The 144,179-nt window shown below is 37.8% G+C and overlaps 2 protein-coding genes, 1 non-coding gene and 1 pseudogene across 3 annotated transcripts; 2 read left to right on the top strand and 2 right to left on the bottom strand.

Annotated features, from left to right (window-relative positions):
- Positions 1-73,962: 73,962 nt before the first annotated feature.
- LOC137731864 (U-box domain-containing protein 26-like) lies at positions 73,963-75,462 on the top strand. The gene has a single exon (XM_068471110.2). It carries the CDS (start codon positions 74,053-74,055, stop codon positions 75,304-75,306), a length of 1,254 nt encoding a protein of 417 aa, XP_068327211.2. The 5' UTR covers positions 73,963-74,052; the 3' UTR covers positions 75,307-75,462.
- A 16,943-nt stretch (positions 75,463-92,405) lies between these two features.
- On the bottom strand, positions 92,406-98,291 carry LOC137740924 (ras-related protein RABC1). Its single transcript, XM_068480733.2, has 6 exons — positions 98,005-98,291; positions 97,847-97,915; positions 96,748-96,813; positions 93,886-94,007; positions 93,048-93,176; positions 92,406-92,736 (listed from the first exon to the last, which is right to left on the bottom strand). The coding sequence occupies exons 1-6, from the start codon at positions 98,147-98,149 to the stop codon at positions 92,626-92,628; spliced, it is 642 nt and encodes a 213-aa protein (XP_068336834.1). The 5' UTR covers positions 98,150-98,291; the 3' UTR covers positions 92,406-92,625.
- Positions 98,292-99,289: 998 nt separating this feature from the next.
- On the bottom strand, positions 99,290-126,511 carry LOC148690550 (uncharacterized; annotated as a pseudogene).
- Positions 123,429-123,539, top strand: LOC148690551 (small nucleolar RNA R71). Its single transcript, XR_015957399.1, has one exon. It is a non-coding gene; the product is annotated as a small nucleolar RNA R71 (small nucleolar RNA).
- Positions 126,512-144,179: the final 17,668 nt, after the last annotated feature.

The raw sequence follows: 144,179 nt of genomic DNA, 5'->3' as shown, positions 1-144,179 counted from the left end.
GACTTTTAGAGAATGTTTTGAGTTGTTGTATGCGCATTCCCATCCAATTCAATAACTTAAGGAAAACTTGAAAGTTAGAAAAGTGTTGTTCACGGCTAACTTGGGGTATTGAGTTTCATGATTTATTGAAAGAATCAATTGGAAATCAATTTGAATGCAAGTGTGTCATGTGTGGAGAAGAACCCTCTAGTTAGCCCATCATTCATCAATTCACCTAATTTAGTCTAAAGAATATGTTTTCTTTGTCCTTGTCTTAATTTACTTAATTTTCGTCAAAACCAATTCCCCCATTAATTTAAAGTGTTAGATAAGTTAGAAATCAATTTAGTTGATGTTTTTAAGTGTTTTGAGTCAAGTGATAACTTAATTTCGTCCAGATTTGAGTATAGTGTTCAAAACTGCCCAGAAAGTGTTTTTAAGGCAGTTTTGAGTGTTTGTTTGCTGTTTTGAGTCTTTTGGTTTGTTTTGGTGTTTTATAGTTTAGTTTTGCATTCTTTGAGTCTAGTTTAGTATTTAAACTTTGTTTTTACGATTTTGAGTCAGTTTAGAGTGTTTAGCAATCCCTCCTAATCCCCGGTTTAAGAACGATCCCTACTTACATATCTACTACAATTGTCAACAAGAGGGTTTAATTTGTGTGTTAAGTAATTTTCGCATCAATATTGATCATAAGGAATTCATTCTAAGTCATGCTTCACTATCCTATAAGAACAAGGGTATGGAAAGTCCTAATCTAGGCTAGGTAAGGATAATGTGGTTAACAAAGAAAATAGGCTTGAAAAGGCTCAAAAGGGGTAATCCTACAATACATATGCAAAAGGGTTAGGCTTTTTGGCTTTGGCTTAACTAAACAACTTCATCTTATTGTATGTTATGCAATCAATATCATGCTTTGAATGAAATGGGCATGAGTTCTAGTATTTGGAACTATAATGATGAAATGCATTCTAAGTAGCAACCAAGCAAAGAATCATGAGATCATGCAACGACTTTAGAAAACAAGAAATTACAGATTTATAACTCTCCAAAGAACGCTTTAGGCTTAAGTCTCTCAGGGATGTAGCTTTAGTTTGAGTTCCTTCCTTCAAGCATGTTACAAAAACTGATTTTCTCTTTGTGATTACATGTGAATTCGTAAACTATAACCATAACCAAGCATAAACCAAAGCGTAATTCAAACTTCCATCCATGTTTACAACATTCTTTAATAGTCATGCAATTAAAACTCAAATCCTCACCATTGTGTTGGAAGGTACCCTAAGACACAAACAAACACACAAAAACAACTTTAAAACAACTCTTTTTGGGTTTTTCAAAACTATTTTGCAATTTTTTTGTAAATTTTCGTATTTTCTGATCCAAACACATGAAAACACTTCAAGACACACTAAAAACACTTAAAAACAGTGAGAAACAACATTAGAAGTGATAGGTGATAAAATCCCACGAAAATCATGCAAAAACCCCACACTTAAATCAAACATTGTCCTCAATGTTTGAAACAAAGATTCACATTAAAACAAACAACATAAACTAACTAACATGACGAAATAAAAACAATAAAGAGAGAGAGAGTTAGTGATAGGAGCATTTTTATGCGACTTAATTGGCTTGTTCTCATGCATTTATGTTGTTTTTCCTTAGTTAGTTTAAGTGTTTAAAGTCATTTTCGTGCAATTTCAGGTTTTAGTGTCAAAGTATGCAAAAAGAAGCAATTTGGAGCATTCTAGAGCATTTTTGGGCCAAGATTGGATAGTGCAAGCATGGAGGCATGAGGATGGACGAATTTGAAGGCTTGAATTCAGTTAGGGAGCTGCAAGGGGGCCTAAAAAAAAACCTTATTTCTAGAAGGCTTTATCTATTCACACATGGTGCCTAATTTATAGCTTGTCTCCTAGCCGTCCTAGCTTGTCTCCTAGCCGTCCTAGCTTGTCACTAGCCGTCCTACCTTGTCTCCTAGCCGTCCTAGCTTGTCACTAGCCGTCCTAGCTTGTCACTAGCCGTCCTACCTTGTCTCCTAGCCGTCCTAGCTTGTCACTAGCCGTCCTACCTTGTCTCCTAGCCGTCCTAGCTTGTCACTAGCCGTCCTAGCTTGTCTCCTAGCCGTCCTACCTTGTCTCCTAGCCGTCCTATCTTGTCTCCTACCTTGTCCAAGCTACACACATATATCCTTTAAGTGTTTCATGTATAGAATTTCTGGTACAAAAAACCTTTTGGTTTTCAACTAAGTTCAAAAACCTTTCCTAGCCCTATAAATAAGGCTTTGCAGCAAGGCACTTGGGGGGATCACTCATTCACCCAATTTTCGTCCATTCATCTAGCCACACCACTCTACACATCCTAAAATCCTAAAAGCACAATTCCAGCCAAACACTACACCTTGCCGTGCCTATCCTCCATCCAATTCCATAATCCCTGATCCTAAAACACATCCCAACCATCCCATCCACCTTTGTGCCGTAGCAAGGAGAAAGAAGGAAAGACTCTTGGATGCTCAAGCTTCGTCGTTGGTGCATTCTAGGTGTAATTCGTTTTATGATTTCAATGTTTAATTTATTTTCCTTTCATTTTGCTATGAACATTAGTGGCTAAACCCCTATTGGTTAGGGGTGATTTCGAAGCCATAACTATGTGTGCAAGTTGATTTGATAAATTCCAGTTATGAGTTCTTGAATCGTGAATGCAATTGGCTTAACTGTGCGAGTAATAACCTATTTGTGTTTGTTAATTAGGGGTCGACACTTAATTGGCTTGCATGAATATGATGCTAGAATATAAGTTTGTTTCACATAATTGTCACACACTTATATTCACAAGTAGTGAAGGTTGCTAGTCACAATCGCGTTAAGTTCAATTCCTAGCATAAGTGTCATGATGTCATAGTCACAAGTGCTTTGTCAATGCTTATAGTTTTCATTGAACGTAATGATCTTTGATTGTATCTTTATTATGATGTCATGTAAGGAACTTTTGAAGAATACTTTGGGTTGTTGTATGATGTCATCCAATTCAATAACACAAGGAAAACTTGAGAATTAACTAGTGATGTCACGGTTAATTTGGGGCATTGTCATTCATAATTCTATGAAGGAATAACTGGAAATTGAGTCATTTGCATACTTGTCATGTGTGGAGAAAGAACCCCTAACTAGTCCATCATCCATTAAAAACCCCAAAAACGTTTCAAAATCAGTTTTACTTTGCAATCTGTTTTCTCAACTTTAATTTCGTCCAAATCAAATCCCCCTTTACTTTGAAGTCTCAATTTAGTTAGAAATTGTTTTGGTTCATGTTTTTAAGTGTTTTGAGTCAAGTTTTCAACCAATTTCGTCCAAATTAGTGTAGGTGCTCAAAACTGCCCAGAAAGTGGTTTTTAGGCAGTTTTGAGTCTTCTAGTTGCTGTTTTGAGTTTTTGTTTTGTTTTAGTGTTTTAACTTTGGTTTTTCATTCTTTGAGTCCAAATTAGTGTTTTTAACTTTGTTTTGGAGTTCTTAGGTCAGTTTTCAAGAGTTTAGCAATCCCTCCTAATCCCCGGTTTTGAACGATCCCTACTTACATACTTTGCTACAATTGTCAGAAGAGGGTTTAATTTGTGTGCTTAATATATTTCGCATCAAATTTTTGGCGCCGTTGCCGGGGATTAGCAACTTTGCTAAATCCCTTGGATTGTTTTTGTTTCATTTATTTCACTTTGTTTTTGATTTTGTTGTAGTTTCTGACCTATTTTTGTTTCTTGTTTTTTTTAGGTACTAGTGCATGACGCGGAGTTCTCAAACTGTGCATGCACATATCTTAGACTTTAACGACGATTTTGAACGTCATTTGAGAAGAAAGAGGAGGCATCCCGAACGTAGTGAACCTACTTCAAGTTCAGAGGCCGAATCTGAGTTTGAAGAAGTGGAAGAAGAAGTTATGGCAGCGGACAATCGGACCATTAAAGAGCTTTCGGCCTCAGGGTTGGCCAATGCCGCACCATTATGCATTCAATACCCCGCGGCTGCCCAAGGCAAAACCGATGAATTCGAGTTGAAGTCAAGCTTGTTGCACCACATTCCTAAATACCATGGGCTTTCCATGGAAGATCCAAACAAGCATCTTAAAGAGTTTGAAGTAGTTTGTTCAAGCATGACTCCCGTCAATGTTGACGGAAGTATTTTGAAGATGAAAGCTTTTCCGTTCTCTTTAATGGATAAAGCTAAGGATTGGTTATACGAGTTGGCTCCTGGCACGGTCACTTCATGGGAGAGTATGAAAAGAGCGTTTTTGGAGAAGTTTTTCCCAACTTTTCGCATCATTCTTTTTCGTAAAAAAATAAGTGGAATTCAACAAGATGAAGGTGAGTCTTTTCCTGCATACTATGAATGTTTTAAATCACTTGTTGCTTCTTGTCCACAGCATCAGATGAAGGAGGAGCTACTTTTGCAATACTTCTACGAGGGCCTCCTACCATTAGAACGTCAAATGCTCGATGCCTCGGCAGGTGGAGCATTAGTGGACAAAACACCTATGGCTGCCAAGACCTTGATTTCTAATCGAGCGTTGAACGATCAACAATACGAAGGAGTAGGCCAAAGAGGACCCCCACGGCAACATATTCATGAGGTAAGTTCTACTTCCGACATTAATTCACAATTGGCTAATCTTAATTCTATTGTGTCTCAGTTGGCCGAGGGCATGAAGATGCAAGGACCAATTGTATGTGGCGTATGTTCTATGCATGGACATGCCTCTGAAAAATGTCCCCAGTTGATTGAAAATGGTGGATGGGAAAGCGCCAATGCAATTGGGTTTCAAGGCCAAAACCAACCAAGGAACGATCCTTATTCCAACACATATAATCCCGGTTGGAGAGACCACCCAAATTTCAAATGGAGGGAGCCCCAACAATCTCAAAACCAAGGAGGCTTTAGGCAACAACCCCCTGGGTTCTTTCCCAAAACCTACGGCCCACCCCAAAATCAAGCCCAATCCGGCCCAAGTGCCTCAGGTACGTCTCTTGACAATGATGCACTTCTTAAGATACTAACTAAGTTGTCTAATGGGCAGGACGATCAAGCTAAGGCTATGCAAAACCAAGACAAAAGGGTGGATCAATTGGAGAAACAAATGGGGCAAATTGCCGAGTTTATGGGGCAGTTTCGTGAACAAGGAAAGCTCCCTAGTTCCACCGTTCCAAATCCAAAGGGAAGCTTCGAAAGTGCAAAGGCCATAACCTTGAGAAGTGGAAAAGAGATTGGGGCAGATCCTACACCATCACAATCAGGTCCCAAAGGTGATGAAAACTTGCAAATTGAAGAGGAAGAATCAAGCAAACCCACGGCAAAGGTGGGAGAGTCTTTGCCGCAAGTTCCTAGTGCCCCAAAACTGTCTAATTCGGCCAAAAAGGGTAAGAATGTGTCAATTTCGGTTTCTACTAATGCTTTTCCTTCGAATGCTCCTTTTCCTAGTAGGTTTATGCAAACAAGGAAGGAAGAAGTTGAAAAGGACATCCTTGAGACATTTAGGAAAGTTCAAGTGAACATACCCTTGTTGGATGCAATCAAGCAAGTCCCTAGATACGCCAAGTTTTTGAAGGAGTTGTGCACCACTAGGAAGAGGATGTCGACCAAGGAAGTGGTAAAAGTAGGAGAGAATGTGTCCGCCATCTTGCAACGCAAACTACCTCCCAAATGCAAAGATCCGGGTAGTTTCACCATTCCTTGTGTCATAGGTAACACTAGATTTGAATCTGCCATGCTTGACTTAGGTGCTTCTATAAATGTTATGCCATATTCCATATATGCATCTATGAACCTAGGAGCATTGAAAAAGGATGGTGTTATCATACAATTGGCCGATAGATCTAATGCCTATCCAAAGGGAGTTTTGGAAGATGTTTTGGTGCAGGTTAATCATTTGATCTTTCCGGCGGATTTCTATGTCCTTGAGATGGATGAATCGGATCATGCACCCTCGCTGCCCATTCTATTTGGAAGGCCATTCATGAAAATGGCCCGGACTAAGATTGATGTGTTTAATGGAACTTTGTCCATGGAATTTGATGGGGAAGTTGTTAATTTCAATCTTTCCGATTCTATTAAGTATCCTAGTGAAGATCATTCATGTTTCTCTATTGATACTGTTGACTCTTTGGCGCAGGGATACCTTGAAGATTTGAATGATGATATGCTTGAAAAAGTCATTACAAGTGGTGTAGAAGTCAAAACCAAGGGAGCAACATCCATGCAACCCCACGGCACAAATACACTATCCTATGCCGTGCCTCCTAGTGAGGATTTTCTTGAAGTAGTTGCTGCCCTTGAGTCATCACCAATACATGATGGTAAGTTTCCTAACAAAGAGTCCATTCCCATTTCGACTAACAAGTTGCTTCCATCCATAATTCAGGCACCTATCCTTGAACTCAAACCTTTGCCAAGCCATTTGAAGTACATTTTCTTGGGAAAAAATGAGACACTGCCTGCCATCATATCATCATCCCTCACGGCACAAGAAGAGGAAAAACTCATGCATGTGTTGAAGGAGTACAAATCTGCCCTAGGATGGACATTGGCCGATATCAAAGGTATAAGCCCCACAACTTGTATGCATCACATATTTCTTGAGGAGGGGACCAAACCAACTAGAGAGGCTCAACGCCGTCTTAACCCTCCAATGATGGAAGTTGTGAAAAAGGAGATAATCAAACTTCTTGATTGTGGAGTCATTTATCCTATCTCCGATAGTCGTTGGGTTTCACCTATCCAATGTGTGCCTAAGAAATCCGGAGTGACGGTTGTGGAGAATGCCGAGAATGAGCTTGTACCCATGAGAATCCAAACCGGTTGGCGTGTATGCATCGATTATAGGAAGATAAATGCCACCACAAGGAAGGACCACTTCCCATTGCCGTTCCTAGATCAAATGTTGGAAAGGTTAGCGGGTCATTCTTTTTATTGCTTTCTTGATGGATATTCAGGTTATAATCAAATTGTCATTGCCCCGGATGATCAAGAAAAGACCACTTTTACTTGTCCCTTTGGAACATTTGCATATCGACGCATGCCATTTGGTTTGTGCAATGCCCCTGCCACATTTCAAAGGTGTATGGTAAGCATATTTTCTGATTATGTTGAAAGGATTATTGAGATATTCATGGATGACTTTAGTGTTTTTGGTGATTCTTTTGATAAATGCTTGGATAATCTCACTTTAATCTTGAAACGTTGTGTTGAAACAAACCTTGTTTTAAATTGGGAAAAATGCCATTTTATGGTTAAACAAGGTATTGTTTTGGGTCATATAATCTCTGAAAAAGGAATTGAAGTTGATAAGTCTAAAGTAGATCTTGTACGCTACTTACCCTCTCCTACTTCGGTTAGAGAGGTTCGTTCTTTTCTTGGTCATGCAGGATTCTATAGACGATTTATCAAGGACTTTTCCAAGATTGCACAACCCCTATGCCGCCTCCTCCAAAAAGATGTGTCTTTTGAGTTCAATGAGGCATGCGAGAAGTCATTCAAGCATCTCAAAGAGCTCCTAACCACGGCACCCATCATAACTCCCCCGGATTGGTCCATTCCATTTGAATTGATGTGTGATGCCTCGGATTATGCACTTGGGGCTGTTTTGGGTCAAAGGAAAAATAAACAGTCACATGTTATTTATTATGCTTCCCGCACTTTAAATGATGCTCAATTGAATTATTCTACAATCGAAAAAGAACTCTTGGCGGTTGTATTTGCTTTAGATAAGTTTAGATCATATCTTATTGGCACTAAAGTAATTGTTTTCACTGACCATGCAGCCTTGAAGTATCTTTTCACCAAAAAGGAGGCCAAACCAAGGCTCATTCGTTGGATGCTCCTACTTCAAGAGTTCGATATTGAAATTAGGGACAAGAAAGGTTGTGAAAACGTGGTGGCTGACCACTTGAGTAGATTGGTGCGTGAAGAAGAATCCCTCCCCATTTCTGAGACGTTTCCGGATGAACAACTTCTGTCCATTGAGGTAAGTACCCCTTGGTATGCCGATTTGGTCAATTTCTTGGTGACTAAGCAAGTTCCTAATACCCTAAGCAAGGTCCAACGTGATAAATTGATACATGATGCAAGATTTTATGTGTGGGATGATCCATATCTATGGAAATATTGCCCAGATCAGATTATTAGAAGATGTGTGCCAACTTCTGATTTTAACTCAATTCTAGCATTTTGTCATTCTTATGCATGTGGAGGCCATTTTGGTACCCAAAGGACAGCTCGTAAAGTGTTAGAATCTGGTTTTTATTGGCCTACATTGTTCAAAGATGCTAGAATGTTTTGCTTAACATGTGATAGATGTCAAAGAACAGGTTCTATTGGTGCAAAAGACCAAATGCCGCAAACACCCATCTTCAATGTTGAAATCTTTGATGTTTGGGGTATTGATTTCATGGGTCCTTTTCCTTCTTCATTTGGTTTCACTTATATTTTGCTTGCGGTTGATTATGTTTCTAAATGGGTAGAAGCAAAAGCTACCTGTACTAACGATTCTAGAGTGGTTTCAGATTTCATCAAGACTAACATTTTCTCTAGATTTGGGATGCCGCGGGTATTTATAAGTGATGGAGGTTCACATTTCTGCAATAGGACCATTGAGGCACTCTTCAAGAAGTACAATGTCAAGCATAAGGTTTCAACACCTTATCACCCACAAACAAGTGGCCAAGCCGAAGTATCAAATAGAGAGGTCAAGCAAATCTTGGAGAAGACCGTGGGGCCTAACCGGAAGGATTGGAGCATGCGTTTAGATGATGCACTATGGGCATATCGCACTGCCTACAAAACACCCCTAGGGATGTCTCCATTTCGGCTAGTTTATGGAAAACCTTGTCACTTACCCGTGGAGCTAGAGCATAAGGCACATTGGGCCATCAAAACGTTCAATTTGGACTTAGATGCTGCTGGAATACATCGGAAGCTCCAATTGAATGAGCTTGAGGAACTAAGGAATGAAGCCTACGAGAATGCCCGCATTTACAAGGAAAAGACGAAGGCGTTTCATGACAAGATGATTAGGGGCAAAACCTTCACAATTGGGCAGAAAGTTTTACTTTTTAATTCTCGTCTACGTTTATTTCCCGGAAAGTTACGTTCTAAATGGATTGGACCTTTTGTTGTTACTAATGTTTTTCCACATGGTGCAGTTCAAGTCCAAAGCTTAAGGAATGGGGTGGAATTCAAGGTCAACGGACATAGATTGAAGCCATACTATGAGAATGCCGTGGGGCAGGTTGTGGAGGAGATCTCACTCCATGCCGTGGGCACCAATGGTGCCTGAACGTGTTCTTCGTCCGGCTGCAAGACGTTAAAGAAAGCGCTACTTGGGAGGCAACCCATGCCATTCAACAAAGGAAGACCTAGAAAGCACTCCAATTCCAGTTAGGAACGCAAATCTGATTTTGTTGAATGAATTGGTGGATTGCCTAAGTCCTCTCTAGGTGAATGCATGGGTTGCCTCCCAAGAAGCGCTTACTTTAACGTCTTGCAGCCGGACAAACTCTCTTCTTAGGCTCAATTGGAACCCATGGCATGGAGGGTGACATCCTCCACAATCTGCCCTTCAACACTTGCATAATATGGCTTCAAACGATGCCCATTCACCTTGAATTCTTGGCCATTCCTCAAGCTTTGGATTTGAATACGAATCATCTTATCGTGGAAAGCCTTGGTCTTTTCCTTGTATATGCAAGCATTCTCATATGCTTCAAGCCGAATCTCTTCAAGTTCATTCAATTGAAGCTTTCTACGAATTCCAACCGCATCTATATCCATATTGAATGTCTTGATCGCCCAATGTGCCTTGTGTTCTAACTCCACGGGGAGATGGCATGGTTTGCCATAGACTAGCCGAAATGGTGACATCCCTATGGGTGTTTTGTAGGCCGTTCGATAGGCCCACAATGCATCCTCCAAACGCAAGCTCTAATCTTTTCTTGTTAGCCCAACAGTCTTCTCCAAGATTTGCTTGATTTCTCTATTAGACACCTCGGCTTGGCCATTGGTTTGAGGATGATAAGGTGTTGAAACCTTATGTGTGACTTGATATTTCTTGAGCAATGCCTCGATGGTACGATTGCAAAAATGAGACCCTCCATCACTAATAAGCACTCTTGGCATCCCAAAACTAGCAAAGATGTTAGTTTTGATAAAATCTGCAACCACTCTAGAATCATTAGTATGGGTGGCCTTTGCTTCCACCCATTTTGAGACATAATCAACCGCAAGCAAAATATAAGTGAAACCATATGAAGGAGGAAACGGACCCATGAAATCAATGCCCTAAACATGATGTGAAAATTAACTTAACACACAAATTAACCCTCTTTTGACAATTGTAGCATATAAATAAGTAGGGATCGTTCTTACACCGGGGATTAGGAGGGATTGCTAAACACTTTAAACTGACTCAAATAAATAAAACTAACCTTTAAAACCCTTGACTCAACTTAAAAAGACTCAAAACAAGTTCACAAGACTCAAAATAAGCTAAAAACACTCAAAACTGCCTAAAAACACAAACTGGGCAGTTTTGAGCCTAAACACAAACTTGGACGAAAATTGGTTCTAACTTGATTCAAAACTCTTAAAAACACAATCTAAAACATATTTGAACCAATTAGACACTCTAAGATAATTGGGGATTTGGTTTTGGACGAAAATCAAACAAACAAAACAATAATGTAAACTAGGCAGATTTGGACGAATTTGATGGAATTAAGTGGATGGTGAGATGGCTAGGAGGTTTTTCTCCACACATGGCATACTTGCACACAACACAATCTCCAGTTGCTGATGCGTTACGAATGTGACACACAAATTAAACCCTATTGTGACAATTGTAGTAATGATGTAAGTAGGGATCGTTCTAACCGGGGATTAACTAGGGGTGCTAATCTAATATAAATTGACTTAAAAACACAAAAACTAAACTTAAAGACTCTAACTAGACTACTATGACTCAAAACAGATTTGAAACACTCAAAACTGCCTAAAACAATCAAGATGACTCAAACAGAAACTAAAACTTGATTTGGACGAATTTGAAAGCGCTTGTGACTCAAAATACTTAAAAACACAAAATAAGACAGATTATAATGACTAAGACTTAACAAAATATAGGGGGATTGTGTTTGAGCGAAATTAAATTTAATGGACAGATTGTAAAGAAAAACAGATTGTAAGACAATTTGTGATGGACCAATGGATGATGGAATAGCTAAGGGGTTCTTCTCCACACATGATATATATGCAACGTAAATCAATTTCCAGTTATCAATTCAATAAGTTATGAACCTCGACACTCCAAGTTAATTAGGTCCGCTTAAATTAACCTTCAGATTTCCCTAGAATCATTGAATTGGATGAATATGCATCGCAACCAAATTATTCCTAACAAGTTCTCTATATGAACAGCATGATAAAGACACAAGTTAGAATCATTGCGTTCTTTGGAAATCATAAGCATCGACAAGGCATTTGTAACTATGAAAAGCATGATACTCCTGCCAGGAATCCACTTAACACGATCGTGACTAGCGACCTTCACTACTTGCGAATATAAATTCATAACGATTAGGTGAAACAAACTTATACCCTAGCACCAGATTCAAGCATGCAAATTAAGCGTGCACTCTCAATCAACATACAAGAATAAGTTCTAAATCAAACGGTTAAGCAAATTGTATTCATGACTTATGCAACGACAACTGGAAGTAATCAACTTATTTCACATATATAATCATGGTTTCGAATACACCCTTAGCTAAAACAAATTTAGCCAATCATACTCAAAGCAAAACAAAGATTACATGAATTAGACATTGAAATATAAGATAGAATACACCTAAAATTGTTCAACAACTAAGAATGAAGAGCCAAACAATTGAGTGAATTTATCTCCTTTCCCTTGCTTGCGGCAGATTGGGTGATGATGGTTTCTGGGTTGTTTTGATGATGTAGAATGGATTTGGGATGTTTAAAGGAACGGCATGGGATGTAGGTTGCGTGTGGATGAGTGCTTGATTGTTGGAAGGTGGTGCAGGACTCGGCAATGATGGTGGAAGAAGGTGGAATGGCTGGTTGTGTTTCTGGGTTGCAGAATGATGTTTTGGGATGGACGGATGTGTGTGGGAGTGAATGGACGAGTTTTGGTGGTCAATCCCCCTCTAGGGTTTGGCCAAGGGCTGATTATAAGTGTTTTGGGAAGTTAATAACATACCTAATTGAGTTATGATTCAGATTTCCTAGTCTAAATAAAAAAGGTAAGTGAATAAAGTCCAAATAAGGTCAGAAAAGGGGAATGCACGAATTTAAAACAAGTAAGGAATGTCCTTGCCTTGCAAGGAGTCAGAAATTAAACCTCTTGCACAGCAAGGAAAGGGAATTTAAGATAAGGTACGAAATTGGTGCAAAAGAAGGAAGGAAAAGTCCATTCCTTGCAAGAAACCAGAAACTACGACTTTAGGGAAAGTTTTAGAACTAGGAAAGTGAATTAAACTAGGAAATAGGAAATTGAAATCAGGAAACACAAGGGAAGGGTGCGGCACATAGTTTAGGGAAAGGTAAGACACGAAGCAAGAGGTATTAGAATAAGGGAAAGGTCCTAACACAGATGGAAAATAGGGAAGTTTACACAAAGAAAGGGAAACAACCTTCCTTGCACGGCAAGGAAGGGAAAGTTGCAAAGAACCTTTGTTTGTTGTCCAAGGGTGCTCGGGAGCCATCTTAGTTGCTAAAACTTAGAGCGTTCTTGATTTAGGAAAGGTTAACCAAAATAGGAAACTTTGGCTTAACTTTCCTACTTCAAGTAGGAATCCTTGTGTGATTAGGAATCCTCGTCCAACTAGGAATCCTCATGTGAGTGGGAAACCTCCTTCAATTTGGAAACCTTCTCGTAATTGGAATCCTCGTCGTAGTAGGAATCCTTGTCGTAGTAGGAATCCTTGTGACATCAACTGTTCAACTTCGTCCATTCCTTTTGCTCCAAGCATAAGTTATCCAATTTGTGCCCAAAAGTGCTCCAAAAGGCTCCAAAATGCATCTTTTCGCCAAATACGTCTTATGAACCTGAAAACACACAAAAGAAGCTTAAAGAACTAAAATAACTAAGAACTAATAACATAAATGCACGAAAACAAGCAAACTAAGTCGCATAAATATGCTCCTATCAGTTGCTCATTCAATGAATTATGAACCTCGACACCCCAAGTTAATTAGGTACGCTTAAATTAACTCTCAGATTCCCCTTAAGTCATTGAATTGAATGGAATTAGCGCATTGCAATCAAATTATTCCTTAAAAGTTCTCTATATGAAGGCGCATAATAGAAAAAACAATCAAAGATCATTAGGTTCTATGGAAATCATAGGTGTTGACGAGGCATTCGTAACTATGAAAGCGCATGATACTTATGCCAAGAATTTACTTAACATAATTGTGACCAACAATCTTAACTACTCATGAATATAAGTTCCCAACGATTAGGTGAAGTTTCCTTATACCCTAGTATCAGATTTATGCATGCAAATCAAATGTGCACTCTCAATTCATATACATAAACAAGTTTTAATTAAAACAGATAAGTAAATTGAATTCACCATTCATGAAATCACAACTGAAAGTAATCAAATCATCATGCAAATATAGCCATGGTTTCGAAATTCCCCCTAGCCAAAAGGGGATTAGTTCCTCATACTCGCAAAGCAAAGATTCTTGAAATTAAACATTGAAAACACAAGAAAGATTACACCTAAACATTTCAGCAGTTCCAGGATGAATTTGATGCACGGCTAGGCTTCCTTTCCTCTTCCTTGCTACGACACAAGTTGTGGGTGGTGATTTTGGGGGTTATGAACGATGTATTCTTGGTTAGGAGGATGAATGATGGCTGATTATGGTGGTAGGGTGCGGCAGGTTGTGTATGGAGGTGTATGGAGTGGACGAAGGATGAAGAATAGAGGCTAGGGTGTTGCGGCACAAGTTTATGAATAACATAAGGGGGTGATATGAAATTTTGGCTGATTTTATGTTTATATAGTCCTAGGGTTAAGTAGATTAGGGTTACACTTAACAGATTTAGTGGACTAGGGCCCTAGGGTTCGACTATGGGTGATCAAATCCACCTAGGAGGGGGTTTGGCCCACTTAGTTTCCTATAAGGCTTGTGTAACCCAAATCCAAAAAGAATTAGGCCCTAGAAATCAGAATCCAAAAGGAATTAGGCCTAGGAAGGTGCGGCACAAGTGAGGGAAAGGGTGCAATGGCTTGCAAGGCAAGGCAAGGCCTTCTAGAAGGGTTTGATGCGCCACCTTTGTAAGGTTTCTAGAAAGAATAAGTTTTGTGGCTGATTTAGGCCTTCTAGAAAAGGATGCTTCTAGAAATGGGTTCTAGAATTATCTATTTAGGTCCCCTTGCAACTAGGATTAAGACATGATAAGGTTTGGATAGGATAAGATGAGATAAGGTTTGGATAATGTTTTGGATAATGTTGGATAAGGTTTTGGATAGGGTTTCCTCTTTTGAGCTACTTCTTTATCCACTTTGTCTTTAGCTTAGCTCCTTCCTCTTCTTATCACATTTCTAGCCTCTTAAAGTCCAAATTCGTCCATCCATGTTGGCCCATATGCAAGCTATCCACATAGTGTCCAAAATTGCTCCAAAATGCACTTTCTTGGTACTTTACCCCATAGGACCTACACACACACGAAATTGAGTTGTAATACGACATTAACTAGGAAATAATAGCACAAATGCACAAGAATAAGCTAGCTAAGTCGCCTAAATATGCTCTTATCAAAACATCAAAAATTTCGACATTAAAGATGGGTGTTTGCGGCATTTGGTCCCTTGAACCTATATTTCCCATGCGTTGACAATGATCACAAGTTAAACAAAAAGTTCTAGCATCTTAAAGATTGTAGGCCAATAAAAACCACATTCTAACACCTTAAGGGCAGTGCATTGTGTGCCAAAGTGTCATCCACATGCATAAGTATGACAAAAGGTTAGAATTGAATTAAATTCACAATCATGCACACAACGTCAAAGAATCTGATCATGCACACAACTGACTCAAAAATACAAAAATATGCTTAAAAACACTTAAACAAACTCAAAGACTCTTAACTAAACTTATATGACTCAAAACAAACTTAGAAGACTCAAAACAACACAAAACAATAAAAAAGACTTAATTTAGACTCCAGGACTTAATTTGGACGAAAATATAATTTGTTTTGACTCAAAAGACTCAAAAACACACTTTAGGACAGATTTGAAACAAGCAAGTCAAGGGGAGTGGGTTTTGGACAAATTTAAGACAAAAATAAGTAACTAAAAGACTTAAATGCAATTTGGACGAATTTGAGAAAAGCAATGGATGATTCGATAGCTAGAGGATACTTTTCCACACATGATACATTCAAACACAAATTGATTTCCGGTTGCTTTTTCGATAAACCATGAACCTCAACACCCCAGATTAACCATGACATCACTAATTAACCCTCAGATTTTCCTTAAGTTATTGGATTGGATGACATCATACTACAACCCAAAGCATTCTTCAAATGTTCCCTACATGACATCATAATGCAGATACAATCAAAGATCATTACATTCAATGAAAATCGTAAGTATTGACAAAGCACTTGTAACTATGACATCGTGATACTCATGCTAGGAATTTACTTAACATGATTGTGAAAACAACCTTGACTACTTGTGAATATAAATTTGTGACAATTATGTGAAACTCCCTTATATTCTAGCACCAAATTCAAGCATGCAAACTAAGTAGACTTCCCTAATCAACATACAAGAATAAGTTATCCATCAAATGGTTAAGTAAATTGCGTTCACAATTTATGAAACCACAACTGGACTTAATCAATTCATATCATAAATATAATCATGGTTTCAAAGCCTCCCCTAGCTAAAACGAGTTTAGCCTCTCATGTTCACAACAAAAGAAAGGAAAATTGAATTAAACATTGAAAACAAAAGATAGATTACACCTAAAAACGTTCCAACACTCCAACTTGAATGCACAAACGTCCAAAGCTTCTTCTTCCTTGCAAAGCTACGGCACAAGAGTCTAGGGGTGATTTTGAATGGATTTATGGGTTGTGAATTGATTTAGGTTGGTAGGGTGGTGCGGCAAAGGTTGGGAATGGTGTATGGGTGTTTGGGTGAAGGTATGAAAGTGTATGAATGGTGGAAGAAAAGTTGAAAGCTGCGGCAAAGGTTGGGAGAAAGGATGAAGGATGGTAGATTGTGTGGGTGAATGATTAGGGTAGAATAAAGGTGCGGCTTTGGTATTTATTTGAGAGAAAGAATCCTAAGGTTTATTACATAGTTTAAGAAAGGATTGGGCCCCCAAATCCATAAGGAAAAGGACATATAAAATCAGAAAATCGAAGGGAAAGGGGAAGGAAACTTGCGGCATAAATTGTATGAAAGGGGAATGTAATTTAATGCAGAATTTAGGCAAGGATTTGGGATAGAAAAGGTATGTAAGGTGTGGCTGAGAATGGGGTGAAAAGGAATGTGATTTAATGACATAGAATAGGAAATAAGGACTTCCCTTGCACGGCAAGGAAGGGAAACTTTATGGAATGCACGGCAAGGGTAATTAGGTTGCAAGGAAGGCTTGGTTTGTGTCCTAAAATGCATAGGAGTCTTCAATGTTGCTAAAACATAAGGTCTTTTAGGATTAGGAAAGGTTAAACCAAAATAAGAAACCTTGGCTTAACTTTCCTACTTCAAATAGGAAACCTTCTTTGACTAGGATTCCTTTTTTGATTAGGAATCCTTCTTTGATTAGGAATCCTTCTTTGATTAGGAATCCTAACAAATTTCGTCCATTGCTTTTGCTCCAAACATATGTTATCCATTCCAAGTCCAATTTTGCTCCAAAATGCTCCAAAATGCACTTTTTTGCTTCCTTAGCCATATGAACCTAAAGACACATGAAAATAGCTTAAACTACTAAAATAACTATGAACTAACAACATAAATGTACGAAAACAAGCCAATTAAGTCGCCTAAATATGCTCCTATCAGAGTAGTTTAATTAGGCATCATTCAAGGTCCGGGATGCATAATAGATGACATGTGGTTGCTTGTTCTTCCTTTGGCCCAAAACAGCCCCTATTGCATAATCGGATGCATCACACATTAGCTTAAAAGGCAAGCTCCAATCTGGTGGGATGACGATTGGTGCCGTGGTAAGAATCTCCTTGAGGTGCTTGAATGCCTTCTCACATTCCTCGTTGAACTCAAAAGCAACTTCTTTTTGTAAGAGACGACATAAGGGTTGTGCAATCTTGGAAAAATCCTTGATAAATCGCCTATAGAATCCTGCATGGCGAAGAAAAGAACGAACTTCTCTCACCGAAGTAGGAGAGGGTAAGTAACTTACAAGATCTATTTTAGACTTATCAACTTCAATTCCTTTTTCAGAGATGATATGACCCAAAACTATGCCTTGTTTTACCATAAAATGACACTTTTCCCAATTTAAAACAAGGTTAGTTTCCATGCATCTTTTCAAGATTAAAGTGAGATTATGCAAACAATCATCAAATGAGTCCCTAAACACACTAAAATTGTCCATAAACACCATAATAATTTTCTCAACATAATCCAAAAATATACTTACCATGCATCTTTGGAAAGTGGCTGGTGCATTGCATAAACCAAATGGCATACAACGATAAGCAAAAGTACCAAATGGACAAGTAAAAGTGGTCTTTTCTTGATTATCCGGAGCTATGACAATTTGATTATAACCCGAATAACCATCAAGAAAACAATAAAAAGAATGACCGGCTAACCTTTCAAGCATTTGATCAATGAATGGCAAAGGAAAGTGATCATTCCTTGTGGCGGCATTTAGCTTTCTATAGTCAATGCAAACTCTCCAACCAGTTTGGATGCGTGCGGGCACAAGTTCATTCTCTTCATTTTTCACCACCGTGACTCCGGACTTCTTTGGAACTACTTGGACCGGTGAAACCCAACAACTATCCGAGATAGGATAGATGACGCCACAATCAACTAGTTTGATGATTTCATTCTTCACGACTTCCATCATTGGAGTGTTGAGTCGGTGTTGTGCTTCCCATGATGGTTTAGCTCCCTCTTCCATGAGTATTCGGTGCATGCATGTGGAAGGGCTTATGCCCTTGATATCGGCCAAAGTCCTCCCAATGGCCGCTTTGTGCTCTCTGAGAACCCTCACCAAGTTCTCCTCTTCTTGTGCCGTGAGTAAGGAGGCCACTATACGGGCAACGTCTCTTGTTCGCCCAAGAAAACATACTTCAAGTGGTTTGGTAACGGTTTAAGCTCAAGGGTAGGTAGTTGTTCTATAGAAGGACGCAACTTGTTAATTGAAATTGGAATTGACATTGAACTTGAAAACTTACCATGGAGCCGTGGCAATAACTCTAAGGTAGCCATCACCTCAATCACTTCATCATCAAAGGGCACGGCATGGTAATGCAGATTGGTGCCGTGAGGTGCCGTGGGGTGCCATGGGTTTTGCCATGCGATTTGTCAATTCTATGCCACTTGTAAGGACCGTTTCAAGTGCATCCTCATGCAATTGATCAAGATGTGCCTGCGCCAATGAATCAAAGATATCAATAGAGAAACATGAATGGTCATCATTAGGAAATCTCATGCTTTCAGAAATATTAAAATCAATCACTTCCCCATCAAATTCCATTGTTAAAATTCCTTAAAACACATCAATCTTAGTTCGGGCCGTCTTCATGAATGGCCTCCCAAGAAGGAGCGGCAAGGAATTGTAAAGCTACCTGCACTAAAACATCTTCCAAGACTCCATTTGGATAGGCATTAGATCTATCAGCCAATTGAATAATCATACCATCATTTTTCAATTCACCAAGGTTCATGGATGCATAAATAGAGTATGGCATGACGTTAATTGAAGCTCCTAAGTCTAACATAACATGTTCAAACTTAGTTTGGCCAATAATGCAAGGAATTGTAAAGCTACCTGGATCTTTGCACTTTGGTGGTAACTTTCTTTGTAAAACAGCTGAAATGTTTTCACTTTCCCTAACCACCTCTTTATTCGAAGCCCTCTTCCTTGTGGTGTAAAGTTCCTTCAAGAATTTGGCATATTTGGGCACTTGCTTGATGGCATCTAGGAGCAGGATATTGACTTGTACTTTTGATGTGATAAATAATAGCACTCAAATTAAACCCTTTTTTTGACAATTGTAGTATAGATATAAGTAGGGATCGTTCTAGGCCGGGGATTAGGAGGGATTGCTAATCTAATGAAAATTGACTCAAAGATGTAAAAATATGCTTCAAAACACTTAAACAAACTCAAAAGACTCTTAACTAAACTTGTATGACTCAAAACAAACTTAAAAGATTCAAAACAACTCAAAACAATCCAAAAGACTCAATTTAGACTCTAGGACTTAACTTGGACGAAAATACAATTGGTTTTGACTCAAAAGACTCAAAAACACACTTTTGGACAGATTTGAAACAAGTAAATAAAGGGGATTTGGTTTTGGACGAATTTAAGAGAAAAACAAGTAATCAAAAGACTTAAAAGAGATTTGGACGAATTTGGAAAAACCAATGGATGATTAGATAGCCAAGGGATGCTTCTCCACACATGATACATTCAAACATAAATTGATTTCTAGTTGCTTTTCCGATAAACCATGAACCTCAACACCCCAGATTAACCGTGACATCACTAATTAACCCTCAGATTTTCCTTAAGTTATTGGATTGGATGACATCATACGACAACCCAAAGCATTCTTCAAAAGTTCCCTACATGACATCATAATAGAGATACAATCAAAGATCATTACGTTCAATGAAAATCATAAGTATTGGCAAAGCACTTGTAACTATGACATCATGATACTCATGCTAGGAATTTACTTAAAATGATTGTGAAAACAACCTTAACTACTTGTGAATATAAGTTTGTGACGATTATGTGAAACTCCCTTATATTTTAGCACCAAATTCAAGCATGCAAATTAAGTAGGCCTCCCTAATCAACATACAAGAATAAGTTATCCATCAAACGGTTAAGTAAATTGCATTCACAATTTATGAAATCACAACTGGAATTAATCAACTCATATTATAAACGTAATCATGGTTTCAAAGCATCCTCTAGCTAAAACGAGTTTAGCCTCTCAGGTTCACAACAAAACAAAGGAAAATAGAATTAAACATTGAAAACAAAAGATAGATTACACCTAAAAACGTTCCAACACTCCAACTTGAATGCACAAACGTCCAAGGCTTCTTCTTTCTTCTTTTCTTCCTTGCAAAGTCACGGCACAAGAGTCTAGGGTGATTTGTGGATGATTTTCTGGGTTGTGAATGGATTTAGGATGGTAGGGTGGTGCGGCAAAGGTTGGGGATGGTGTGTGGATGGTTGAATGAAGGTATGTAATTGTATGAATGGTGGAAGAATGGTTGGAAGGCTGCGGCAAAGGAGGTTTGATTCTGTGAATGAAGGTAGGTTGTGTATGAGAGTGATTAGGGTTGAATGAAAGGTGCGGCCTTGGTATTTATTTGGGAGCAAGAATCCCTAGAGTTTATTACATAGTTTAGGAAAGGATTTAGATTCCAAATCCATCAAGAAAAGGAGTCATAAAGTCATAAATTAAAAGGGAAAATGAAAGGTAGTTGCGGCATTCAATTGTGAGAAGGGGAATGTGGTTTAATTCTGAAATTAAGCAAGGATTTTGGGATAGAAAAGGTATGTGAGATGTGGCTGAGATTGTGGTGAAAAGGGAATGCGTTTTAATGACTTAGAATAGGAAATAAGGACCTCCCTTGCACGGCAAGGAAATGAACCACCAATGGGATGCACGGCAAGGCACTTAGGTTGCAAGGAAGTTTGGTTTATGTCCTAGAACGTATAGAAGTCTTCAATGATGCTGAAACAAGGAGTCTTTAAGGATTAGGAAAGGTGAAACCAAAATAGGAAACCTTGGCTTAACTTTCCTACTTCAAGTAGGAAACCTTCTTTGACTAGGATTCCTCTTTTGATTAGGAATCCAATTTTGATTATGAACCCTCTTGTGATTAGGAATCCTCTTATGATTAGGAATCCTAACACCTTTAGGTCTTCAATTTTGTCCATTCCTTTTGCTCAAACATATGCTATCCATTCCAAGTCCAATTTTGCTCCACAATGCTCCAAAATGCACCTTTTTGCTTCCTTAGCCATGTAAACCTAAAAACCCACAAAAATAGCTTAAACTATTAAAATAACTATGGACTAACAACGTAAATGCATGAAAACAAGCTAACTAAGTCGCCTAAATATGCTCCTATCAACTTTCCTAAACGTCTCAAGAATGTCTTTCTCATGCTCCTCCTTCTTTGCTTGCAAAAATCTGTGAGGAAAAGGAACATTGGGTGGAATGGGGTTAGAATTAATCGAATTTGAACCCAACTTACCTATAGTGGCCGAATTGGATGAAGTGGATGCATTGGGGTCCTTAAGTGGTTGTGGCAAGGGTGTTTCTACCCTTGCCATGGCTCTGCTTGACTCCTGCTCTTCCAATTGCAGCTTCTCGTCTTGATTTGGACTTGTTTTGGATGGTTTTGGATTAATGCCAACTTCTTTTCCACTTCTCAAGGTGATTGCTTTGGCAAATTCGAACCCTCCCTTTGGATTGACAATGTTTGAGCTAGGGAGCTTGCCTTGGTCTCAAAATTGCCCTACAAACTCCGCAATCTGCCTTATTTACTTCTCCAAGTGGTCCACCCTTTTGTCTTGGTTTTGCATCGCTTTGTTTTGATTCTCTTGCCCCTGAGACAAATTGGTTAGTAACTTAATAAGTGTGTCATTGTCCAAAGATATACCTTGATTGTTTTGGGCAAGTTGGGATTGGTTTGGATTGGAGTCGTATGGCTTGGTGTAGAACCCCGGGGGTTGTTGCCTGAAGCCTCCTTGTTGTTGAGGTTGTTGAGGCTCCCTCCACTTGAAGTTTGGATGGTCTCTCCAACCCGAATTGTATGTGTTGGAATATGGATCATTCCTTGGCTGATTTTGTCTTGGAAATCCAATGGCATTTGCACTCTCCCATCCCCTATTCTCAATCAATTAAGGGCACTTTTTCGAAGGGTGTCCTTGGATAGAACATATGCCACATACAATTGGTCCTTGTATCTTCATTCCTTCGGCCATCTGAGACACAATAGAAGTAAGATTAGCTAATTGAGTTTGCATGTCGGATTGAGAACTTACCTCATGCACTTGTTGCCGCGGGGGGTCCCTTTGCCCAATTCCTTCGTATTGTTGTGCATTGAGAGCCCGGTTCGCAATTAGGTTCTTGGCTGCCATGGGAGTTTTGTCCACCAACGCACCTCCCGCCGAGGCATCGAGCATTTGCCTTTCAATGGGAAGAAGACCTTCATAGAAGTATTGAAATAAAAGCTCCTCCTTCATTTGATGTTGAGGACATGATGCAACAAGGGCTTTAAAACGCTCATAGTACGTTGGAAAAGACTCCCCTTGACTTTGTTGGATTCCGCTAATCTTCTTTCTCAAGAGAATGACTCTTGAAGTAGGGAAGAACTTCTCAAGAAACGCCTCTTCATGCTCTTCCAAGAAGTGACCGTTCCGGGTGCTAGTTTGTATAACCAATCTTTGGCCTTCTCCAATAGTGAGAATGGAAAGGCCTTCATCTTTAAGATATGTGGCAGATTTTGGAAGAAAATGGGTAAGGAGGGTGCGGCATAGACTAGGAGAAAAGGGACCTTTGGTTTGTGTCCTAAAATGCATAAGAAACCTTCAATGTTGCTGGAATTTAGGGACATTTTAGGGTTAGGAAAGGTTAAACCAAAATAGGAAACCTTGGCTTAACTTTCCTACTTTAAGTAGGAAACCTTCTTTGATTAGGATTCCTCTTTTGATTAGGAATCCTTCTTTGATTATGAATCCTTCTTTGATTAGGAATCCTAACATCTTTAGGTCTTCAATTTCGTCCATTCCTTTTGCTCCAAGCATATGCTATCCATTCCAAGTCCAATTTTGCTCCAAAATGCACCTTCTTGCTTCCTTTGCCATATGAACCTAAAAACACAAGAAAATAGCTTAAACTACTAAAATGACTATAAATTAACAACATAAATGTACGAAAACAAGTTAACTAAGTCGCCTAAATATGCTCCTATCAATGCACGCTCATTAGATCATATAAATACTGAAAATAGTCCAAATACACTTGATATAATAAAATTGTGCACTTTTGACAACCAATAAGTTTTTGATTTTGGAGTACCACACATTCTTATGGTCCTAGTTGTGTGTTATACATATTTATTTGCTTAAGTTCCAAAGGGTGTCAAACGACCCTCGTTTTTTCCCATGAATGCCGAAAACATTCCAAGTACAACTTGTTTGGAAAAACTGTGTACTTTTGATACCCAATAAGCTTTTGATCTTTTAAGTAGACATTCTTATGGTCCTAATAGTGTGTTATATGTATTTATTTGCTTAAGTTCCAAAGGGTGTCAAATGCACACTCGATTTGTCCCATGAGTGCCGAAAACAGTCCAAATACACTTTATAAAGAAAAACTATGTACTTTTGACACCCAATAAGCTTTTGATCTTTTAAGTACACACTATTATTGTTTTGGTAGTGTATTATATGTTTTAATTTTTTTAAGTTCCAAATAGTGTTAAAACTATATGTTTTTATTTTCTTAAGTTCCAAATGGTGTCAAATGCACGCTCATTTTTTCCCATGAATACCAAAAACAGTCTAAATACACTTTATTAGGAAAAACAATATACTTTTGACACCCAACAGGCTTTTGATGGTCCTAGTAGTGTGTTATACATATTTATTTGCTTAAGTTCCAAAGGGTGTCAAACGCACGGTCTTCTTTTTTCATGAATGCCGAAAACAGTTAAAATACAATTTTTAAGGAAAAACTGTGTACTTTTGACACCCAATAAGCTTTTGAAAATTTGAGTCCACTTTCTTATGATCCTAGTAGTGTTTTTTGTATTTATTTTTTTAACTTCCCAAGGGTGTCAAACGCACACTCATTTGATCATATAAATGCTGAAAATAGTGCAAATACACTTCATATGATAAAATTGTGCACTTTTGACAACCAATAAGCTTCTGATTTTTGGAGTACACATTATTATGGTCCTGATAACTCATACATTTGATACATTTATACCATCCATTCCTAGTCCCTTTGTGATATTTTTGAGTTAAACTAGTTGCATTTTACCCTCTTTTGTGTTAGTGTGCAGCTAATCGTATTTTTGAGCTTAGTTGAGGACAAATAAGTTAAAATGGTGCTAAAAGTGGAGAATTGAATAAGGATGCTAATGTAGACAAAGAATTAAAATTGAAAACTGAATATGGTGACGAATATGGCTCTTTATAATACCAATAACAGCAAAAAAACGTAGAAATTAAATGCCCAATTATTGGGATGTATTGGCAATCTGTAACACCCTCTTTAACCTTATAAAACTGAGAGCTTCAGCCACTTTTACATAAGCTTCCCCTTGGGGTTGCCCAGAGCTATCTCTTTCTTCTCTTTCTTTGGCTTTCTTCCAAAAACAAAACCCTATTTCCATTCACCATCCGCAACCACCAAAGAAACCACGCAGCCACTCTGTTCTTGGAGAAGTTCAACATCAGAATTGCTTCAAGGGGGTTTCCTCTCTATTTGATTTATTTTTACTCATGTTGTGTATTTCCAATTTCATCTCTGTGAACATGATGTGTAACTAAATTCATAGCTAGGGATTTCGATGTAGTTGATCCATGTTTTTATGTTAAAGTATTCAATTCATCAATTTGTCTCTTGTTTAATTCACTGAATCGTTTGTTAAATTTGTTTGTTAATTTTAATGATTGATGATAGGAGCATATTTATGCGACTTAGTTAGCTTGTTTTCTTGCATTTACATAGTTAGTTTCTATTTATTATAGTGATTTAAGCTATTTTCGTGTGTTTGTAGGTTTAAATGGCAAAAGAGGCAAGAAAGTGCATTTTGGTGCATTTTGGAGCAGTTTTGGGCTTGGAATGGATAGCATATGTATGGAGTAAGGTGGATGGACGAATTTGAAGTTCAAGAAGGGCTAGGAATGTGCTTAACATCTGGAAGAATTAAATCAAAGACTTGGAAGATAAGGAATCGGCTAAGAAGAAGGAAACCTTATCCAAATAACCTTATCTTATCCAAACCTTATCCAACCTTATCCAACCTTATCTTATCTTATCATAATCCTATCTTACCTTATCTCCAGCTGCAAAGGGGATTCCTTATCACATTAAACCATTTCCCATCTGATTTAAGGAGTCCTAAAATCATGCAAACAAGTAACCCTTTCCCCCTAGGAATCCAAAACAACCTTGCCGTGCCCCCCTAGCCCTATAAATACCCACATTAGCCACACCATTTACAAAACACACAAGAGCCTAAATTCAGAAAAATACATAGTGTGCTGCAACTTTGTAAGCAAGGAAGGAGAAAGAGAAGCTTTGGAGCCGTACCTGCCATCCAAGGCTATTGGAGTGCTGAAGCATTTCTAGGTGTATTCTATCCTTAGTTTTAGTCCAATGTTTATTTTAATTTGGTTTTCAGTTATGATGAACATGAAGAATTAATTTTGTTTTAGCTAGAGATGAATTCAAAGCCATGAACATATATGTGATATGAATTGATTTCCTCCAGTTATTCATAACTTATTCTTGTGTGTTGATTAAGGATGCATACTTAGTTTGCATGCATGAATTTGATGCCAAAATATAAGGGAATTTCACCTAATCGTTATGAACTTATATTTATAAGTAGTGGAGGTTGCTAGTCACAATCATGTTAAGTAAATTCATGGCAAGAATATCATGCAGTTCATAGTTACGAATGCCTTGTCAATGCTTATGATTTTCACAAAGCTTAATGATCTTTGATTGTAACTCTATTATGCTGTTCATGTAGGGTACTATTAAAGAATAATTTGGTTGCTGATGCGTTATCCATCCAATTCAATGAATTTAGGAAAATCTGAAAGTTAATTTGTGCTTCTCATGATTAATTTGGGGCATTGTTGTGACATCCCACATCGCCCAGGGGAGTGATCCTTAAATGTATATTCCCATCCCTACCTAGCACGAGGCCTTTTAGGAGCTCACTCACTTCGAGTTCCGTAGGAACTTCGAAGTTAAGCGAGAAGGGGGCTAGAGCAATCCCATGATGGGTGACCCACTGGGAAGTTGCTTGTGATTTCCCAAAAACAAAACCATGAGGGAATGGTAAGCCCAAAGTGGACAATATCATGCTACGGTGGTGGAGCGGGCCCGGGAAGTGATCCGCCCCGGGCCAGGATGTGATAATTGGTATCAGAGCCTAACCCTGGCCGCGTGTGTGCCGACGAGGACGTCGGGCCCCTAGGGGGTGGATTGTGACATCCCACATCGCCCAGGGGAGTGATCCTTAAATGTATATTCCCATCCCTACCTAGCACGAGGCCTTTTGGGAGCTTACTGGCTTCGAGTTCCGTAGGAACTCCGAAGTTAAGCGAGAAGGGGGCTAGAGCAATCCCATGATGGGTGACCTACTAGGAAGTTGCTCGTGACTTCCCAAAAACAAAACTGTGAGGGAATGGTAAGCCCAAAACGGACAATATCGTGCTACGGTGGTGGAGCGTGAAGGATTATTTTGTAAGATGACATGTTCATTTAAGCAACATCATTAGCATGCAATTAACAAATTAAAGGTGGAATCATGCTAGCATGCACTTAAAAACAAAACATTACCCATGAATGTTCAAAGCCTAGTAAAATGGTGAACCAATAATCAACTGAAAACAAAGTGAGTTGAAATATATATACCTTTGTAGATTCCTCTTTGTATTTAAACAAAGGCTAATCACCCAAAGAGAGGGCCTTCATTCCTTGCATCTTAGATCTATGGATTTGGATGGATGAAAAAGGTTTCTCCAAAGTTTCCAAAATTGAGAACCTCTAATGATTCATCACCAAGGCATAATGAAGAAGAAATGAGTGACCTTGGAGGAGTTTGATTGCTAGATGATCCCTCCAAGGTGGCCGAAATTTTAGAGAGAAAGGAGAGCTTGTGTTCTCATCCTTTCCCCAAAAACAACCCTTTATGAATTTTAGGCTATAAAGTCCTTTATATAGTCCCTTCAAATAAGTGACCTAATGGACCAAAAGCCCTATTCTTCTAACATGGCCGGCCTATAGGGTTTATTGGGCTTTCAAGCCCTTTGTTTATTCAAGTTGTCATACAACTTGAGTTAATGGGCTTGACATTCAAATCCCATTGGGCCTTGCGGCCCAAAACTAACCCGAGGTCTTTAACGAACTTATTCATTTGATTAATTAATCCTAGCCTTAGATAAATAATTAAACCATTTAATTATTCTTACTCATCTCCGTTGTTTCTTCAAACTCTACCTTACTCGGTGAACGATCCATTAGGTTCCTTTTAGCGAGGCAGTGGGCGATTAAAACTCTTTCTAATCGATTGTGAATTGAAACTTACTTTCAATTCTCTCGTTAGTGATAATACACTTTTAGGGCTTCCACAAACCATGGTTGACGCCTAGCAGCATGTCATGGTTACCCAAGCTAATCAGAAGAGGTGGAGAACCTATTCAGTTTTAGGATTACAAATGCAATACGGTCTTTCTCTAATACAATACTCTTGACCACATTGTTTGGTTTGATAGTTTATTCATGTCTACTATCCAATGTGAGTCTTGTGCTTATATGATTACCTTGAATGTGATTTGGAACACATTCCTAAATCTCATTCATACTTTGGCCAAAGATTCTTAATCTTATCATAGAGTATTCTCCCTCAAACAGTTTGAAGGTTAGAGATCCCTTGTTGCGCATTCACTTGCCTCCATGGCTAAGTGGCTTAACCCCAACGATGTCGTGGACACCCTCCTGATGGAGTGACTTTGACATAATCAAAGATTAAGGACCTAACCACAAGACAACTGTGATGCCTCAGGTCAAAAGACTAATTTGCATTATCCCAACCATGAGTTCTCATGTGACATGAATATGAGAACTCTTCGTTGATCGTGTTCAGTGAACTCATTCTCTATTGAGCACCTACGTACTTGTCTTGATGTCACACACACCAATGACTCGAGACTAGTCACTCTCCCTGAGAGAAGACATAGCACGTACTGATCTTACCGGACTGTCAATGCCCAATTGACAATCCTATGATCAGGAACGTTTAGGATGTGTCAACGAAAGAATGGTCTCATGAATCTAACTTCTTTAGATCGCATTCTTCCAATCACATATTCCTTGGACTTATCGTTTAAGCATATAACATTTATATAAGACGGCTCAAACAATAATCTTTGCCCTTTACATTTAAACTACATTAGTTTAACTTTGTGAAATATCCGTAAAGTATCATCATATGATTGGTTTTAGGCCACATTTCCAACAGAGCGGGCCCGGGAAGTGATCCACCCCGGGCCGGGATGTGACAATTGTCGTTCATGGTTTAAAGGAATAATAATTGAAAATTGATTTGTATGCATATGTGTCATGTGTGGAGGTGAACCCTCTAGCTAGTCTTTCACCCATTCATTCACCCAAAATTCGTACCCTTTTACTTTGTTTTTGCAAGTTTGTTTTAAGTTTAAAATTCGTCCAAATACCACCTTAGTTCTTATTTGTGTTAGTTTAGTTTAAATTCGTCAGAATCTGTTCCCATTTAGTATTTTGAGTCTTTTTAGTTTAATTTTCGTCCAAATCACTTTCTAGTACCTGTTTTGAGTCAATTGAACTTAGTTTGTGTGTTTTGAGTCAGTTTAGCTTATCTTGAGTTGTTAGAGTCTAGTTTTCTGTTTTTGAGTCTAGTTTAGTGTTTTAGAGTTTAAATTGTGTAGATTAACATCCCTTCTAATCCTCGGCCTAGAACAATCCCTACTTACACATACTACAATTATAGGGTTTAATTTGTGTGTTAGTTTCTACCACATCAATTGATCACCATTAGGATTTCTTACAGATCATTTGATTCAGATTATAGTAAACATCATGCTTAATCATGGTAGACATGTGAATGAATGAAGAGAGTGCTATGCAAACATCCTGGCATGTATTTTCTTTGGTTCTTTAACATTTTCTTGCATGCTAAAGACTCTTAATTTGGAATCAAAGTTGAACATCCCAATTAGGTTGTAGATTAGGAGAATTTTATCGAAATCACACATCATATGGTTGATCATATATATGTAAAACGAACTTTGGAAACAAGTTGGTAATTGGATACAATTTAACTTTATAAACATGGATTTGGTTTTATAATGGTGAACTCGAAATCCCTAGACCCATTCTCATCATTTCTCAATCAACTTATCGTTCGTTGTTACATTTTTATTTATTCTCATTAATAGCACACAACCTACATTTAATTTGTTATTTTCATTGTTTAGTTAAGGTTCTTTCAAGATGAGTAATTTATAGAGGTCTAATAAGTCCCTATGGTTCGACACCCTTACTTGTGCCATTATACTAACCATATATTGCACTCGGAAGGAACACAACAAAATTTTGGCGCCGTTGCCGGGGACTGATTTCGGTCCCCTATAATTGCTTGCTTTATAAATGCTATCTGTTTTTCTTTTCTTAGTTTAGATTTTTAATTTACATTTTAGGTTGTTTGATTTCAGGTATAGAGAGATGTACGATGAATGTCCATTATGTGCTAAAACTAGCCATCCTCTTCAATTCTGCCCAAGGAGAGATAAGTTTCCTACGATTGTCTGACAGCACTCACACCGCATATGTTTCTCTAACCAATGGGCATTGCAACCATGGTCAAATACATACAGCCTCGCTTGGAGAAACTCTCATCATGACTCTTAGAACAAAATACAAGCTCCAAATCAAGCATTTGCATCTCTACCACAACATTGGAGGACACTTTGAAACTACTCACTCAAAACAATTTGCAATTTCAACAGTCAACGAGTAGCATTATTCAAAACCACTCTTTAGCACTAACTAAGCTGGAAATTCAGGTGGGTTAGATTGTACAAGCATTAAATGAACATCAATCTAGTGGTGATGAAGATGAAGAGCCTTAAAGAAAGCTTGTTGTGCATATTTCCATGAGGTTCTCTAGTGGTGATGAAGATGAAGAGCCTTAAAGAAAGCTTGTTGTGCATATTTCCATGAGGTTTCTGAGCTTTACGAATATGAAGAGCCTTACACTCCTCCCAAACCATATGTTCCACCAATTCCTTTTCCAGGGAGATTTGTCAAACAAAAGCATGATGAGCCACCCATAGATGTGTTTGAAGAAATTATGCCAAACATAGTGTTTGAAGCTCTTCCTCTATCTTTTAATTCAATTGATTGTTTTTCAAAATCTGTGTCAGATTCTTCATGTTGTTTTACATCTTTACAGGTGCCATCTTTGGAGTCTTTTGGAGATGATTTGCTGCCTTATCAAGAGAAAAACAAATTGAAGTTGGATGACGAATCATTACTGCCCATTCACCATAGGAAAGAAGATTCGGAGCTAGATGGTGTGATTGCTGCCTTGAACGAATTTCATTCATCCATTGAAATCATTACTCCTGCCACATCTTCAACAATTTTCGAGGATATGCTTCTTCGCAAGGAGAGACGAAAACACCATCATAATCAAGTCCTTGTGGAAATTCAACACACTATATTCAAAATCCCTCAAAAGAAACCACTTCTTCTGACCAAGGTTCGGAGATACCTTGACTTCCTGCCACCCTAGGCATTCATCTATCATGGTACCATGTATCGCCTAGACATTGAATAAAGCGCTTGCTAGGAGGCAACCTAGTTGGGTTTGTGTTCTTTCCTTTTATTTTGGGTCTTTTAGTTTTTGTTTTATTTCATTCCATGCTTACTCTGCCTTCCTGCATTGCTGCATTTCATTCATTTTTTTTTACACATCAAGGACAATGCTTAGTTTAGGTTTGGGGGTGTTGGATTGAAATTTTCTATTTGCTTTTAGTTTTGGCTAAAGTTTGCTTTTGCTTACTAATGTGAATGTATATGATGGCTGGTATACAATCTGGCTATGGTGCTGTCATGAAAAGTTCCATATCATAATTTTTGTAGTTCACAAAGTTATTACTCTTGAATTATGGTGATTAAAGTATCATGCTCAAATTATTGAAGAAGAATAGTGGAGACTACCCTAGTGAGTTATTTTGAGCCTATTTGCTTCTTTGAGAGGGTTTAAAGTGTTTCTACTCCTATCTGTTTCTTTCAATTTCATTTTAAATGATCTCATTATTTCTCTTCGATTGAATGATAAGACTAATCCTATGTTGTAGATACCATGTGCTTGTTATCACTTATGAATGAACTCATTGAGATGATGTTAGGCTATGCATGTTTTAACAACTAAAATGCCTAATTCTTATCCCTTGGTGTGCTCCATTCACCCTTGTGGCAACCAAACACTTTTAGCCTAGTTCATTCATCACCTACACCAAACTCTACCCATCTTAGCCCATTACAGCCATACCTTATAGTTTGGGGAATACCAAAGTGATGAAGACAAAGATAGTTTGAGCTCTAGACCAAGAATGTGGTGTGTATCGAGGTAACATGTGCCGGAATTGCAAAGCAAGAAGAAAAAACAATTTTTTAAAAAAAAGAAAAGAAAAGAAAAAAAATGAATAAAGAAGATGTAATTTCCAAATCCTTCACTATCACACGTGTGTCCTGGACGCCAAGAACAAACAACGAAGATACAAGAGGAGAGAGATTGCTAGTTTCACAACAAAGACAATTTAGTATGTCCCAAGCTCTAGTATTTCCTGTCCATTCTTTCGTAGCCCCTAGCCTAAGCCTTACATTACAACCTTGTGAAAGACCAAGCTGATCTTTAGGGATATATTCATAGGTGCTGGTAAGTATGCGTGATGTCCATATTCTTAGTATTTGATTCCTTTCATGAGATTTGTTCAGAAAATTGTGCTGTTATTTCATATTTCATATGTGAGAATTTTGATTCCCTTTACGTAACTTTACTCACATATGTTTGATGAGAGACTAAACCTTAGGATCTAAGTGAAAATTTGAGTGACAATCTGTGAGAATTAGAGTTGATGCGAATTCTAGCTTCCATCTTTGAGTATGGTGCTTTTGAAGTCATGAGTCATGGAGCAATACTTTTACACTACATACATGATATGATTCTTTGAAGTGGCAGTGTTTTGTTTGATGATATGACTAAGCATTCATTGGTTCTTATTACTTTGTTTCAAGTGAGTTTTAACCAATTTATTTGTCGACTCTGTAGATGTTTGTGGGCGTCATTGCAGTAAACCTTCAGGAGACACAATTCTTCCAACTAGGGACACCTAGAGGTTTAAAGGCTTGTTGCACATGCTCAGTGCAATCATTTTGCCAACAAAAGTGGTCTCGTTAGATTTTTCTTTGTTTTGTTTGTTTTCATTTTTAGTTTTGCTCAAAGGCCAGGAAAAACCAGGTTTGGGGGTATTTGATAGATTTATACCATTCATTCCTAGTTCCTTTGTGATATTTTTGAGTTAAACTAGTTGCATTTTACCCTCTTTTGTGTTAGTGTGTAGCTAATCATATTTTGGAGCTCAGTTGAGGACAAATAAGGCAAAATGGTGCTAAAAGTGGAGAATTGAATAAGGATGCTGATGTAGACAAAGAATTAAAAATGGAAATTGAATATGGTGATGAATATGGCTCTTTATAAGACCAATAACAGCAAAAAAAAGTGGAAATTAAATGCCCAATTACTAGGATGTATTGGCAATCTGTAACAGCTTCTTTAACCTTATAAAACTGAGAGTTTCAGCCACTTTTACATAAGCTTCCCCTTGGGGTCGCCCAGAGCTCTCTCTCTTCTCTTTCTTTGACTTTTCTTCCAGAAACAAAGGCCTATGTCCATTCACCATCCGCAACCACCAAAGAAACCACGCAGCCGCGCTGTTTTTGGACAAGTTCAACATCAGAATTGCTTCAAGGGGGTTTCTTCTCCATTTGATTTATTTTCACTCATGTTGTGTATTTCCAATTTCATCTTTGTGAACATGATGCGTAACTAAACTCATAACTAGGGATTTCGATGTAGCTTTGCACAATTGACCCATGCTTTTATGTTAAAGTATTCAATTCATCAATTTGTCTCTTGTTTCATTCACTGAATCGTTTGTTAAATTTGTTTGTTAATATTAATGATTGATCACCATTAAGATTTCTTACATATCATTTGATCAGATTATGGTAAACATCATGCTTAATCTTGGTAGACATGTGAATGAATGAAGAGAATGCTATGCAAACATCCTGCCATGTATTTTCTTTGGTTCTGTAACGTTTTCTTGCATGCTAAAGACTCTTAAATTGGAACCAAAGTTGAACATCTCAATGAGGTTGTAGAATAGGAGAATTTGATCAAAACCACACATCATATGGCTGATCATATATATGTAAAACGAACTCTGGAAATAGTTGGTAATTGGATACAGTTTAATTTTATAAACATGGAATTACTTTTATAATAGTGAACTCGAAATCCCTGGACCCATCCTCATCGTTTCTCAATCAACTTATCATTCATTGTTACATTTTTCTTGCATTTTTAGTTATTCTCATTAACTGCACACAACCTACATTTATAGAGGTCTAATCAGTCTCTATGGTTCCACACCCTTACTTGTGCTATTATACTAACCATATATTGCACTCGGAAGGAACACAACAGGTCCTAGTAGTGTGTTATATGTATTTAGTTTCCTTAAGTTCCAAAGGTTATCAAATGCACACTCATTTTTTCCCTTGAATGCCGAAAACAGTCCAAGTACAATTTATAAGAAAAAATTGTGTACTTTTTCAATCACATATTCTTATGGACCTAGTACAGTGTTATATGTATTTATTTGCTTAATTTCCAATGGATGTCAAACACACGCTCATTTTTCCAACGAATGGCTAAAACAATCCAAATACACTTTTAAGGAAAATTGTGTAGTTTTGACACCCAATAAGCTTTTGATCTTTGGAGTACACATTCGTACGGTCTTAGTAGTGTGTTATACATATTTATTTGCTTAAGTTCCAAAGGGTGTCAAACGCACACTCGTTTTTCTCATGAATGCTGAAAACAGTCCAAATACACTTTCTTAGGAAAAACTGCGTACTTTTTGACACCCAACAAGCTTTTAATGTTGTGAGTGCACATTATTAAGGTCCTATTAGTGTGTTATATGTATTAATTTGCTTGAGTTCCAAATGGTGTCAAAGACATGCTAAATTTTTCCTCGAATGTTGAAAATCGTCCATATACACTTGATAAGGAAAAACCGTGAACATTTGACACCCAATAAGCTTTTGATCTTTTGAGTACAAATTCTTTTGGTCCCAACAGTGTGTTATATGTACTTATTTGCTTAAGTCTCAAGGGGTGTCAAATGCACGCTCGTTTTTTTGCCATGAATGCCAAAAACATTCCAAATACAATTTATTAGGAAAAACTGTGTACTTTTGACACCCAATAACCTTTTGATGTTGTGAGTACACATTCCTATGGGCTTAGTTGTGTGTTATACATTTTTATTTGCTTAAGTTCCAAACCGTGTCAAACGCATGCTCGTTTTTTCCCATGTATGCTAAAAACAGTCCAAATATACTTTATTAGGAAAAATTGTGTACTTTTGATACCAAACAAGCATTTGATCTTTCGAGTATACATTCTTATGGTCTTACTTGTGTGTTTTATGTATTTATTTACTTAAGTTCCAAAGGGTGTTCAACGCATGCTCTTTTTTCCCATTAATGCTGAAAACTGTCCAAATACACTTTGTAAGGAAAAACTGTGTACTTTTGAGACCAAATAAGCATTTGATATTTTGAGTACACATTATTATAGTCCTAGATGTGTGTTATATGCATTTATTTGCTTAAGTTCCAAAGGGTGTCGACACACATTCTCGTTTTTTTCCCAAGAATGCCTAAGACAATCCAAATACACTTTATAAGGAAAAAACTGTGTAGTTTTGGCACCGAATAAGTTTTTGATATTTTGAGTACACATTCTTATGGTCCTAAAGGTGTGTTATATGCATTTATTTTCTTAAGTTCCATGGGATGTCAACACGCACGAGCATTTTTTCCCAACAATGCCTATAACAAACAATGTGACATCCCACATCGCCCAGGGGAGTGATCCTTATATATATATTCCCATCTCTACATAGCACGAGGCCTTTTGGGAACTCATTGGCTTCGGATTCCATCGGAACTCCCAAGTTAAGCGAGTAGCGCGCAAGAGCATTCCCAAGATGGGTGACCTACTAGGAAGTTCTCATGTGAGTTCCCAGAAACAAAACCGTAAGGGTGTGGTGGGGGCCCAAAGCGGACAATATTGTGCTACGGTGAAGTTGAGCCCAGGATGTGGTGGGGGCTTGGGTCGGGATGTGACAATTTTGTATCAGAGCATAAGTTAGGCAGTATTATGTTCATCACACGCGTGATGTGAGCATTCTTGGTTTTGTGTCTAATGTTCAAATCTTGCCACCTCATCGAATACGGAAAAATATTTTAACTTTTCTTCAGTTTTGGGTAGTTTTGTGGTCTTGACGACATTTTAGAAAATCATTTTGGTGTTTGTCATTAGAATTAAAATGAAGTTATTCCATGTGGAAGAAATGTGTAGATTTGAGGCAAGATGATGGCCTAAGTTAATGTATTGATAACCGTGTATCATCGGAGATTTTACCAACCAACTCCATCATCATTATTCCGTTGTTAGAATTGATCCTTTTGAGATTGGGAAATTACTTTTGGTCCCTAGTAGTTTAATATTTTGTGATGTTACATTTCGATCATCAAGAAATCTTATTGGATTATTCTTAAATTTTACCTCTCTATTTTTGGCTTGGGACAACGTTAAAATTGTTTAGTTTTTATTTTTTTATTTTTATTTTTATCATAATTCATCACTTTTGAAATTGTTCGACTTTTTGATATTAGTCTGCATCAGCTATGTTCGTACCCTCAACTTCACCTCCTGGTATTAAAGGTAATTGGGTTGATTTAGAGTCACCAGTCTGTTTCCCATATCATTTCCGACAGGGACAAACTGTCCAGGAGGACCACTTAGACATTGAAATTGTACATTTGGTCCAAATATCTTGTACTCTAGATTTCATGAACTTGTTTTGACCCTCAAATTCTTGAGTGTTCTTTTAACCTTCTCGACATAGTTTCTCGCTCGTTTAGTGAGGAATTCATGATAGATTGACTTGGCGGGTGCTTGAGCCACTTTCATATCGATGCTAGCAGGAACCATTGAAATATAATCTTATTGCGAGTTTACCAAACTTATAAAAAAGTATTCTAAACAACTTTGAGTTGTGGAAACGTGAACGCCGAAACACTTTTAGCAGCTGAATTGGTGCACCTTGGGATAGTATGGTATCGTGATCGATTTATGAGTTAGACAAGACATATCCCAGCCCAATCCCCCACCACATCTAGGGCTCAACTCCACCGTAGCACGATATTGTCCGCTTTTGGCCCCTATCACACCCTCACGGTTTTGTTTCTGGGAACTCACATGAGAACTTCCCAATAGGTCACCCATCTTGGGAATGCTCTCACGTACTACTCGCTTAACTTCAGAGTTCCGGTGGAATCCGAAGCCAGTGAGTTCATAAAAGGCCTCGTGCTAGGTAGAGATAGGAATATACATATAAGGATCACTCCCCTTGGCGTTGTGGGTGATAGGAGCATATTTAGGCGACTTAGTTAGCTTGTTTTCATACATTTATGTTGTTAGTTCATAGTTGTTTTAGTATTTTAAGCTATTTGCGTATGGTTGTAGGTCCAAATGGTTAAAGTGGCAAGAAAGTGTATTTTGGTGCACTTTGGAGCAGTTTTGGGCATTAAATGGATTAGACATGCTTTGAGCAATGTGGATGGACGAAATTGAAGTCCAAAGGAGTCTAGGAATCTGCTAAGGAGATGGAAGAAATTAATTCAAGACTTGGAAGAAAAGGAATCAACTACAAAGAAGGAAACATGAGTCAAACTTCCTTATTTTGACTTAACTTTCCTAATCTTTTCCTACCTAAGTTTCAGTTGCCAAAAAGGGTTCCTAATTAATTTAGGACACTTAAATATATGTCTAGAAGACTTAGTCCTACTTCCTAATCCATGCCGCACATATCCTTTCTAGATTTCCCTTTTTATTGCAGCAAATCACTTTCCCATTCTATAAAACATCATTGCCGTAGCTTTCCCTTTTCCCAATTCCTTGCTGCATATTTTGCTTCCCTTTTCCCTCTTAGACTTTGAATTTAATTACCCTTTTCTTGGAGGATTTGAGTCTTAAAACCTTCCTAAATTAATTACTAATGCCTTAACTTTTCTCCCTCTGTATATAAACAAATCTGCCGCACAAAATAAGGTCTCTCTCATTCTCTCCATTCATTCAGCCATCATCCACCCTCTACCACCATCCAACCTATCCATCCATCACCATAATTCATACCCAAACACCCTTGTGCCGCAACAAAGAAGGAGAAAGAAGAGAGGAGAAGCCTTAGACGTTTTGGCCATTCAAACTTGGATTGTTGGAGCGTTTCTAGGTGTATTCAATCTTTGTTTTCAATGTTTAATCTATATTCTCTTTGTTTTGTTGTAAACATGAGGAACTAATTTTGTTTTGGCTAAAGGAGACTTTGAAACCATGATTATATTTGCAATATGAATTGATTAATTTTAGTTGTGATTTCATAAATTGTGAATGCAATTTACTTAACCGTTTGATGGATAACTTATTCTTGTTTGTTGATTAAGGGTGCACACTTAATTTGCATGCTTGAATTTGGTGCTAGAATATAAGGGAGTTTCACATAATCGTTACAAACTTATATTCCCAAGTAGTTAAGGTTGTTTTCACAATCATGTTAAGTAAATTCCTAGCATGAGTATCATGATGTCATAGTTACAAGTGCTTTGTCAATGCTTATGATTTTCATAGAACCTAATGATCTTTGATTGTATCTCTATTATGATGTCATGTAGGGAACTTTTGAAAAATGCTTTGGGTTGTCGTATGATGTCATCCAATCCAATAACTAAAGGAAAATCTGAGGGTTAATTAGTGATGTCACGGTTAATCTAGGGTGTTGAGGTTCATGGTTTATCGAAAAAGCAACTGGAAATCAATTTGTGTTCGAATGTATCATGTGTGGAAAAGTATCCTCTAGCTATCTAATCATCCATTGTTTTTCTCAAATTCGTCCAAATTGCATTTAAGTCTTTTAGTTACTTATTTTTGTCCTAAATTCATCCAAAACCCAATCCCCTTTACTTACTTGTTTCAAATCTGTCCTAAAGTGTGTTTTTGAGTATTTTGAGTATTTTGAGTCAAAACCAATTCTATTTTTGTCCAAATTGAGTCCTAGAGTCTAGTTTGAGTCTATTTGGTTGTTTTGTGTTGTTTTGAGTCTTTTAAGTTTGTTTTGAGTCATATAAGTTTAGTTAAGAGTCTTTGAGTTTGTTTAAGTGTTTTGAAGCATATTTTTGTATCTTTGAGTTAGTTTTCATTAGATTAGCAATCCCTCCTAATCCCCGGCCTAGAACAATCCCTACTTATATCTATACTACAATTGTCAAAAAGAGGGTTTAATTTGTGTGCTATTATATATCACATCAGTGGGATGTCACAATCCACCCTCCTTAGGGGCCTGACGTCCTCGTCGGCACAAACGTGGCCAGGGTTAGGCTCTGATACCAAATTGTCACATCTCGGCCTAAGCCCCCATCAAATCCCGGGCTCGACTCCATCGTAGCACGATATTGTTCGCTTTGGGCCCCTACCACACCCTCACGGTTTTGTTTCTGGGAACTCACCTGAGAACTTCCCAGTGGATCACCCATCCTGAGAATGCTCTCGTGCGCTACTCGCTTAACTTCAGAGTTCTGATGGAATCTGAAGCCAGTGAGTTCCCAAAAGGCCTCGTGCTAGGTAGAGATGGGAATATACATATAAGGATCACTCCCCTGGGCGATGTGGGATGTCACAATCCACCCCCTTAGGGGCCCGACATCCTCGTCGGCACACACGTGGCCAGGGTTAGGCTCTGATACCAAATTGACACATCCCGGCCCAAGCCCCCACCACATCCCGGGCTTGACTCCTGATGTGATAAAAGATAGCACTCAAATTAAACCCTCTTTTTGACAATTGTAGTATAGATATAAGTAGGGGTCGTTCTAGGCCGGGGATTAGGAGGGATTGCTAATCTAATGAAAATTGACTCAAAGACGTAAAAATATGCTTCAAAACACTTAAACAAACTCAAAAGACTCTTAACTAAACTTGTATGACTCAAAACAAACTTCAAAGACTCAAAACAACTAAAAACAATAAAAAAGACTCAATTTAGACTCTAGGACTCAATTTGGACGAAAATACAATTGGTTTTGACTCAAAAGACTCAAAAACACACTTTTGGACAGATTTGAAACAAGTAAGAAAAAGGGATTTGGTTTTGGACAAATTTAAAAGAAAAACAAGTAAATTAAAGACTTAAAACAGATTTTGACGAATTTGGGAAAAACCAATGGATGATTAAATAGCCAAGGGATACTTCTCCATACATGATACATTCAAACATAAATTGATTTCCAGTTGCTTTTCCGATAAACCATGAACCTCAACACCCCAGATTAACCGTGACATCACTAATTAACTCTCAGATTTCCCTTAAGTTATTGGATTGGATGACATCATACGACAACCCAAAGCATTCTTCAAAAGTCCCCTACATGACATCATAATAGAGATACAATCAAAGATCATTACGTTCAATGGAAATCATAAGTATTGACAAAGCACTTGTAACTATGACATCATGATACTCATGCTAGGAATTTACTTAACATGATTGTGAAAACAACCTTAACTACTTGTGAATATAAGTTTGTGATGATTATGTGAAACTCTTTTATATTCTAGCACCAAATTCAAGCATGCAAATTAAGTAGGCCTCCCTAATCAACATACAAGAATAAGTTATCCATCAAACGGTTAAGTAAATTGCATTCACAATTTATGAAATCACAACTGGAATTAATCAACTCATATTATAAACGTAATCATGGTTTCAAAGCATCCCCTAGGTAAAACGAGTTTAGCCTCTCATGTTCATAACAAAACAAATGAAAATAGAATTAAACATTGAAAACAAAAGATAGATTACACCTAAAAACGTTCCAACACTCCAACTTGAATGCACAAACGTCCAAGGCTTCGTCTTTCTTCTCTTCTTGCTTGCTAAGTCACGGCACAAGAGTCTAGGGTGATTTTGTGGATGATTTTCTGGGTTGTGAATGGATTTAGGAGGGTAGGATGGTGCGGCAAGGGTTAAGGATGGTGTATGAAGGCTTGGGTGAAGGTATGGAAGTACGAGAATGGTGGAAGGTTAGATGGAAGGTTGCGGCAAGGCTGTGTTTCTGTGTGAATGAGGGCAGATTGTATGGAAGGGTGATTAGGGTGAATGAAAGGTGCGGCTTGGGTATTTATTTGGGAGCAAGAATCCCTAGAGTTTATTACATAGTTTAGGAAAGGATTTAACCCCAAATCCCTAAGGAAAAGGAAACACAAAGTCAGAAATCAAAGGGAAAGGGAATGTTACTTGCGGCATTGGATTGCAAGAAAGGGAATATGCTTTATTTCTGAAATTAGGCAAAGATTTTGGAATATAATAGGTATGTGAGATGTGGCTGAGTTTGAGGTGAGAAAGGAATGTGTTTTAGTGACTTAAATTAGGAAATAAGGACCTTCCTTGCACGGCAAAGAAGGGAGACACTAAAGGGATGCACAGCAAGGAACTTAGGTTGCAAGGGAAGCTTTATTTGTGTCCTAAAATACATAAGGTGCCTTCAAACTTGCTGGAATTTAAGGACATTTAGGATTAGGAAAGGTTAAACCAAAATAGGAAACCATAGCTTAACTTTCCTTCTTCAAGTAGGAAACCTTCTTTGACTAGGATTCCTCATTTGATTAGGAATCCTCTTGTGATTAGGAATCATCTTGTGATTAGAAATCCTCTTGTGATTAGGAATCCTAACTCCTTTAGGTCTTCAATTTTGTCCATTCCTTTTGCTCCAAACATAAGTTATCCATTCCAAGTCCAATTTTGCTCCAAAATGCTCCAGAATGCACCTATTTGCTTGCTTAGCCATGTGAACCTAAAAACACACGAAAATAGCTTAAAGTACTAAAATAACTATGAATTAACAACATAAATGCACGAAAACAAACTAACTAAGTCGCCTAAATATGCTCCTATCAACTCCACCGTAGCACAATATTGTCCGCTTTGGGCCCCTACCACATCCTCACGATTTTGTTTCTGGGAACTCACATGAGAACTTCCCAATGTGTCACCCATCCTGGGATATATACATATAAGGATTACTCCCCTGGGCAATGTGGGATGTCACAAACAAAATACACTTTATAAGGAAAAATTGTGTACTTTTGACACCAAATAAGCTCTTGATCTTTTGAGTACACATTCTTGTGGTCCTAGTAGTGTGTTATATGTATTTACTTGCTTAAGTTCCAAAGGGTGTCAACACGCACGCTCGTTTTTTCGCAAGAATTCCTAGAAAAAACCAAATACACTTTATAAGGAAAAATTGTGCACTTTTGACACCATAAAAGCTTTTGATCTTTTCTAGTAAACATTCTTATGGTCCTAGTAGTGTCTTATATGTATTTATTTTCTTGAGTTCCAAAAGTTGTAAAACGCACACTCGTTTTTTTCCCAAGAATGCTGAAAATAGTGCAAATACACTTTATTTTGCACTTTTGTTAGCTTTTGAACTTTTGAGTACACATCCTTATGGTCCTAGTAGAGTGTTACATGTATTTAGTTACTTATGTTCCAAATGGTGTAAAACGCACGCTCATTTAATCACATGAATGCTGAAAACAGTCCAAATACACTATATAAGGAAATACAATGTACTTTTGACCCCAAATAAGCTTTTGATCTTTTAAGTCTTCATATGGATCTAGCATTGTGTTGTATACATTTATTTTCTTAAGTTCCAAAGGGTGTCGAACGCGTGCTCGTTTTTTTTCCAAAGAATGCTGAAAACAATCCAAATACACTTTATAAAGAAAAACTAGGTACCTTTGACATCAAATAAGCTTTTGATCATTTGAATACACAATCTTATGGTCCTAATAGTGTGTTATATGTATTTATTTATTTACTTTCCAAAGGTTATCAAATGCACGCTCATTTTTTCCCAGGGATGCCAAAAACAGTCTAAATACACTTTATGAGGAAAAGCTGTGCACTTTTGACACCTAATAAGGTATTGATAATTTGGGAACACATTCTTATGGTCCTAGTAGTGTGCAATATGTTTTTAATTGCTTAAGTTCTAAATGCTGTTGAACGCACGTTCGTTTTTTTCCCGTGAATGGCGATGACGGTCCAAGTGCATTGCAGGAAGAAAAACTTTATACTTTTGCCACCAAATAAGCTTTCGATATTTTGAATACATATTCTTATGGTCCTAGTAAAGTGTTTTATGTATTTATTTGTTTAATTTTCAAAGGGTGTCAAACGCACGCTCGTTTCTTCCCAAGAATGCCGTAAACATTCCAAATACACTTTATAAGGAAAAACTGTGTACTCTTGACACCATATAAGTTTTTTATCTTTTGAGTACACATTCTTATGGTCCTAGTAGTGTGTTATATGTTTTTATTTGCTTAAATTCCAATGGGTGTGAAACGCGCACTCGTTTTTTTCCCAAGAATGCCGAAAACAATCCAAATACACTTTATAAGGAAAAAAATGTGTACTTTTGACCCCTAATAAGCTTTTGATCTTTTTAGTACACATTCTTATGGTCCTGGTATTGTTTTATATATTTATTTTCTTAAGTTAGAAAGGGTGTCAAACGAACGCTTATTTTTTCCCAAGAATGCCGAAGACATTCCAAATACACTTTATAAAGGAAAAACTGTGTACTTTTGACACCAAAAAAGCTTTTGGTCTTTTCAATACACATTCTTATGGTCCTTGTACTGTGTTATATGTATTTATTTGCTTAAGTTCCATAAGGTGTCAAACGCAGGCTTGTTTTTTTCTCAAAAATGCCGAAAGCAGTCCAAATACACTTTATAAGGAAACAAAACTGTGTACTTTTGACAACAAATAAGTTTTTGATCTTTTGAGTACACATTCCTATGGTCCTACTTGTCTGTTATATGTATTTATTTGCTTAATTTCCAAAGGGTGTCAAATGCACGCTCCTGTTTTCCCAAGAAAGCTGAAAATATCCCAACTACACTTTGTAAGGAAAAATATGTGTACTATCTACGCCAAATAAGCCTTTGAACTTTTGAGTACACATTCACGTGGTCCCACTAGTGTGTTATATGTATTTTTTTATTTAAGTTCCAAAGGATGTCAAACATATGCTTGTTTTTTCCCAAGATTGCTGAAAACAGTCTAAATACAATTTATAAGGAAAAAACGTGTACTATTGACACCAAATAAACTTTTGATCTTTTGAGTACACATTCTTATGGTCCTAGTAGTGTGTTATATGCAGCTATTTTCTTAAATTCCAAAAGCTGTCAAACGCACGGTCATTTTTTTCCAAGAATGCCAAAATAGTCCAAATACACTTTATACGGAAAAAATTGTGTACTTTTTACATCAAATAAGCTTTTGATATTTTGAATGCACATTATTCTGGTCCTAGTAGTGTGTTATTGGTCTTTATTTGCTAATAAGGTTTTGATATTTTGTGTACACATTCTTATGGTCCTAGTAGTGTGCTATATGTTTTTATTTGCTTAAGTTCCAAATGGTGTCGCACGCATGCTTGTTTTTTTCCCATGAATGGTGAAGACAGTCTAAATACATTTTATGAAGAAAAACTGTGTACTTTTGACACCAAATAAGCTTTTGATCTTTTGAATACACAGTTTTATAGTGCTAGTAGTGTTTTATATGTATTTATTTGATTATGTTCCATAGGGTGTCAAACGCACAACTATTTGATCACATGAATGCCGAAAATAGTCCAATTACACTAAGAAAAAATTGTGTACTTTTGACACCAAATAAGCTTTTGATTTTTTTAGTACACATTCTTATGGCCTTAGTAGTGTGTTATATGTATTTATTTGCTTAAGTTCCAAAGGGTATCAACACACGCTCATTTGTTTCCCATGATGTTCCAAAAGAAATTCCCAAATGTTTTGCGTTCGTCAATCTCCATCTTGAAAGAAAATGAATCCTTTTTCTTGATAGGAGCATATTTATGCGCCTTTGTTATTTTATTTCTTTGCATTTACTTAGTTAATTTTCATTTATTATCGTAATTTGAGTTATTTTCGTATTATTGTAGGTCCAATTGGTAAAGATGACAATAAATGGCAAAAATGAGCAATTTGGAGCAGTTTTGGACTTGGATTGGATAGCATGCGTGGAGTGCATATGGGCTGGACGTTTTTGGTGTTTAAATGGTGCTAGACATGTGCTAAAATCTGGAGAAATTAAAGTTGAGGCTTAGAAGACAAGGAATTACACAAGAAAAAGGAATCCTAGTTGGAGAGGAACATTATCTTATCCAACCTTATCCAAACTTATCTCATCTTATCCAATCTTATCTTATCTTATATAACCTTATCCAACATTATCCCATTTTATCCAACATTATCTCATCTTATTTCCAGCTACAAAAAGAGTCCTTATCCTATTCTAAATACTTCCCATCTGATTCTAGGAGTCATAATCCATTCAAACACCCTAATCATTTTTCTCCTTGGATTCAGCCGTGCCCTTTGCCCTATATAAACAAGTTGTGTAGCAAATAACAAAGGGGGAGAGTGTGCCGCAACCTGCCATTCAACCATTGGAGTTTTCAGAGTTTTTTCTATCCTTATTTTATTTTCAATGTTTATTTTAGATTGTTTTTCAGTTATGTTGAACATGCGTAATTAAATTTCTTTTTAGCTGGAGGTGAATTCGAAGCCATGATCATATGTTTTATATAAATTGATTACATCCAGTTATTGTTTCATAAAACATGAATGCGATTTACGTATCTATTTTATAGAAAACTTATTCTTGTATGTTTATTAAGGATGCATACTTAGTTTGCATGCAAGGATTTGATGCTAGAATATAAGGGAATTTCACCTAATCGTTGTGAACTTATATTTGCAAGTAGTAAAAGTCACTAGTCATGATTAAGTTAAGTAAATTCTTGGCAGGAGTATCATGCTTTTCATAGTTATGAATGTTTTGTCAATGCTTATGATTTTCACAGAACTTAATGATCTTTGATATGTATCTCTACCATGTTGTTCATATAGGGAACTTGATAAGAATAATTTGATTGCGTCGCTGAGTCCAATTGAATGAAATTAGGAAAATCTGAGAGTTAATTAGTGTTGTTCACGATTAATTTGGGGCATTATCATTCATGGTTTATAGGAATAATAACTGGAAATCGATTTTATGCATCTGTTTCATGTGTGGAGAACAATCCTGTAGCTAGCCTTTCACCTATGTCTCGTACAAGACCCAATTTTTGTCCAAATTCACTTTGTTTCTGCAATTTACTTGTTTCAATGCAAAATTTGTCCAAAAACTCCCTTAGTTCTTATTTGTGTTAGTTTCGCCTAGTTTACAGTTTTTAAGTCCAGTTTGTGTTGATTAGCGTCCTTTTTAATCCCAGGTTTAGAACGATCCCTACGTACTCGTACTACAATTGTCTAAAAAGGGTTTAATTTGTGTGTTAGTATAGTTTCTACCACATCATTTCTCTTTCTCATCCTCCAAATGGTCTTTCAACATTTCTGCAGCCGATTAGATGAGCTCAATTATTGTGCAAAAGGATACATATCCTTGGGATGCAACCAATATTTCCAATTCCTCCACTTTGTACCCCCAATATAGCCACTTGTTATAAATATTGGTCTGCATGCCTTGTTCAATTATCGTCTTCTTTGCCTCTGAAACTCGACGGTGTGATCTAAATCAGTGTGATGCACTTGACATAAGGTGGTTGTGTGCTTCATTGAAATATGTTACAACAAACTTTTCACAACCACTGCCCTTATTCAGTGCAAGTTTCACCTTGCACTCAGTTCTAGCATCTCCCCCTTTTTCATTTCTTATTAGGTTTGGGATTACCATCCTCCTTCTTCTTCCCTTGTTTGCAATAAACAAATTATTTCCTTAACCAACATTTACTGTCGATGGACTTTCTACTACTGTGCTCCTAAATCCCTAACACCGTTGCAAGTGCGATTGTTCTAAAAGGTATTTACCCTTCATATAACGAATTAAACTCCATTCTCAATTTGGGTTTCAACTTTTCGTCTACTCTTAGTACCACAATTCAACTCTCTCTACACCTAATTCATTCATGCATATAGTCCTCTTTCTCAACAACAATTTCTTCTACTTCTAACTCATCCTGCATTGAATTATACTTCAATGCCTACTTGTAACAAAGTTACACAAGTACAACACAACTTATCACAACCCATCACAACTTTTACACATATATATCTAAAATCCAATTTCACGATTTCAACCAAATTCACTGGTAACCACCCACCATTATGGATTCAAATCCCGAATTTTAAAAAAGCCACACTAGAATGGAAATGGATTATAACATAGGTTCTACATTTATTCAAAGATACACCTTTACGATCTGGGTTTCTGTTGACCCTAAAAATTACAAAACCTAAGTGGCGCGCAGGCCGAGTAACTAATAAGCTAACTACGTCCTTCGGTTGAATGCGGGGCGTGCCAACTCGTCGGCCGAGCTCGGCCGAGGAGTAAAATTTGTTGATGTTGCGTTGAGCGCGTCGGTGACTTCTCTATCTTGCGACTACGGCCGAGGAAGGAACAAATCTCGGCCTTTGGATTCTCGAGCCTGAAGACAAGGCTGCTAGTTCTACGAAGTTCAATATCAAATTCGGCTCTCAAGGTGCCGAATGTAGTAACCTGGTAACACCTCACTTCGCCGAGAAGGCTAATGAGATGACCTCTGCCAATAAGGATTTGAAAATCCTTCTCGACCGAGACTTGGATAGATAACCAGTCGGCCTCGACGCAGTGCTGTTTATCCAAACTGAAGGTGCTTCGGGGATGGCTAATTCTACGGCAACAGTGCTGTTTATCCAAACTGAAGATGTTCGCCGGTTGCCTTCACAGTGCTGTTTATCCAAACTGAAGATGTGTCGGCGGAAAAAAGAAAATAAAAAATCTCAAGATGTTTTGAGAGGTTTTGCGCAGGGCAGTTGTGTGTTCAATTGGCCGTCCTCAAACTGAAGGTGCAGCTTTGTATTTATAGTGGTTATAAACCCATTGGATGATGGCTTTCCAAAACTCCGTCTCCCATGCAATTTCGTAAAGAATTGCAATTTAATCACACTTCTTCTCCGTCTCCCGAGTTGTATGCGTAAACGCATCCATGCAATTCCGTAAAGAATTGCAATTTAATCACAATTCTTCCCATAACCAATCATCTGGTCGCTTATCTCCTTCAACGCATGCATAATATTCCATGATGAGTCCACGTGCTTGCTTGATGAGATATATTCTATCTCAAATGGAACTCTAGATTGATAAAAATGAGCCATGTGGATGCGGCTCTGTAATGTTGCATGCATGCTTATCTCCATGCAATCTTCATTAATTCAAATAGAAAGTCACAAACCAACTCCATTTGATTGTGAATCAATCCAATCATCACATGCTGCATGCTTCTCAAATCAGATATGATTAATTCAATCCCTTATCCAAGCAAAAAGGCATGACTTTGTAGACTTTCACAACTCCCGCACCATGTTAAACCCATTTAATCCATCCCAATCTCCTTAAACGCAAAAGATCTCTCTCAAGATAATTACCATGATTAAAATCAATAATAATATCAAGAAAAATCTGATTAGTTTTGGAGTCATCTAATGGTCTTAATGCAATGGGCCGATAGTGTAAAATTGGATCCAAACAGTTTCTTCAAAGGTTGTGAATGAACTAACCGTGTCAACTACAATCCAAGCACAGCTTCAATCCGCAATTAATTGAGCGCTCACAGACACCCTTCATCACCTCCATCTATGTGCCTCTCTTCCTCGCCCACCCCCCCTAAATACAACCTTCTATCTTCGACAAAAAAACACCCACTGAACAAAAAAAAAATATTTACAGGTATGGGATTTATCGTCTCCCAATCAATCCACACTGCCCTCTTCACCACCTCTGTCTCTCTACCTTTCTTTTCCTATGGAGACAACCCTAATCACCCTCTCCCTCGCCGTAAAACACACCCACTGAACAAAACCAAAAAATTAAAGTTATAGGATTACTAGATCGTAGCTGCATTCCAGTTTCAATCCACCTCAAATCTGTTCCAAACTCCAACTCCTTTCTTTCCTTCTTCAACGCAATCAACAACCATTTTCCTTCTTGCTCCCTATTTCCCTCCCTCAGACAAAAGATACCAACTCAATAAAAAACATTTAAAAGTTTTTAATTGCATTGGGTCACAACAACCTGGTTCTACTCGTGAGCTCGTTCCTTCTCAGCAGTTACATCGTTGCCCCACGTTTCGTCCGCACCTTAGAATCTCCCAAACCATAATTGCAAACGGCAAGGCAATACGACAAAAAAAGGAAGAAAGATAGAAACGACAAGACTAACAAACCAAAAGGACACAAGGCAACAAACCAGCAAGAATAATATATCTATATAAGAGCAATGGTTAATATTCTAACCAAACTAAAAAAGATAAAGTTGAAGCTCATTGTAGCTTAATATTCTAACCAAAATAAAAAAAAAAGATAAAGTTGAAGCTCATCTTAATAACCAATTAATGGTTAATATATATAGTTAGTTCCATAGATTACGTTTGCCCTTCGGCTATTATAGATGCTAATTTAATCTTATTAATTTTGACGTTTGGGATTGTTTGTTATTATATTTATTTATGTAAACATGATCAAGGACGTCTAGTCTACTGTTAGTGGAATTTGAATGAACTGTCCTAAATTCTAATGGCAGACAAGATAATGTTCAAAACCCAACATTTTCTTTTAATTTGAATTGTGTCTTTGTTTCTTGGCTCTCTCCCCCTCTCTCAACAACTTTTTCCCCAACATTTACCTACTGTAGTCTCTAGTGTTGGGGGACTCTTATCTATACACCCACATTGTCTATATAATGTTAGTTAATTACCCTTATGTTAGGTGTACTAGCTGATAATCCACCAGCATTGCAAAGCCTAAGAACTTCGTAGTCAAATAACTTATCCTTGATTGGTGCGGACATTGACAAAGAAAATTTTGTTATAGTAGTGTGCTCTCTTTTTACACCCAATTTTAAATCTCTTCTTTCATCATACTGGTTTGGATTGATTAATTAATTAAAATAATTTAGGATATTGCATTCCAGATTGTGAGGTTTATCAAGTCTACACCAAGTCAATGCTTGTTTTTCCCCATCAAATAATGAGTTAACTTTGAAAGCTTTTTGTGATTCTGATTGGACCGGATCGCTAATGACCCGTCGTTCTACAACCAGGAATTGTATATTTTTGGGAAATTCATTGATTTCATGGAGAACTAATAGGCAGAAGCCAGTCTCTCCATCTAGCGCCGAACCCAAGTATTGAGCAATGAAGGGCACGTTTTGTGAACTCACTTTGTTGCGGTTTCCATTAACATATTTGGATATAGCTATTTCAGGACCTACTATTATGTATTGTGATAATCAAGCAGCAATACACATTGCATCCAATCTAGTTTTTCATGATAGAACATATCACATGGAGATGAATTATCATTTGTTCGAGATAAACTTTTGGATGGTTCCGTTACAACTCAGCATATTGGCACTTCTCAGCAATTGACGGACATGTTTACAAAGGCGTTGAGAAATAAAAATTCTAACATTCACTCTCCAACTTAAGAGGAAGTATTAAAAAGAGGGCGTGTTGGGGTTCGAGCAAATCATATTTTAAGGGTTAATAAATCTAATTCGACTTCCATTTATGTGTTGTAGTTCCCATACTCCGTGACCCGACAATCATGAAACGGGGGAAGGGGGAAGGCCTACCTGCTGAAAGAATTTGACTAATTAGAATTAGAACAAGAGCAATGTTTGCTAGAAAGTTTGGCTAGTCAAGAGTCAAAGCATAGAGCCACTAAATGGATTCATTATACAGGAGTAAAATTCTCCCTCCTCACACTTTTTGTTTACCTTTCTTTTTTTTATTTAAAAAGTTAATATAAGATGTTGACGTAATTTAATCGTAAACATTTAAATAGAATGAGACTTAAAAAAAACAAAAAAAAATACGAGAGGATAGAATCCAGATCCTTCTCCATTTCACGTTTAAGGAATCCAGTACTAACTAATAAGAATGATTATAAATTATGAATGCATGCCCATGTAGGCATTCAAAATTAAGTGATATTCTACGACCCTGCGAGTGGGAAATTAATTAGCTTTCACTGCCACGTATATTAGAGAGCTTTCATACAATTTCTTGATAACATGACAGTTTAAACAGTCGTTATAGCACTTAGTATTATGGTCTAATGGTATTCTTCTTCATTTGTAAGTGAGAGGTCTTAAGTTCGATTATCGCCAAAGGCAAAATTGAACCGCATTATTATGGCAAGCCCATTTTAAGACTTAAACCACTCTCCCACCCCTGTTGTGTTCCTTCCTAGTGCAAAAATATGGTTAGTATAATGGCACAAGTAAGGGTGTCGAACCACAGGATCTGATTGCACCTCTATAAATTACTAACTTTGAAAGAACCTTAACTAAAGAATGAAAGTAACCAATTGAGAATAGTTTTTGTGCTGTAAGCTTAATTAAATTAAAATGCAAGAATGTAGCAGCAAATAATATATTGATGTAGAAGCAATGAAGACGAGGTCAAAGATTCAAATTCACAATTACAAAACCAATTCCATGTTTATAAAGTTATGCCGTATTCAACTACCAACCTGTTTCCTGAGTTCGTTTTACATATATATGATCAGCCATATGATGTGTGGTTTTGATCAAATTCTCCTAATCTGCAACCTAATTGGGATTTTCAACTTCAGTTCCTAATTAAAAGTCTTTAGCATGCAAGAAAACGTTAAAGAACCAAAGAAAATTCATGGAAGGATGTTTGCATAGCATTCTCTTCGTTCATTCACATGTCTACCAAGATTAAGCATGATGTTTACTCTAATCTTGATTCAATGATCTGTAGTTAACCCTAATGGTGATCAAACATTAAAATCAACAAACAAATTTAACAATCGATTCAATGAATGAAACAGGAAGCAGATTGATAAACTGAATACTTAACTTAAAAGCATGGATCAATTTTGCAAGGCTACATTGAAATCCCTAGCTATGAACTTAGTTACACATCATGTTCACAAAAATTAAAACGAAAATGCAGAACATGAGTGAAAATAAATTCAGGAGAGGAAACCCCTGAAGCAATTCTGATGTAGAACTTATCCAAGAACAACCTTTTGTGATGAGTATTCAATAGTGGTGGAACTATATGGAACGGCTAGGGTTTTTTCTTAAAAGTGAATGAAAAGTGAGGAAAAATAGGTCATCAAAATTGTGTAATTCGCCTAGACTAAAAGGGCTTGTAAAAGTGGCTAGAAGGCAAGCTTTTATGGGGTACAAAAGGCTGGAAGATATTCCAATGATCCTAACAACTTGATAGGAGCATATTAATGCGACTTTGTTAGCTTGTTTCTTTGCATTTAGTAAGTTAGTTTCTATTTATTAGAGTGTTTTAAGCCATTTTCGTGTGTTTGTAGGTCCAAATGGAAAAAGTGGCAAGAAAAGGCAATTTGGAGCATTTTAGAGCAGTTTTGGGCTTGGAATGGATAGCACATGCATGGAGAGAGGTGGATGGACGGTTTTTAAGATCAAAAGAAGATAAGGAATCAGCTAAAGAGAAGGAACATTATTCAAAACCTTATTCAATCCTATTTTATCTCAACCTTACCCAATCTTATCTTATCTAACATTATCCAAATAATCTTATCCTATCCTAATCCTATCCTACCTTATTTCCAACTGCATGGGGGAATTATTTTCACATTAGAACACCTAATATCAGAATTCTAGAAGCCTAAAAAGGTGCCGCACCACCCTCTCCTTATTCTCCCTGGTTTCTGCCATGTAATTAGCCTTTTCCTTGTGGGATTGGAGTGTGTAATCCATCTCTAACACAACCTTGCCGCATAATTACCCACATCTGCCACATAATTGAGAGGGGGCATGAGAGAGAAATTCAGAGAAATTAAACACTTTGTGCTTGGAATCGTGCCTGCCATCCAAAGCCTTTGGGATTGCTGAAGCGTTTCTAGGTGTATTCTATCCTTAGTTTTAGTCCAATGTTTGTTTTAATTTGGTTTTCAGTTATGATGAACATGAGGAACTAATTTCGTTTACTAATTTCGTTTTAGCTAGAGGTGAATACATATATGTGATATGAAGTAATTACATCCAGTTATTGTTTCATAAATCGTGAATGCAATTTTGATAGGAGCATATTTAGGTGACTTAGTTAGCTTGTTTTCGTGCATTTATGTTGTTAGTTCATAGTTATTTTAGTAGTTTAAGCTATTTTCGTGTGTTTTTAGGTTCACATGGCTAAGGAAGCAAAAAGGTGCATTTTGGAGCAAAATTGGACTTGGAATGGATATCATATGCTTGGAGCAAAAGGAATGGACGAAATTGAAGACCTAAAGGTGTTAGGATTCCGAATCATAAGAGGATTCCTAATCAAAAGAGGAATCCTAGTCAAAGAAGGTTTCCTACTTGAAGTAGGAAAGTTAAGCCAAGGTTTCCTATTTTGGTTTAACCTTTCCTAATCCTTAAGGACTCCATGTTTCAGCAACATTAAAGACTTCTATACATTCTAGGACATAAACCAAACTCTCCTTGCAACATAACAAGCCTTGCCGTGCAAAGGAGGTCCTTGTTTCCTACTCTAAGTCATTAAAACATATTCCCTATTCACCTCAATCTCAGCCACACCTCACATACCTTTTCTATTCCAAAATCCTTGCCTAAATTAAGAATTAAAATCACATTCCCTTTTTCCTATCCTTGGCCGTGATAGGAGCATATTTATGCGACTTAAATGGCTTGTTCTCGTACATTTACGTTATGTTTCTTTAGTTATTTTAGTACTTTAAGCTATTTTCGTGTGTTTGTAGGTCCAAAGGGCTAAAGGAGCAAAAAGATGCATTTTGGAGACTTTTGGAGCACTTTTGGGCTAAGGACGGATAGCTTATGCTTGAAGCCAAAGTGTTGGACGAAATTGAAGACCTAATTGGAGCCAAAGTGTTGGAACCTTGTTCTCTTTAGTTTTAGGACATTTAAACCTTTCCTAATCCCAATCATGCCATGCATAACACACATCCATTCTAACACATTGTCATTGCACATGCATTTCCTTCATTAGTTAACCCACATGCACTTATCACTTATCATCACCACATATCATATCACTTAATCACTTATCACTTATCATCACCACTTAACCACTTATCATATCATAACCACATATCATATCACTTATCACTTATCACTTAACATATCATCCACCTACTTCACCTACAACATCCACCTACTTCACCTACAACATCCACCTACTTCACCTACAAATGACATAGCCATATGTTCCCTCCACTACTCCTATAAATACCCTTGCATTCATTCATTCATGGACATCTCATTTCATACACAACACACCACAAACACTTCCATTCCTTCTCTTTGCCGTGAGTTCCCTTGTAATCCAAACACCATTTTTCCATTTCCCTATTAATCCAAACACCACTCCCCAAACCATTCACACCATCAAACTATCCTTAGACCTTGTGCTACAAAAACGAGGAAGAGAAGAGTGCCTAAACGTTCATACAATTCAAGTTTGAGTTGTTGGAATGTTTAGGTATTTCTTTGATTTCAAAGTTATAATAAACTAAAGCCCCTTTAGCTAGGGGGTGATTCGAAATATATGTTTATGCTTGCATTTTGATTTGATTAATTCTAATTGCGTTTCATAAGTTGTGGTTCAATTTGTTTAACCGTTTGATTGATAACTTATTTATGAATGTTTATTAAGAATGCGCGCTTAATTTTCATGCATCAATATGACGCTAGAATATAAGTGAGTTTCACCTAATAGTTACGAACTTATATTCACAAGTAGTGGAGGTTGCTTATAAACAATCGCGTTAAATAAATTCTTGGCATAAGTTTCATGCGTAGTCCATAGTAACGAATGCCTCGTCAACACTTAAAGTTTTCATGATGCTTAATGATCTTTGATTGTATCTTTATTGTGCTTTTCACGTAAAGGACTTTTGGAGAATGTTGTGAATTGCGTTGCGCTAACCCATCCAATTCATTAACTTAAGGAAAACTTGACGGTTAATTTAAGCGGACCTAATTGACCCGGGGCGTTGAGAATTAATGATTTGTTGAAATGCAATTGGAAATCGTTTTATTATGCAAGTATAACATATGTGGAGATGAACCCCGTAGCTAACTTTCCATCCATTTGTTCTTTCTTTTCTTGTTTCTGTTTTCATGTTTAATTTAACTTGTTATTCAATTATGTTAAACATGTGAAACTAATTTCTTTTTAGTTAGAGGCGAATTTGAAGCCATGGACATATGTTGGTTATGATTTGATTTACTCCAGTTATGAATTCATGAACTTTAGATGTGGGTTACTTTTCTGTTTTGATTAAGAACTTGTTTATGTATGTGGGTTGAGGGTCGACACTTAATTTGCATGCCTAAGACTTGATGCTAGGATATAAGGGAATTTCACCTAATCGTTATGAACTTATATTCATGAGTAGTAAAAATCGCTAGTCACGATTGTGTTTAGTAAACCCTAGGCTGGATTAACATGCGTATTCCATAGTTATGAATGCCTAGTCAATGTTTATGATTTCCGTTGAACTTAATGATCTTTGTTGAATGTCTCTATCATGCGTATTCCATGTGAGAGACTTTGATTAGGAATAATTTGGTTGTAATGCGTATCCCATTCAATCCAATGAATCTAGGGAAATCTGAAGGTTAATTTAAGCGGACCTAATTAACTTGGAGCATTGTCATTCATCGTTTGTTGAAGTCATAACTGGGAGTCAAATTATATGCTTATGTTCATGTGTGGATAAGGAACCCTCTAACTAGTTTTTCTTCATTCTATTCCATCAATTTCGTTTGTACAATCTGTTTTGTTTCCAAGTTTCTATTTTAGTTTAATTTCGTCCAAAACCAATCCCCCATTTATTTTAAAGTGTTAGATTAGTTAGAAATACATTTATTTTGTGTTTTTACGTTTTTTGAGTCAAATCCAAGTGATTAACAATCCCTCCTAATCCCCGGTCCAGAACGATCCCTACTTATACATATACTACTATTTGACGAAAAGAGGGTTTAATTTGTGTGCGTATAAATCACGCATCAGGCCGCAAGTTCCATCCCTTTCCCTTTTAATTTCTGACTTTATGACTCCTTTTCCTAATGGATTTGGGGTCTAAATCCTTTCCTAAACTATGTAATAAACTCTAGGGATTCTTGCTCCCAAATAAATACCAAGGCCGCACCTTTCATTCAACCCTAATCACTCTCACACACAATCTGCCATCATTCACAGAAACCAACCTTTGTCGCAGCCTTCTAACCATTCTTCCACCATTCATACACATTCATACCTTCATCCAAGCATCCATACACCATCCCCAACCTTGGCCGCACAACCCTACCATCCTAAATCCATTCACAACCCAGAAAATCATCCACAAATCACCCTAGACTCTTGTGCCGTGACTTTGCAAGGAAGAAGAGAAGAAAGAAGAAGCGTTGGACGTTTGTGCATTCAAGTTGGAGTGTTGGAACGTTTTTAGGTGTAATCGATCTTTTGTTTTCAATGTTTAATTCTATTTTCCTTTGTTTTGTTGTGAACATGAGAGGCTAAACTCGTTTTAGCTAGGGGATGCTTTGAAACCATGATTATATTTATGATATGAATTGATTAAGTCCAGTTGTGATTTCATAAATTGTGAATGCAATTTACTTAACCGTTTGATGGATAACTTATTCTTGTATGTTGATTAGGGAGGCCTACTTAATTTGCATGCTTGAATTTGGTGCTAGAATATAAGGGAGTTTCACATAATCGTCACGAACTTATAGTCACAAGTAGTTAAGGTTGTTTTCAGTATCATGATGTCATAGTTACAAGTGCTCTGTCAATACTTATGATTTTCATTGAACGTAATGATCTTTGATTGTATCTCTATTATGATGTCATGTAGGGAACTTTTGAAGAATGCTTTGGGTTGTCGTATGATGTCATCCAATCCAATAACTTAAGGAAAATCTGAGGGTTAATTAGTGATGTCACGGTTAATCTGGGGTGTTGAGGTTCATGGTTTATCGGAAAAGCAACTGGAAATCAATTTATGTTTGAATGTATCATGTGTGGAGAAGTATCCCTTAGCTATCTAATCATCCATAGTTTTTCTCAAATTCGTCTAAATCTCTTTTAAGTCTTTTAATTACTTGTTTTTCTCTTAAATTCGTCCAAAACGATATCCCCTTTATTTACTTGTTTCAAATCTATCCAAAAGTGTGCTTTTGAGTCTTTTGAGTCAAAACCAATCGTATTTTTGTCCAAGTTAAGTCCTAGAGTCTAAATAGAGTCTTTTTGATTGTTTTGAGTTGTTTTGAGTCCTTTAAGTTTGTTTTGAGTCATACAAGTTTAGTTAAGAGTCTTTTGAGTTTGTTTAAGTGTTTTGAAGCATATTTTTACATCTTTGAGTCAATTTTCATTCGATTAGGAATCCCTCCTAATCCCCGGCCTAGAACGATCCCTACTTATATATATACTACAATTGTCAAAAATAGGGTTTAATTTGAGTGCTATTATTTATCACATTATGTAGTCAGAAAATCTGTGTGAAAATAGAGAGTATATCCAGTGAGGAATTGAGGGAATTCTCTATGGCATGTTACTACATTCAAAATCATGTTTTAATTGATTAAATGGGAGCGAGTGAGTGGTGACTATGATTAAGTATATGCTCGAGGGTAAGGATAGCTAAAATCTTTGGGAGTTTGACGACGATTTTGAACGAACTTTGAGAAGGAAGAGGAAGCAACCAAAACCCAATCCATCTAGTTCTAGCTCGGAATCCGAGTTTGAAGAAGAAGAGGAAGAGATACAAGACATGGTTGTGCACAATCGAACATTCAAGGAACTTTCAGCCTCAGGATTGGACAATGCCGTCCCTCTTTGCATTTAATACCTTAGAGCAGCTCAAGGCAAGACCGATGAGTTTGAATTGAAGTCTAGTTTGCTGCATCACATTCCCAAATACCATGGGTTGTCCATGGAAGATCCAAACAAGCATCTTAAGGAATTTGAAGTGGTGTGCTCGAGCATGACACCAATCAACGTGGATGGGAATATTTTGAAGATGAAAGCCTTTCCATTCTCTCTTATGGACAAGGCTAAAGATTGGCTCTTTGAATTGGCACTTGGAACCGTCACTTTTTTGGGAAAGCACGAAGAGAGCATTTTTAGAGAAATTCTTCCCAACTTCGAGAGTCATTCTTTTAAGGAAGAGGATTAGCGGAATTCAACAAAGCCAAGGAGAATTCTTTCCAGCATATTATGAGCGTTTCAAGACTCTAGTTGCATCATGCCCTCAACATCAAATGAAGGAAGAACTTTTAATTCAATATTTCTACAAAAGAGTTATTCCAATTGAGAGACAAATGTTAGATGCCTCGGCAAGAGGTGCCTTGGTTGATAAAACACCAGTTAATGCAAAGATCTTAATTGCAAATCAAGGCTAGAATGCACAACAATACGAAGGAGTTGGACAGAGAGACCCCCCACGACAACACCAAGTTAATGAGGTAAGTTCAATGGCCGAAATTTAATCTCAATTGGCAAATCTCACTGTTCTTGTGTCACAGGTTGTTGAAGGATCCAAAATGCAAGGAACAAGTACTTGTGGTGTGTGCTCTATGCAAGGACACCCTTCTGATCAATGCCCTCAATTGATAGAGAGTGGGGGATGAGAAAGTGCCAATGCCATTGGTTATCAAGGCCAAAATCAGCCAAAATATGATCCATACTCCAATAATTATAATCCAGGCTGGAGAAATCACCCAAACATGAAATGGAGGGAGCCTCAACAACCTCAACAACAAGGCGGATTTAGATAGCCACCCCCCCCCCCCCGGTGATATTTCAAAGGCCATTCGCACCAACACAACCTCAACCACAATCTGCCCAACCAAATTCAGGTTCGTCAATGGATAACGATACAATTCTTCAAATACTAACTTCGTTGATGTAGGGATTACAAAATCTAGCCAAAGAGAGGGGTGAGGTGAAGAAGCAAATTGGGTAGATGGCGGAATTCATGGGACAGTTTAGAGAACAAGGAAAACTGCCTAGTTCAACTATTGTCAATCCAAAAATAGGTTTTGAAATCACCAACACCATCACTTTGAGAAGTGGTAAGGAGATTGGAAAAAGTAAAAACGTCAAAACCAACCCAAGAGGAGGACAAAAAGTTGTTGCAACAAGAAGAAAGGGCCACGGCAAAGGAAGAACACCCCTTGCCGCAACCCCTTAAACACCTTATGCCGTCTAACTCAACTAAGGTAGGTCCAAATTCAATTCATTCTAATGTTATTCCACCAAATGTGTGTTTCCCTAGCAGGTTTATGCAATCTAGGAATGAAGAGAATGAAAAAGACATTCTAGAGACCTTCAGGAAGGTCCAAGTCAATATCCCGCTCCTTGATGCAATAAAGCAAATTCTGAAGTATGCTAAGTTTTTGAAGAAACTTTGTACAACAAAGAAACGAATTCGGGAGAAAGAGGTGGTACATGTAAGTGAAAATGTCTTTGCAATGTTGCAAAGGAAGCTGCCACCTAAATGCAAAAATCCAGGTAGTTTCACTATCCCTTGTGTAATTGGTAATACAAGGTTTGAACATGTTATGCTAGATTTAGGTGCTTCCATTAATGTCATGCCATATTCTGTTTATACATCTATGAATCTAGGAGAGCTTAAAAATGATGGAGTTATTATCCAATTAGCCGATCGTTCTAATGCATATCTGAAAGGAGTTTTGGAAGATGTTTTGGTGCAAGTTAACCATTTGATATTTCCAGCCGATTTCTATGTGCTTGAGATGGAAGATTCAGCCCACTCTCTACCATTGCCAATCTTACTTGGACGACCTTTCATGAAAACAGCCCAAACCAAGATTGATGTAGCTAAGGGAGCGTTAATTATGGAGTTTGGTGGTGATATGATTAAATTCAATGTTTCTGAATCTGTTAAGAATCCTAATGATGTTCGTTCTTGTTTTGCCATAGATGTGATTAAAAATTTAGGGCAAGAACGTTCAGCAGCACCAATCAAGAAGGATGTATCTAGAACCACCATCGAAGAGGGAATTGGAGTGGAGCATAAAGAACACGCCACTGCCTTCAAAATACCCAATCTGGTCGAGAGCATCCCTAGTGAATTTGTTGACAGTGCTGCTACTTTTGAGCCTTCGTCACAGTATATTGGTGAACCACCTATTCCAATTCCAATTCCTATTTCAATTAATAGGTTGTTACCTTCTTTGGTGCAGGTACCCAATCGAATCCAATGTGGTGGGATAGTTTACGTTGACTTTTGGAAACGTAATGCCAAAATCAAGAAGGATCACGATCCCCTACCGTTCATAGATCCAATGCATGAGTATTTTAAGGAGCATGTCGTGGAGGATATACCCCTCCATGTCATGGACCCTAATGGAGTTTAAAAGGAATTATCGTCCAGCTAGAAGACGTTAAAGCAAGCACTTCTTAGGAGGCAACCCATGCGTTCAAACAAAGAAGACCTAGGAATCTCCGGCTCCAAAACCAGATTTCCGTTCCTTAACCATACTCTTTATTGCTTTTACTTTGCCATAATTGTCATGTTTGTTAGTTGTGTTGTTTGATTGTTTGCGTGCGAGTCTATGTTTGAAACATTGAGGACAATGTTTGGTTTAAGTGTGGGGGGCTAAACAAAGTGTTTTTCATGAATGTTCGTTAGATTTTATCACCTATCACTTCTAAAGTTGTTACTCATTGTGTTTTGAAAGGTACGAAAATTTGAAAAAAAAAAAAAAACAAAACAAAAAAAATCGAAAAATTTTTTGAAAAACCCAAAACGAGTCGTTTTTGTGTGTTTGTGTCTTAGGGTACCTTCCAACACAATGATGAGGATTTGGTTTTTAATTGCATGACTGTTAAAGAAAGTTACAAACATGGGTGGAAGTTTGATATGCTCTTTGGTTTATGCTTAGTTGTAGTTGACTTTTGTGAAAAGAAAAAAAAATCAGTTTTTGTAACATGCTTAAAGGAAGGAACTCAAACTAACGCTACAACCCTGAGAGACTTGAGGCTATTCTTTGTTTGGAGAGTTATTAATTTTAATATTCTTGTTTTCTAAAGTCGTTGCATGATCTCATTATTTCTTTGCTTGGTTGCTACTTAGAATGCTTTTTCATCATTTTAGTTCCAAATACTAGAACTCATGCCTGTTTCATTCAAAGCATAAAATTGATTGCATAACAAATAACAAGATGAAGTTGTTTAGTTAAAACAGAGCCAAAAAGCCTTGTCCCTTTACATTTGTATTGTAGGTTTAACCCCTTTGAGCCTTATTTAGCCTATTTTTCTTTGTTAGCTTGCATTATCCCTACTTAGGCCTAGTATAGGACTATCCATACCCTTGTTCTTAAAGAATAGTGGAGCATAACTTGTTGGGAATTCCTTGTTGTCTACAATTTGTAAAAAAACAAGTGTGGAGGAAGAATTTGTCTTTATGAATTGGTGAAGTAGTATGTTTTGTGTTTCAAAAAAATAAAAAAAATAAAAAAAATAAAATAAAATAAAAAACCAAAAAAATAAAAAACCGTAAAAAAAGAAAGAGAAAAGAAAAAGTTGTACAAAAAAATAAAAAAAAGGATGAAAAGAAGTGAGAATGAGCTCAGAAGTATTAGTTGTTGAAGAAAGGGTCCAAAAGTTTGAATTTGGCCCTAAGTGATATGTAAATCTTCCCTTCGTGATTAAAGTTGATTTCTACAATCCAAAGTTGAATTCTAAGTGTTGATTTCATTATTTTGCTTACTATCGCTTTAAGAACCTTTGTTTATGTAATCTGCTCATCATTGCTACACCAGTGCTAGTGCTCGCCAAGGGCCAGGGCCAGTCATTCAATTGTATGTTCACATCCACACTGCACACTCGTCTTGGATCCAAGTAGGTGCTAGTCATGTCGTACAAGTTGCAATAGGAAACTTTAACTCGTATGTGACAGCGAATAGCGCCAATCTTCACGTGATTGTAGAATTAGAGTGTATATTATGATTACATCTAGTCCTGTTGTACAGGTTGCATTAGGCAACTTCGACTTGTGTGCTAGCATAGATTAATGAGCATCAGTCAAGTCGTACAGGTTGCATTAGGCAACTTCGACTTGTGTGCTAGCATAGATTGATGAGCATCAGTCCAGTCGTACAGGTTACATTAGGCAACTCCAACTTGTGTGCTAGCATAGATCGATGAACTTCTGATTTTATTATGCTACTGTTGAGGTATTGTGATTGGCATATTTCTAGAATTATTGTTGATTTGCATTTGATTTCATACTTATACGTAATATGTATATCTTGGAAAATCTTGGTGTACAAGATTACCTTCGATGGTATAATTCTCACCCCATCTTACTGTACTGTACTTATGCTCTAACATCATGTGTTAAATGGGTTCATTCCCGTTCACAGCGAACTCTTATATATTTACTCACTTTTAGGTTTAATTATTCACATTTTCCACATCACTACACTTTATGGCTTCGTCACCTTCCAAGTGTTGGCCAGCACAACTTGATTCGGAGTCCTAGCAGACATGTCAGGTCGGGGTGTGTCAGTATTTGGTGTGAAGCCAAGTTCAAATTTGTTGTTATTAACTTCATAACCATGCTCCTTCAACTTCTTTTGAGTCTTGGTAAGGTCATGTTCTTTGTCGTTGACGGGGTTGCATTCTTTTTTCCAAGATTTGAAGATGAGGCGCAATCATACCCAGCCTTTAACATGAGTTTGTAGGTGTTTGGGAAAACCTTCTTCGATCTTCTTGGTTGGAAAAGAGATTGGTTCCGCCCCGTTTGGCAGAGGTCTTATGAAACCTTGTGGTGCTTTTGAAATTTTAGCATTACCTAGCCATGTCAGAGGTAAAACCGCATTTATCTTGAGCAACTTTACATCATCATTGTGCAGCTATGTGTCGACATTACATGTCCCAGTTTTGAATGGGGATTACCCATTCTTTCTTCTCAACAGGGGGATGTATTGGAAGACGGGTGTATTTAATCTTTTTTAGGGCATCACACTCCCTTTAGTTGTTGTGGGTTTAACAGGCTCATTGTCATTTTTGCTTGAAGATGGTACGGCTTTCCCTTCTTGTTTCTTAGGCACGACTTGCCACTCTTGTTTCTGTTGGAAATGTGCCCTAAAACCAATCATATGATGATACTTTATGGACATTTCACATGTTAAACTAATCTAGTTTAATATTAAGGGCAAAGATTATTGTTTGAGCCATCTCATATAAATGTTATATGCTTAAACGATAAGTCCAAGGAATATGTGATCGGAAGAATGCGATCTAAAGAAGTTAGATTCATGAGACCATTCTTTCGTTGACACATCCTAAACGTTCCTGATCATAGGATTGTCAATTGGGCATTGACAGTCCGTTAAGATCAGTACGTGCTATGTCTTCTCTCAGGGAGAGTGACTAGTCTCGAGTCATTGGTGTGTGTGACATCAAGACAAGTACGTAGGTGCTCAATAGAGAATGAGTTCACTGAACACGATCAACGAAGAGTTCTCATATTCATGTCACATGAGAACTCATGGTTGTGATAATGCAAATTAGTCTTTTGACCTGAGGCATCACAGTTGTCTTGTGGTTAGGTCCTTAATCTTTGATTATGTCAAAGTCACTCCATCAGGAGGGTGTCCACGGCATCGTTGGGGTTAAGCCACTTAGCCATGGAGGCAAGTGAATGCGCAACAAGGGATCTCTAACCTTCAAACTGTTTGAGGGAGAATACTCTATGATATGATTTAGAATCTCTGGCTAGAGTATGAATGAGATTTAGGAATGTGTTCCAAATCACATTCAAGGTAATCATATAAGCACAAGACTCACATTGGATAGTAGACATGAATAAACTATCAAACCAAACAATGTGGTCAAGAGTATTGTATTAGAGAAAGACCGTATTGCATTTGTAATCCTAAAACTGAATAGGTTCTCCACCTCTTCTGATTAGCTTGGGTAACCATGACATGCTGCTAGGCGTCAACCATGGTTTGTGGAAGCCCTAAAAGTGTATTATCACTAACGGGAGAATTGAAAGTAAGTTTCAATTCACAATCGATTTGAAAGAGTTTGACTCGCCCACTGCCTCGCTAAAAGGAACCTAATGGATCGTACACCGTGTAAGGTAGAGATTGAAGATTCAACGGAGATGAGTAAGAATAATTAAATGGTTTAATTATTTATGGCAAGGATTAATTAATATGATTATTAATCAAACGAATAAGTTCGTTAAAAGACCACGGGATAGTTTTGGACCTTAAGGCCCAATGGGCTTCGAACGTCAAGTCCATTGACTTAAGTTGTATGACAACTTAATGAATAATGATTCACAAAGGCCCAAATAGCCCAATAAATCCCATATGGCCGGCCATTTAGAGGAGGGTAGTGAACTTGGCTTAATTGCAAGTTTGCCACTCCATTGTGAGGTGGTATAAAGACATCTTTATAGTCATTTCATCCTTAAGGGTTTTCTTAGGAGTAAAGATGAGAACAAAACCTCCCTTTGCTCTCAAAGAGGCCGGCCACCCTAGAGGAAAACATCTAGCAATCTTACTTCCTCTAGGTCACTCATTTCTTCTACAATATGCCTTGGTGTGGAGACTTAGAGGTTCTCAATTTTGGGAACTTGGAGAAACCTTTTCATCCATCCAAATCCATGGATCTAAGATGCAAGGAATGAAGGCCCTCTCTTTGGGTGATTAGCCTTTGCTTATGCAAAGAGGAATCTACAAAGGTATTGATTTCTCAACTCACTTTGTTTTGAGTTGAGTCTTGGTTCACCTATCTACTAGGCTTTGAAGTTCATGGGTTAAGTTTTGTTTTTGAGTGCATATAAACATACATGATTCCGCCTTTTAATTGTTAATTGCATGTTGTTGATGTTGCTCAAATGAACTTGTTTTTCACAAATCTTCCTTCAAGTGGTATCAAGAGCCTAAGTCTAGTAGTTGGTGAATCCTTTTGGGTTTTGTAGTTCATAGTTTGTGATTTGAATGTTGTAATTGTTACAAGCTTTATTCTTGCTTCTTTGAATGTAAATTTTGTTAGAAAATTTGCCATCTCAAATGTTGTAGATGTAGTTCATATGAGCATGAATTTTGGAGCTAAATTTTGGTGCCATGTTTTTTGGGGAAATTCGGCCAAATCCAAAGGGTGGATTTTTGGGTTCTTGTTTGACTTGTTAAAAGTGTTTTAAAGTGACTTTTGGAACCCCTATGTACCCTAGTATGGTTGTATGTTATTTCCCTTAAGTTTGAGTGGTTTTGGTATGTTTTTGGGTGAAGAATGTTCATGGAGCTTTTATGGGTTTTCATGGATGTTCTTCATTGTTCTTGATATGTTCTTGCCAAGAACAAAAGGTTTGGTGTTTTGATTCAAAGTTTTGATTTATTTCATAAAGTTTTTGTTTTGAAATATTTCTTATGTTTAAATATCTTAGATATTTGTTTTGAAAAATTAAAGAAATTTTAGTGGGTAGGTGTGTAATGATTTATTCCATTTCACCCACCCCACTTACAAAAACTTTGAAATTTTTTTTAATACTTTGCTTCAATGGCCGGCCACCCTACTCAATTAGGGTCCTTGTGGGGCTTTTATGCAATTACATAAAGTTTTGATACTTTTGTGTATTTGTAGTTTGACCCAAAAGTTTACGTTTTTACGTAAAGGTCCAAAATCACTAAAAGGACAAATTGTTTTGCTCCTTTAATGAAGTTTTAGCTTTTGTGGAAATTTTTGGGTTCTAGTTGTAATTACATGAAGTAGTGGACTTTTGTGTTTTTACAAAGTGACCCCAAAAGTTTTTGTTTTAACATAGTGATCCAAATTGTTGTGGTCATTGTTTTTGGCCCAAAACAAAATGAGAACAAAAATTGTTTTGTCTCTTTAAATGAGAATTGGATTTTCATTTCATTTAGCTCCATTTAAATCAATTCTATGGATACAAAAACCAAATGAAAATGTTGCATTCAAGTTTAATTAGTTAAAGCGTTAATTAATTAAAGAAAGGGTGATTATGAACCTAAGCCTACTATAATTGAGCTATGTGAAAGGCCGTTTCAAATTTGTTTGAACCGTGGGAATGTGTAGATTAAATTTTGGTTGTAATTTGATATGATCAATTGTTGTAAAAGAGCATAAGCTCTTCTTTACTTTAAAGTAATTTGATTTGATCAATTGTTGTAAAAGAGCATAAGCTCTTATTTACTTTGAAGTACTCCTTTCTTGTTTTATTCGATATGCATGAAATTGGAGTAGTTGGGTCCAACGCCCAATAAGACAACACGCCTTAATGTGATTAAACGCGTAACTAAAATCAATCACCATCCCTAGACCAAGATTCAACACTAGGCTCGTGTTGAATCGAATCAAAGGTTCATAGTCATCCTAAGGCCCTAAGGCAACTATATAGTCCATCAATGAATGCAAATCTTATGTTAGTAGTACCATATAGTCTTGCTTTAAAAACCGTTTTAAAAGCATAGTGGGAGTATTATATACTACTAAATCAATCATATGGACCAATAGTTGTAATAGGACCAAAATGTTTTAATTGGATTAAAATGTATGTTTATATGTGATGAGACCTAAAACCGTCAACAAACCATTATTAAGTTGATAAGCGAGAGATGCTTTGAATATCTCTTCGTGGCCTTCCACCGTGGTGGGCTCCAATCGTTTGTGACTTGTACACCGGCTTCACCCTATCATGGGGGAGTACAAAGTGCATGCTTACACTCAGGAGGAGTCCATAAACATATGATGAGGTAAGTGTAGGCAACGAGGATGGCCGATATCATATCATTGTGAGGCTATTCTTGAACCCCTTCATGAACTAAGCATGGTGGGAATAACTTAACTAAGTGCAATGGTGCCGATATCGTATCATCGTGAGGCCACATTCTCTAGAGGCCAAACTAGATGGGTAATTACAAGAGTTGTAAATGAGTAAAGTGTTATTCTCTCATCATTATTTTTGCTAACCGATATCGTATCATCGTGAGGTGGGCTTGGTAATGGTGAGTCTCTCATACCCCGCTAAGAGTTCAACAAAACTCTCGAATTCCGATGAGGGATATGGAATTTGCTAAAAATAGTGGGTGGTGCTATTTTGATTTAAAGACCCGGATCAAATAGCTTAAAATCAATCAATTTATATTCGTTATGTATTTGTTTACCAATATATTTGCAAAACGTTATCCAAAACTTGACAAAGAAAAACCGAACGCTTTAGTTTCCGAACTTGGTACCACAATCCCATAGATTGTCTTGAATGGATTGTAAAAGTGCCTAAGTAGTCTCATCCTCACAATCTTCCTATTGATAATGTATCAATGGAAGAACATGTTAGATAAGTCTACCATGAAGAGGACAATGCAAACTCTAGTGCTTGTCTCTTTGTTACACGAACAAGGAACTTGAGAAGTAAGCACAAGGGCATGGACACTTTATGTGCCATGATTCTTCACTTACAAATTGTTGTATGAAGAAATGAGAGTTGCCTTGAACAACTCTTGAAAGTTTGTAATTATGTTGAGAACATAATGGTTGGTTGACAAAAATAGTCCATCAACATGGACTTATGATGATTTTGAATCATTGAATGTTGAAGTGTCAAAACACTTAACGAGACGGAAACTAGGCAAGGACTTCACCTTTGTGTCCCTATCCTAATGGTTCACTAAGTTTATTGTAAACTATATAGTGAACAATAACCGCACGCTCTCCAAATCGTTTGATGCGTATAACACATTTGAAATAAGTTTCAAGAGAGATAGTGGGAGTTTAGGGACCATGCCTATTGTAGTCAAAAGGGAAGTCAAATGAAGAAGGCAAAATAACTTCAAGGGAACAAACTTTCTTTATGAAAGGATGGACATTGGAAGGGGTATTTGCAAGAAATGTCTTGCAAGTGTCAAGAACACACCTTTCGAAGGTGTTGTAAAATGTTCTTGAATAATTCAAAACAGTTGGTTCTTCTACTTGAATACATGATTCTGTATTAGCAACTATGTTTTACAATCGTTGTAAAAGTGTGGCTAATAAGAAGTAGAAGATAAATGAGAGAAGAGAAAGTACTTCACATTCGAAACGTGAATCAAATATAGATCTCTGCGAAAGCGGATTGTACTTACTTCCTCATATGAACTACCAAAGAAATTGGAAAAACCAAAGATTGTCTTTACGTCCCAATTTTAAGGAACTTAATTCCGTCACTATTGTAGAGATGGATGAATGTTTTGTTTGACAAAACATTGTTCTTTATTAATGAATGATTAGATTATGGTAATCTAATTAATTGTCTCTATAGTAGAGATGATGTGGTAGTGTTAACTGTTTAAGAATATAACGATGCTTAAAACCCAAAAGGTTGCAAGGTAGTGACTAATCCCAACTGAGTTGTGATACCTCTAAAACATAAATTACGAGTTGGTAATAGATGGATGCATTGGATCGTTAGACCCGGATCCAATACCTTCTTGTTATATTGTATAGAGGCGAAATGTTCGAATCTTTATTCTTTTGGAAAGAAGAAAGAATCACAAAGTTGTTAAGGAAAATTCACTTAGATGTTAGTGGCACTTGTCCACAACATAATACTACTCATGTTGTATGACATTCACCGAAGATCACTCTCGGTTGGACTATAGTTTACTTTGAATAAACACAAGTCCGAATACTTTGCAAAAGGTTTCAAAGAATTCAAGAAATGTAAGTTGATGAGTAAGACGTCTAAAGAATTTACCTCCTTAGATTTGATCCAAGGAAAAGTAACACTTTAGATGAGTTTCCTTAAAAGATATCAAGGAAAATAGCATCATAAGATAATGTATTTCTCCATTAGGAGAAGAACGAACTTGAATAAGATTTAGTTCGTTGGATGTTATCTATTACCCATATATAGGATATATATACTTCTAAAACAATATGATTGTCAATTAGAAGATCTTCCAAAATTTTCATAACTCCATAAGATGTAGTTGGAAAGAAAGACAAATCTTAAACATGTTAAGATTTGGGGTTGTGTGCTAATAAGCAATATTTGTTTGATATGATCAACAAATATAACAACCTAGTTCCTACACCACAAGCTCCAAGGTAGTCGAGAAGGATTTATAAATCGTCTCAGTTGAATGGTTTGAACTTTATGACTATGTCATAGAGTTACACCTCTTAATTCGAAAGAAATAAGAATGAAAATCCTTATGACTACACTTAGTGGGAGCTATAAGCATCTTATGAGAAAAAGGATCAAATCGTTTGATTTCTCATAAAGATGTAAATGAATCTTTTGTTTACTAGGTTTACAAAAGATTAGTGGGAGTTAATCATATTCCTAAATTTGAATATATATACATGATATATATTAATTTTGAAAATGAAAGGAATTCTTCATCGTTAAAGTTATGACTTTAAACATTCTATAATGATAGAATGTATATGGGAGATATAGTCTATGGGATGGAAATCTATAATGATATATTTCAAGATATAATTGGATTATATCAATCCCTAAAATAGACAAGAGATGCTAGGAAGTTTCTCATATGATGATAAACTTCAATTAGAATGACAATTCTAGTGAGACTAGGAAGTTGTTCTTCTCAAAGGGAATGTACCCTTTGACTCCCAAAGAAATAATGCGTAAATAGAATCCTTTATGCATACGCAGAAAGGTGATTTATGTATTTCATATTGTATGAAAACATTGATATAAGTTGTACCTAGAACGGTACAAGATGATATCAATGCAAGCCCAAGATCAGAACCATGGCAACTGTCAAGTGAATCCTTAGGTATTTAAGAAATACTAAGGATGGATTCCTCAAGAATGAGGAAGAATTAGAGTAACGTAATGGAAGCGTAAATGTATTAGATTATGAATCTAATCCATCATAGAATATCTCTTCATTATGAATGAAGTGATAATGAGATATCTCTTTATTATGACTAAAGAGATATTTGGGTGGAAACGTTAAAAGTAATGACTTTAATGTGTTCCATCATGTATGCAAAATATATTGCCATATAGAAGCTTACAACATTGTTGTTTGGATGGGAAAGTTCATTTATGAACTCTCCATTCGGTTCCAACCAGAAAGTGTATGACACTAATGGGGCGATAGCTCAAGCCAGGGAATCAAGGTCTCATCAAGGTCCGAACTCAAATGAGAGACTGAACCACATGATTGAGAATCATGTATAATGGTGACGTCGTTATTCTCAAGGTTGCTTCTATGGATAACATATAGATATCCATTGTCTAGGCCTACTACTCAGCCATTTATGAAATGACTACAGAAGAGGTATCATCACTGATGACTAAGCTGATTGGCTCTAGTGCAAGTGGGAGATTGTTGGAAATGTGCCCTAAAACCAATCATATGATGATACTTTATGGACATTTCACATGTTAAACTAATCTAGTTTAATATTAAGGGCAAAGATTATTGTTTGAGCCATCTCATATAAATGTTATATGCTTAAACGATAAGTCCAAGGAATATGTGATCGGAAGAATGCGATCTAAAGAAGTTAGATTCATGAGACCATTCTTTCGTTGACACATCCTAAACGTTCCTGATCATAGGATTGTCAATTGGGCATTGACAGTCCGTTAAGATCAGTACGTGCTATGTCTTCTCTCAGGGAGAGTGACTAGTCTCGAGTCATTGGTGTGTGTGACATCAAGACAAGTACGTAGGTGCTCAATAGAGAATGAGTTCACTGAACACGATCAACGAAGAGTTCTCATATTCATGTCACATGAGAACTCATGGTTGTGATAATGCAAATTAGTCTTTTGACCTGAGGCATCACAGTTGTCTTGTGGTTAGGTCCTTAATCTTTGATTATGTCAAAGTCACTCCATCAGGAGGGTGTCCACGGCATCGTTGGGGTTAAGCCACTTAGCCATGGAGGCAAGTGAATGCGCAACAAGGGATCTCTAACCTTCAAACTGTTTGAGGGAGAATACTCTATGATATGATTTAGAATCTCTGGCCAGAGTATGAATGAGATTTAGGAATGTGTTCCAAATCACATTCAAGGTAATCATATAAGCACAAGACTCACATTGGATAGTAGACATGAATAAACTATCAAACCAAACAATGTGGTCAAGAGTATTGTATTAGAGAAAGACCGTATTGCATTTGTAATCCTAAAACTGAATAGGTTCTCCACCTCTTCTGATTAGCTTGGGTAACCATGACATGCTGCTAGGCGTCAACCATGGTTTGTGGAAGCCCTAAAAGTGTATTATCACTAACGGGAGAATTGAAAGTAAGTTTCAATTCACAATCGATTTGAAAGAGTTTGAATCGCCCACTGCCTCGCTAAAAGGAACCTAATGGATCGTACACCGTGTAAGGTAGAGATTGAAGATTCAACGGAGATGAGTAAGAATAATTAAATGGTTTAATTATTTATGGCAAGGATTAATTAATATGATTATTAATCAAACGAATAAGTTCGTTAAAAGACCACGGGATAGTTTTGGACCTTAAGGCCCAATGGGCTTCGAACGTCAAGTCCATTGACTTAAGTTGTATGACAACTTAATGAATAATGATTCACAAAGGCCCAAATAGCCCAATAAATCCCATATGGCCGGCCATTTAGAGGAGGGTAGTGAACTTGGCTTAATTGCAAGTTTGCCACTCCATTGTGAGGTACATCTTTATAGTCATTTCATCCTTAAGGGTTTTCTTAGGAGTAAAGATGAGAACAAAACCTCCATTTGCTCTCAAAGAGGCCGGCCACCCTAGAGGAAAACATCTAGCAATCTTACTTCCTCTCGGTCACTCATTTCTTCTACAATATGCCTTGGTGTGGAGACTTAAAGGTTCTCAATTTTGGGAACTTGGAGAAACCTTTTCATCCATCCAAATCCATGGATCTAAGATGCAAGGAATGAAGGCCCTCTCTTTGGGTGATTAGCCTTTGCTTATGCAAAGAGGAATCTACAAAGGTATTGATTTCTCAACTCACTTTGTTTTGAGTTGAGTCTTGGTTCACCTATCTACTAGGCTTTGAAGTTCATGGGTTAAGTTTTGTTTTTGAGTGCATATAAACATGATTCCGCCTTTTAATTGTTAATTGCATGTTGCTGATGTTGCTCAAATGAACTTGTTTTTCACTAATCTTCCTTCAGTTTCTTAGGTGAGGCTTTGCCTATGGATTTGATTTCTTTTGGAAGAGCTTCGAGCACCATGTCTTCATCCATGTAGAACTTAGCGCCTGCGAAATGTGATTCAGCTTCGGTGAATGGCTTCGTGTCACCTTGTATCACCTTTACTCCTTCTCGGTAGAACTTCAAGCATTGGTGAAAGGTGGACGACACCACTCCATTCTCGTGGATCAAAGGCCTTCCTAAAAGCGAGCTGTATGAAGTTCTTGCATCAATCACATGGAATATCGTGCTTGATTTAAGTTCGCCAATGGTCATCTCCACTTGAATCATGCTTATTGCTCTTTGTCCTCCTTGGTTAAAACCTTGGATTAGGAGACAACTTCGAGATAGTTCATCCACCTTGATGCCAATTGTGGTCATTGTTGACTTTGGCATGATGTTTATGGCCGACCCACCATCCACAAGTATGCAGTTGATTTTGTTCTCTCTTACATACCCAGAGATGAAGAGATGACGGTTGTGAGGCTTTTATCCTAGCAGCAAGTCATCGTCAGTGAAGTTGATTGCTTCATGGGTGACACAACATATGGCATATTCATGTGGTCGAAGCTTTAAGCCTTCGTCCTTGCTTTCTTGCACCTCGTGGTTGTCAGGACTCGCTAAGACCGTTACTAGTGCTTTTCGCATTTCCTAGGGCAATAGTAGTGCTTCCTCAATGCTGAAGTATGTTGGCAGGTCTTCTTTGGGGATGAGGGTCTTCTCTTCCTCGATGGCGATAACTTTGCCTTTTGAGGGCTCTTCTATCTCTACTTCAACCATGTGACAGGCAATAGTAATGCACTGTTGGAAGAAGTCCTTCAGGAACTACTCGTGCAAGGAGACGGGAATGCGTGGCTCTTGCTCCATAGGTTCCCCAGCGTACGTTGGCTTAGCAACTCTCACGCTCCTTTTAGGCTTTCTATAGTTGCGGCGGCGGTGCTTTCTCCCTTGTTCAACCTTTGGCCATGTGGCTTGTGGTCTTGGCTTCTTTGTCTTTTTGTAGGTCACCAGTGTCCACCCTTCTTCATCGTTGGTAGGTGCATTTTGGTCGCTTGCCCCCAGTGATTGTTGTGCAGAAGGTGTCGTGTAGCTTGAGCATAGACGGGGGTGGTCAGGCGTAACTTGGAGTGGCATGGGGTCGAAGGATCTAAGCGCAATTGTAGTAGTATGTGTTGCGCCCCTGTCTCCAAGGTCAAGCTCGATCTACCCTTGTTGTGCTAGCTTCATGATGAGCTCCTTGAGGATGAAGTACTTACAAACAGGATGACTTACGATATGATGATATTTGTAGTACCTAGGATCGTTAACGCGATTCATCTCTGCAGGGGCACTTGTATTTAGGAAACTCAATCACCTTTTTTTTTCTAGCAAGTTGTCTAGCATTGCAGTCACGTCAGAGTCAGAAAAAGGGTTTGACATTCTTGTTTATTTAAAGAAAAATTATTATTGTTTAGAAGAGATGAAAACATAATAATATAGGGAGTCGGGCATTTTGGAATAGTTCAAATCGAACTGAATCGAAGGTTTGAAGGTTGGTTTGTTCACCCATGAGACGAGGGAGACCAAAATTATGCTAATTATTGTCGTCATTTTGCGTTTGACTATGACTATGAATAACAAAAGGCTAGCAAATGAAACTTGAGTTTTGCTGAATTTTATTACTTTGACGTTCTTAGTGGTGTGGAACGACTTACATCAGGTTCGCTGTTACTGTACTACTCTCAATAATGTCATGTGTAAATTCTTTTTCATATCCACATACTATTTAGTAGAAAAAAATGGCATGCTGTCGTGATTGTCCGATATAATAATGAACAATATTATCTCTAAGTTTTTCTGGCGCGCAATATTATGTTAATAGATCACAATGTCACGCGAGGATAAAGTCATTCATTTTAAGTTAAGTTTGTCTAATGTTGGTGGATTCATACTTTGAATGACATAACAATTCCAATGGTTGGTCAGTTTGACTGAAGTAATAATCAATGGAGAGAGAGACGTGGGGTGGGGGGGGGGACCATTTGCCCAATTATTCTATATTCTTCGTTGAAATCAAATACTCTTTCTTTCACAATTCACAACCACAAGATAAAACCACCTCTCTTCTCCCTCCTCTTTCTGTTTTGCATGTTGGTAATGTTATTCTTCCCCCCACCCCTCACCCACCCACACACACACACACACTCATGCATTTGTAAATTTGTTTGAGTTGGGTTTTCATCCGTTGTCCATATATGAAAGAACAAGTTGAAGAAATGAGAATTCCCCATCTGTTCAAATGCCCAATCAGTCTGGACTTGTTCAAAGATCCAGTCACTCTCTGCACAGGCCAAACCTACGACAGGTCGAGCATCGAAAAATGGCTTTCCTCAGGTAATCTCTCATGTCCTGTCACAATGCAGAAGCTTCACGATCCATCCATGGTGCCAAATCATACTCTTCGCCATTTCATCAATCAGTGGCTGGAGATGGACAACCAATTTGATCCTCATTACTTGCAGACAATTGATTATTTATCTTCAATCAAATGCGGCCTCAAATCTCGTGATGAGGGTACCTTAGAAAGCAAGGTTCAAGCGCTCAAAGAGATTCGAGCTTTCACCCAGCTAGAATCACCATTCAGAAATAATTTGTTGCTTCAGCTGAGATTCCTGCCTTTACTATTGGAGCTTTTGTTTGGAGGAGGAGAAGCCGAACTGAAAGAGAAACAGAAACTCCATGAAGAGTGCGACTACTATATAGATTTTGTGGAGCAAGCGCTTTGTTGCATCATAACACTGCTGCCTCTCAGCGAGTTGGAGTCACTCAATATGCTTAGAGAAGAGAATAACTTAGCATCCTTCCAAGCTTTATTCGCGAACAGCACCACCTCAATCAGGATGAGTTTGTGCCGTCTCATAGAGGCAGCATCAACGTCTCCAGAGACAAAAGGACTGTGTTCTATGTTGGGTAAGAACAACCAACTCTTGCATCAGATATTGGCTCAGCTGCTTCACCAGAACTTGAATTCGGAGGAGGATGGAGATGCTGCAATTAAAGCTGTATCAGCATTGTCTTCCCTGGAAGAGAACAGAGAGTTTCTGGTCGAACAAGGCGTGGTGAATGGGCTCACTTCCTACATGATTTCTAGTGTGGAAGGACACAAAAGAAACTTGGCACCGTTGGCAGTGGCCACGCTTGAGAAGCTTTTAGGACTAGAGAGTGCAAGAGAGGCAGTGATTAGTAATCCGAACGGCATTCAAGCTGTTGTTAAGATGGTTTTCAGGGTATCAGATGATCACGGAGGCAGTGATAGTGCCGTTGGCTCGCTCATAATTCTATGCAATGACTCTTTACTGGCACGGGAAGAAGCGATTAGTGGCGGAGTGTTGACTCAGTTGCTATTGCTTCTGCAGAGCCAGTGCAGTGGTCAAACAAAAACAAAGGCGAGAATGTTGCTCAAGCTCCTCAGAATCAAGTGGTCTCAGGAAGCAAACCAGCTTCTATAGCTTATGTATTACTTTCCATATGCAGACGTCAAACTATTAGATTATCAATGTGTGTAGTTCATAAAGCATTGAGATTAATGCAGGCCAACAATTTTTCTTGTTGCTAAATGATAATAGCATACAGTTTCTTGTTGTTGATGAATACGGGTTTAGTTATCGATTAAGAAAACCGAACGCTTGAATCTGTCATTTCCCTTCAGTTGGTCACAAATTCAGTAGATTTTCCGGAAAATAAATCATATGGGGGAAGAACAATCTACTTCCAGAATTATGATTCGTCAATGGATATTCGCTCCAACGCATGATGATTCATTTGCAAAGATGCGTTACATAAGAAACTGGTGCAGGAGAAAAACAAGGGATTCTCTGTTGTTCCTGCTACAATACTTTTCTTTTGTTTTTCATATTTATGTTATTTAGGGGAGACTTTCGGAATAGTATTATTGATTCTTGCTCTTTCAGCGGCTGAAGGCTCCTTGCACTTCTCGTTTGCTCATTTAGTGCGAAGTTTTTTATGTGAGTGCTTATGGATCCGCAACAAAATCCCAATTGTTAGGCACAGGCACAAAGAATTTTTAACATGCTGAAGGCCATGGTCAAACAAAAACACTCAAGGGTAGGTAAGGTCCACATTTTACATGATGAGATGAGATGAGATGGGTGCCCCTTTTGACACAAGAGAAGGTGTTGCTACATTACCTACCAATACCAATTGCCAAACAGAAGCACTCCGTACTTTTTTCACAATGACTTATAAAGTCTTTATTTTAATCTATAGAAAGGTTACTGGGCTCGTAAAGTACAATAATCCGTCTTTTGTCCTCTAGGTGGTCATAATTTTATAATTTTTCCATTTAACATACCTTTAATTGGTAAGTTATCCATTTCAATCCAATTATTTATATTAGACGAGCCCGTAATGTTATAATACAATCCTTATCCATTTCAATCCAATTATTTATGTCAGACGATCCCGTAATGTTATAATACAATCCCAAACCAAACAATTTAATATGATAAGTTGAGAGAAATGATCGAAGAGCAATGATCTCAACACAACCCCTTTGTTACTTTTGGTGTTTTGATCGAATAAAGCAAAGCAGACTTTCTAGTTTTCACATACCCTTTTAGTTTTCGTTGTACAATTCCACTTATGAATGTCTGCACTCTGTACACTGACAACAAAGATGTAACAACAGTATTTAGTATTTGGTACTTGATACATAATCAAAAAGGAACGAAATGTGTGCGTAGTAAGAGCCGTAATGCTTCGGAGAGTAGAAAATAAGCGTAGATTCGGAGATTCCCAAATAGGTTAATCTTTCGAATTGCTGCTTAATCCATGGGCAGGCAAGAGACAACCTGGTGAACTAAAACATCTTTGTAGCCAGAGGAAAAGAAAGAAAAAGCGATTCCCGTGGTAGTGGCGAAAGGAATGAAAGCACCATGGCCATGGCAGGAGCTGCATTTTCTCGTATCCAGCTCAGACCACATGAAAGTACGGCCGTCCCTACACACCTGTAGTTAAATATTTGAACTACTTTGATCAAGCCTCGTTTGATTCAATCATTCGAGTGACCCAATAAAATTTGGTAGAGTTCACAATAATACAGGAGACGTGATGCGAACTAATTAATCACACAAATTAAAACCCTCTTTTGACAATTGTAGTAAAGATGCAAGTAGGGATCGTTCTAGACCGGGGATTAGGAGGGATTACTAAATCACTTGGAAACTGACTCAAAAACATAAAACAAACGTTAAAAACACTAAACTAGACTCAAAGAATGCAAAACTAAACAATAAAACACTAAAACAAATCAAAAGACTCAAAGAATACAAAACACTTATAAACACAAACTAAGACACTTTCTAACTAAATTAGACACTAAAGTAAAGGGGGATTGAGGTTTTGACGAAATTAAACTAAATGCACAGATTGTAATTTAAAGACAGAATGTAAATATGAATGTGATGAAGATATGGATGAATGTGATAGGAGCATATTCATGCGACTTAATTAGCTTGTTCTTGTGCATTTATGTTGTGTTTACTTAGCTATTTTAGTGTTTAAGGCTACTTTTGTGTATTTTCAGATTATAAGGCCAAAGTGTGCAAGAAGATGCAAATTGGAGTATTTTGGAGCGAAAGAGGAATGAATGAGTTGAAGATTTGAAGAAACGACGAATTCCTACTCCAACGATGAATTCTTACCAAAACGAGGAATCCTACTCAAACAAGGTTTCCTACTTGAAGTAGGAAAGTTAACCCTAAGTTTCCCGTTTTGGTAACCTTTCCTAAACTTAAACGTCCGTATTTTCTAGCTACTTTGAAGGCCTTGTAAGCACTTTAGGACACAAAACCAAGGCCCTAGCCCAATTACACAACCTTGCCGTGCCTTAACCCTTCTTCCCTTTCCTTGCCGTGCAAGGGGGGGCATTTTTGTCTAATGTTATGTAATTAAACCCTATTTCCCTCTCCTAACCTAACCCTAGCCGCACCCTTTAATCTTTCCCTCTTTAATTTCTGATTTTATTTCCTAAATTCTAGAAGCCTTTGAATTTATTTTCGTAAATAAAAATAAGCTAGGAACCAAACATATTTAAAACTCTAGGTTTTACATACTTAGCCGCACCTTTCCATATCCTCCCCTTTAATCCGTAGCCTTCCATTTTATTTTCATTTTTATAATAAAACAAAACAGCCACAAAAATCCCATTAGCCTTACAAGGCCGTGGCCCCCCCATTTATCAAAGTTAACCCTAATTCTCATTAAAAAAAACCGTGGCTGCCATTCTATCATGCACCCTAATTTCTATCTAAGCCGTGACTCCCATTCCATAATCATACAGCCGCAGCCACCCTTCCATTTGGCCCTGCAATCCGTGCATTCCCCATGAATTTCCAGCATTCTCCCTAAGCCGTATCCACCCTAAGTCACACACAAAAAAAAACTGCCGCATCCCACCACCCAAAAACTGAACAGCCGCAACTTTTCACCACCCATTCCAGCCATTTTTCCAACCTGTCCGCTGCCTTCCCACCCTTGCAGCCACCATTCCACCATTCCACACCATAAACCTCTCTGCCGCATCAAGGAAGGGAGAAGGAGGAGCTTGGACGCGCAGAAATTCAAGTGGATTTGTTGTGCGTTTTAGGTGTAATCCATCCTTTGTTCGTTATGTTTAAATTCAATTTTATTTTTCTTGTTGTGAACATGAGAGGCTAAATCCCTATTTAGTTAGGGGGTGATTCGAAACCATGTTTATGCTTGCAATATGATTTGATTACTTTTGGTTGGAATTTCATGTATTTTGGATTCAATTTGTTTAACTGCTTGATTGATAACTTATTTGTGTATGTTTATTGAGAGTGCACGCTTAATTTTCATGCATGAATATGACGCTAGAATATAAGTGAATTTCACCTAATAGTTATGAACTTATATTCACAAGTAGTGGAGGTTGCTTATAAACAATCGCGTTAAATAAATTCTTGGCATAAGTTTCATGCAATCATAGTAACGAATGCCTCGTCAACACTTATAGTTTTCATGATGCTTAATGATTCTTGCTTGTATCTCTATTATGCAATTCATGTAGGGAACTTGTGGGGAATGCTTTGGGTTGTCGCATGCAATCATCCAATTCATTAACTTAAGGAAAACTTGACGGTTAATTTAAGCGGACCTAATTAACCCGGGGTGTTGAGTTTCATAATTCATCGAAAGACCAACTGAAAATCAAATTGTATGCAAGTGTGACATGTGTGGAGAAGAACCTTCTAGCTAGCATTCATCCATATTTTCATCACATTCATATTTACATTCTGCCTTTAAATTACAATCGTTGCATTTAGTTTAATTTCGTCAAAACCTCAATCCCCCTTTACTTTAGTGTTCAATTTAGTTAGAACGTGTCTTAGTTTGTGTTTTATTGTTTAGTTTTGCATTCTTTGAGTCTAGTTTATTGTTTTTAACGTTTGTTTTACGTTTTTGAGTCAATTTCCAAGCGATTTAGTAATCCCTCCTAATCCCCGGTTAAGAACGATCCCTACTTATACTTATACTACAATTGTCACAAGAGGGTTTTAATTTGTGTGCTTAATTAGTTCGCATCAGAATGCTAGTTAGAAGGTTCTTCTCCACACATGTTACACTTGCATACAAGATGATTTTCAGTTGGTCTTTCGATCAATTATGAAACTCAACACCCCGGGTTAATTAGGTCCGCTTAAATTAACCATCAAGTTTTCCTTAAGTTAATGAATTGGATGGGTTAGCGCAACGCAATTTGGTACGTATATTATACGCACACAAACTAAACCCTATTTGTGACAATTGTAGTAATGATGTAAGTAGGGATCGTTCTAACCGGGGATTAACTAGGGGTGCTAAACACTTGATTCAAATAAATAAAACTAATTTTTAAAACACTTAACTGACTTAACAAGAACTCAAAACAAGTACACAAGACTTCAAATACTTGAAAACACAAAAATAAAACAAATACGAATGATTAAGACTTAACAAAAGATGGGGGGGATTGTGTTTGGACGAGATTAAATTAAATGGACAAATTGTAATTAAAGGCAAAACGTAAATATGAATGTGATGAAAATATGGATGATGGAATAGCCAAGGGGTTCTTCTCCACACATGTTACACTTGCATACAAGATTGATTCTCAGTTGGTCTTTCGATAAATTATGAAACTCAACACTCCGGGTTAATTAAGTCCGCTTAAATTAACCGTCAAGTTCTCCTTAAGTTAATGAATTGGATGGGTTAGCGCAACGCAATTCACCACATTCTCCAAAATTCCTTTACGTGAAAAGCACAATAAAGATACAATCAAAGATCATTAAGCATTATGAAAACTATAAGTGTTGACGAGGCATTCGTTACTATGATGAGCATGAAACTCGTGCCAAGAATTCATTTAACGCGATTGTTTATAAGCAACCTCCACTACTTGTGAATATAAGTTCATAACGATTAGGTGAAATTCACTTATATTCTAGCGTCATATTCATGCATGAAAATTAAGCGCGCATTCTTAATAAACATTCATAAATAAGTTATCAATCAAACAGTTAAACAAATTGAATCCACAACTTATGAAATTCCAACGAAAGTTAATCAATTCATATTGCAAATATAAACATAGTTTCGAATCACCCCCTAGCTAAAGGGGGTTTAGTTCCTCATAACTTTGAAATCAAAGAAACCCCTAAACATTCCAACAACTCAAACTTGAATTGTATGAACGTTTAGGCACTCTTCTCTTCCATTCTCATACGTACAAAACAAAGAGAATTAAATTTAAACTTTGAAATCAAAGAAACCCCTAAACATTCCAACAACTCAAACTTGAATTGTATGAACGTTTAGGCACTCTTCTCTTCCTCGTTGTTGTAGCACAAGGTCTAAGGTGAGCTTTGGGGATTATGTGAAGTGTTTTGGAGGGATGGGAAGTGGTTGGATAGTGGCTGCAATGGAGGAGAAAAACTGCACAGAAATGGAAGGGGATTTGCGGCACAAGGGTTGTGTTTGTGTTGTGAATGGAAAAATGAGATGTCCTTGAATGAATGAATGCAAGGGTATTTATAGGAGTAATGGAGGGAACATGACAGCTAGGAGGTGGGTGGAAATGTGGCTGCAAGTTTGGTGAATGATTATGAGTGAATGCATGTGAATGTGGCTAGGTTGGAAAGCTGGAAATCTGAAAATGCAAATGGGAATGCTGAAATGCAAAGGTGGCCACGGTTTTGAGTGTGTTTTGTGTTGGAAATGCATGTGAATGCATGTGAATGTTGTTTGTGTGAAGTGTGTGTGGGTTAAAGAGTGAATGGTGGTGTAATGATGAAGTGTGATGGCTGAAAATGTCAAGGGAAATGCATGTGATTGCACGGCAAAGAATTTCAGGATGCATGTGTGTTGGTGTGTTGTGTGATTGTTTTGTGGTTGAATGATTAAGTGGCTGAATTAAAGAATGGGAGTGCATGTGGCTTAGGTGGTGTAATGATGAAGTGGGAATTGAAAGAATGTGGTTGGAAAGTGGAAGGGAAGGCACGGCACAAAGGGGGAAGTGTTGGAAATGCATGTGATGCATGCCAATGTTGTCTTTTGGTGCATGTGTGTGTTGAATGGTGTCCTTTAATTATGTACGGTTTAGGGCTGTTAAGGGGAGAGAAATGGGAGTGAATGTGGCTTAATGATGAAGGGGGAAAGCTTGGAAAGCATGTGGCAAGGTTGGTTGCATGATGATGATGCATGTGAGTTGAAATGCATATGTTTAAATGGTTGAAATGTGTAGATGATTATGAGTATGATAAGTGATAAGTGAATGATGTATTAAGTGATAAATGAATGATATGTTAAGTGATAAATGAATGATATGTGGTGAGTGATAAGTGAATGGAAGTGATAAGTGATAAGTGAATGGAAGTGATAAGTGAATGGTTTGATAAGTGAATGATATGATAAGTGAATGCTTATAATAAGTGAATGATATGATAAGTGAATGCTTTAAGTGTTTAAAATAGGGAACAAAGCCCTTCCTTGCATGGCAAGGAAGGGAGACACAAGGAAACACACGACAATGTCCTAAGGTTGCAAGGAATGTTGTTTTTTGTGTTCTAAAATGCGTAGGAGTCTTCAATGATGCTTAAACATGAGGTCTTTTAGGATTTAACTTTCCTACTTCAAGTCTTTAATTTCGTCCATCCTCTTGGCTCCAAGCATATGATATCCATTCCAATCTCTAATTTGCTCCAAAAGGCTCCAAAAGGCATCCTTTTGCATACCTTGCCCTTAGAACCTGAAAACACACAAAAGAAGCATAAAGGACTAAAATAACTAGAGAAACATAACGTAAATGCACGAGAACAAGCCATTTAAGTCGCATGAATATGCTCCTATCACAATTCAAAACATTCTCCAAAAGTCCTTTACGTGAAAAGCACAATAAAGATACAATCAAAGATCATTAAGCATCATGAAAACTATAAGTGTTGACGAGGCATTCGTTACTATGATGAGCATGAAACTAGTGCCAAGAATTCATTTAACGCGATTGTTTATAAGCAACCTCCACTACTTGTGAATATAAGTTCATAACTATTAGGTGAAACTCACTTATATTCTAGCGTCATATTCATGCATGAAAATTAAGCGTGCACTCTCAATCAACATACATAAATAAGTTATCGATCAAGCAGTTAAACAAATTGAATTCACCATTCATGAAATTCCAACCAAAAGTAATCAATTCATATTGCAAGCATAAACATGGTTTCGAATCACCCCCTACCTAAATAGGGGTTTAGCCTCTCATGTTCACAAAAAGAGAAATACAATTGAATTTAAACATAAAGCACAAAGGATTGATTACACCTAGAACGCACAACGAATCCACTTGAATTTCTGCGCGTCGAAGCTCCTCTTTCCTCTTCTCCTTGCTGCGGCAGAGAGTGTTTAGGGAATTGCTGGATAGTTTTCTGGGTTAGGGATGGATTTAGGGAGGTTGGGTGGTGCGGCAAGGTTGGTAGATGGTGTGTGAAGGTGTGGAAGGTGGCTGGGAAGGTGGAGATAGCTGCGGCAGTGATGGGGGAAGGCTGGAATTGGTTGCGGCTGATGGTTTTTGGGTGATGGAATGCACGGGTTTTTGGGAGAGAATTGGATAGAATGGGTGATGGTGGCTGCGTGAAACAATATGTGTATGAATGGAATGAAATTAGGGTGAATATGTTACGTGATAGGAGCATATTTAGGCGACTTACTTAGCTTGTTTTCGTGCATCTATGTTGTTAATTCATAATTGTTTTAGTAGTTTAAGCCATTTTCGTGTGTTTTTAGGTTCATATGGCTAAGGAAGCAAAAAGATGCATTTTGGAGCATTTTGGAGCAAAATTGGGCTTGGAATGGATAGCATATGCTTGGAGCCAAAGTGTTGGACGAATTTGAAAGCCTTGTATGCACTTTGGACATAAAACAAAGGGCCTAGCCCAATCAAACAATCCTTTGAGCCATGCAAAACCTCTAGCCCAATCAACAACCCTTAGCCACATGCATTCACATGCATCACAACCCCAAAACCATCAAGAAACACCATTTACACACACATGCATGCACTTACTCTTTCATCATTGCACCACCATTCACACACACATGCACTTAATCCTTCATCATTACACCACCTTCTCCATCTTTATTCCACATGCATTCATCATAATTCACCCTAGCTACCACCATTCACACACACATGCACTTACTCTTTCATCATTGCACCACCAATTCAACACATGCATTTCCACCTTCCTACTTCATCATTTCATCCACATGCACTCTCAATCATAACAACCACATTCACTCTTAAACAATCACCCACATATTCTCCCATTCCCCCTATAAAAACCCATGCATTCATACACAAAAATATCTCATTTTCATACACAACACATCACAAACACATCCAATCTTCCCTCATTGCCGTGAGCTACCATTCCCTTATAATCCAAACACCACCCCTCATCCATTTCCATAATTCCCCAATCCATTCAACACACCAACAACATCCCTTAGACCTTGTGCTACGACGAAGAGGAAGATAAGAGGGCCTAAACGTTCATACAATTCAAGTTTGAGTTGTTGGAATGTTTAGGTGTTTCTTTGATTCTCTTTGTTTTGTACCATGAGGAACTTCCTCTCGGCTTCATTCCATTAGATACACTCTCCCATTTCTTAAAGGATTTCGACATCAGTTTTGCTTCAAGGGTTCTTTCTTCTTAATCCTATGTTCACTCATGTTATATATTTTTATGTCAAACCTTTTGTAAACATGAAGTGTAACTAATCTCTCTCTAGGGATTCGATGTAGCCTTGCAAGATTGCCATGTAGTTAATTCAGAATTCTCATTTAATCTATCTATTTCTTGTTTCATTCTCCGATTTAATTGTGACTTAGTGTGTTGATTTTAATGCTTGATCATCATTTGAATTAACCACAGGTTGTTTAGCCAAGATTAAAGCACACATCATGCATAATCTTGGTAGATATGTGAATGAATGAAGGGAATGTTTTGCAAACATCTTGCCGAGTGTTCCCTTTGGTTTTGTGAAAGTTTCTTGTGCACTACATAGTCTTGATTAGGAACCAAAGTTGCACATCACAATTAGGCTCATGATTAGAGACATTTGATCAAATCCACACATCATATGGCTGATCATATCTAAGTGAAACAAACCCAAGAAATAAGTAGAGGGATGAGTATAATCTGACTTAACAAGCATGGACTTGGCTTAGCAATGGTGAAATCGAATCTCTAGCTTCATCTCCATTTGTGCTATCTCTTTTTATTAGCTGTTGATTCATTCATTTTGTGTTTACTTCATTTCCTTATGCTTTAATTTACAATCTGTCATTTAGTTTAATCAAAACCTAAATCCCCCTTTACCTTATTGTTCAATTTAGTTAGAAATCAATTTAGTTTATGCTTTAAAGCATTTTGAGTCTTTGGTTTGTCTTAGTGTTTTAAAGTTTAGTTTTGCATTCTTTGAGTCTAGTATAGTGTTTTAGATTGTGTTTTTAGCATTTTTGAGTCAAATCCAAGTGATTAACAATCCCTCCTAATCCCCGGTCCAGAACGATCCCTACTTACATACTTACTACAATTGTCAAAAAGAGGGTTTAATTTGTGTGCGTATAATTCTCGCATCAAATTTTGGCGCCGTTGCCGGGGATCGAACCCGGGTCACCCGCGTGACAGGCGGGAATACTTACCACTAAAAATTTGATGAATCAACACAAGGAAATGACGAGCATAAGGAAATGAAGTAAACACAAAATGAATGAATCAACAGCTAATAAAAAGAGATAGCACAAATGGAGATGAAGCTAGAGATTCGATTTCACCATTGCTAAGCCAAGTCCATGCTTGTTAAGTCAGATTATACTCATCCCTCTACTTATTTCTTGGGTTTGTTTCACTTAGATATGATCAGCCATATGATGTGTGGATTTGATCAAATGTCTCTAATCATGAGCCTAATTGTGATGTGCAACTTTGGTTCCTAATCAAGACTATGTAGTGCACAAGAAACTTTCACAAAACCAAAGGGAACACTCGGCAGGATGTTTGCAAAACATTCCCTTCATTCATTCACATATCTACCAAGATTATGCACTACGGCTTAGGGTCAAAATTAGGTTTAATCCTCCTAGAATGCACGGCAAAGGTGAATAATATTGTATGGTGGCTGCGGCCAGATTTTTTATTTTATTAGGGTCAATGGTAAATGGGGGGGGGGCCACGGCTTATGGTGGAAAAATGGGAGAGAACGGCTTATGGGATTTTTGGGTGAATATTAGGGTGAATGAATATGGAATGAAAGGTGAATCAATATGAATTAAGGTGCGGCTGCAAGGTTGTAGAACTAAGGTTATTAGGGTTTAGGGTTTAAATGCATAAAATGAGACAAAACTACCCCCCCCTTGCACGGCAAGGGAAGGGAATTGGGCTAGGGCCTTGGTCTTGTGTACTAAAGTGTATACAAGGCCTACAAAGTGGCTAGAAAATACGGACGTTTAAGTTTAGGAAAATTTACCAAAACGGGAAACTTAGGGTTAACTTTCCTACTTCAAGTAGGAAACCTTGTTTGAGTAGGATTCCTCGTTTTGGTAAGAATTCATCGTTGGAGTAGGAATTCGTCGTTTCTTCAAATCTTCAACTCATTCATTCCTCTTTCGCTCCAAAAGACTCCAATTTGCATCTTCTTGCACACTTTGGCCTTATAATCTGAAAATACACAAAAGTAGCCTTAAACACTAAAATAGCTAAGTAAACACAACATAAATGCACGAGAACAAGCTAATTAAGTCGCATGAATATGCTCCTATCAAATTCCCCCACACTTAACTTTTGCTAGTCCTCGAGCAAAACAAAACAACTAAAGTAAACAAGACAAAACAAAACAAACGAAACATAACCTAAACCTTCCAACGTTGCCTCAGGGATTTCCAATAAAACATGACATGTCAAAGATCGTTACTCACATAGCTTTTAGTCTTCCTTCCCCTCAAGCACATACTTAATCATAGTCATAGTTCACTAGTTCGCATTTAATCAATTAAAACACATTTTGAATGTAGTAACATGCCTTAGAGAATTCCCTCAATTCCTCACTAGTTATTCACTCAATTTTCACTCAGATTTTCTGACTACACACCCTACACTAGTTATATGTGAGAAGATTGATGTAAACATGAAAGACTAGTACTCACATACGTTATAACAAAGAAAGCAATTTCTGGAGTAATTAACCGTGTTTAGATATGATCTCATGAATGGAACGCTACTACTTAGATGCGAGAACCAGTGACACCATATGCTCATACCAAATTCAAACTCCACAATTGAAATGCACAACACTCAAGATAGAAGTCAAGGGTTGTAACGAGGCTTGGGGTGTTGGCTAACAAGGAAAGATAGGGATAAACAAAAGTTCCTTAAGCAATAGCAAGCAAAGTAATGAAATTGAGACTTAGAATTCACTTAGAATGCAGAAATCAACTTTTAGACATAAAGGGGAGATTCAACAACTCTTAAGGCCTAATTCATTGTTTTGGGCCCTTACTTCAACAAACAATACTTTTCAACTCTTTTTTTTTTTTTTTCTTTCTAGCCGTGCCTATGGCACATAACTCACATCCATCATCCTTCCCCCACACTTATTTTCTGCAACACATTAATCAAAAGGAATTCATTCATGCTTACTATGCTTCAAGAACAAGGGTACGGATGGTCCTAATCTAGGCTAGGTGAGGATAATGTGGGTTAACAAAGAACATGGGCTAACACGGCTCAATGGGGTTAAACTTAAACACAAAATGAGTGAAGGGCACATGGCTGTTTGGCTTTGATGGTGGTCACTACACAACTTCATCTTGAATACGTGTTATGCAAATCAATGACATGCTTTGAATGAAATGGGCATGAGTTCTAGCATTTGGAATTAAGTGATGAAACGCCTTCTAAGTAGTAACCAAGCAAAGAATAATGAGATCATGCAACGACTTCAGAAAACAATAATGCACAGATTTTAACTCTCCAAATAACGTTTAGGCTCAAGTCTCACAGGGATGTAGCTTTTGTTTAAGTTCCTTCCTTCAAGCATGCTACAAAAACTAATTTTTTCTTTTGTGATTACATGTGAATTCGTAAACTATAACTACAAACAAGCATAAACCAAAGAGTATATCAAACGTCCATCCATGTTTGTAACTTCTTTTAACCATCATGCACTTAAAAACCAAATCCTCATCATTGTGTTGGAAGGTGACCTACGACACAAACAAACACACAAAAACAACTCTTTTTGGGTTTTTCAAAACAATTTTTCAAATTTTTATGGTATTTTCGGATTTTTAAGTCAACACACTCTAAAAAAGCTTAAAAACACTTAAAAACAGTGGGAAACAAGTTTAGACATGTTAGGTGGTAATACCCTACGAATTTCATGCAAAAATATCTCAAAACAGAATGTTACCCCCCCACACTTAAACTCAACATTGTCCTCAATGTTTTAGACACAATTAAACACAATACACATAACATAAAGTAAGCAACAAAGGAAAGGGTTTAGGGACGCAAATCTGAGTGTGGAGCGATTCCCAATTTTTTCCTTTGTTGATTGCATGGGTTGCCTCCCAAGTAGCGCTTTCTTTTACGTCTTGCAGCCGGACGACGTTATGCTCATTCCCCATTGGAGCCCACGGCATGCAATGGGATCTCCTCCACAACATGCTCAACAAAGTTCTCGTAGTAGGGTTTCAACCTATGGCCATTCACCTTGAATTCTTGTCCAGTTTTCAAACTTTGTATTTGGACTGCACCATGCACAAAAACATTAGTGATAACAAATGGACCAACCCACTTAGAACGTAACTTACCAGGGAATAATCGAAGACGGGAATTGAATAACAACACTTTCTGCCCGATTGAGAAGGTTTTGCCTCGAATCATCTTGTCATGGACGGCCTTGGTCTTCTCCTTGTAAATCCGGGCATTCTCATACGCTTCATGCCTAATCTCTTCAAGCTCGCTCAATTGTAGCTTCCTATGGTTTCCCGCCGCGTCCACATCCATATTGAAGGTCTTGACCGCCCAATGTGCCTTATGCTCAAGCTCTACGGGTAGATGGCACGGCTTGCCATAGACTAGCCGAAATGGGGACATACCAATGGGCGTTTTGTAAGCCGTTCGATAGGCCCACAGTGCATCCTCCAAACGCAAGCTCCAATCCTTTCTATTCGGCCCAACAGTCTTTTCCAGGATTTGCTTGATTTCTCGATTTGAAACTTCGGCTTGGCCACTAGTTTGGGGGTGATAAGGTGTGGAAACCTTATGCAACACGTTGTACTTCTTGAGCAGTGCCGCAATGGTACGGTTGCAGAAATGAGACCCACCATCGCTTATGAGTACTCGAGGCATCCCAAATCTAGAGAAAATGTTAGATTTTACAAAATCTGCAACAACTTTAGAATCGTTAGTTCGGGTGGCTTTAGATTCCACCCACTTTGACACATAATCAACGGCAAGTAAAATGTACGTAAAACCAAAAGACATAGGGAACGGACCCATAAAATCAATACCCCAAACATCAAAGATTTCAACAACAAGGATTGGGGTTTGTGGCATTTGGTCTCTTTGGCCTAAACTTCCGGTCTTTTGACATCTATCACATGTTAAGCAAAAAGCCCTAGCATCTCTAAACAATGTAGGCCAATAAAAACCACTTTCAAGAACCTTAAACGCTGTGCGTTGTGTGCCAAAGTGTCCACCACATGCATATGTATGGCAAAAACTCAAAATGGAATTAAATTCAGATTCATGAACACAACGACGCACAATTTGATCCGGGCCTATTTTCCACAAATAAGGGTTGTCCCACACATAAAAACGTGCATCCTTTTTTAATTTATCACGTTGCGCCTTGCTTAAGGTGTGCTTAATTAGTTCGCATCAAATTTTTGGCGCCGTTGCCGGGGATTAGGAGGGATTACTAAATCACTTGGAAACTGACTCAAAAACGTAAAACAAACATTAAAAACACTAAACTAGACTCAAAGAATGCAAAACTAAACAATAAAACACTAAAACAAATCAAAAGACTCAAAGAATACAAAACACTTATAAACACAAACTAAGACACTTTCTAACTAAATTAGACACTAAAGTAAAGGGGGATTGAGGTTTTGACGAAATTAAACTAAATGCACAGATTGTAATTTAAAGACAGAATGTAAATATGAATGTGATGAAGATATGGATGAATGCTAGCTAGAAGGTTCTTCTCCACACATGTTACACTTGCATACAAGATGATTTTCAGTTGGTCTTTCGATCAATTATGAAACTCAACACCCCGGGTTAATTAGGTCCGCTTAAATTAACCGTCAAGTTTTCCTTAAGTTAATGAATTGGATGGGTTAGCGCAACGCAATTCAAAACATTCTCCAAAAGTCCTTTACGTGAAAAGCACAATAAAGATACAATCAAATATCATTTAGCATCATGAAAACTATAAGTGTTGACGAGGCATTCGTTACTATGATGAGCATGAAACTAGTGCCAAGAATTCATTTAACGCGATTGTTTATAAGCAACCTCCACTACTTGTGAATATAAGTTCATAACTATTAGGTGAAACTCACTTATATTCTAGCGTCATATTCATGCATGAAAATTAAGCGTGCACTCTCAATCAACATACATAAATAAGTTATCGATCAAGCAGTTAAACAAATTGAATTCACCATTCATGAAATTCCAACCAAAAGTAATCAATTCATATTGCAAGCATAAACATGGTTTCGAATCACCCCCTAGCTAAATAGGGGTTTAGCCTCTCATGTTCACAAAAAGAGAAATACAATTGAATTTAAACATAAAGCACAAAGGATTGATTACACCTAGAACGCACAACGAATCCACTTGAATTTCTGCGCGTCGAAGCTCCTCTTTCCTCTTCTCCTTGCTGCGGCAGAGAGTGTTAGGGAATTGCTGGATAGTTTTCTGGGTTAGGGATGGATTTAGGGAGGTTGGGTGGTGCGGCAAGGTTGGTAGATGGTGTGTGAAGGTGTGGAAGGTGGTTGGGAAGGTGGAGATAGCTGTGGCAGTGATGGGGGAAGGCTGGAATTGGTTGCTGCTAATGGTTTTTGGGTGATGGAATGCACGGGTTTTTGGGAGAGAATTGGATAGAATGGGTGATGGTGGCTTCGTGAAACAATATGTGTATGAATGGAATGAAATTAGGGTGAATATGCTACGGCTTAGGGTCAAAATTAGGTTTAATCCTCCTAGAATGCACGGCAAAGGTGAATAATATTGTATGGTGGCTGCGGCCAGATTTTTTATTTTATTAGGGTCAATGGTAAATTGGGGGGGGGGGGGCACGGCTTATGGTGGAAAAATGGGAGAGAACGGCTTATGGGATTTTTGGGTGAATATTAGGGTGAATGAATATGGAATGAAAGGTGAATCAATTTGAATTAAGGTGCAGCTGCAAGGTTGTAGAACTAGGGTTATTAGGGTTTAGGGTTTAAATGCATAAAATGAGACAAAACTACCCCCCCCCTTGCACGGCAAGGGAAGGGAATTGGGCTAGGGCCTTGGTCTTGTGTACTAAAGTGTATACAAGGCCTACAAAGTGGCTAGAAAATACGGACGTTTAAGTTTAGGAAAATTTACCAAAACGGGAAACTTAGGGTTAACTTTCCTACTTCAAGTAGGAAACCTTGTTTGAGTAGGATTCCTTGTTTTGGTAAGAATTCATCGTTGGAGTAGGAATTCGTCGTTTCTTCAAATCTTCAACTCATTCATTCCTCTTTCGCTCCAAAAGACTCCAATTTGCATCTTCTTGCACACTTTGGCCTTATAATCTGAAAATACACAAAAGTAGCCTTAAACACTAAAATAGCTAAGTAAACACAACATAAATGCACGAGAACAAGCTAATTAAGTCGCATGAATATACTCCTATCAAGACGGCACATTATGCAGCTTCACAAAAGACCTTACATCTTCCTAGCTCAAGTAATGCGGACCATATTACAATCTGACATTGCTAAATTAAAAGTTAACGGTCCCTTTATCATTAACAGTCATATTTTGATTCCGATGTGTTTATAAAAATTGTAAGTAGAGAGTGAGTGAGAGAAATGATATGATAGGCATAGCATAGCAGCAGCTTGTTTTCAGAGTGAGTTAATAAATTATACACGCTGAGCCTGCAGTTCCCTCCCTTTCAACAACTCCAAGGCATCCGATGTTCTATGAGAAAACGCATCCCTTGCGTCTCTCTCAGCAGCGCTCATCGGGTTGAATCTTGTGAGAGCAGAAGAAGTGACACCAGAAGGGGTTGCTGAATTTACATTCATACTGTTGGAGTCACTACAACTAGCTTTACTTGGGAGCAGAAAAGTAGCTAAAGGGAGAGACGAGAACCTAGCGCCTGCTCAGCAATGGCAACCTTAGGTTTGCTGATTGAGTTAAGGAGGAGGAAGAAGAAGAAGTGGATGCCTTAAATCAGGATAGGGATCGGACACCATCGTACCGATAAAATTATGGCTTGTTTGGAACAGCTTATCTAAGAAGCACTTGTGTTTAAATGCACTTTCAGTTGAAGCACTTTTATTAGAAGCACATTGAAATTTTTAATAAAAATGCAAATGCTTTGGGAAAGATACTTAAAAGTGTTTTTTTGAACCTAGGAACACTTCAATTTCTTTTATGTCAAACCGCCATGCATTTTTATTGATCTGAAAGTACTTTTAATTATTTTAAAATGTACTTTCAAACAGGCCCCTAGACTTGGATACTTAGTGCAAAGTTCTTTCGAGACAACTGCCAAATGAACAACACTGATCTCTACTTATATTTTGTTATTACAAACAATATTATTACTCTAAGCTACACAAAAAAGGGAGAGAGAGAGAGAGTTTATACTCGGAATGGTATGAGTTGAAGAGAAATTGCCCCATATGCCTTACAATTTTTATTTTAGTTTTGTATGCTTCGTTCATGTTGCCACAATCAGGTAATATCAAAGTGGGAATATATTAAATATGAATTGTGTTTGTACGCACAAATTAGTCCCATAGGAAACAAAAAAAAATGCGGAAGAAATCAGATGAGCTATATTTTACAAGAGATTTGCACTTCATAGAATGAGAATAATTCCTTCTGGAGTGACAAAGGGACCAATTTAGTGCCAATTAGAGATCTGAAATGCACTAGTTTGAGACAAGTGAGTAAGCTTCAGCAACATCCGCTCGTCGATGCGTCAGCCTGCGGCAGTTTCTCCTTAAAGATGTTATTCTTCTTCACCCCTTTAGACCCCTCGGCTAAGAGACTGGGAGTATCCAGAATCTGCATAAACATAGTTACAATTATCAGGCCATCATTTAATTTGAGCTACCATTCTTTTTGGATAGTAAGATTATCAGGCATTCAACCTACGTCTAATTAATCTACCATAATTCTTTTAAGCAAGTTCTATCAAAGTTTCCTTTCCATTGTTACGATGCAAACAGTTGCATATTCAGTCTTTTTTTTTTTTTTTCCTAGATATTTATTCTCAACGCATGAGTTCCACGGGTTAGTGCAGACACAATAAATGGGACTACAAATTCAAAGGTCTTGTTAGCAAAAAGAAATAGTAACTGAAAAGGTCTCTGAACCTTTAAAACAAGCTCTTCAAAGCACTGCTGCACATTAACTCGAGTTTTAGCACTGCATTCAATAAAGAGGCACCCAGATTCCCTGGCGAAATTTATTCCCTCTTTCTTTGTTACAACCCTGTCACTTTCCTGGAAAATAAGGATCGATCTGAATAAGTATTAAATGAGCAAAAGGCGTCAAAACAAGATAGTATAATGGTCCAAGGTCATCGACAATTTGGTGCTTGGAAAAATAAGGACCTCAGATCAACTTGATCTGCAATCTTGCCTGTCATTATTTACTTATATGTCCACCAAACTTGCATACCAAGTGCCTAACAAGTAAGGGAAATCCAAAATAGAAAACCAGACAGCTTGTGGTAATCTAACAATAGCACGAGACATAATAGGGATTGAAAAAAAAATACACAGAGAATTTAAAATCAAAATCAAACGACGAGGTGGAACAGCCTCTCAAAACCCTCATTTTGCATGTAAAAGTAGCACACGACAGAATAGGTTGCAGTTCATAAACCAGAAAATGAATACATTATTTCCAACTAGAACTACCATGAAAATCTGATTTAAAGGGTTCCAGTAATCTGTTTATCCTCTTAGAGAGAATGACCATGTTTTGAACCTTTACCCCTTCTTTAACTACAAACTAATATGCAAGGTACAAGCAAATTTAATATGTTAACAATGTGAGCATATGAAACAGATATCTGCAATGCCTACTTATGAAAGCGTGCACTGTAATTGCACTCACAATGAACCAACAAATATTTCATGGCCCCCCAAAATGATTGAACAATAAGCTTACTTCTCCAGAGAAATTTAAATTGGAACCTTGGAATACCTTATCAACTTTGTTCCCAACAAGCATCTTGATGCAGTCTTGATTTGTTGAGTAGAGTTCTATTTCTTTTGCCCATACATCACAAAGGTTTGTAAATGTTTCTCGCCTTGTTACATCATAAACTGTTGGAGTAATAAAAACCAAATGAATACTTTTAAGAAAATAATTCCTTAATCAGACCCTAGCAAGTTCCAAATAATTTTAGACTTAATGAGCCACTCTAACATGGGCATCGGTATAACCTTATAGGTTACTATTACCCTTGAATCACCACAAATGACTAATGCGTTAAAGTTCTTTAGGAGATACAAATGATAAACACGCTATGTTTCATCTAAAATTCTAAATGCAATTAGAGCCCAAACAAAATTTGTTCGAATAACTACATTTAAATGATAAATATGCTACCTTTCATCTAAATGCAATTTTTTTAATACAATCCAAATGCAATTAGAAGATAAACATTCACTTTGGTAGCACAAGACTAAGACCATTTGCCCAAATCTTACAATACAGACTTTTAATTCTAGAACAAAACATCCACCATGGTGAAAACAATCAGTATATAATAAAATAAATAAATATAACGTGAAAGTGTTAATGTCAAAGAGTCAATTTAGGAATCAATTCTTTTATTTCTTAGCAACTCAAGGTCTTTAAGTTTTCTAAAAGAGTCGTATTACGTAATGTGTCCTTTAGGATTTTAATGAGTCTTGAGTGTTCTATTTGAAGCCTCTAACTAAAGGGTATTTCTTGCAACCATATTAGGCTTGAAGGAGTGCTTGGCCTAGGTGCTTTATATTTGAACCCTAAAAGAAGGTATTTCTTGTAAAGAAAATCAGAATACAACAACAACAACAAAGCCTTATCCCACTAAGTGGGGTCGACTATATGAATCCTAGAACGCCACTGCACTTGGTTTTGTTCCAAGTCTTCCATTAGATCCAAGTACTCCAAGTCTTTTCTTAGAGTCTCTTTCCAAGTCTTTCTAGGTCCTCTACCCCTTTGGCCCTAAGCCTTTGCCTCGTAACCGCATCTTCTAACCGGAGTGTTTGTAGGTCTTCGTTTCACATGTCCAAACCACCGTGACTGATTTTCTCTCATCTTATCTTCAATTTCAGTTACTGCTACTTTACCTCGGATATCCTCATTCCTAATCCTATCATTTCTCGTGTTCCCACATATCCACAAGGCATTCTCATCTCCGCTACAGACTTACGCTTTTATTAAGCTTTAATACTCTTTGTCTTAGGCATTCCCTTGAGCTTTAGTGCATACGACAGTTGCACAACATAGTCGATGTCCTCTTTCACTTCATCCATTCAGTTTGTATTCTATGGTTGAGGTCTCCATCCAATTCTCAATTTTTCTGCAAGATAGATCCAAGACAGCGAAAGCGTTCGCTCTTTGGTACTTTCTGATCTCTAGTACTCACCCCTAACTCATTTGAACCTTTGTTCCCACTGAACTTGCACTCTATATACTTTGTCTTTGACCTACTTAGGCGAAGAACTTTAGATTCGAACACTTACCGCCAAAGGTTAAGCTTCGCATTTACTCCCTCCTGAGTTTCATCTATCAACACTATATAGTCTAGAAAAAGCATACACCAAAGAATATCATCTTGAAGATGTCTCGTTAACTCATCCATTACCAATGTAAAATGGTAAGGACTTAAAGATGAGCCTTGATGTAACCCTACAGTTATGGGAAAGTTTTCAGTTTGTCTTTCATGAGTTCTTATGGCAGTCCTTATTCTATCATACATATCCTTTACAGCTTGGATATATGCTACTCATACTCCTTTCTTCTCTAAAATCCTCCAAAGAATTGGAATGGGATATGGAAATTGTGCTGTTAAAAGCTTGGTTCCTTGAAATCTTTCATTTTGTATGTATTGGTTCCTTGAAATCGCCTCCTTAACTATCTTCTCCATTTGTACTCTCCATTCTCAAATTTATCGACCTTTATGTAACTCCAAAACTTTCTTTTCTCCAAATCTTTCCTGGTTACTAATATCTTCAAAGCACACTATGATTGTAGGCAGCGCCCACCATGCAATGTCCTACATAAGAAAGAGCACCAGAACTCTCACATGCACTATATATACGAAATTGCACAGATCTGTTGCATTTTTTTGTTTTTCAAGATAAACCTCTATAGCACCCTCTTAAAACTTGTTGGGTTTGGAAGTTAGACACTACTAGCCTCTTGCCACACACATACACTGCAATTGGCCTTTCTATGTTAGATTATGTCTTTTAGATTTTTTATTTTAAAAACTGATTTATATTTTTTTTATTACAAAACTATTCAAAAAAAAGGAAATGAAGCAAAGCCATGAACTACCCAGTATGTGGGTTGGTTTTTATTTTAAATGTTTTCATTCAAAATGTCATGAATTTATTATTTTGTCCCTCATTAATTAGATGATAATGTATTGAATTTTTAATTTGTGGAGGGTATTTTCTGGTATTTCAAATGCTTCACCATTTTGCTGCTCTCACTTTATATACAGAGAAGAAGCACCCTCTTTTTGCTAAAAAATAATCGTAGTGAAAATTTAGTCATGTTTGATCAACAACAGTGCCTCACTTATTTTCTCACATTCAACATAAACAATATGATAACCATTAAATCGCCATATATTACATTAAAATCCGCTAATCAACATTTTCAAACAAGATTTTGATTTATCAATTTTGAACATAATTAGATCACTCAGACAAATAGTATCCTATTTGCAACACACACATCAAAATTCAAGAACAGAGGCAGTATCCTATTTGCAACAATGCAATAAATCGTTATCTGCAGTTTTCACTTGAAAGAATAATAAAACCAGGCGTAGGTAACACTTACCCATAATGATTCCTTGTGCACCTCTGTAATATGAACTTGTCAAGGTTCTAAATCTCTCCTGACCAGCTGAGTAAATAAACATTTAGAAAATGTTAGAAATAGCAGTTCAAACGCTCCTCTTTACTTAAAAAAGTGGTGAAGGATAGCTATGAAAAACCAATTTACAATAAAATTGAACGCTAAGCAAAAGAAGCAATGAAGGATATCGAATGTCAAGTTAAATATTGCTTTGATAACAAAATGATGACATGGAGAAAGTCTCAATGTCAAGCAGAATACAAAGGTGAACTGTGGCAAAACTCCAGTAATTTTTATCACATCAATTAAATGGAGTTCAACCATTTATATTAAATCTTCAGCCACTCTTCTGATTCATTCCCAACTCGAAATAATCTTATTTGTGCTTTGAAACCACATGTGGTTGCACAAGAACGCTTGAACAACTTAAGTTCAAAGTAATAACAATATTCACATAAAACAAAACGCTTGCTTCTACAGTTATGCCAAGAAATAAAATATTAACAAATGGGGGGAAGGAGGGAATGATAATAAAAGTACTCCCAATCAAAACTAGGTTGGTTTGATCAAAAATACACTAAGAAAAATAAAAATTAACCAACAGAAATTTACAAATGACAATATAGATATAGCGACTTAGTTACTATGACAGCCATATTATCTTTAAGATGATGAGTAACAACAACCGGCAATCAATACTATCACTGGCAACACAGCAGAAAAAAGAATAACCAGAAGTGTATCGAAGTTCTTATATCATTATTTACATTCTGAAACTTTGATCCCTTGAACAAGAAAGGACTAGACGGGCCTGTGCTCAACAAATAAAGACCAGTAAAACGATGAATCACATTACAGTGATCTACATATATCCTAAATCCTTTAGAAACACTACATTTTCGACTTAATTCAATCGTTTCTTTTTGTAAATAATCCGAAATTTCCAAAAGTTATCCTCCAAAATGTGGGTAAATGACACATTCAAAGGGCCCCAAATCAAATCACAAGAAGGGGCATCTAGAAATATAAAAATCTCCAAAACAAAATTAGCAAGAAAAGCAGCGAGTGAATTGGGATTTACCTGTATCCCAAATTGCAAGCTTGAGTTTTTTGCCTCCGAGAGTAACATATTTGACCTTAAAATCAACACCTGCAACCACCAAAAGGAAACAATGAAGAATCTGCGAAGAAAAACAATACGACGGAAGAAATTGAAACGAAGAAATTGGGAATGCAAACCGATGGTAGGCGAAAGGTCTTCGAAGGAATCGGAGGTGAAGCTGAGGAGAAGACTGCTCTTGCCGACGCCTGAGTCGCCGATCATCAAGAGCTTGAACAAGTAATCGAACTCCGCCGCTTGATTCGAAACCACCGCCGACTCCATTTCTCTCTCTCTCTCTCTCTCTCTCTCTCTCTCTCTCTTCAATGTTCTATTTCCACATTCAATGCTGCAATGCAATGCCAAGATCCAATGATCTATCAATCGAACAATCGAACAATCGAACAACCGAGGATGCAACCGTAATTCCGCACTTAATACATACATACTAATTGGTCATTATGGCCTAAGAATAAAATATTACTGCTGTATGCTTATTTAACACAAGAATTAAAAATAGAGGTGCATTTCATATTACGGTTTAGTGGTATTTTTTTAATTTATAAGTGACTTGGGGACACATGTCAAGGGATACAATCTCATTATTATCATATCAATCAAGAGCTACTAGCAGTCGATAAATAGTTACACAAATTAAGTGTAGTGCTTTGCACAATCAAGACATCATTATTACAACTAGACAAAATAGCAGAAAAAGGAACAACATAATCCGTAGGTGAATAGCCTAACTACCATGTCCACTTATCTGGCCCAAAAGTTACCTTTGGTCTCACTATGTCCTCAATGGATCGAAAAACAAAGTGTGAGTGGATCGAACATTTATCTAGTTAAAAACATTTTGAACACAATAACCCTTGTTTTGGAAAATAAATATAATTTGAAAACTACATATGGTATCTACTAATATATAGTATTCACAACAAGAATTCCAAAGTAATCACATCATCACAATCATCGATCAATACACGTAACATAAACACCTCATATCTATATCAAAACAATAATACTAGCATCAACCAGTATAGTATAGTCGTATAGTATAGCAAGCAGGTGGAAAGGCATTAGTCAATCATTAGCTAGCATCAACTAGCCATCTAGTATCTACTAGAAACATCAGTATTTGCAAATAACCAACGACCTTAGCTAGCTATACGAAACATATGTGCATGTGCATGATAATCATATATTCATAGGTATAGAAAGCACGACACATCGCTAGACTCATTGCCTATCTCTAGTTTAACCTCTTTGGGACTTGTGAACACAATACCTTAACTTAATTAAGCATTTCTTGACATTTAACCAAACTATGTCTGAAACTACTATTTAGACAACGAATTTGCACAAACGGATAACACCATGTGATTCAAGACGTCGAAAAACCTTATGTAGGTCTTGGGTCCCTCACGCGCCGTCACATGTGGAGGTGTAAGAACTACAGGCCCAAACCGATGCCTTATATCGCACTATTCCATTCTTCTCATTACATTTCCTTACAAAAACCCGCTTGTAGCCAACAAACGTCACATGTGGAGGTGTAGGAACTACAGGCTCAAACGATTTACGTTTCTCAAGTTCAACTTGGATTGCTTGTTTCCAGTTTGACCAATCAGGTCTATGTTGACATTCACCAATGGAGCGTTGTTCAATGCCATCGCTCAACATCATATTAGTAGCTAATCTGTATGCAAATGCATCGTCAACTATCATCATATTCGTCTCTTCCAAGATGCTTTTGTAATCTAGAATAACCTCATGTGTTGGAATGGTTGAGTAAGCGATGGTCAGATTCAAACTAGTTTCACTAGTTGAAGTCGTGGGCTTCCTCTTTTGGGGTTGTAAATCCTTTGAACTAATACGTATGCCACGCTTCAAGGTATAAGTAAATGATTAGTTAGCTGTCAATGTACTGGGCTATGCAACCAATTATCCTTCGAGGACAGCTTGTCATTCAGGCACAATGCTTAACATACGTTAGGTACACCTATCCTTCTATGCGTGTTTGCAATGGGTATATGTGATATCATCACCTTTGCTAGATCAGTAAAAACAACAAGTATGCTTTAAGCAACCCTCTGTTGATCTAAATATGATGCATCAATTTCAAATTGTGTAGTGCAGGGATCCACGACAATTCATGGCGTTGCTCAGGAAAGTTAACATTCTTATCTCCCCCTATTAACGAGAAGACTATCTTATCAAAGTGACAATTCACAAAATGCGTGCAAAATTGCATAGCCTTCAGCAAATACTGAAAACTTGGTATTCATGACCAAGGTCCGAGCAATCACTTGAAGGCGCTTAATGAACACTTTTGCGAAGCCACTTTTGATGTGAACATAGGATATTGGATGTCTAACTTCAATCCTAATTGACATGCAATCATTGTCGAAAGTCTGCAAACTAAACTCTTCAGCATCATGCAGTCGAATCGACTTAATTTGTGCTAGACGTTTCGCAAATGCAGCATTGCGTGTGAATAGTAGGCAAACATATGACCAACGTGTCGATGTATCAACCAACATCATAAATATTTAAATGGTCTATATGTTGGCTGGATAGGTCCACAAATATCCTCTTGAATCCTTTGAAGAAACTTCAGGGGGTTGTGACTAAGCTTTGTTTTGGCAGGTTGAGTAATCAATTTCCCCAAAAAGCAAGTTTGACATGATGTATGTCCAGGAATGAGTTTCAAACTTCTGGTAAGCGGGTACTCGAGTGATACTTTGAGGATACAACACATCATATATCTTCCTAAATGTCCCAAATGGCCATGCCAAAACAAGGAAATACTTTGGAACATGGGCTCCTAGCCAACCACGTGGTGGGCCACTGGCCTTCACAGCTCATATGGTTGTAATATACAATCCATTCGGAAAGAGTTCCATCTTCTCATGAATATTGTGAAGTCTAAACTTAGTTCATGTACCATACATGCTTATTAGATCTTTGTTGCTTAGATTTCTTATGCATTTTGACAATGAAGTTGTCCTGTCAGAATTGCTAGCTATTTTTATGCGAGCTAAGCATGAAATTTAAGTCAGCCCACATGGGCTAACATACACCTTTTATACTGGATTAAGCTTTTGCCATTAAGATGCTCAGATTGTTTTTACATTTGACAAGTGTCTTTTTATACTCTTGTTTACAACAATCAAAGGTTTTTTGTTATAAGGTTAGAGGATTTCATTTCCTCATTGGTTAGACATATTAGGTTTTAAAGAATCCTTTTAAGCTCCCCAACCTCCTCTCTTATTCTTCATCTAAAACCCTAGTTGCATACTTTTTTCATGCCTTTAATCTTATGCTAACTCACCCACATCATCATTGAAAATAGATGTGTGTATGGATTCTTTGTTAGTTTCTTCTTCCAACTGTTTGAACGGAGAAACTTACTTATCATATTTGAATCCATAGTTTCATATTATCTTTCTCTCATCGCATCGTTTGAAAGTTCGTGCTTCGTCTCGGTGCCACAAGGTGATCAGCTCAACGAATTGAGCTGCCCTCTAAAGGAATAATTTGTGAAAAAAGGTTCATTTGAGCAACATTTATGCATGCAATTAACAATTAAAGGCAGAATCATGCTTGTATGCACTCAAAAATAAAACTTTACCCATGAAATTCAAGGCCTAGTATTTATGGTGAACCAAGACTTAACTCAAATCTTAAATAAAAGAGTTGAGAAACTTTTATATCTTTGAAGCACCTCTTTGCTTAGCAAAGGACATTCACCCATGTGAGGGCCTTCTTTCCTTAGTCTCCTTGCTCCTTGGCTCCATGGATGTGGATGGAGGAACTTTGCTTCTTAGCTCCATGACTTCTTGGATATGGATGAAGGAATGGATTCTCTAAGTTCCCAAGAAAGGGAACCTCTAAGTTTCCACACCAAGGAGAGCATTGAGGAAGAGATGAGTGACCTAGGAAGAAATGGATGCTAGTCCATTCTTCCTAGGGTGGCCGGCCTCCTAAGAGAAGAGAGAGTTTTTGGTGTTTTTCTATTCTTTCTAGAAAACCCTTATGAGGGAATAGTTATAATTTCCTTTCTATAGCCACTTACTTTGAGTGGCATAGTTGAAATTAAAACCAATTCTCCCTCACACTCTTTATGACCGGCCATGTAGGTTCATCGGACTTTCATGCCCTTTGTGTTTTCAAGTTGCCATGCAACTTGAGTTATTGGACTTGAAATTTGAAGCCCATTGGGCTTTAAGGCCCAAAACTAACTCGAGTTCTAAAACGAACGTATTCATTTGATTAATTAACATATTAATTAATACTAACCATAAATAATTAAACCATTGTAAAAATGGCTGAGTAGTAAGCATAGACAATGGATATCTTTATGTTATCCATAGAAGCAACCTTGAGAATAATGACATCACCATTGTACATGATTCTCAATCATGTGGTTCAATCTCTCATTTGAGTTCGGATCTTGATGAGATCTTGATTCCCTGGCTTGAGCTATCGCCCCATTAGTGTCGTAGTGTGGGTACACTAGGGACACTTTATGGTTGAAACCTAATGGAGAGTGATAGGAGCATATTTATGCGACTTAGTTAGCTTGTTTTCTTGCATTTACATAGTTAGTTTCTATTTATTATAGTGATTTAAGCTATTTTCGTGTGTTTGTAGGTTTAAATGGCAAAAAATTGCATTTTGGTGCATTTTAGAGCAATTTTGGGCTAGAATAGATAGCTTGCATATGGAGCAAGGTGGATGGACGAATTTGAAATCAAAAGAGGCTAGGAACATGCTACAAATCTGGAGAAACAAATTCAAGACAAATAAGATAAGGAAAGAGCAAGAAACATGGAACCTTATCTAAACTATCTTATCGTATCCAAACCTTATTCAACCTTATCTTATCTTATCCTATCCTAATCTTTTGCTACTTTAATTCCAGCTACAAGGGGGAGTTCTTTTCAAACTTGGACACATAAAAACCTATTTCTAGAAGACCTATCTCTTTCTAGAAGCCTTGCCACACCCCCTATCCTTATTCTCTTTGGTTTTTGATTTCTAGATGGCCTTTTCCTTGTGGATTTGGAGTGTTTAATTCTTCTCCAAAACAATGACTCTATGCCGTGTGTTTTAGCCCTATAAATACTACATTCTACCACAACCCATCTCTCACCACAATTGACACCACACAACCATCAATCACAGAAATCACCCTTATGCCGCAGTATAGCAAGGAGAAAGGAGAATAGAGCCTTAGCCGTGCCATCACATTCAAGCTTAGAGTGCTGGAACATTCTTAGGTGTATTCTATCTTTTGCTTTCAATGTTTAATTTAATTTATCTTTGTTTAAGTGCAAACATGAGGAACTAAACTTGTTTTAGCTAGAGGTGGATTCAAAGCCATGAACATATATGTGATATGAATTGATTTCCTCCTGTTATTGTTTCATAAAACATGAATACGATTTACTTATCTGTTTGATTGATAACATATTCTTTTATGTTGATTAAGGATGCATACTTAGTTTGCATGCATGAATTTGATGCTAAAATATAAGGGAATTTCACCTAATAGTTATGAACTTATATTTACAAGTAGTGGAGGTTGCTAGTCACAATCGTGTTAAGTAAATCCATGGCAGGAGTATCATGCAGTTCATAGTTACGAATGCCTTGTCAATGCTTATGATTTTCACAAGCTTAATGATCCTTGATTGTATCTCTATTATGATGTTCATGTAGGGAACTATTGAAGAATAATTTGGTTGCCGATGCGTTGTCCATCCAATTCAATGACTTAAGGAAAATCTGAGGGTTAATTAGTATTGTTGACGGTTAATCTGGGGCATTGTTATTCATGGTTTATAGGAATAATAACTGGAAATCGATTTGTATGCATATGTGTCATGTGTGGAGATGAACCCTCTAGCTAGCCATTCACCCATATTTCACCCAATTTTGTCCAAATTGTTTAGAGTCTTTAAATCTATTTGTTTTTACTTCAATTTCGTCAAAAACCCAATCCCCTTTACTTTGTTGTGTCAAATTAGTTAGAATCTGTCCCCATTTAGTATTTTGAATCTTTTTAGTTTAATTTTCATCCAAATCACTTTCTAGTACCTGTTTTGAGTCAATTTAACTTAGTTTGTGTGTTTTGAGTCTATTTAGCTTGTTTTGAGTTGTTAGGGTCAAGTTTTCTGTTTTTGAGTCTAGTTTAGTGTTTTAGAGTTTAAATTGTGTAGATTAGCATCCCTTTTAATCCCCGGCCTAGAACGATCCCTACTTACACATACTACAATTATAGGGTTTAATTTGTGTGCTATCTTTTACCACATCAGAGAGTTCATAAATGAACTTTCCCATCCAAATAACATTGTTGTAAGCTTCTATATGGCGATATATTTTGCATGCATTATGGAACACACTAAAGTCATTATTTATAGCGTTTCCACCCAAATATCTTTTTAGTCGTAATAAAGAGATATCCAATTATCTTTTCGTTCATTATGAAGAGTTCATTGTGAAGAGACATCCAATGATGGATACAATATTAGATTCATAATCTAATACATTTACGCTTCCATTGCGTTACTTTAATTCTTCCTCATTCTTGAGGAATATATCCTTTAATATTTCTTAAATACTTAAAGATTTACTTGACAGATGCCATGATTCTGATCTTGGGCTTGCACTGATACTGTCTTGTACCGATCTTGGTACAACTCATATCAACGTTTTTCATACAATATGAAATACGTAAATCACCTTTCTATGTATGTATAAAGGATTCTATTTACGCATTATGCTTCTTTGGGAGTCAAAAGGGTACATTCTATCATATCCCAGTCGACTCCACCGTAGCACAATGTTGTTCGCTTTGGGCTTACCATTCCCTCATGGTTTTGTTTATAGGAACTCACGAGCAACTTCCCAGTGGGTCACCTACTGGAACTCCGAAGTTAAGCGAGTTTGGGCGAGAGCAATCCTAGGATAGGTGACCCACTAAGAAGTTGCTAGTGAGTTCCCAGAAACAAAACCATCAGGGAATGGTAAGCCCAAAGCGGACAATATCGTGCTATGGCGGAGTCGAGATTGGGATGTGACAGAATGGTATCAGAGTTACTCTGCCGTTCGATGCAGATGTGAAGATGAGGATGCCGGGTTCCCCTTAAGTGAGGTGGATTGTAAGATCCCACATCGACCAATGGAGAGGGGGTGATGTGCCTTATATGTACATGCTCCCTTCCCTATAGCACATTGTAACATCCCACATCGACCAATAGAGAAGGGGTGATGTGCCTTACATGTACATGCTCATCTTCTTATAGCACGAGGCTTTTTGGGAACTCATTAGCTTCGGATTCCATAAGAACTCCAAAGTTAAGCGAGTTCGGGCGAGAACAGTCCTAGGATGGGTGACCCTACTGGAAAGTTCTCGTCATAGTTCCCAAAAACAAAACCGTAAGGGTATGGCTAGGGCCCACATCTTAGTCTCAACTTCACCGTAGCACTTTATTGTCTGCTTTAGGCTTACCATTCCTTCACAAATTTGTTTCTAGGAACTCAGACAAGAACCTTCTAGTGGGTCACCCATCCTAGGATTGCTTTCGCCCATACTCGCTTAACTTTGGAGTTTCTATGGAATCCGAAGCCAATGAGTTCCCAAAAGTCCTCGTGCTATAAGAAGGGGAACATGTACATATAAGGCATGTCACCCCCTCTCCGCTGGTCGATGTGGGATGTTACAATGTGCTATAGGGAAGGGAGCATGTACATATAAAGCACATTACCCCATCTTCACTGGTCGATGTGGGATCTTATAATCCACCCCACTTAAGGGGAACCCGGCATCCTTGTCTTCACATCTGCACCGAACAGCAGAGTAACTCTGATACCATTCTGCCACATCCCAGTCGTCCATATCTCAGTCTCGACTCCGCCATAACACTTTATTGTCTGCTTTAGGCTTACCATTCCTTCATGGATTTGTTTCTAGGAACTCAGACAAGAACCTCCCAGTGGGTCACCCATCCTAGGATTGCTCTCGCTCGAACTCGCTTAACTTCAAAGTTCCGATGGAATCTGAAGCTAATGAGTTCCTAAAAGGCCTCGTGCTATAAGGAGGAGAGCATGTACATATAAGGCACATCACCCCCTCTCCGCTGGTCGATGTGGGATGTTACAATGTACTATAGGGAAATGAGCATGTACATATAAGGCACATCACCCCATCTCTATTAGTCGATATGGGATCTTATAATCCACCTCACTTAAGGGAAACCCGGCATCCTCGTCTTCACATCTGCACCGAACGGCAGAGTAACTCTGATACCATTCTGTCACATCCAAGTCGTCCATATCTCAGTCTCGACTCTGCCATAGCACTTTATTGTCTGCTTTAGGCTTACCATTCCTTCATGGATTTGTTTCTAGGAACTCAAACAAGAACCTCCCAGTGGGTCACCCATCCTAGGATTGCTCTCGCTCGAACTCGCTTAACTTCAGAGTTCCGATGGAATCTGAAGCTAATGAGTTCCCAAAAGGCCTCGTGCTATAAGAAGGGGAGCATGTACATATAAGGCATATCACCTCCTCTCCGCTGGTCGATGTGGGATGTTACAATGTGCTATAGGGAAGGGAGCATGTACATATAAGGCACATCACCCCATCTCCATTGGTCGATGTGGGATCTTATGATCCACCCCACTTAAGGGGAACCCGGCATCCTCGTCTTCACATCTGCACCGAACGGCAGAGTAACTCTGATACCATTTTGTCACATCCCAGTCGTCCATATCTCAGTCTCGACTCCGCCGTAGAACTTCATTGTCTGCTTTAAGCTTACCATTCCTTCATGGATTTGTTTCTAGGAACTCAGACAAGAACCTCCCTGTGGGTCACCCATCCTAGGATTGCTCTCGCTCGAACTCGCTTAACTTCAGAGTTCCGATGGAATCTGAAGCTAATGAGTTCCCAAAAGGCCTCCTGCTATAAGGAGGGAGCATGTACATATAAGCCACATCACCCCCTCTCCGCTGGTCGATGTGGGATGTTACAATGTGCTATAGGGAAAAGAGCATGTATATATAAGGCACATCACCCCATCTCCATTGGTCGATGTGGGTGATGCGAGATTTATACGCACACAAATTAAACCCTCTTTTTGACAATTGTAGTAATGATATAAGTAGGGATCGTTCTGGACCGGGGATTAGGAGGGATTGCAAATCTCTTGGAAATTGACTCAAAAACGTAAAATAAAGTTTAAAACACTAAACTAGACTCAAAGAATGCAAAAATACTTTAAAACATAAACTAAACAGATTCTAAGCATTGAAGAACAAGAAAGTAAAAGGGGGGGTTTGATTTGACGAAAATTGAAATAACAAAACAAGTTAATAAACTAAGCAGAATGTAAATATGAATTTGTGATAGAATGAATGGAATGAAGGATAGCTAAGGGGTTCTTCTCCACACATGTTACACTTGCATACAATATTGATTCTCAGTTGGTCTTTCGATAAATTATGAAACTCAACGCCCCGGGTCAATTAGGTCCGCTTAAATTAACCGTCAAGTTTTCCTTAAGTTAATGAATTGGATGGGTTTGCGCAACGCAATTCACTACATTCTCCAAAAGTCCTTTACGTGAAAAGCACAATAAAGATACAATCAAAGATCATTAAGCATTATGAAAACTATAAGTGTTGACGAGGCATTCGTTACTATGATGAGCATGAAACTCGTGCCAAGAATTCATTTAACGCGATTGTTTATAAGCAACCTCCACTACTTGTGAATATAAGTTCATAACGATTAGGTGAAACTCACTTATATTCTAGCGTCATATTCATGCATGAAAATTAAGTGTGTACTCTCAGTAAACATACATAAATAAGTTATCAATCAAACGGTTAAACAAATTGAATCCACAACTTATGAAATTCCAACCAAAGGTAATCAATTCATATTGCAAGCATAAACATGTATTTCGAATCACCCCCTAGCTAAAGGGGGTTTAGTTCCTCATACATACAAGACAAAGAGAATTGAAATTAAACATTGAAATCAAAGAAACACCTAAACATTCCAACAACTCAAACTTGAATTGTATGAACGTTTAGGTCCTCTTCTCTTCCTCTTTGTTGTGGCACAAGGTCTAAGGAAATGTTTAGGGCTTTAGGTGTATGGAGGAATGGATGTGTGGTGGTAGGATAGTGTTTTGGAGGGATGAAATGGAGGAGAAAAACTGCAGAAAATGGAAGGGGATGCACGGCAAAGAATGGGGAATTTTGTGTTGGTGTGTTGTGTGTTGTGTTGTGGTTGATTTGTGGTGCAATGATGAAAGGCAAAGTGCATGTGCAATGTTGGAGGATGAATGTGTGATGGTGTGATTGAATGATTTAAAGGGGCATGTGGGTGAATTAAAGGATGGAATGCATGTGAATTAGGTGGAAAGAGGTGGGTGTGCATGTGAGATGAAATGCATGTGTTTAAATGGTTGAAATGTGTTGATATTTATGGGTATGATAATTGATAAGTGTATGGTTATGATAAGTGATAAGTGAATGATTATGATAAGTGATAAGTGAATGATATGATAAGTGATAAGTGAATGATATGTGGTGATAAGTGAATGATATGTGGTGATGATAAGAGTATAATTGTATGATAGGTGGTGATGATAATTTGGTCTTCAATTTCGTCCATCTACTTGGCGTTAAGCATATGCAATCCATTTAATGCCCCAAACTACTCCAAAATGCATCCTTTCGACAAACACATCTTATGATCCTGAAAACACACAAAAGAAGCATAAAGGACAAAAATAACTAAAGAAACATAACGTAAATGTACGAGAACAAGCCATTTAAGTCGCATGAATATGCTCCTATCAGTGGGATCTTATAATCCACCCCACTTAAGGGGAACCCGACATCCTCGTCTTCACATCTACACCGAACGGCAGAGTAACTCTGATACCATTCTGTCACATCCCACTCGTCCATATCTCAGTCTCGACTCCGCCATAGCACTTTATTGTCTGCTTTAGGCTTACCATTCCTTCATGGATTTGTTTCTAGGAACTCAGATAATAACCTCCCAGTGGGTCACCCATCCTAGGATTGCTCTCGCCCGAACTCGCTTAACTTTGGAGTTCCTATGGAATCTGAAGCCAATGAGTTCCCAAAAGGCCTCGTGCTATAAGAAGGGGAACATGTACATATAAGGCAAATCACCCCCTCTCCGCTGGTCGATATGGGATGTTACAATGTGCTATAGGGAAGGGAGCATGTACATACAAGGCACATCACCCCATCTCCATTGGTCGATGTGGGATCTTATAATCCACCCCATTTAAGGGAAACCCAGCATCCTTGTCTTCATATCTGCACTGAACGGCAGAGTAACTTTGATACCATTCTGTCACATCCCAGTCGTCCACATCTCAGTCTCGACTCCGCCGTAGCACTTTATTGTCTGCTTTAGGCTTACTATTCATTCACATATTTGTTTCTAGGAACTCAGACAAGACCATCCCAGTGGGTCACCCATCTTAGGATTGCTCTCACTCGAACTCGCTTAACTTCAGAGTTCCGATGGAATCCGAAGCTAATAAGTTCCCAAAAGGCCTCGTGCTATAAGGAGGGGAGCATGTACATAAGGCACATCACCCCCTCTCCGCTGGTCGATGTGGGATGTTACAATGTGCTATAGGGAAGAGAGCATGTACATATAAGGTACATCACCCCTTTTCCATTGGTCGATGTGGGATCTTACAATCCACCCCACTTTAGGGGAACCCGGCATCCTCGTCTTCATATCTGCACTGAACGGCAGAGTAACTCTGATACCATTCTATCACATCCCAGTCTTGACTCCACCGTAGGACGATGTTGTCCGCTTTGGGCTTACCATTCCTTCACAATTTTGTTTCTGGGAACTCACGAGCAACTTCCCTGTGGGTCACCTACTAGAACTCCGAAGTTAAGCAAGTTTGGGTGAGAGCAATCCTAGAATGGGTGACGCATTGAGAAGTTGCTCGTGAGTTCCCAAAAACAAAACCATGAGGGAATGGTAAGCCCAAAACAGACAATATTGTGCTATGGCAGAGTGATGCGAGAATTATACGCACACAAATTAAACCCTCTTTTTGACAATTGTAGTAAGTATGTAAGTAGGGATCGTTCTGGACCGGGGATTAGGAGGGATTGTTAATCACTTGGATTTGACTCAAAAACGCTAAAAACACAATCTAAAACACTATACTAGACTCAAAGAATGCAAAACTAAACTTTAAAACACTAAGACAAACCAAAGACTCAAAATGCTTTAAAGCATAAACTAAATTGATTTATAACTAAATTGAACAATAAGGTAAAGGGGGATTTAGGTTTTGATTAAACTAAATGACAGATTGTAAATTAAAGCATAAGGAAATGAAGTAAACACAAAATGAATGAATCAACAGCTAATAAAAAGAGATAGCACAAATGGAGATGAAGCTAGAGATTCGATTTCACCATTGCTAAGCCAAGTCCATGCTTGTTAAGTCAGATTATACTCATCCCTCTACTTATTTCTTGGGTTTGTTTCACTTAGATATGATCAGCCATATGATGTGTGGATTTGATCAAATGTCTCTAATCATGAGCCTAATTGTGATGTGCAACTTTGGTTCCTAATCAAGACTATGTAGTGCACAAGAAACTTTCACAAAACCAAAGGGAACACTCGGCAGGATGTTTGCAAAACATTCCCTTCATTCATTCACATATCTACCAAGATTATGCATGATGTGTGCTTTAATCTTGGCTAAACAACCTGTGGTTAATTCAAATGATGATCAAGCATTAAAATCAACACACTAAGTCACAATTAAATCGAAGAATGAAACAAGAAATAGATAGATTAAATGAGAATTCCGAATTAACTACATGGCAATCTTGCAAGGCTACATCGAATCCCTAGAGAGAGATTAGTTACACTTCATGTTTACAAAAGGTTTGACATAAAAATATATAACATGAGTGAACATAGGATTAAGAAGAAAGAACCCTTGAAGCAAAACTGATGTCGAAATCCTTTAAGAAATGGGAGAGTGTATCTAATGGAATGAAGCCGAGAGGAAGTTCCTCATGGTACAAAACAAAGAGAATCAAAGAAACACGTAAACATTCCAACAACTCAAACTTGAATTGTATGAACGTTTAGGCCCTCTTATCTTCCTCTTCGTCGTAGCACTAGGTCTAAGGGATGTTGTTGGTGTGTTGAATGGATTGGGGAATTATGGAAATGGATGAGGAGTGGTGTTTGGATTATAAGGGAATGGTAGCTCAAGGCAATGAGGGAAGATTGGATGTGTTTGTGATGTGTTGTGTATGAAAATGAGATGTGATTTTTGTGTATGAATGCATGGGTTTTTATAGGGGGAATGGGAGAATATGTGGGTGATTGTTTAAGAGTGAATGTGATTGTTATGATTGAGAGTGCATGTGGATGAAATGATGAAGTAGGAAGGTGGAAATGCATGTGTTGAATTGGTGGTGCAATGATGAAAGAGTAAGTGCATGTGTGTGTGAATGGTGGTGCAATGATGAAAGAGTAAGTGCATGTGTGTGTGAATGGTGTTTCTTGATGGTTTTGGGGTTGTGATGCATGTGAATGCATGTGGCTAAGGGTTGTTGATTGGGCTAGAGGTTTTGCATGGCTCAAAGGATTGTTTGATTGAGCTAGGCCCTTTGTTTTATGTCCAAAGTGCATACAAGGCTTTCAAATTCGTCCAACACTTTGGCTCCAAGCATATGCTATCCATTCCAAGCCCAATTTTGCTCCAAAATGCTCCAAAATGCATCTTTTTGCTTCCTTAGCCATATGAACCTAAAAACACACGAAAATGGCTTAAACTACTAAAACAATTATGAATTAACAACATAGATGCACGAAAATAAGCTAAGTAAGTCGCTTAAATATGCTCCTATCACAGAGTCAAGACTGGGATGTGACAGAATGGTATCAGAGTTACTCTGCTGTTCGGTGCAGATATGCTACGAGGATGCCGTGTTCCCCTTAGGTGGGGTAGATTGTAAGATACCACATCGACCAATAGAGAGGGGGTGATGTGCCTTATATGTACATGCTCCCTCCCTATAGCACATTGTAACATCCCACATCGACCAGCAGAGAAGGGGTGATATGCCTTGTATGTACATGCTCCCCTCCTTATAGCACAAGGCCTTTTGGGAACTCATTGGCTTCGAATTCCATCGGAACTCTGAAGTTAACCGAGTTTGGGAGAGAGCAATCCTAGGATGGGTGACCCACTGGGAGGTTCTTGTCTGAGTTCCTAGAAACAAATCCTTAAGGGAATGGTAAGCCTAAAGCAGACAATAAAGTGCTACGGCAAAGTGGAGACTGAGATGTGGGTCCTGGCCACGCCCTTACGGTTTTGTTTTTGGGAATTCATACGAGAACTTTCCAGTAGGGTCACCCATCCTAGAAATGCACTTGCCCGAACTCGCTTAACTTTGGAGTTCCAAGGGAATCCGGAATTGATGAGTTCCTAAAAGGCCTTGTGCTATATGAAAGTGGACATGTACAAATAAGGCACATCGCCCCCTCTCCATTGGTCAATGTGGGATCTTATAATCCACCCTACTGATTGATGTTTTCCTTCTTCGTGCTAGAATATGTTTAGTATAATGGCACAAGTAAGGGTGTCGAATCCACAGGGACTAATTGGACCTATACAACTACTTGTTTTGCAAGAACTCTATAAGAGAAATAAAACTAATCAACTTAGGCAGATTTGTTGTTGTAACTTGAAAGCACAAGAAAATGAAGTAGACACAAATAAATGAATCAACAATTAATAAAATGAGATAGCACAAATGGAGATGAAGCTAGGGATTCGGTTTCACCATTGCTAAGCCAAGTCCATGCTTGTTAAGTCAGATTATACTCATCCATCTACCTATTTCTTGGGTTTGTTTCACTTAGATATGATCAACCATATGATGTGTGGATTTGATCAAATGTTCCTAATCATGAACCTAAGTGTGATGTGCAACTTTGGTCCCTAATCAAGAACATGATACGCACAAGAAACTTTCATAAAACCAAAGGAAACACTCGGCAGGTTGTTTGCAAAGCATTCCCTTCATTCATTCACATATCCACCAAGAGTATGCATGATGTGTGCTTTACTCTTGACTAAACAACCTGTGGTTAAATCAAATGGTGATCAAACATTAAAATCAACACACAAAGTCACAATTAAATCAGAGAATGAAACAAGAAATAGATGGATCAACTGAGCATTCTGAAATAACTACATGGCAATCTTGCAAGGCTACATCGAATCCCTAGAAAGAGATTAGTTACACTTCATGTTTACAGAATGTTTGATATAAAAATATACAACATGAATGAACATAGAATTAAGGAGAAAGAACCCTTGAAGCAAAACTGATGTCGAAATCCCTTAAGAGTTGCCTTCGGTGTTGGTGCTCCAAGTGTGTTGTAAATGAAGGTGGAGCGGCTAAGGTTGAATGGTTTCTGCGAATGGGAGAGTGTATGGAATGGAATGAAGCCGAGAAGAGATTGTGTAGAAATGGAAGGGGATTTGCGGCAAAGGGGATGTGTTTGTGGTATCTTGTGTATGAAAATGAGATGTGTTTAGGTAATGGGAATGCAAGGGTATTTATAGGAGGAGTGGAGGTGTATATGGCTGTTTGTTTAAGGTGTTTGTGTGGAGGAATGATGGAAAAACAGCTAGGACAACATGTGAAAGCTGGAATTGCATGTGAAGATGCTGGAATTTCAATGTGAAGTGCACGGCATGGGTGTTTTGGTGCATGTGTTGGCTGTTTTGTTTGTTGGTTAAAGCTTGTGTTTGCATGTGAATGTTGTTTGTGTGAAGTGTGTGTGAATGCATGTGGATTAAACAGTGAATGGTGGCTGAAATAATGATGGAAAACAGCTAGGAGAAGTATGGAATGCATGTGAAATGTAAAGGGAAAAGCTGGAAATTGCTAGGAAGGTCACGGCATAGACTTCTTTGGTGCAGAAATGGGTGTTGTTTGCATGTGAATTGAAGTTAGGGTGAATGATGATGAATGGATGTGGATTAAAGAATGAATGGTGGTGTAATGATGAAGTGTGATGGCTGAAAATGGCAAGGGAAATGCATGTGTTTGCACGGCAAAGAAGGAATGTTGGTGTTTTTGTGTTGGTTTGAATGGTTTAATTAATGGGAGTGCATGTTTGAATGATTAAAGTGCATGTGGGTGAATATGTGGCTGATTTATGAAAGGAATGCATGTGTTGATGAAGTGGAATGACAACTAGGTTATGAGGGGAATGCATGTGATGCATGGCAAGGTTTTAGAATGGGCTTAAAATAGGGTTGTTTTTTATGGAATGGATGGTTCTTTGCATGGCTATAAGGGAGAGAATAAGAGAGAATGGGCTAGGCCCTTTGTTGTATGTCCTAAATTGCATAAATGGCCTTCAATTTCGTCCATCCTTTTGGCTCCATGGATAAGCTATCCAATCCATGCCCAAAAATGCTCCAAATAGCCTCAAAATGCACTTTCTTGCTCCCTAAGCCCTTAGAACCTGAAAACACACAAAAGAAGCATAAAGAACTAAAATAACTAAAGAAACATAACGTAAATGTACGAGAACAAGCCATTTAAGTCGCATGAATATGCTCCTATCAAATACCCCCACACTTAGCTTTTGCTAGTCCTCGAGCAAAACAGAAAAACAAAACAAAACAACAAAAGAACACGAAACTAGACAAAACGAACAAAACACCACCTACACCTTCCAACAATCGTCTCACGGATTTCCAATGCACATGACAAGTTAAAAATCATTATTCCCACAGATTTTGGCCATCTTTACACTTAAGTACATTCTTAATCATAGTCACCACATACTAGTTCACAATTAAGCATTTAAAACCATGATTTGAATGTAGTAACATGCTTTAGAGAATTTACTCAATTCCTTACTAGAATGCACTCTATTTTCACACAGATTTTTTGACTACACACCCTACACTAGTTATATGTGAGAGATTGATGTAAACATGAAAGACTAGTATCTCACATATGTTATAACAAAGAAAGCATTTTCTGGATTTACGATAATGACATGAATATGATCTCATGAATGGAATGCTACTACTTAGAATGAGAACCAGTGATTCCATAAGCTCATATCAAATCCAAACTCCACATTATTGAACACATAACGATCAAGATAGAAGTCAAAGGGGTGTAACGGGCTAGGGTATTGGCTAACAATGAAAGGTGAAGGATAAACAAACATTCTTAAAGCAATAGTGAGCAAAGTATTGAATTAGGCACTTAGAATTCCCTTAGAGCGCGGAAAACAACTTTTAGACTAATCGGGGAGATTCAAACAACTCTTATTTTTCTTTTCTTTTTCATATTTTTCAAATTTTTTTTTTTTTTATTTTATTTTTTTTTTAGCCGTGCCTATGGCACAACAACTCTCATCAATAATCCTTCCCCCACACTTATTTTCTGCAACATATTAATCAAAAGGAATTCATTTTCCGTCATGCTTACTATGCTTTAAGAACAAAGGCATGGATGGTCCTATTCTAGGCTAGGTAAGGATAACATGGGTTAACAAAGAACATAGGCTAAACAAGGCTCAAGGGGGTTAAAACTTACAACAAATACGAAATATGGGAAGTAAGGTTATTTGGCTATGGTGGCAACTACACAACTTTATCTTGATATATGTTATGCAATTCAATGCTTTGAATGAAATGGATATAAGTTCTAGCATTTAGTTCTAGCATGATACAATTGCATTCTAAGTAGCAACCAAGCAAGGAATAATGAGATCATGCAACAACTTTAGAAAACAAAGAATCACAGAAAATAACTCTCCAAAGAATGTTTAGGCTCAAGTCTCACAAGGTTGTAGCGTTTGTTTGAGTTCCTTCCTTCAAGCATGTTACAAAAACGAATTTTTCTTTTATGATTGCATGTGAAGTCATACATTATAACCATAACCAAGCATATACCAAGAGTAAATCAAACTTTCATCCATGTTTATAACTCTTTTTAACCGTCATGCAATTACAAACCAAATCCTTATCATTGTGTTGGAAGGTACCCTAAGACACAAACACACAAAAACGACTCAAAACACTCTTTTTAGGCTTTTCAAAACATTTTTTTCAAATTTTTATGTGATTTTCGGAGTTATAAAACAAAACACACTAAAACACTCTAAAACAATTTAAAAAACACCTTAAAACAGCAAGGAACAACATTTGAAGTTATGGGTGATAAAATCCCACGAATTTGCATTAACAACATTAGTTACCCCCCCCCCCCCCCACACCTAAATCAAACATTGTCCTCAATGTTTTAAGCATAGATTCACACAGAACATAAGTAAACACACAAAAAGCACTTAAACATACTAAACATGGCAAAATGTAATTAACAAAGAGAAGAGTTTAGGGACGCAAATCTGGTTATGGAGTGTAAATTCCCTCTTCTCCTTGGTGATTGCATTGAGGCTTTGATCTTGGTGATTCCACAGGCTTACTCTTGAACTGGTTTCCGCCCATCGTTGATTTTCCTTTGTGCTACTCTTGAACTGGGCAGCAGGATTCTTTTGGTCTTCCCCGAAGGTCTGAGCTTCCTCCTTTTATCTGTTTCTTTGTTCAATCTTTGCAGAAGTGGTCCCTTATCTGGAAGTGTATCAACCGTTGAAGATGACTACTCGAGAGCAACGCTAGGTAAGTAATCAGGAATAGATTCCAGGCAGTTGGCTCCAGAACAGAAGACTGACTCCAAGTGCCGGCTGATTGCTTCTTTCACTTTGCCAAGCGAGTAAGAACAAGGACAAAGAAAAAGATAGGGAAAGAGCATGATATGAGATACTTTTGCTTTTGACCTTGATGATATGAGATACCTTTGCTTTTGAAGAAGCGGTGAATGAATCAGCACACTTCAATCCGCCGTTTCCTCCTGGGTCATCTGTACTCCAGGCATCTGGTATCATCTTTGGGGAAGAAGAAAGAATTGAGTATTTCGAAAGGTTTTGCTGGGAGTGCGCCCTCAGAGGTGAGGGAGAATTGGGCATTTTCTTCAGGTTTTCCTTGCCATAAAAGACGAAGGTCGACATATATAGAGATAATATCAAGTGGTGGTACTGTTCTTTTACCATTGTCGACAAACGTTTTGATCCCGCAAATCCGGCTTTTTGAAATAGCAGGCGCCTCTTCGATTTCTGAACGACGCCCCTTCGATTTCTGAGCAGGCGCCCCTTTGCTTTCTGAACGACACGTAGTAGTGCAGATGCGGCTCTTTTTGACAAAGCTGCACGCGTTTTCTAAAAAGCAGAGAAAGCGTCGCCGGACTTTGCGCCTGTCGGCTAAAGATGTGTAGTTGCGATGATGGCCTCCACGTGTTTTCTGAAAAGAAGAAATCTTTTGACAAAGTTGAACACGTCTTCTGAAAAGCCGAGAAAGCGTCGCCAAAATTACGCTGGAAATTCCGGCTTTTTGAATCGGTGGACGCGTCGCCTTGGCTTTTTATAGAGGTATCGATCACCGCCAACAAACACACTCTGAAGATTTCCCATTCTTGAAAATCGACTCCGGCCTTTTGAAATTTAACTCCATCCCTTCTCTTTGAACACTTTTGAAAAATGGCAAACCCATCGAACCTTAGCTTGGAATTGAGCCTTAGCAGTGATACGGGCGCGCCGCGTCAAGGTAACGTATGGCGCCCTTCTTTCTTATCTTCTAACGGTCTTCTTACAGGTGAAGACTCTGTGATGCAGGACGCCACAACAGCTACAATAGTAGCTAGGAACCTCCTCACTCCAAAAGATAGTAAGCTGCTGTCAGGACGGTCCGATGAGTTGGCCGTTCAAGAGTCCCTCGCACTTAGTGTTCAGTCTGCGAGCTCTGTGTCTAACATGGGCCAACGCCTGCTTGCCCGCTCCCGTTAGGTGGAATCATTGATGGCAGAGGTGGAAAGTCTTAAGCAAGAGATCCAGCAGCTTAAGTACGAGAATAGAAGTTTGCATGTGCTTGCAAATAACTATTCGTCGGGCATGAAGAGGAAGCTTGATGAGCTGCAAGAATCTGAGGGTCGAATTCACAGTGACCGTCAAAGGCTTGCGGCTTATCTCCAGAGGCACCTTTTTCCTGGGTCATCCAGCGTTTGGCCAAGTATTGAGGCCTGGAATGCTCTAGCTCTGATGCCTTCCGCTTCGATGCCTTCTGCCCCGATGCCTTCTGCTCCGACGCCTTCTGCTCCGACGCCTCGTAGTGGGGCTTCACGTAAACATCCTTTGTGAAGGCTCCATCTTTCTGCCATGTTTATTTTTATTCTATTTTTTTTTTTTTTTTAATCAAATCAAACGGCATGGAATTGATCTTTGAATGGAGGGTGATACTTGAAATGATCTGGTAATGGTTTAAATTCTAGAGTGGATGCCTGAATCATTAACAACATATTAGTATAAAAGAAAATTGAAATTCGGGGAGGCGGCTTACCTTTGTGCTCCGACATGAACTTAAAAATAAACACCCCTTCGAAAGTTATGACATGTCCCGTGTCATAAAACCCTTTTTCATAGCAACCCAATAGTTTGTCTACAAACATAGCCCTCATATACATTCGTATTAGTAAGCAAAAACACACTTAACCACAACTAACACAAGGCAAGTAGGCAAAAAATATGGAATGGTGACAACATAAACACAAAATGAGGAAAGAACACAAACCGCACTAGGTTGCCTCCTAGTAAGCGCTTTATTTAATGTCTAGGCAAGACATGGTAGCTTGTTCACGGTGTTGTAAACTCAAGAAAATCTACAACTTGATAAACTTGTTCTTCCTCCACTTTCTCCAAATATGGTTTCAATCGCTGCCCATTGACTTTAAAAGAGGTGCCATTCTTCATGTTCTCTATCTCCACAGCTCCGTGGGGAAATGTTTGCAGCACTTTAAATGGTCCCACCCACCTAGACTTCAATTTACCTGGAAAAAGTCTCAAACGTGAGTCATACAACAGTACTTTCATACCTTGGTGAAACTCCTTCCGTAGGATGGCCTTGTCATGATAGAGCTTAGTCCGTTCCTTGTAGATTTTGGCATTCTCATATGCTTCATTTCTGAGTTCTTCCAACTCATTAAGTTGGAGCTTCCTTGCTATTCCAGCATCCTTGTAATCAAAGTTGAACTTCTTGATGGCCCAATATGCACGGTGTTCAAGCTCTATTGGCAAATGACAAGCTTTCCCAAACACAAGGCGATAAGGACTCATGCCAATGGGGGTCTTATATGCTGTTCTATATGCCCATAGTGCATCATTCAACCTCAGTGACCAATCCTTCCTTGTAGGGCTTACAGTCTTCATCAAAATGTTCTTGATCTCCCTATTGCTAATCTCCACTTGTCCTGAGGTTTGAGGATGGTACGGGGTTGCCACTTTGTGGTTGATGTTGTACTTCTTCATCAAGGATTCAAAGGGTTTGTTGCAGAAATGGCTACCACCATCACTAATAATAGCTCTTGGGGTTCCAAACCTACAAAAAATCACATCTTTAAGAAAATTCAAAACAACCTTATGATCATTAGTTATTGTAGCAATGGCTTCAACCCATTTGGATACATAATCTACTGCCACTAATATGTATAAGTAACCAAAAGAGGATGGAAATGGTCCCATGAAATCGATTCCCCAAACATCAAAGAGCTCCACCACCAAAATGTTGTTCAATGGCATCTCATTTCTTCGGCTAATGTTCCCCATTTTCTGGCACCTATCACACTTAGAACAAAAATCAAAAGCATCTTTGAATAAAGTAGGCCAAAAGAAACCAGATTGTAAAACCTTTAGAGATGTCTTTTTGGCACCAAAATGTCCTCCACATGCCAATGTATGGCTGAACGTTAGAATGCTTTGTTGCTCACTCTCTGGGACACACCTCCTAATGATTTGGTCAGGGCAATATTTAAACAAATATGGTTCGTCCCAAACGTAGTGCTTTACCATGGCAAGGAACTTCTTTCTTTCCTGAAAAGAAAGGTCATTTCTAATTATACCACAAACAAGATAATTAACAAAATTAGCATACCATGGTTCTTTTTCTTGAATAACAAGGAGTTGTTCATCTGGAAATGATTCATTTAGAGGCAAAGGTTGTCCAACTCCATGGTTTTCATTGAGCCGTGACAAATGGTCAGCCACAACATTATCACTTCCCTTATTATCTCGAATTTCCAAGTCAAACTCTTGTAGTAAGAGTATCCATCTAATTAAGCGTGGCTTAGCATCCTTTTTTGTCATCAAGTACCTAAGGGCTGCATGATCAGAAAACACAATAACTTTAGATCCAACAAGATATGACCGAAACTTCTCTAAGGCAAAAACAATAGCAAGCAACTCCTTTTCAGTTGTGGAATAGTTAAGTTGAGCATCATTTAGAGTCCGGCTTGCATAGTAGATCACGTGTGGGAGCTTGTTCACCCTTTACCCTAAAACTGCACCAATAGCATAGTCAGAGGCATCACACATTAATTCAAAAGGTAAAGACCAATCTGGTGCCATAATAATAGGGGCCGAGGTTAATTCATGTTTCAAAGTATTGAATGCATCCATACAAGCTTTATCAAAATGAAATACAACATCTTTAGCTAACAGATTGCATAATGGACGAGTGATCATTGAAAAGTTCTTAATGAAACGACGATAAAAACCCGTATGTCCCAAAAAACTTCTTACTCCCTTCACGGTTGTGGGAGCTGCCATATTGGTGATGATGTCAATTTTGTCTTTGTCCACCTCCATTCCTTGGCTAGAGATTACATGCCCCAACACAATTCCTTGTTTCACCATAAATTGGCACTTTTCCCAATTGAGAACCAAATTTGTTTCCTGACATCTTTGAAGTACTAAAGAGATATGGTTAAGACATTCATCAAAAGAAGAACCAAACACTGAAAAGTCATCCATAAATACCTCAATGAATCTTTCTACCATGTCAGAAAAGATTGCCAACATGCATCTTTGGAATGTTGCTGGAGCATTGCAAAGTCCAAAAGGCATTCTCCTATATGCAAATGTGCCAAACGGGCAAGTAAAGGTAGTTTTCTCTTGATCCTCCGGAGCAATTGCAATTTGATTGTAACCTGAGTAACCATCAAGAAAACAATAGTGTGAGTAACCTGCCAATCTCTCAAGCATTTGATCTATGAAAGGCATAGGAAAGTAATCTTTTCTAGTGCTAGAATTCAACTTCCTGTAATCGGTGCAAACACGCCAACTAGCCGTGGGCTTTGTGGGCACAAGCTCTTTGTTTTCATTCTTCATCACCGTGATTCCCACCTTCTTAGGTACCACCTGAATAGCATTCACCCATTTGCTATCAGAAATGGGATATATGATCCCCACATCTAACAACTTCAACACTTCATTCCTCACAACTTCCTTCATGTGTGGATTGAGCCTCCTTTGTGGTTCACGGGTTGACTTTGCTCCTTCTTCCATAAGAATCCTATGCATGCACATGGTAGGGCTTATTCCCTTGATATCTGCAATAGACCAACCAATAACTGATTTGAACTCTTTTAACACCCTAATTAGTTTATCTTCTTCATTTGGGGTGAGGTCAGAAGTTATGATAACTGGAAGAGTTTCAAATTCAGCTAGATATGCATACTTTAGATGTGGTGGAAGTGGTTTAAGTTCAAGTTTTGGTGCCTTAACAGTGGAAGGGGTTAAATGTGACCTCGATGGTTCTAAAGGCTCTAAAAGAGGTAAAATATTCAAAGGATACGGTGCCAATGCTTCCAAGGTAGCTACCTCTTCCATGAGTGCATCTTTTTCATCAAACTCATCTTGAGATTGACTCAAAACGGTTTGTAATGGTTCATTAGATTGTGCCTGCAAGAACTTAGAGAAAACAAGCGAATCAAGCACATCAATGGCATAACAATCAAGAGATGAAGAAGGATGTGAAAGAGACTCAAACACTTTGAATTGAACGGTCTCTCCTAGCACTGTCATAGTGAGGAGTCCATTTTGCACATCAATGATGGTCTTGGCCGTGGCCATAAACGGTCTCCCAAGCAAAATAGGCAATTCTCGGTCATGTATAGGAGCTTCTTCCATGTCCAACACTACAAAATCCGCAGGCAAGATTAGTTTATCAATTTGAACTAGAATATCCTCTACTATACCTCTTGGATATTTCACGGATCTGTCCGCAAGTTGTAATGAGATGGTGGTGGCTTTCAATTCCCCCAAACCTAGTTGAAGGTACACGGAATAGGGCATTAAGTTGATGCTAGCACCTAAGTCAAGCATCGCCTTCTCTACCTTCTTGTCCCCTATGGTGATGTTGATAGAAAAACTTCCTGGATCCTTGAGCTTTGGTGGAAGTTTTCTTTGCAACACGACACCTACATTCTCGGACACCACTACTTTCTCATGTGGTCCATACTTCCTTTTGTAGTTGTTTAACTCTTTGAAGAACTTCCCATAAGCTGGCATGTTCCTAATGACATCAAGCAAAGGTAAGTTAACATTCACCTTACTTAGAATATCAAAAATCTCCTTAAATGACTTATCCTGCTTGCTCTTGGCAAGTCTTCCAGGGAATGGTATTGGTGGAGTGTAAGGTTTCTCGGCCTTGTGAAGATTTGGTGCTTCAAACGAGGGAGTAGCATGGCTTGCTTCCTCATTTGGTTTCTTATTTTCTCCTTGAGTAACCCCTGCATTCACATGATCAGATTCATTAGTAACTTCATTGCTAACTCTTTTATTGATAACCTTACCACGTTTAAGTGTAGTGATTGCTTTGGCTTGCTCTTGGTTCCTTTGGAGTATCACGGGTTGGCTTGGAAACTTTCCAACCTCTCTTTGGCTCAAGGCATCTGCAATCTGCCCCAATTGTGTCTCCATTTTGGTTAGAGCCGCCGAATGTTGTTGGAGAGTGCTATTGGTGGTTTGTTGGAATTGCAAGGTATTTTGGGCTAACAATTTAACCGTATCCTCAAGAGTAGGTTTTGGTTGGAAGTTTTGGAATTGATTGTTGTTCTTCCACGAAAGATTGGGATGATCTCTCCAACTTGGGTTATATGTATTGGAATACACATCATTCCTTGGCCTTTGATTGTAAGAAGTCATGAAGTTCACTTGCTCTTGGACATACTCGGGGTAAGCCTCCCTAGATGGACATTGATGAGTAAGGTGGCTTGGTATGTTGCAAATGGCACACACTTCACTTGCTTTTGGCACCATGTTGAGCACGGATTCAAGCTTCTTTTCTAGGTTAGCTACCTGCAAAGAAAGATCATGATTAGAGCTTGTTTCATATACTCCAACTCTCTTACCCCTTACATCTTTGTGTTGAGCATTAGATCCCAACATCTCATAAATGTTATATGACTCTTGAGCATTCTTTTTCTTCAAAGCTCCACCTGCTGCATTATCAACAGTTGATTGACATGTTTGGGTTAGTCCATCATAGAAAATTTGCATTTGTAAGTGAAGAGGTAACCCATGGTGTGGACATTGCAACAAAAGGCCTTTAAAGCGCTCCCAACACTCATTGAAAGGTTCTCCATCATCTTGTTTGAAGTTGAAGAATTGTCCCCTTAATGTGGCTGTCTTTTGAGTGGTAAAGAACTTTTCCAAAAACTTCTTAGCCACGGCATCCCATTTGGTGAGTGAACCAGGTACTAGAGTCATCAACCAACCCTTGGCCCTATCTTTCAAGGTGTAAGGGAACACTCTCATCCTCAGATTTGCTTCACTTACTCCCTGTAAAGGTAAACCACTCACAACATTGTAAAATTCTTTAATATGAGCTAAAGGATCTTCATTAGGTAAGCCATAAAAAGAAGGAAACATATGGAAATGTGAAGATTTAAGATCATAGTTTCTAGCTTCTGTGGGCAGCAAGATGCATGAAGGTGAATTTGGTATGATTGGTTGAGCAAAATCCTCCAAAGCTCGAAGATCATCTTGGTTGCCCGCCATCTCTTCTTCTCTTTCCCAATTAAAGTGCTCAGATCCTTCACTTGTTGGACTAGACGGTTTCCCTTCCTCTTCTTCACGGACAATGGAGGAACTTGTTGGCACAAAGCTTTCCAAAGTGTTGCCCTTTAACCGTTCAATTCTTTGGCCTAATTCAGCAAGTCTATTTGACATATACTACCTGAAACAAGATAAAACAAGTTTGAATAAAAATCAGAAATCTACTTAAAATGAAAAGAACAATGTTTAATATCAAAACAAGCAATTATAAGGGACTGAAATCAGTCCCCGGCAACGACACCATTTTGATTGATGTTTTCCTTCTTCGTGCTAGAATATGTTTAGTATAATGGCACAAGTAAGGGTGTCGAATCCACAGGGACTAATTGGACCTATACAACTACTTATTTTGCAAGAACTCTATAAGAGAAATAAAACTAATCAACTTAGGCAGATTTGTTGTTGTAACTTGAAAGCACAAGAAAATGAAGTAGACACAAATAAATGAATCAACAATTAATAAAATGAGATAGCACAAATGGAGATGAAGCTAGGGATTCGGTTTCACCATTGCTAAGCCAAGTCCATGCTTGTTAAGTCAGATTATACTCATCCATCTACCTATTTCTTGGGTTTGTTTCACTTAGATATGATCAACCATATGATGTGTGGATTTGATCAAATGTTCCTAATCATGAACCTAAGTGTGATGTGCAACTTTGGTCCCTAATCAAGAACATGATACGCACAAGAAACTTTCATAAAACCAAAGGAAACACTCGGCAGGTTGTTTGCAAAGCATTCCCTTCATTCATTCACATATCCACCAAGAGTATGCATGATGTGTGCTTTACTCTTGACTAAACAACCTGTGGTTAAATCAAATGGTGATCAAACATTAAAATCAACACACAAAGTCACAATTAAATCAGAGAATGAAACAAGAAATAGATGGATCAACTGAGCATTCTGAAATAACTACATGGCAATCTTGCAAGGCTACATCGAATCCCTAGAAAGAGATTAGTTACACTTCATGTTTACAGAATGTTTGATATAAAAATATACAACATGAATGAACATAGAATTAAGGAGAAAGAACCCTTGAAGCAAAACTGATGTCGAAATCCCTTAAGAGTTGCCTTCGGTGTTGGTGCTCCAAGTGTGTTGTAAATGAAGGTGGAGCGGCTAAGGTTGAATGGTTTCTGCGAATGGGAGAGTGTATGGAATGGAATGAAGCCGAGAAGAGATTGTGTAGAAATGGAAGGGGATTTGCGGCAAAGGGGATGTGTTTGTGGTATCTTGTGTATGAAAATGAGATGTGTTTAGGTAATGGGAATGCAAGGGTATTTATAGGAGGAGTGGAGGTGTATATGGCTGTTTGTTTAAGGTGTTTGTGTGGAGGAATGATGGAAAAACAGCTAGGACAACATGTGAAAGCTGGAATTGCATGTGAAGATGCTGGAATTTCAATGTGAAGTGCACGGCATGGGTGTTTTGGTGCATGTGTTGGCTGTTTTGTTTGTTGGTTAAAGCTTGTGTTTGCATGTGAATGTTGTTTGTGTGAAGTGTGTGTGAATGCATGTGGATTAAACAGTGAATGGTGGCTGAAATAATGATGGAAAACAGCTAGGAGAAGTATGGAATGCATGTGAAATGTAAAGGGAAAAGCTGGAAATTGCTAGGAAGGTCACGGCATAGACTTCTTTGGTGCAGAAATGGGTGTTGTTTGCATGTGAATTGAAGTTAGGGTGAATGATGATGAATGGATGTGGATTAAAGAATGAATGGTGGTGTAATGATGAAGTGTGATGGCTGAAAATGGCAAGGGAAATGCATGTGTTTGCACGGCAAAGAAGGAATGTTGGTGTTTTTGTGTTGGTTTGAATGGTTTAATTAATGGGAGTGCATGTTTGAATGATTAAAGTGCATATGGGTGAATATGTGGCTGATTTATGAAAGGAATGCATGTGTTGATGAAGTGGAATGACAACTAGGTTATGAGGGGAATGCATGTGATGCATGGCAAGGTTTTAGAATGGGCTTAAAATAGGGTTGTTTTTTATGGAATGGATGGTTCTTTGCATGGCTATAAGGGAGAGAATAAGAGAGAATGGGCTAGGCCCTTTGTTGTATGTCCTAAATTGCATAAATGGCCTTCAATTTCGTCCATCCTTTTGGCTCCATGGATAAGCTATCCAATCCATGCCCAAAAATGCTCCAAATAGCCTCAAAATGCACTTTCTTGCTCCCTAAGCCCTTAGAACCTGAAAACACACAAAAGAAGCATAAAGAACTAAAATAACTAAAGAAACATAACGTAAATGTACGAGAACAAGCCATTTAAGTCGCATGAATATGCTCCTATCACCTACTTAAGGGGAACCCAGCGTCCTCCCCAACATATCTGCACCAAACGGCAGAGTGGCTCAGCAAAAGCGTGGTGGGCTCATAACCTACAGGTCCAAAGATCAAAACCTGGCTCAGATACATCCCAATCTCAGCTTCGCCGTAGCACGATATTATCCTCTTTGGTCTTACCATTCCCTCATGGATTTGTTTCTGGGAATTCAGACCAGAACTTCCCAGCGAGTCACCCATCCTATGATTGCTCTCGCCCGAACTTGCTTAACTTTAGAGTTCCGATGGAATCCGAAGCCAGTGAATTCCTAAAAGGCCTCGCTATAGGGAGGGGAGCATGTACATATAAGGAACATCACTCCTTCTCTGTTGGTCGATGTGGGATTTTACAAATTCCCTTTTAGAAAAGCAATTTCCCAGTTTGATTAGAATTGTACTTTCATTTGAAGTTTATTATCATCTATCAATAGGGATTGAGATAATCTAATTATATCTTGAAATTTATCATTATAGATTTCCATCCCATGTATATATAGACTATGACTCCCATATGCATTCTATCATTATAGAATGTTTAAAGTCATAACTTTGATGAAGAAGAATTCCTTTCATTTCCAAAATTAATATATCATATATATGTTCAAATTTAGGAATATGATTAACTCCCACTAATCTTTTATAAACCAAATAAACAAAAAATTCATTTACATCTTCATGAGAAATCAAACGATTTGATCTTTCTCTCATAAGATGATTATAGCTCCCACTAGCTTGCTAAGATTCATGATGGATGGATCACTACAACTTACACGTCTTGTGATTCCTAGTCTTAGATACATATTATCAAGACTATCTTGATAATGGTTTCGGAAACCCATATTATGTCCAAACATTGAATCACCGTTTAGTTGTAGCTAGCAATCTTCGAATTAACACAACGGCAAAGATGGTTTCTTCCAAATCAACCAATCTTGTAGATTGTAGTCACCTTAAGCTACCAATTAGGTATGAATGTTTCATTATTTCGGGTCAAATTTCCTTGAGTATATGTCGTATATACACTCAATGTAGTCATAAGGATTTTCATTCTTATTTCTTTCGAATTAAGAGGTGTAACTCTATGACATAGTCATAAAGTTCAAACCACTCAACTGAGACGGTTTTGTAGATCATTTTCGACTACCTTGGAGCTAGTGGTGTTGGAACTAGGTTGTTATATTTGTTGATTATCATCCTGTCTCTCAAAGAACCCATTCTTTGAGTTATATCTCTCGTTCATTTGCTCTATCTTAGGCAAATCCTACTGTAGGATTACAATGAACTACCCAACAAATAACATTTATTAGTTGGTTTATAAAAGTGATATGCAAAGGTTAATTTAAAGATATCCCATAAGATTTTTCTCAAACAAATATTGCTTATTAGCACACAACCCCAAATCTTAACACGATTCAGACTTGTCTTTCTTTCCAACTACATCCTATGGAGTCATGAAAATTTTGGAAGATCTTCTAATTGACAATCATACTGTCTTAGAAGTATATATCCTATATATGGGTAATTGATAGCATCTAACGAACTACATCTTATTCGAGTTCATTCTTCTCCCAGGAATCCATTATCTTATGATGCTACTTTCCTTGATATCTTTCAAGGAAACACGTCTAAAGTGTTATTTTTCCTTGGATCAAATCTAAGGAGGTAAATACTTTAGATGTCTTAGTCATCAACTTACATTCTTGAATTCTTTGAAACCTTTTTCAAAGTATTCAGACTTGTCTGTATTCAAAATAAACAATAGTCCAACCGAGAGCGATCTTCGGTGAATGTCATACAACTTGAGTAGTATTATGTTGTGGTCAAGTGTCACTAACATCTAAGTGAATTAACCTCAACAACTTTGTGATTCTTTCTTCTTTTCAAAAGAATAAAGATTCGAACATTTCGCCTCTATACAATTTTAACAAAAAGGCATTGGATCTGGATCTAACGATCCAAAGTATCCATCTATGACCAACTTGTAATTTATGTTTTAGAGGTGTCACAACTCAGTGGGATTAGTCACTACCTGATGCGAGTTTTATACGCGCACAAATTAAACCCTCTTTTTGTCAAATTGTAGTATAGGTGCAAGTAGGGATCGTTCTGGACCGGGGATTAGGAGGGATTGTTAATCTCTTGGAAACTGACTTAAAAACGTAAAAACAATATAAAACACTAAACTAGACTCAAAGAATTCAAAAATGCTTTAAAACATAAACTAAACAGATTCTAACAAGTTCAAAAGACTCAAAACTCTTAAAAACACAAACTAAATTGATTTCTAACTAATTTGACATTAAAGTAAAGGGGGATTTAGGTTTTGACAAAATTAAACTAAATGAACAAATTGCAATTAAAACAGAATGTAAAAATGAATGTGAATAAAATATGGATGATGGAATAGCCAAGGGGTTCTTCTCCACACATGTTACACTTGCATACAAGATTGATTCTCAGTTGGTCTTTCGATAAATTATGAAACTCAATGCTCCAAGTTAATTAGATCCGCTTAGATTAACTTTCAGATTTCCCTAAATTCGTTGGATTGAATGGAATACGTATTACAACCAAATTATTCTTAATCAAAGTCCCTAACTATGGAATACGTATGATAGAGACATTCAACAAAGATCATTAAGTTCAATGAAAATTATAAGTGTTGACGAGGCATTCGTTACTATGGAATACGCATGAAACTTATGCCAAGAATTCGTTTAACGCGATTGTTTATAAGCAACCTCCACTACTTGTGAATATAAGTTCATAACGATTAGGTGAAACTCACTTATATTCTAGCGTCATATTCATGCATGAAAATTAAGCTTGCAATCTCAATGAACATACATAAATAAGTTATCAATCAAACAGTTAAACGAATTGAATCCACAACTTATGAAATTCCAACCAAAAGTAATCAATTCATATTGCAAATATAAACATAGTTTCGAATCACCCCCTAGCTAAAGGGGGTTTAGTTCCTCATAACTTTGAAATCAAAGAAACCCCTAAACATTCCAACAACTCAAACTTGAATTGTATGAACGTTTAGGCACTCTTCTCTTCCATTACAAAACAAAGAAAATTGAATTTAAACATTGAAATCAAAGAAACACCTAAAGATTCCAACAACTCAAACTTGAATTGTATGAACGTTTAGGCACTCTTCTCTTCTTCGTTATTATGGCACAAGGTCTAAGGGATGTTGTTGGTGTGTTGAATGGATTGGGGAATTATGGAAATGGATGAGGAAAGATAGAAAATGGAAAGAAACCCACGGCAAGGCTTGGAATTTCAGGATGTGAAGATGGTGTGTGTGTTTGTGTTGTGGTGTGAGAAATGGAGAGATTTGAATGGGGAATGAATGAATGCAAATGAATGAAGTGTGTGTGGTTTATATAGGGAGAGAGTGGGTGAGAATGTGGCTGCAATGCATGTGAAAATCAGCTAGGAAAGTGGGTGGAAAGCTGGAATTGCACAAGGGAAATGCTGGAAAGGCAAGGGAACCCACGGCATGGAGGTTTTGGTGCATGTGTTTGGTGAAATTGTTTGTTGGGAAAAGCTTTGTGAATTAGGTGGATTGTAGGTGGGTTATGATGATGAAAGCATGTGGAATTGCAAGGAGGAAAGGTGCAGAAAATGGAGGGATACACGGCAAGAATGGAAGTGTTTGGTGATGTATGCAATGATGAAGAGTGAATAAAAAATGCATGTAGGGTTAGCTAGGTTGGCTTTGTTTGAGTGCATGTGTTTGGTGGGAACAAAGGGGGAAGCACGGCATGTGTGTGAATGTGATGGCTAAGGTGAATTATATGTGGAATAAAGATGGAGAAGGTGGTGTAATGATGCATGGTTGTAGTTTAAGGTGTTGAATATGGATTTGCATGGCCTTTGAAGTGATTGTGGGTTTTGGAAGGAAATGCATGGCCTTGGGGTTGGTTTAAGAGAGAATGGGCTAGGCCCTTTGTTTTATGTCCAAAGTGAAAATAAGGCCTTCAAATTCGTCCAAACTTTGGCTCCATGGATAAGCTATCCAATCCATGCCCAAAAATGCTCCAAATAGCCTCAAAATGCACTTTCTTGCTCCCTAAGCCCTTAGAACCTGAAAACACACAAAAGAAGCATAAAGAACTAAAATAACTAAAGAAACATAACGTAAATGTACGAGAACAAGCCATTTAAGTCGCATGAATATGCTCCTATCACTACCTTGCAACCTTTTGGGTTTTAAGCATCATTATATTCTAAACAGTTAACACTACCATATCATCTCTACTATAGAGACAATCAATTAGATTACAATAATCTAATCATTCATTAATAAAGAACAATGTTTTGTCAAACAAAACATTCATCCATCTCTTAAAATCATGGCACATAAAGTGGCCATGCCCTTGTGCTTAATTCTCAAGTTTTTAACAAAGAAACAAGCACTAGTGTTTGCGTTAACTAAGGGTTGTTCAAAGCAACTCTTATTTCTTCATACAACGATTTGTAATAGAAGAATTATGACACTAAAAGTGTCCATGTCTTTGTGCTAATCTTCTCAAGTTCCTTTGTTCATACAACAAAGGAATAAGCATTTGTCGTTTGTGATAGACTTATCTAACATGTTTTTCCAATGATTGATAGGAGCATATTTAGGCGACTTACTTTGCTTATTCTCGTGCATTTACGTTATGTTTCTTTAGTTATTTTAGTCCTTTATGCTTCTTTTGTATATTTTCAGGATAATAAGACGTGTTTGACGAAAGGATGCATTGTGGAGTGTTTTGGAGCACTATTGGGCTAAGGATGGATAGCTTATACTTGGAGCCCAAGTGTTGGATAAAATTGAAGGCCTTGTATGCACTTGAAGACACAAAACAATGGCCCTAACCCAATCACATAACACCTTGCCATGGGCTTAACACAAACACCATTCCTTGCCATGCAAGGAGGAGCAATTTGGGTCCATTTCATGTACTTAAACCCTAGCCCAATCCACAATCACTTCAAAGCCATGCAAAACCTTTCAACACCCTTTAATCATCTCCCTTTAAGTTATGATTTTATTTCCTAACCCTACATGCATTATTTATTAGCATCTTCACATGCATTCACACACACTTCACACAAACAAACAACTCAAAACCGTGAGCTCCCATTCCCTTATGCCATTTTCAGATTTCCACCCACTAACCTAGTCATCAACACATGCATTCCCTTCACATTCACCCACATGCACTCCCACTCTTTAATCATATGCACTCCCATCATAATTCCACCACCAATTCAGCCACAAAACATTATCATTGCACCACATTCAACCACTCCACATCCCTCACCAAGAAATCATTTAACACATGCATCCATAATCATTTCACCAACAATTCAGCCATATTCCACATGCATAACCAACCTAGTGTCAATCCCATTCATTCCCTTTAATCATTTAGCCATTATCATACATTTATTCTCCCATAAACAACCCAACAAATGCCGTGAGTTCCCACTCCCATTTCCAGCTTTCCATAACTTTTCCTAGTTGTTTTATTACATACATTCCCCCTTCATTATTCCAATCACATGCACCCATAATCATTCATTCCCTCCTAGCTGCAATATTCCCTCTTTTGTTCCCCCCATTTCACCTATAAATAAGCATCCAACACTCCTCAAAATTCATCATCTCATTTTTCATACACAACACACCACAAACACTTCCATCTTCTCCCTAGCCGTGAGTCTCTCCATTTTCTGCACCATTCCCTTCCCTTTCTCCTCCATTTCTTCCATTTCCATAATCCCCCAATCCATTCAACACACCAACAACATCCCTTAATCCTTGTGCTCAAACGAAGACGAAGAGAAGAGGGCCTAAACGTTCATACAATTCACGTTTGAGTTGTTGGAATGTTTATGCGTTTCTTTGATTTCAATGTTTAAATTCAATTCTCTTTGTTTTGTAATAAGAGGAATGGAAGAGAAGAGTGCCTAAACGTTCATACAATTCAAGTTTGAGTTGTTGGAATGTTTAGGTGTTTCTTTGATTTCAAAGTTATGAGGAACTAAACCCTTTTTGGCTAGGGGTGATTTCAATACCATGTTTATTTATGTGATATGAATTGATGAATTCCGGTTATGAACTCTTGATTCGTGAATGCAATTGGCTTAACTATTTGATGATTAACTTATTTGTGTTTGTTGATTGAGGGTCGACACTTAATTAGCATGCATGAATATGTGGCTAAAGTTTAAGAAGGTTTCACATAATCGTTACTAACTTATACTTGAAAGTAGTGAAGGTCGCTTGTCACGATCGCGTTAAGTTTAATTCTTAGCATGAGTAACATGATGTCATAGTTACAAATGCTTTGTCAATGCTTATGGTTTTCATTATTCTTAATGATCTTCGATTGTATCTCTATTATGATGACATGTAGGGAACTTTTGAGAATGTTTTGGGTTGTCGAATGATGCCATCCAATCCAATAATATAAGGAAAATCTAAGGGTTAACTAGTGATGTCACGGTTAATTTGGGGCATTGTCGTTCATAATTCAATGAAGGAATAACTGGAAATTGATTCATATGCATAAATATCATGCGTAGAGAAAGAACCCTTAGCTAGCTTCCCATCCATTCATTTCCGTTAAATCCATATTTACAATTTGTTTTGTTTCCAAGTATTCATTTTAGTTTAAATTCGTCCAAATCCAATTCCCCCCTATTTCGTTGAAGTCTTAGTCTTAATCTTTCTTATTTTTAGTTTTGCTTTCTTCGAGCATTAAATAGTGTTTTATATTGTGTTTTTATGTTTTTAAGTCAATTTAGAAGGTTTTAGCAAGCCCTCCTAATCCCCGGTCTAGAACGATCCCTCACTTATCCATTCTACTACAATTGTCAAACGAGGGTTTAATTTGAGTGTCAAGTAAATCTCACATCAATGATACATTATCAATAGAAAGATTGTGAGGATGAGACTACTTAGGCACATATACAATCTGTTCAACACAATCTATGGGATTGTGGTACCAAGTCCTGAAACTAAAGCCTTTGGGATTTTCTTTGTCAAGTTTTGGATAGCGTTTACAAATATATCGGTAAATAAATACATAATGAATATAAATTGATTGATTTTAAGAGCAATTTGGATCCCTTGCTTGTTTTGTGAAGATGTTTTAGCTTTCTTTCTGATTTTGAGAGCAATTTGGACCCCTTGCCAATTTTAAGGAGAGATTCCACCCTTTTGCCGAATTTTGGGGAAGTTTTATTCTTCTCATTTGTGATGAGTCATATGCCACGTGGAGCTTTGTGATGCATCATTTGTATGCAACGAAATTTACATGTCTACAAACGCCCCCACGTCAAGGCACTTATAGGGATGTGCTTGTCACATGTAGGAAATGTGTTTTGAAGTCCTACAATGTGAATATTCTAACTTAAGGGTCATCGAGACTTGATCTTGAATTAGTTTGCTTCTTCAAGGGCCGTAAAGGCGTATTTCTTGAACGAAACATTTCTTCAAGGGCCGTTGAGGCGTATTTCTTAGATGAAACATTTCTTCAAGGGCCATTGAGGCTTGATCTTGGAAGGAAAAATAAATAAATTTCTTCAAGGGCTGTAGAGGCTTGATCTTGAAAGAAATGAGATTTTTTCTTCAAGGACCGTAGAGGCTTGATCTTGAAAGAAATGAGATTTTTTCCTTTTTCAAGGGCCGTAGAGGCTTGATCTTGAAAGAAATTTTGGAAATGGATAAATCGGCACATACTTATTGTGCGTATTGATTTCCCATAATTTTTTTGACAAAATACATTTGGTGTGTTTTGAGACTTGGATTTTTCCTTGTGGTTGTGGGAAAAAATATTTTTCCTTTCTTAGGTAGGAACCTTCAATTTTGGTAATGAGGGTGATTTCCTTCAAAATGTTGGAAAGCTTTGGTGATTTCCTTCAAGGTGTTGGAAAGATTTAATGCTTGTCCTTGGGTAAGTAGGATTTGCATTTTTTTCCTTTCCTCTTTTCCTTTTTTCAGCCATGGGGATATTTTCCCTTTTGGTTTGGGAAACTTGAAGGCTTGTCCTTGATTTGGAGGGATTGCCTTTTGTATTTTGGCAAGGAAAGGTACTTTCCTTTGATGTTTTGGAATTTTTGAAGCCCTTTCCTTATTGTTTTTGTTTCCTTTTCTTTTCTTTGCTGATTTTGTTGCAAAAACAGCATGCTTTTTTCTCTTTATGGCCGAAATCACCTTGCCATTTTTTGCTTGGAATTTGCTTCGTTCTTTTGGTTGGAATGTACTTCCTTCTTTTGATTTTCCCTTTGCTATTTGGTATGTGCTTTCCCTGTAGAATTAGGAAGCAATTAACCATTATTTGTAAGACAATTAGGTGTGTGTTTTTGTCACACAATCCTTGCCGTTGTTGAAGTTCCTTTCGAGTGCAAATATAAGGATAGTATAGTGGCACAAGTAAGGATGTCGAACCACAGGGACGAAGGACTGATAAACAACTTAGTAAAACCTTTGACTCTTACATATTAGCCTTAGTTAATGACTCCTATGATTTAAAATTGGGGGTTTAAGTAATTTCGGAAAAGAAATAAAGACAGAAAGAAAAGGAAAAAATTAGAATTATCTAAAAATAAAGCTAAGACATGAAATAGGTTAGAAACGTTTTTAGGACATAAATCTGACTTAAAATGAGCTAAGGCCTTCCCCTAAACATTCATGAATCAATGAGATGATTTTTTAGCTTATCCATTTCAAATGCACAACAAAGATGTTCACATATCTAGCATGGCATGTAACTAGATTGTATGAATCCTCACTTTCTTTGCATGTGAGATGCATGGCATATACATCAAACTTATATTTGTAGGTGCAACCTAGCATGTCATATACTCAGATTTAGCACCTAGAAACTCATTAAGAATGAAGAGGATTATGAACATCACATGAACCCTAGAACATGGCATTTATCCTATATTTTCATGGAATCAGTTTACATGATTAGTTTTGAACCTAACCACATGTTGCTAATGAATGAAAGTAGATATGGCAGTCATCCTTATCATTCTCAACAAAAAGCAAACATAAACAAGGTAGCTAAGCTTGAAAATATATGCTTGAAACAAATGAGACAGAAAACTGATTATAGCTTGCAAATGAAATTGATAAACTAAAATTGCATCATAACATTAATTCAATCATGTTTAGGGCTTCAAAGCAGCCCTAAGTATCCATAAACTAAATCAAAAACATAACAAAATACATATAATCAAAATATATAAAAAGTTAGGAAAGCTAGAACCTAGAAACGGCTCATGGGGGAGGACTTCTCTCCTCCTCTTTGATGTTGTGTATCTCCTCATTTTTCTCCTTCAGATTCTGTGTATTTTTCTCCTATTAAAAGGCTTAGGAGTTTTCTAACATCTGACATATTTACATTCTTAAATTGACTCTCATTTATAGCTCATTACAATCAACTTTTAGTATAGAAGTAACTAAAAGCTAGCTATTATCAGAATTTGTAATTGAACAGCTCCTTTTTATTCTGTCATAATTTATTGTCGAAACCTCCAAATCACAAGCTATAACGACCATCAGAAAGAAAACTTCCAAGGCTTTCCAACCTTATATGGCCCATTTTCTAATTTGTACTAAGCACTTTGGGGAAAAGCTTGCAAGTTGGTTGTTTTGTAAGGGCCTTTTCTGGTGGATCTTGGGCGAGTTGCTCTTTAAACTATCCATTCTAAGCTCTTAAAATATTCAAAATAAGATGATTTCTTCAAGCCCTTACTTTCATCCTGAAATACAATACAAACAACAAAATACCTTGTGATGCATAAAGATTTTAAGTCAAAAACCTAAGTAAAAGAGGGTGTAAAAGAATAAATTTATGCACTCAACAGCCGTGCACATTGACTCTGCTTGCTGCCGTGGGGTGGGATTTTTTTATCCTGATGTTGCCGTGAGTTTTGATGTTTGGAGCTTGTTGTAATGCGTTAGTTTTTACCCCACAATGCTATGCAAAATACTACGGTGGTGTTATGTTGTGTAGTGCTTTTTGGTCGCAATTTTCCTTTGGTGGTGACGTTGCTGTGCAGTGCAAGAAACTGCTTGCGTAATCGCTACGGGGTTGCGTAGTGTGATTGCGTAGCATCGTGATTTTCTTTACTACTATAGCGTGCTTTGATGAATTGTCTTGTAGCTGCCCTTTTTGCCGTGCTGCTTAATGATAGGAGCATATTTATACGACTTAAATGGCTTGTTCTCGTACATTTACGTTATGTTTCTTTAGTTATTTTAGTTCTTTATGCTTCTTTTGTGTGTTTTCAGGTTCTAAGGGCAAAGTATGCAAAAGGATGCCTTTTGGAGCCTTTTGGAGCAAATTAGAGATTGGAATGGATATCATATGCTTGGAGCCAAAAGGATGGACGAAATTGAAGACTTGAAGTAGGAAAGTTAAATCCTAAAAAGACCTCATGTTTGAGCATCATTGAAAACTCCTACGCATTTTAGAACACAAAAACAACATTCCTAGCAACCTTAGGACATTGTCGTGTGTTTCCTTGTGTCTCCCTTCCTTGCCATGCAAGGAAGGGCTTTGTTCCCTATTTTAAATACTTAAACACTACCACTTATCATTCACCACATATCATTCACCACTTATCATATCATACATTCATTTATCACTTATCATAATCATTCACTTATCACTTAACATATCATACACTTATCACTTATCACTCATAATCATCTACACATTTCAACCATTTAAACACACCTACTTCACCTACAACATCCACCTACTTCACCTACTTCACCTACAACATCCACCTACTTCACCTACAAATGACATAGCCATATGTTCCCTCCACTACTCCTATAAATACCCTTGCATTCATTCATTCAATTCACATCTCATTTTCATACACAACACACCACAAATACCTCCATTCTTGCCGTGCATATCCCTTCATTTTCTGCATATTTTCTCTTCATTCCAACCACTCCAACCACTCCTCATCCCCCAAAAAAACTCACCTTAGACCTTGTGCTACAACAACGAAGAAGAGAAGAGTGCCTAAACGTTCATACAATTCAAGTTTGAGTTGTTGGAATGTTTAGGTGTTTCTTTGATTTCAATGTTTAAATTCAATTTTCTTTGTTTTGTAATGGAAGAGAAGAGTGCCTAAACGTTCATACAATTCAAGTTTGAGTTGTTGGAATGTTTAGATGTTTCTTTGATTTCAAAGTTATGAGGAACTAAACCCCCCTTTAGCTAGGGGGTGATTCAAAATACATGTTTATGCTTGCATTATGAATTGATTACTTTTGGTTGGAATTTAATAAGTTGTGGATTCAATTTGTTTAACCGTTTGATTGATAACTTATTTATGAATGTTTATTAAGAATGCGCGCTTAATTTTCATGCATAAATATGACGCTAGAATATAAGTGAATTTCACCTAATCGTAATGAACTTATATTCACAAGTAGTGGAGGTTGCTTATAAACAATCGCGTTAAACGAATTCTTGGCATAAGTTTCATGCGTATTCCATAGTAACGAATGCCTCGTCGATGTTTATGATTTCCGTTGAACTTAATGATCTTTGTTGAATGTCTCTATCATGCGTATTCCATAGTTAGGGACTTTGATTAAGAATAATTTGGTTGTAATGCGTATTCCATTCAATCCAACGAATCTAGGGAAATCTGAAAGTTAATTTAAGCGGACCTAATTAACTTGGAGCATTGAGTTTCATAATTTATCGAAAGACCAACTGAGAATCAATCTTGTATGCAAGTGTAACATGTGTGGAGAAGAACCCCTTGGCTATTCCATCATCCATATTTTATTCACATTCATATTTACATTCTGTTTTAATTGCAATTTGTTCATTTAGTTTAATTTTGTCAAAACCTAAATCCCCCTTTACTTTAATGTCAAATTAGTTAGAAATCAATTTAGTTTGTGTTTTTAAGAGTTTTGAGTCTTTTGAACTTGTTAGAATCTGTTTAGTTTATGTTTTAAAGTATTTTTGAATTCTTTGAGTCTAGTTTAGTGTTTTATATTGTTTTTACGTTTTTAAGTCAGTTTCCAAGAGATTAACAATCCCTCTTAATCCCCGGTCCAGAACGATCCCTACTTGCACCTATACTACAATTTGACAAAAAGAGGGTTTAATTTGTGCGCGTATAAAACTCGCATCACTTAAACTTTGTGACTGATTTCTTTTTGTCAGTGTGACTTTGTCATTGTCATCCTTCAACACTGACGAGGTTTGTCTTGCATGTCTTTTGCTTTAGTGAAGCAATCTTTTTTTTCTTTTTTTTTTCTTGCCTTCCCACCTTATGCTTATGTTGTCTTTTCTTTTCTTTTCTTTTTTTTTCATTACAGCCATTGTATTTTTCAAGTGATTTAAGAGCAATATCATCACCATTCTTGCAAAGGAAGGTGATTCGCAAGATAGGGGAACGACGTTGAAAGCTTTGTGCACCATTGACTGGCTCTAAGACGCTTGTTCTTCTTGCAAAAGACAACTCGATGCATATTAAGTCGTGATCTTTTGAAGTATCTTGGGAGGTGACAGATTTTGGTCGACCAAATACGTAGAAGAAGGCATGTACTTCGAGGATTCTTATCTTGAATCCTTCGCACCATGTTCGTGACAATTGACCGGCTTCGTTTGAGATTCTTGGTGATCGCATCCGTAGCGGAGCTATGACTTGGAATGGCATCTTGTCTACTACTAGAAAGGCTGTTTTTGCTAAGTTTTATTGGGAGTGGCTTAAAGATGTCTTGAGCCGATCTAGATATGCTTACTAACGTGGGCCTTTATCTCACTGTGCACGCATCTTTGTTTAGTTATGATCGTCATCCTTTCATCTTTCATGCATTCTTTGAGCATTCGTGTTCAACGACTAACACACTTCACACTTTGCAAGGGGTGATGTCGATTTCACTTTGGGATCTTCACAAGATAGGAAGCTTACCGATCTAGGGCATGTTTTATGACGAGGTTGTTCCTATCGTGGATGAATTTTCTCATCGTAATAGCTGAGGATTGCCTACGAGTTACCGCTTTTTGTTTTGGGCGTATCACAAGCTTTCCTAGGAAGCTCACGGTAAGTCAGGCATGAAGATTTCTTCATGGATCCGATTTTGGTATTGGGATGCCATGAAGTACAAAAAGCATTCGAAGACCACTAAGCCAAAGGGAGAACTCGTCAGGTGTTATTGGTTCAACTAGACGCCATGCCCCTGCCGAGTTGAAAGCATTTGAGGATCTTGGCCTAGCGTCAGAGCATGTGGAAAAATCTTACCTAGTTGATTCTTAGTTTGTTAGCTTTGTAAGTTTGTTTTCCGCAAAGACAATGTCAACTTTATCCGCCCTGGAATCTTCAAAGTGGCTAGCAAGATGGCTATAAGTGAATCTTTTAGCCTTGCTATTCAGGTCTTAGCCAATATTTATGATGGCTTGAGTGTTGTTTCGAACTCAGTGAGCACCGAAGATCATGTTGCAGTACTTCCCTACCACTATGTGTATAGTTGGTTGGGTAAGTACTTTGGCACTCATTTTTCTTCGTCGACTTTAAACAACTTAAGGCCTTCTTCATCAACTTCAGCTAAGCTGGGGCCTTTGATGACAAAGTACTCTAGCATGCTTTCTGCAAAGAGCCTTGATGATTTGCAGGCGCAAACATTATCTAAAAGCTGTGAAGGTTTGAGAATGGACCATCTAGCAAGGGTTTACTTGGCGCGGTGAGGCCTTATATATGATTCTTACATTCGTTTCTCAGACTTATCTTATCTTACAAGTCTTCGCTCAGGGTATGTTTCTTTATGGCAAAGAGACCGATGTATTGTTCAGCCGTATAGTCCTCACTGTTTCAGCAGGCAGTTTAATTTTGTCCATATGTGCCAGGCAAACTGAAGGAAAACGCACAATCGGAATCCTTGTAAGCCATGTATATGCATTGGTAGTCTTGCACTCGTGCGTGTACAAATGCTTCTATTACCCTGCCGGCTAAGGACGAGTTGAAAAGTAATCCAGTGAACTGTGCCTACGTAGGTTGGTGGTCAAAGGTACATCGTGAAGACTTGGGGACGGCAAGTGACACCAATTATTCTCATTCACGCAATGATGTACCAAGAGAGGGTTGTTCTGCGGTTCTTACATAGTTGGCACCTTTTGATTGTGTGAGTGCAGCTCCTTTGCAAAATGGACCTATGGTTTTAGCTTCTCAACGCCCATGCTTGTCTTCTCAACATTCGAATGCTTCTGAAGATACAGGTGACAAAGTTGATTCGCACGAAGCTGAACTTGTTTTGTGGCAGTGTCAACAAGTTTTGAACAAGTGACCACATGAAGTGCTATGGATGACAGCGACATTAATTTTTGTTATAAAAAGGAGAAAGTGTTTAGGCCTCCTCAGTTTGATGGTCGTGTGTCACTTGAGAAAGATGTATGTATTTCCTTCTTTCTTGTTATTTCTTCTGCGTTCATTGGTTTAGCTTTTGTTTCTAACACCTTTCTTTGTCTTCTTTAGGTTGGGCCCTCTTCTTCTTTTGACTTGGTGAACATGGGCGTTCATTCCTTTACGAAGATGCTATTTAGATGCAATTTACCTATAGACGGGAAGATTGGGGATCCACCTGGTGCAGAGCTTGTTCCAAATCCGCCAAGTTGCCCAAGTTTGTTGTGTATAGGTGAAGGTATGCAAGAGCCCGTTATGCATCCAACACTTTTGCCAGCCAACTCTGAGATCTTTCTGAGAGGGCCAAACCTTAGTGGCACTGAGCAGCTTATCCAACGCATCAACCTTCGCGTGGCCATGGATATCAAGAGCCATATTAAGAAGAGGATTTCAAAGTGCCCATTAGATGACCTTATGTTGCTCAATGAGGACTTGTCGAAGCTTGTTTCTGCGATTGACAACCTTAATGTTGATTGTTTGCCTTTGAAAGTCAAGATTGCCGAACTTATGACCACCTCAAATGAGTATTCTTCCTTGCATGCTAGAACTTGTTGAATCTTGTTTTCGCGATTGACAACCTTAACGTTGATTCTTCGGTCTTGAGAGTCAAGATTGCCGAACTCATGGCCACCTTAACTGAGTATTCTTCCTTGCATGCTATTTCCTTGAAGAAGTTGAGTCCAATGGTTAGAGCTCAACAACTTGCGGCAATAAACTTATCAATTGCCTAAGTTCGGTTTTCTTAGCAAGCTGCTTCAAAAGGTTATCAAGTCACAGAGACTTCTTTAGCTTCCGTCCAACCACGTCTAGAAGTGTTAGTGCGTGAGCGAGAGGAGTTGGAAATCGAAGAATCAGGATTTCAAGTTGTTATTTCGAAGTAGGTAACTACATTTTTTCAGCATCAAGATGAGATTTCACGCGTAGATTAAAAGAAAGGTGTGGCAATGGAAGTGCCCACTTTGTCCCCCACCGATGTAGAGACTTTGAAGACTTTAGAAGGCTTGCTTGCAGACCGTCATCATAGTTGAAGACCGTCATTGTAGTTTTAGGGACATAGCTTTCAAGTAATGTCTTTCGCTCTTTATACTTTAAGCCTTCTTTGTTTTTTGCTCATTTTGTAACATTGCTTTGTAGCCGAATTCTTCCTTTAAAGAAATAAAGTATTCACGTTCTTGAATTTGCTCTCTATTCTTCAAAGTGTTTGTGTTTTTGTTGATAATGTGATTGTACTTGAAGTTTTGAAGTTTCAAGTTGCCTACGTACCCTCGATTGAGGAAGGATCAAGTCATGACGTAGTTCAAATGAATGATTGATGCTTTTGATGGTTTTGACAGTTTTAATGATGATTTTGCCATACAGAGTTTATGCTCTTGCGGGCCAAGAGCGTTAAGTGTCGTTTTTTAAGCTCGTGCAAACAAGGAGCATTAAGTGTCGCCTTTTAAGCTTGTGCAAACAAGGAGCATTGTGCCGTGTAGTTTAGGCTTATGCAGGCGAGGAGCTTTGTGCCGTGTGCAGTTTAGGCTTATACAGGCGAGGAGCATTGAGTTTGGTTTAGAGGTAATAGCACTTTAAGAACCTGCCGTTGATGGAGCTAGTCTTTAAGCCGTCTTCCGCCATGATTAAGTAAGCACCGTTGGTGTAGACATCTTGTATTACGTAAGGTGCATCCCATTTTGATGTGAACTTGCTTTTTGTTTTGTGAATTGTGATGATAGGCCTTCATAATGCCAAGACGAGATTTCCAGTTTGGAAAGACCTTGGGCGGACCTTCCGGTTGAATGCCTTGGATAGCCGTGCTCGTAGCATTCCAAATGTTACTAAGCTTCGAGCCTCCTTTCGTCGAGTGTTTCCAACTCTTGAAGTCGTAGCTTTACATTTTCCTTTTTAGTCAAGCCTTCTTGTATAGTCATCCTTAATGAAGAGATTTAACTTTTGAGTGGCAGAACAACTTCCACGCCATATACTAGAGAATAAGGCGTAGCTTAGGTAGGAGTCTTATGTGACGTCGTATATGCCTAAGTGCTTCACTTATTCTTTCGTACCAATCTCTCTTTGTTCGGTTGATCACCTTCTTCAAGAAGTTGCACATCGTTTTGTTGAATGCTTCCGCAAAACCTTTGGCCGAAACATGATACATGAAAGACTTATGCTGCTTGAATTTGTATTTCTTGCAGAGCTCGTCCATTAATCGGTTGGAGAACTATTTTTCATTGTCGGTGATGATGTAGCGAGGCATACCATATCGATGGATGATATGCTTTTGGATGAAATGGAAGACAGTTTCCTTCTTGACTTCCATTAGGGGTACGACTTCAACCCACTTGGAGAAGTAATCCATTGCGGCTAGGATGTAGGCTTCTCCTGCAGATGATTTTGGTGTAATTGATCATACGACGTCCAATCCCCATGCATGAAATGGCCATAAAGCAACCATAAGGTGTAATGGCTTAGGTGATTGATGTATGAAGTTGTTATGGAACTGGCAGGCTTGGCACTTTTTGTATATTCCAGGCAGTCCCTTACTATACTTGGCTAGTAATAATGCATTCTTTTAAGCTGGAAATGTAGCTTTGGTCCAGACTGATGCACCCCACATACGCTTGGGCATGCTTCTTCCATGGCTTGATTGTTTTTTTCCTCACCTGGGCATCTCGGAAGTACTCCTTCAAAAAAGTGTTGGTAGAGTGTTCCTTTGTAGTAGAGGAAGCAAGGTGCTCGTCGATGTACTTCAGAGCGATGTCTAGGATCATCTAGAAGCTTTACATGCTCTAAGTAGTCAATCAGTGGTTGTCTCCATTCTTCAATGTCGACTAGAAGTACTGAAATGACATTTGCATCATCCAGTAGCATTTTAGTAACATGCAGGATCACCTATCTTTGGCAAACTGGCACGTCTGCAACTTCGTCTTCTCCTAGCGCCATACTTGAGGCTAGGTTAACGAGAGCGTCTGCCATTTGATTTTCTCTTCTTGGCACATGTTCTAGCATCACGACCTCGAACTTTTGTAGTAGTTGAGTTGCTAGCCAAAAGTATAGGACGAGATCATCTTTCTTCACTTCATATTCAGTCAAGAGTTGATTGATTATGAGCTTGGAGTCGCCATACACTTCTAGCATTGCGATTCCATGTCGATCGCCATTTGTAGTCCAATGATCAGTACTTGGTACTCAGTGATGTTGTTGGAGCATAGCTTGCTTAGTCGGAAGGAATAGGGTAGTACTTGTCTTTGTGGCGACATGAATACTACTCCTGCCCTCACTCTATCTATTCGTGCAGATTCGTCGAATAACATTGTCTATGTCGGGAAGATGTTGATGTAGAACACTTTCTCATCAGGCAAGTCATCTGAGATTTTCCAATCGGCTAGGATTTGATGGTCGGTAAGGAAATCTGCTTAGGCTTGTC

This window comes from Pyrus communis, chromosome 15 (assembly GCF_041283825.1).
Source record: "Pyrus communis isolate YQ-2024b chromosome 15, ASM4128382v1, whole genome shotgun sequence".
NCBI classification, from domain to species: Eukaryota; Viridiplantae; Streptophyta; class Magnoliopsida; order Rosales; family Rosaceae; genus Pyrus; species Pyrus communis.
The sequence above is the reverse complement of the archived record's forward strand: the minus strand, read 5'-3'. Positions and strand labels throughout refer to the sequence as shown.

Coding starts and splice junctions, on each gene's coding strand:
- LOC137731864 (XM_068471110.2), top strand. CDS start 74,053: ATGAAAGAACAAGTTGAAGAAATGAGAATTCCCCATCTGTTCAAATGC.
- LOC137740924 (XM_068480733.2), bottom strand. CDS start 98,149: ATGGAGTCGGCGGTGGTTTCGAATCAAGCGGCGGAGTTCGATTACTTG. Junction 97,916..98,004: donor AGACCTTTCGCCTACCATCG/GTTTGCATTCCC, acceptor TGGTGGTTGCAG/GTGTTGATTTTAAGGTCAAA. Junction 93,177..93,885: donor TTGGGAACAAAGTTGATAAG/GTATTCCAAGGT, acceptor CTTATTTTCCAG/GAAAGTGACAGGGTTGTAAC.